The sequence below is a fragment of the Anolis sagrei genome, chromosome 5 (assembly GCF_037176765.1).
Source record: "Anolis sagrei isolate rAnoSag1 chromosome 5, rAnoSag1.mat, whole genome shotgun sequence".
NCBI lineage: Eukaryota > Metazoa > Chordata > Lepidosauria > Squamata > Dactyloidae > Anolis > Anolis sagrei.
In genome coordinates, this window is record NC_090025.1 from 106,527,141 (window position 1) to 106,671,319 (window position 144,179).

General features: G+C 39.1%; 4 protein-coding genes across 7 annotated transcripts; 2 read left to right on the forward strand and 2 right to left on the reverse strand.

Moving 5' to 3' along the window:
- Nucleotides 1-19,734: 19,734 nt before the first annotated feature.
- STX18 (syntaxin 18) lies at nt 19,735-70,024 on the forward strand. 2 transcript variants are annotated; one of them, XM_060777980.2, is made up of 11 exons: nt 19,735-19,990; nt 51,597-51,664; nt 53,518-53,633; nt 53,720-53,797; nt 55,588-55,654; nt 57,432-57,544; nt 61,789-61,877; nt 63,173-63,231; nt 64,161-64,230; nt 66,300-66,380; nt 68,760-70,024. In XM_060777980.2, the coding sequence occupies exons 1-11, from the start codon at nt 19,805-19,807 to the stop codon at nt 68,853-68,855; spliced, it is 1,023 nt and encodes a 340-aa protein (XP_060633963.2). In that variant the 5' UTR covers nt 19,735-19,804; the 3' UTR covers nt 68,856-70,024. The 2 variants fall into 2 exon arrangements, with proteins under 2 accessions (XP_060633963.2, XP_067325056.1); XM_067468955.1 differs by lacking the exon at nt 19,735-19,990 and adding an exon at nt 29,158-29,177.
- A 933-nt stretch (nt 70,025-70,957) lies between these two features.
- Nucleotides 70,958-96,710, reverse strand: NSG1 (neuronal vesicle trafficking associated 1). 2 transcript variants are annotated; one of them, XM_060777982.2, is made up of 5 exons: nt 96,569-96,710; nt 96,064-96,214; nt 88,653-88,733; nt 74,479-74,589; nt 70,958-72,017 (listed from the first exon to the last, which is right to left on the reverse strand). In XM_060777982.2, exons 2-5 carry the CDS (start codon nt 96,190-96,192, stop codon nt 71,817-71,819), a joined length of 522 nt encoding a protein of 173 aa, XP_060633965.1. In that variant the 5' UTR covers nt 96,193-96,214; nt 96,569-96,710; the 3' UTR covers nt 70,958-71,816. The 2 variants fall into 2 exon arrangements, with proteins under 2 accessions (XP_060633965.1, XP_060633964.1); XM_060777981.2 differs by having other exon boundaries at nt 88,617-88,733.
- Nucleotides 96,711-105,917: 9,207 nt separating this feature from the next.
- ZBTB49 (zinc finger and BTB domain containing 49) lies at nt 105,918-124,262 on the reverse strand. Of its 2 annotated transcripts, none has more exons than XM_060777979.2 (8): nt 123,929-124,262; nt 118,571-118,743; nt 115,535-116,595; nt 114,458-114,504; nt 113,646-113,719; nt 110,978-111,060; nt 109,991-110,152; nt 105,918-106,658 (listed from the first exon to the last, which is right to left on the reverse strand). In XM_060777979.2, exons 2-8 carry the CDS (start codon nt 118,720-118,722, stop codon nt 106,033-106,035), a joined length of 2,205 nt encoding a protein of 734 aa, XP_060633962.2. In that variant the 5' UTR covers nt 118,723-118,743; nt 123,929-124,262; the 3' UTR covers nt 105,918-106,032. The 2 variants fall into 2 exon arrangements, with proteins under 2 accessions (XP_060633962.2, XP_067325057.1); XM_067468956.1 differs by lacking the exon at nt 123,929-124,262 and adding an exon at nt 120,843-120,946.
- Nucleotides 124,263-125,872: 1,610 nt separating this feature from the next.
- LYAR (Ly1 antibody reactive) lies at nt 125,873-140,928 on the forward strand. Its single transcript, XM_067468957.1, has 9 exons — nt 125,873-126,028; nt 129,108-129,279; nt 131,332-131,446; nt 132,594-132,701; nt 134,277-134,360; nt 135,468-135,813; nt 136,572-136,640; nt 138,287-138,372; nt 140,613-140,928. The coding sequence occupies exons 2-9, from the start codon at nt 129,158-129,160 to the stop codon at nt 140,745-140,747; spliced, it is 1,065 nt and encodes a 354-aa protein (XP_067325058.1). The 5' UTR covers nt 125,873-126,028; nt 129,108-129,157; the 3' UTR covers nt 140,748-140,928.
- The last annotated feature ends 3,251 nt before the right edge of the window (nt 140,929-144,179 follow it).

The window sequence follows — 144,179 nt, forward strand, 5'->3', positions numbered from 1 at the left end:
AGACTTGACGGGCAACATTAGGAAATACTAACTAACACCAGTGTCACTGAATGCAGCAGGGGAGCTGTGCAGCCACGCAACAAGCGCCAAGACAATAAATGGCCATTCAAACAGCAGTGAAAACAAACATTAGCACCAAAAACAAAGGTTGTGTTTGGTTTGCTAATAAGAGGCTCGAGGGGGTTTGTGTCACCAATGTTTGAGATTGCACTTCCTTTGGCAGGCCATAACTTTTTCCCCCCTTTCAATTATTTCTAGGTTTTTAAGCACATGAAAAGGGTCACTTAGGAAAGGTTGTGCTGGAATTTTGGAAAGCTAGAAAAGAATTAAATAAATGTTGAAAGGTAGCATATTGCACATGGAGTATTGTGGTTTTTAACATCTTTATCTGATGAAAAAGCTGGTGAAAATTTCAAAAGCTTGCACAATGTATTTTCTATTTTTAGTGTGCCATCACACCCAGACCCTATAAAAATAAACTAAGATGTGCTTCTCTCTTTGTCTGGGCGGACCGCTGGGGTCTTTCTTTAGAAGCTTGAGATTTTCAGCAATTGAGACTACTTCAGTCTTTAAACATCAAAACAGAATATTTATTTCTCAAAGTCCTTGCAGACTTGGCACAGCTTGGCAAAGTTACAAACAAAACAGTCAATTGGTGAAACTATAAAGATGATCTTTCTTTCCTTTCCTTTAGTTAACGAGATAACTTTTCCCCAAAAGGCAGATAAGATTCTGGAATCTTTCACCCTAACCCTGAGCTGCTATGGTTTAGAAAAAAACAGTTTTTTTCCCTATCTATAACTCAAGGTTAACTTTAGAGATGAAGTAATGCTCAATATATAACTCAATACCTATTCTATCTCTCTATCTCTATAGTACTCAATAGCTTCTCTATCTGAATTTCAATATGCTTCTATATAGTTCAATATCTCAATACTCAGTAGTTCTTATAGTGGTTTTTTCAGAGTTACCTGCTGACCAACAGCACATCTGAAACTTTCTTTCTCAACTGAAGGAGGCAGGGAAAATTCTAAAATGGAGATCTCAACCCAGGAGAAAAGGCGGTCCCTAGACCCAAAGAGGTGGAGCCCCCGGTGGCGCAGTGGGTTAAAGCACTGAGCTGCTGAGCTTGTTGATCGAAAGGTCGCAGGTTCGATTCCGGGGAGTGGCGTGAGCTTCTGCGGTCAGCCCTAGCTTCTGCCAACCTAGCAGTTCGAAAACATGCAAATGTGAGTAGATCAATAGGTACCGCTCCGGCGGGAAGGTAACGGCGCTCCATGCAGTCATGTCGGCCACATGACCTTGGAGGTGTCTACGGACAACGCTGGCTCTTCGGCTTAGAAATGGAGATGAGCCCCACACCCAGAGTCAGACATGACTGGACTTAATGTCAGGGGACTACCTTTACCTTTACCTAGACCCAAAGAGATACTTTCTGAACCAATAGCTGCAAAAGGGGCCTGCAGGCTGGTTTTCTAGCTTCTAATGCTGTTAACTTTCAGAGTGCAGCTGAGATTGTAGCAACCCTGGGGAAATGCAAAGGAACACTATCCCATGCAATTAAAGATAATGCAAACTATGCTCCTGGAAGAAGGAACGTTTAGATACCAGTGTTTTGTGGATTCTATTGTATTTTGCTGCATGGTCAACATGGCGAAACCTGAATATGTTTCATGGACTTGAACATACCGAATTTAGCCACAGCAGGGAGGGAGCTGAGTCTTAAGCTTTTTCATCACAAAGACAAAACTCTTTCCAAATTAAAACCCCTTAACTTGGACTACAATTGACAAGTTTTACCTATACAGCATTTACAAAAGATTTTCCAGATGTAACAATACTGGAAAATCTTGAAAAATTCAATGTTCTCTTCATAAGGAAGGAGCAGTTATTCTCACACAGGACAACCTAGATCTCAATGGAATTTACTTGGCTGCTGATAATATACAGTAGAGTCTCGCTTATCCAACCTTCCCTCATCCAACGTTCTGCATTATCCAATGCTGTATGCCTCCCACCCGGATACACAACTATTTCAATACATTGCAATGTTTTGGTGCTACATTTGTAAATACAGTAATTACTACATAACTTTACTGTGTATTGAACTGCTTTTTCTGTTGATTTATTGTAAAACATGATGTTTTGGTGCTTAATTTGTAAAATCGCAACATAATTCGATGTTTAATAGGCTTTTCCTTATTCCTCCCTTATTATCCAACAGTTTTGCTTATCCAATGTTCTGCTGGCCCATTTATGCTGGATAAGTGAGGCTCTACTGTATTGGAAATGTTGTTTCCTGACTTCTTTTCCTTTTTTTCTAGTTCCTACTTGGCCGGTGGAGGCGGGGATCTGCCTGCATTGAGATCCCTCCAAACAGGCATGTAGCCGGGGGGGGGGGGGGGGGGTTGACTTGGGGGGCTTCAGCCCCCTCCCCCCAATTCTCGTGGTGGTTTGCGAAAAGGCCTTACTGGTGCATTATTTAAACTGTTATGTTTATTCATATCATGATCTGATCACCATACTCAATATATCCCATATGCATGGGGGTATTGGGGTAATGATACAAAAGGTTTGCTATGGTAGACCCTCTTTCACTCAGACTCAGCCCCCCCCCCCCCGAATCGAAATCCTGGCTACGGGCCTGCCTCCAAAGCATCTTAGCAATAGAAGTAATATCTGAGACAAGTTTTTTTTCTCCTGTATGACGAAGAAGCCAGTGAAGTTTCAAAACCTTGCATAATTTATTTCATGCCTTCACATCAAGTCTCCCTTGACATCAAGTTTCCCCTTGACATCAAGTCTAGTCATGTCCAACTCTGTGGGGTGATGCTCATCTCCATTTCTAAGTCAAAGAGCTGGCATTGTCCATAGACACTTCCAAGGTCATTTGGCTGGCATGACTGCATGGAGCACCGTTACCTTCCCGTCGGAGTAGTATCTATTGATCTACTCACATTTGCATGTTTTTGAATTGCTAGGTTGGCAGAAGCTGGGGCTAACAGTGGGAGCTCACACTGCTTCCCAGATTTGAACCACCAATCTTTCGGGCAACAAGTTCAGCAGCTCAGCAGTTTAACCTGCTGTGCCACCGAGGGGCTCCTTGTGCTGTTTAGTCGGTCCAAAAAAAAAATATCACTGTTTTGTTGTATTATGAGGACTTCATTCTTTGTTTATATCCCACTTTCTCCAAGCCTGTTATCTTCCAATGCTTTATTCTTTATTGAAACAAAAGATAACCACTCCACACCAAAATGGAAAGTACACCAACCATAGCCAACTAGAGGTATCTGGTTCAGACAGGAGATTTGAGGGCTCCATTGTGGGCAAACTGACAGAGAATGCAACAAAATGTTTATCTCTTCCATAGCTTATTTTCCTATAGGAAAAATTGGTAGCTGATTATATTTCCAATGTTAATTAGTAAGAAGGGAAGGCATTTTTGTTCTTTTTTTCGTATTAGGAGCGACTTGAGAAACTGCAAGTCGCTTCTGGTGTGAGATAATTGGCTGTCTGCAAGGACGTTGCCCAGGGGATGCCCAGATGTTTTACCATCCTATGGGAGGCTTTTCCCATGTCCCATATGAAAAGCTGGAGCTAAAAGACAGGAGCTCACCCCACTTTCCAGATTCCGTCAGCAGTCCTGCCAGCACAAGGGTTTCTGTTGAAGTTGACTTACAGCTTACAATGGCCTTGGACTTTAAGTCACCAATTTATCATGAGCTAAGGTAACAATAACATAAGAAACTCTAAATGAGCCCTGTGGAGCTCCATATATATGGTTCAGTCTCTAAGAATTCAGTCTAAGAAATATGCTGAGTCTAACAACTCTTTATTTTCCAGGATGACCAAAGTCTCGTTCCATGTGGAAGCCATTCCTGATAATGGTTATACCATTCATCCTTTCCACGAAGGGAAGGAATGCCATGTATTATTTCTTAAGGTTTTCTGTTCATTTTTCAAACCAACTGACACTGTAAACAGTACACCTCCTGAATTTCTTCAGCTGTGGGTGAGGAAACCACTGGTGTCTTTGCCAGGGGCTTGCTGGAAAAAGTCCACTTGAGCCATAATATCAATGTTAGGCTGATGGGATTAATCAGTTCATGTTAACACAGCGATTATCATAAAGCAAAGGGGGAACATTTCAAAAGAGTAATCCGGTCTGAAAGAGCAAAGCAAAATCATTTGGGCTTCCAGAGAGGTCATGGTTGAATTATCACAAAACTCTCTTTATTCAAGGCAGATGCTTATTATGATTAATTTAGTGTGAAAAGTGAACTGCAATGCATATAAGAGACATTGTCTGCTCAATTATGTAATAAGAAACCTCCTCATTACATCTACCAAAGATGATTGTATTTTCCTAGGGGTGTATAAGTATAGTTTGCCAAAATCCTCTCACTGTCTTCTTCCAATATTTTAGATGAGGTATCAAACTTCAGAGAATAAAGCCAAATAGCCAGTAACAAAGGAATTAAAATAAACATCCATTTAAGTAGAAAAAGACATTTGACTGTCTCAGTTACGTATTCTTTCTAATAAAAAACATCATGTATGATACACCATTATTTAGTTTTCTGATTTTGCAGGGTATGTACACAAAGAAACAAATAGAAAACATTTTCTTACTTATTTTTACACATCGATGCAATGCTATGAGTGCAAAAATCTCCATCAGTTTTAGGAGAGCAATAAAATAATATTACAAACAGCTTCTTTCCTATGCCTCTCGGGTCACCACTAAACATTGTAAGAAGTATATGACTATTGCTCAAAACCGCAATCTGTTGTCTAATACCACAAAACATGGTGCATGATGCTCCTTTATTGTGAGCACTCCCCACTCAGAGAGGCAACTAATAAAATGGCTTGTAAATGTTTTGTATTATGAAACTTTACCGGGAAGAAAGGAGGAGATAATAGGATGCTATTTTCAAGATTGTGTTTCCTTGGTGTTTAGTTGCAGGCTCCAACGACAATTCTTTTTTTTAAGCTTTCAAATAAGTTTGTTTTCTTCTGAAAAAGACAAATGCACATATATTAAAGAAAACACTAAATATTATCAAGATGTTACTTAAGGTTGGCAATTTACCCAAATGGGTTTTTTAAATGTTCTTTTACTTTTAGCTCCCTCTAGTGACTTCATAATTGTATGGATGGCTCTATTTACTTAACTCTGGACAATCAGTTCTGAGTACCCCCCCCCCCCCCCACCCCCCAAACACTTTTGCATAGCTTATAAAGTTTTGAAAGAATCCCGGAATTCTAGATTTACTTAAAGAAAGTTAAAACACCGTCCACCAGAAAATGTCCTGTACAAGAGAGACATTCTGGAGGGAGATGCAAGTAACATTCTGGAGGGAGCTGCAAAAAGATTCTGTTTTGAGGTAAACAATGGGGACCTTTTTCCAAGACGGAAGGTGGGAATTTATTTGTCTTGTCAGAAGTGAATTGACCAGAAGCTGGCCACTTGGAGTGCCTCTGGTGTCGCTGTAAGAAGGTCCTCCACTGTGCATGTGGTAGGACTCATCTGCATTGTAGTAAGTGGTCTGTGGTTTGCTCTTCTCCACACTCACATGTTGTGGACTGTAGCCCCATTTCTGCAGATTGGTTCTGGTGCCGGAGCGCAGTTTGTTCGGCACCTTCCATAGCTAAATGGTGCCCGCATAGCATCACTTTTCAGGAGTGTAAAAATCTATAGCTTGCTCCTCCAGTTGATTCAAAAACAACCAACCTAATTTTTATTTTATTTGAGTTTTTTGTGTGTGTGTCCAGGGGTAGTCCCTCATTCAGTATTAGCCATGGATTGGGGTTCTGGGTTTTTACCTACCACTTTTGGACTCTTACTTGCTGAGGTGTTCCTGCGTGTATCTCCGTAGATTTTAGAAAGCTATTTCTTGATTTAAGACATTGGTGTGCTGTCTGATATCTGAACAGAGGATGGGCCGGAGATATCTTTGTTTTGAAAGAAGCCTCCCTGCAGAATCATAACAAATCCGGTTGTCACCTGGCAACATTTTTGTAGACAGCTGATTCTCTCACACCAGAAGCAACTTGTAGCGACTTGTAGCATCAACCAACTAACCAACCAACCAAACAAACAAACAAACTTGTAGCATCAACCAAACAAACAAACAACGAAACCAACAGAAGGAGGGAAGACATGATTTGATGGATCCAACAATTTCTGATCTTAATAAGAGAAAAGAAAAAGACTTGTAAAAGAACTATAAGAAGCTGAAATTTCAATGGATTGCAAATTAGAAACGAAACATTCAATCTAATACATGTCTGTTGATACTAAATTTTATTGTAATATCTAACACATCTTCTTAATGGTAAAGGAATACTTCAAATATTAAAGTGAATTTCTTAGATATTTTGTTTCTAGTATATTAGCCTGTCTGTATAGAGAATTTCTTATTTCATGTAAATTTCCAGTCTTGCCCTGAAAGAAACTCATAATGTGATAAACTGTTGCCTGAAGAGAAAGGACTTGGAGTTCATTTAAAAGCAAATTACATGTAAAATTGTACTAGCTAAAGTTGGAATGTATGGATTAAATATGGTAATAAATGTGTTATTAGTTAAAGTGAAATAGGACTTTATTGCATTAAGATAAAGAGTAGAAGCAAAAAAATGAGATTATTTTGTTACATTATTGTGCAATATGTAAACTATTTTGAGCTTGATTTGTATGAGACCCATAGGACAAATGAATTAATTTGTTACCTAAAAAGCACCACAAAGAAAGTTTTTTTTAAATTACAGTATAGATAAACACATTCATTCTGACATAAGCATATATGTAATAATTTACGTCTTCAGATGTATGAAGCAGACAAAAAGATCATTAAATTGTGTAAGACTATACAGTCACAAACCATTATAATACTGCACGATTGGGGTATATAAATCATAACAGAATTAAAATATATGATTGTCTGGATTTTAAGATCCTGTTGCCTCCATGCAGACAGGAGAAGTATAGAACAGAAATGTGATATGGCTTCTAGATTAAGAGGCATTGCATTTCTCCTCTAGCTTTTGTAATGCACTACTTCTCCTCATTAGTATTATAAAAACAGGATTCTAAAATTCGGGTCCTTTATGTTAGATGTCTCTCCAGAGCATCTCAATATACAAAATTTAAATGTTTACTTTTACTAACAAAGAATTTAAAGCTCAGGCAAATAGTAAACTTGTGATCCATATAAACCAGAGAACGAACGTTTTTCTTAGAATTTCCGTGAAAAATCTTAACTCTGCTAACATCCTTCCTTTTGAAATGCAGTGTGTTTTAAAGTCAACCAGTGAGACTTAGGGTGCACCCATACAGATGAAGAAAAAAACCTGAGTAAGTCTCAATTCCCCCCCCCCCCCCCCATTTTTTCCATCTTTATTTGGGAGATACATACACATAGACTTTTTATATCATCTCCCCAAGTGAGTTTATTTTAATTCAACATAAAATAATAATAATAATAATAATAATAATAATAATAATAATAATCTTTAAAATCTGCAGTCCTCGGGAGCTCTCTCCCATACTTCTGCTCCCAGCAGCTCCATCTAATAATAATAATAATCATCATCATCATCATCATCATCTTTATTTATACCCTGCCACCATCTCCCCAATGGGGACTCGGGGTAGCTTACATGAGGCCAAGCCCAACAACACAATACAATAAAAAAAAAAACCAAAACGCAAATAATAACATAATAAATTACATAAGACTATATATATATATATATATATATATATATATATATATATATAATTAAATCATTCATAACCCAGTAACAGTGAGTGGGCCACATGCACAAAATAAGATACTAAAGCTAAAAACGTGGAGTGAGATAGCGGTGGAGCAGATTTATTTGTGTGGGAGAAACTCTTCAGGAATGAGGTCGAAAGGAGTCTTCGTACCTCTGTTAAATAAAAAAATTAACAGATATGAAATCTTGGCCTTTTCAATCAGTCTGGATGAGACAGTGTGGGATAAAAAAAATGAAATCAAATCAAATCAAAATGAGGTTGGTTGTTTTAGAATCAACGGGAAGAGCGAGCTACAGATTTTTACACTCCTGAAAAGTGATGCTATGCAGGCACCATTTACCTATGGTGTGCACCATGTTGCCACAATGATTGTTCGCAGATGTTACTAGTGTTTATTTGGTGGCAAGCAGGGCGGGGGAGCCTTTGTAAATCTGTTTGACAAAAGATGATAGCAGGATAAAAGATCCCTGTCCTTCACTTCTGTTTTCTACCACAGCAGGAGTCAAATCGTTTCATTTTGGAAATATCCTGTGGTTTGATGCATCCAACTCCATTAGACTTCCAAATGCTCATAGAGAATTCCTATAATTAATTTTTGACTGTTTGTCCATATGCACATTTTCTCAAGCTACAACTTTTCATTCTTTGGATTCACTGGGTTCCCATTTTTAGGTAACTCCGTGTAGGAACAGCTGCACATTTAAACACCGATATTGTAATATTCCAACAAGGTCCATGCTGTTAATTCATCTTTTCTTATTTTTATTTCAATGAACTAATGTTCTTGAAATTAGACATGTTTACACATTAAAAACTGAAACCCTTAGACCAAGGGTCCTCAAACTTTTTAAACAGAGGGCCAGGTCACAGTCCCTCAAACTGTTGGAGTGCCGGATTATAATTTGAAAAAAAAACATGAATGAATTCCTATGCACACTGCAATATCTTATTTGTAGTTCAAATACAATAACTAAAATGAAGAACAATTTTAACAAATATAAACTTATTAGTATTTCAATGGGAAGTGTGGGCCTGCTTTTGGCTGATGAGATAGGATTGTTAATGTTGTTGTTGTTGTTGTTGTTGTTGTGTGCTTTCAAGTAATTTGAGACTTAGATTGACCCTGAGCAAGGGCTGGGTAAATTACCTTGGAGGGCCGTATCTGGCCCCTGGGCCATAGTTTGAGGACCCCTGCCTTAGACAAACAGGTTTTCTAAGATAATGATCACATAACTTTAGATAGATCAGTATTAGAATGTGCATTCATATCCACTTCCCATTGATAGCCATGCCCTGATTTTTTGAAGTTCATGCAATGGCACTTTGAAATTGGAGGCATAAAACTGCAAAGACAGATGGACTTCAAAACTAAGACATTTTTCTTAATGTGTATGTATTTACTTGGTTTTTATTAACTTTTCAAAAAATACAATTAAACCCCACCAATTTAAAATAAAAACAAAAAATAGACACAGCAATAAAATTGACACTACAATAAAATAAACAACAAGTCATTAAAATCTCATAATCATTCTTCTTCTTTTAAAAAATAATATATATAAAAACATTACAAACATAACTAACCTCTCCCCACCACCCCCAGGCTCAAGCCAAGACATCTATCAACATTTTATAATATACCATACTTCTATTCCACTAGCTGTATCAACTTCTGCTGTATTTCAAGATATATATTTCTATATACTATGTTATTGTATTTACCAGATTTTTTTATCAATCTACCCCCCTACATAAACAGCTTTATTTTATTTTAATTCTTGTAGAGCTCTTAGTTCATTTATCTCTGGGCACTCAATGTTTTTTCTTTTACAACTTCCCATCCTTCAAACAGTAAATTGTCTATTTGATTTTAACATGTTTCTCCCATTGAAATGGGCTCTCATGCATGCTTTGCTTGTCTGAGCAGAATTTAAATGCTTAACTGTCTTTTTTCCCTGCAGTTCTGTGTGACATTCCTCTTTCTGAAAATATGTTTGTATGCTCATCCCTGTTTCAATTATGTCTATGTACACAATCTGCTTGTTTCCCCCCTGTTCTTTTGTTGTTGTTGTTGTGTTTATTTATATCCTTTTTCTCTCTCCATTAGGAGAATCAAAGCGGCTTATAAATAAGTTGCTGTTTGTTTTTGCAAGGCTTTTCTGGTGTTTGTAAAGATGCAAGCTGATACTTTTCAGGTCCCCCTTTCTAGGAAAGAAGGTCACTCTGTGACAGGAAGAAGTCATTTCTGCAGGTAACCGGGATCAATACTATGTAGCACTTGAAAGGTCATAACCAACATTTTGTACTTTGCCTGGAAAATAGTGGGCAGCCCATTTTTGTATAGGGTGTAATGTGTTCACTTTTAGATGTTTCCAATGTCATATTTCGAACTAGATTAAGTAATACAAAACAACATGTCTTATAATACAATTTGTCATTAGGTGCTACCAAGCCATTCTTTCCATAGATTTGTGTAGTGCTTTAAATCTTATTTTGGGCATCTTTGTCTGCCAGATGGATGTGAAAATCTCCTTCTGCTATGGCACAAAAAGTATTCCATTTCTTAAAGCAGGGATTTGAATGGGAAATCTCAGCAAAAAACAAAAACAAAAAAACCCCCCAAACTTTTATTATTGCAATACTACCCAAACAGGATAAATTTAGCTTCCCCCATTTTTCAAAACCTCTTTTAACTTCTTTCCAGACTTGTTCATAGTTGTTTAGAAGCAATCTGCTATTGTGCTATATAATTGTAACTTCCAAATGTTTAATCACCCCTTTTCTCTTAAAATTTTAAAGAGTAGTTTATTCATGTTCCTTTCTACCATACAAAATGGTGTATCTAGAATTCCATAGGCTTGCTCCATGACATCTAAAATCGTATCAAACTGCAATAGCTGTGAAGTGTGAAAGAGATCTTAGCAGAACCTCTGAAGATGCCAGCCACAGATGCAAGTGAAATGTCAGGAGAGAATGTTACTGGAACATGGTCATACAGACAGAAAAACTCACAGCAACCCAGATCTTAGTAAATTTTGAGTACTATGTAAAATTAAATGATAACGACAATGATACAGGCCACAGGAAAATAATGGACACAATCTCCGGTGAAGGCACCTTAAAGCAGTGGTTCTCAACCTGCGGGTCCCCAGGTGTTTTGGCCTACAACTCCCAGAAATCCCAGCCAGTTTACCAGCTGTTAGGATTTCTGGGAGTTGAAGGCCAAATCATCTGGGGACCCACAGGTTGAGAACCACTGCCTTAAAGCTTTCTTACCATTAACAACCCTTGTTTATACTGTGCAAAATTAGTATGCGACATGAATCAGAGCTCTTGGGCAGGTTGATTAGCACAAAGTTTGGCAATGCTTCCTTTTTCACGTCTATAAAATTTACCGAATTTATATTGAATAAGGTCCAATAAATGTGCTCAATACTGCTTTGTCAACAATCCAAAAAAAATGTTCAAATATGTATTTTTCTGTTCACATTCGCAGGTCGCCAAAGAATAGTATAAGCAAGTAAAATATGTTTTTAGTGTTAATATTAAACACATACAAGCTACTATTTTCCTATGTTAGAAATGTACGGAATATATAGAGTATACTGGATAAAGATTTTTTAGAGGACCAAGCCAAATGATGCCTATTCCCCTAGGAAGATATAAAAGGAAACCTGCTTCAGCTGATCTGCCTGGTGACTTTTGAACATGTGGGGTTGTCACTACAGTATTGTAACACAGTTCTCTGGGGACACATGCTATACATTTAACGAAAGAATGTAGTTCTTTGTGTATGTGTGTTGTAGAAATATAGCCCAGATTGAAAATCTTAAATTTCAAGGTTAGCCTTTTTTAAAAGCCATTATAAAAGAAGCCATAGTATGTTCTTCTGGAATCTACCTCTCTCCTCGGAACTAAACTTTCAAAACAAGCTGGCTGCAGAAGTGCAAATCACCCTGAGTAAATGCAGTTACTGTACACAGGAAGCGAAGATCAAGTTCAAGTGCTTCTGGGGACTGGTTTTAAGAAGCACTTTTTAAAGCTGTTACATTCTTCAAAGCTATCTATCTCTCTGGGGGTGGGGAGAGCTAAAAGCATTGTGTACCTAATGACATATACAGTTTCAGTAGTTCCTCTGTAGACTGGTTCAAAAAAAATATTTTTGAGAGTTCAGTATACTTTTAGTTGATGCGATAATGTAGAATGAATTTTAGCACTATATGCCTTGCTACTAAAAACTGTTGTGTTGAGGATACACATTTTTAAAAATGCCATGTGGTATTTCATGTAACTAATGTTGTTCAATCTGTTATGTCAATTATTTGCCTGATTAAATAAATCTCCGAATTTTTCACAAGTTCCAAAACATGAATGTGTATACCCTCAAAACAGCAGTGTAATACGTGATACCGTGAATATGTTAATCTTAACCTCTTTGGATGTTGTCTTTTCATATCTGATTTTAACTATATCATAAGAATGAAAATAATGATGGTTTGGGGAAGTGCATTTCTGTTTGTCTGTTCCAATGGTCTTAATGCATTTTCCATATCTAACAGGGATGTACTTACCAACCACAATGTCTTTTATAAACTGCCTAAATGCAATGATCATCTGGTCTTCCCCCCAAATAAAAATATCTCTAAAAAAGTTATTAGTGCAGAATTGCTATGCTTTGAATTTTTAACAGGGCATACCATACAGCACCATTATTCTATATTATTCTCTTATATTTTCCCTGTAATTCTTCCATTTTTTCTCAGTCCAGAAGGAGCAGTGTATAGAAAATTACAGCTTTCTTTGGAACAATGCCTCTAACCTTGGTAATGGATGGGGGAAGAAAACATTGAGCAGGTGAACCTATCTTGGAATAGTACACATTTATAATTGTTATGGTAGATGCCACTACATCATCTCATTTTAATTTTAGTGATATTTTAATTAGCATGCTAATTTTCCTGTTAAGATTAGCAAAATATTGTTGTTGTTGTTGTTGTTGTTGTTATTATTATTATTATTATTATTATTATAAAAGGTAAAACTTTTCCCCTGACATTGAGTCCAGTCGTGTCCAACTCTGGGATGTGGTGCTCATCTCCATTTCTAAGCCGAAGAGCCAGTGTTTTCCATAGACACCTTCAAGGTCATATGGCCCGCATGACTGCAAGGAGCAAAGTTACCTTCCCGCTGGAGCGGTACCTATTGATCTACTCACATTTGCATGTTTTCAAACTGCTAGGTTGGCAGAAACTGAAGTTAACAGCGGGTGCTCATGCCGCTCCCCGGATTTAAACCTGCAACCTTTTGGTCAACAAGTTCAGCAGTTCAGTGCTTTAACCCACTGCACCACCGGGGGGTCCTATTATTATTATCCTGTTTTTATTTCTAACCAGAGCAGATCCTTTGAATCAATGGGATTTGCCAACATATTGACTCATTGTTCAATAATTGATTGAATGAGTCTCTTCTACTTCAGAGAAACCAACAGGATTTATATTTTTTTTTTAAATGGGGGAAGCATTTCTGTTCAGTGCCATTTTAGCAACATATCCCTTTAACCAAACAGTAATGTAATCAGGATAGATTTTTACAATAATCTATTGTCACAATCAGGCCCGTAGCCAGGATTTCGTTTCGGGGGGGGGGGGGCGCGAAAAAAAATTCAGAGGGGGTTCGGGGGGGCTGAGTTTCGGGTGGGGGGCTGAGTCTAAGTGAAAGAGAGTCTGGCCTAGCAAACCTTTTGTATCATTACCCCAATACCCCCATGCATATGGGATATATTGATTATGGTGATCAGATGAATAAACATAACAGTTTAAATAATGCACCAGTAAGGCCTTTTCGTGAACCACCAAGAGAATTTCGGGGGGAGGGGGGGCTGAAGCCCCTCAAGCCCCCCCCCCCCCCCCCGGTTACATGCCTGGTCACAATTCAAACTAACAACTTATGGGGCTCCTAGCATGTATGTTATCTCACACATTGAAATGGTATGATGGTACAGGTTGCACAATGGTAGGGCAATACTGGGTATCTGTGCCACCAAGAACACATTGGTTCCTCCTGTCTTGGCATCATTGTAGATGTTTTCATGTCAGAACGTCTCTGGATTGAGACTTGCTTTGGGTCTCATTCCAGAGAGAAAAGCTGGATGCTAATAAGAACAACAATAGTGAGGTGAATCTTAGTAAGCCAACAGTCAACCTCTGGACTTTGCATCTCCCCAGTCATGCAGAGGTTCTCAAACTGTGGGTCCCCGGATGTTTTGGCCTTAAACTCCCAGAAATAACAGCTGGTAAACTGGCTGGGATTTCTGGGAGTTGTAGACTAAAACATCTGGGGACCCACAGGTTGAGAACCACTGTCTATGGCTTTATTCCCAGTATATACATTTTGTGCTTGGTATGGTAAGGGTTATGGAGACTCTCTTCCTGAAGTTTACAAAGGGGGGCGGGTATGACTGCAGTTTTCTCCACCATTGTTTTCTCTTGTTGGTGCTTTTTATTCAACCAATCAGTGGTTTCTTCAGCGTTGTTCCTCTCTCAATTTTCACTGTCCCCAGACCCCCACCTCAGACTTTCCAATAGCACTTCCATGGAGCAAAACAGTGTTACATGCCAGAATGTGTCCAGGGGCTATATTTCCATAAGCTGAAAATACTGAAGAGCTCTTGCAGTATGCTGAGACGGTTATTTGATCCACTGAACCCAATATTGTCAACTTCAACAGAATTTACTTTTGAACCTTACTTCGAGAAATTCAACGTTCTCTGATGGTCTACTGTCTAAATCACGGGTGTCAAGCTCATGTTCATTTCATCTGAATCCACACTGCCATATTTTTCAGTTCAAAGCAGATATTGTCGGATTTTATTCAGCTGTGTGGAAGGGGCCCAAGTAATAACCAGACCCAACACTGCATAGCTTCCAATGATGGGCTGCTTACTGTAGCCAATTTTTTTTTTGTGGTGTCAGGAGCGACTTGAGAAACTGCAAGTCGCTTCTGGTGTGAGAGAATTGGCCGTCTGCAAGGACGTTGCCCAGGGGACGCCCGGATGATTTGATGTTTTTATCATCCTTGTGGGAGGCTTCTCTCATGTCCCCGCATGAGGAGCTGGAGCTGATAGAGGGAGCTCATCCGCCTCTCCCCAGATTTGAACCTGCGACCTGTTGGTCTTCAGTCCTGCTGGTACAGGGGCCTAACCCACTGCGCCACCGGGGGCTCCTTGTAGCCAAATGAATACTGATAAGAATCACAAATACCAACTAGTAGCATGGATTTTTTTTTAACCTTGGACCCATTCTGGATCTATTTTAGCATAGGACACATTTCGTTCTGGAGAAAGGCATACACACACCACCCTATGCAACAGCTATTTATATTACACTGTTTTAATCAAGTCACAACTTAAAAACAGTTCAGATGATGTAGCAAAGATTATTTGTTATCCTTACCTGGCAACTCAGTAAGGTGGCCTGTGGGTAGAGAAAAATAAAATAAAATGGTCTGGTTTTCAACGAGATCAAATTGTGAGGTCGTTTTTTCAATTCTTTGACTTCTGTTAACAGGGCTCCACATTTTAAGCATCAGAAGAACTTGAAATTATTTTCTTTTAACTTGGTGATCTATTAATGGAAATTGCTGTGAAGATAAGTCAACTTGGCAGAAGACTATTTAAGTTTGCAGGAAAATAATACAGAAGATGCCATCCTGCTGCTGGTTAAAAGCCAAAGAGTGTGTAATATGGCTCTGTTTTTTTCTTCTCTTCAACTAAAGTCTAAATATCCATTTAACTTCTAGGAGAAAAGGGGGTAGCTAGTATGTCATTCCCATCCAGTCAAATATCTTTCCCTGCCGTTTGAACCCATTGCTCCCTTGTGCCCTGGTCTCTAAAGCAGCAGGAAATCCTCAATGGGACACCTTCTGGAATCTTGAAACATGGTTCTCATGCTCCCACTCTACCTTCTCTTCTCCCAGCTAAACATCCACCCAGGAGGAAAGGAGGAAGGAAAAAGAGAAGGGAGGGAGGAAGAGATGATTGGAAGGAAGGTTGGAAGGGAATGGTTGGAGGGAGGGAGGGAGAGAAGGGAGGGAGGAAAGACAAAAGGGAAGGAAGGAGAAAGAGAGGAGGGAGGAAAGAGGGAAGGAAGGAAGGATGAAAAAATGGAAGAGAAGGAGGGAGGGAGAAAAGGGTAAAGAAGGAAGGAAGCGAGGGAGCGAAGGATAAGACAGTGGGAGAGAGGAGGGCCTGAGAAAAAAGTCCAAGGGGCTGCATTTGGCCCCCAGGCATGGGTTTATCCACACCTGGTCTGACACATCACCTCTTAACTTTCTCTTCTCCAGTCTAAACATACCCGGCTCCCTAGGCTGCTCCTCATAAGGTTTTGGCTTCCAGGCTACTTTTGGTTCCTCTCAATAACAATATCCTTCTTAAATTGTGGTGCCTAGAACTGGACGCATTATTCCTGTGAGGTCTGATCAAAGAGTGGAGTCAATAAAATAGATAAAACAAGACAATCATTTCCCTCAATCTGGGCATTATACTATTGATGCAGCCTAGAAAAGTATTGGTTTATTTAGCTATCACACCACACTGTTGACTGTGTGGAAGGGGCCATAAAAAACACAACAAAATCCCTACAAATCAGGGTTTACTAAATTGCTATTGAATACACAGGGCATGGTTTTAATGTTGTTTTGTTTAACAAATAGCTGTAAGGAACTTTTGGCAGCTAAATAGGCAGACATTTGCAGGCAGTGGCCTCTTCTGGTGGCAAAGGAAACCAACTCTCAGATCAATAAATGCAACAATTTTTATACAGCAGCACCTTTTGCGCTAAGAGTGCCTTGGACTGCGAGAAGATCCAACCAGTCCATCCTCCAGGAAATAAAGCCCGACTGCTCACTGGAGGGAAAGATACTAGAGACAAAGTTGAAGTACTTTGGCCACATCATGAGGAGACAGGAGAGCCTAGAGAAGACAATTATGCTGGGGAAAGTGGAAGACAAAAGGAAGAGGGGCCGACCAAGGGCAAGATGGATGGATGGCATCCTTGAAGTGACTGGACTGACCTTGAGGGAGCTGGGGGTGGTAACGGCTGACAGGGAGCTCTGGCGTGGGCTGGTCCATGAGGTCACGAAGAGTCGGAGACGACTGAACGAATGAACAACAACAACAACCTTTTGCGCAGGGAGCACGTTCCCAATGATACTATGAAACAAAATTTGGGAGTAAAAAATCTGTTCTTGGTTTGAAAGGGTTATTTCCTTAATTGTGCGGTACTTACTTTGAAGTAAGACTTTGATGCAGACTGCAGCCAGAAAATCAGATGCTTACTTCTTGGGAGGAGAGCAATGACCAATCTTGATAAAATAGTGAAGAGTAGAGACATCACACTGGCAACAAATATCCTCATAGTAAAAGCAATGGTATTCCCCGTAGTCACCTATGGATGTGAGAGCTGGACCTTAGGGAAAACTGAGCCAAGGAAGATAGATGCTTTTGAATTGTGGTGTTGGAGGAAAGTGCTGAGAGTGCCTTGGACTGTGAGAAGATCCAACCAGTCCATACTTCAGGAAATAAAACCCAACTACTCATTGGAGGGAAGGATATTAGAGGCAAAGATTAAGTACTTTGGCCACATCATGAGAAGACAGGAAAGCTTAGAGAAGACGATGCTGGAGGAAATTGAAGGAAAAAGGAAGAGGGGCCAACCAAGGGCAAGATGAATGGATGGCATCGTTGAAGTAACTGGCTTGATCTTGAAGGAGCTGGAGGTGGTGATGGCCGACAGGGAGCTCTGGCGTGGGCTGGTCTATGAGGTCACAAAGAGTCAGAAGAGGACTGAACGAATGAACAACAACAACATACTTTGAAAGTAGTTGTTATACCCCAGAAACTTTGTTTTTGTGGCTGCCACAAACAATGTTGAATTGGTTGAGACTGGATGAGAGAGTCATTGAAAAACCATAGCAAAATGTGCTGCAGGATAACATGCAAACACAAAGTTTTGTCTGTTTAATAAAAAAAATCTCATTTTCTTATGATAGAACCAATTCGGAAATGGCATTTATAACCCAGGAACAAAAATCGTGTTGCATAGTGAAATCTCCTTGGGATTCACAGCTGTGAATATGGCATCGCGGGAGAGAAGTGTCCTTAGGAGGGCGACTAAAACAATCAAGGGTCTGGAGAACAAGCCCTACAAGGAGCAGCTTTCACTTTCATTACACCCAAGGCTTTTTCACTCTTAACACATACAGATTTTCAGGGAAGTCATGCTACCTGTCTATTCTGCCTTGGTTAGACCACATCTGGAATACTGTGTCGAATTCTGGGCACCACAGTTGAAGGGAGATGTTGACAAGCTGGAAAGTGTCCAGAGGAGGGCAACTAAAATGATCAAGGGCCTGGAGAACAAGCCCTATGAGGAGCGGCTTAAAGAGCTGGGCATGTTTAGCCTGAAGAAGAGAAAACCGAGGAGACATGGGTTGTTGTAGGTTTTTTCGGGCTATATGGCCATGGTCTAGAGGCATTCTCTCCTGATGTTTTGTCTGCATCTAGGCAAGCATCCTCAGAGGTAGTGAGGTCTGTTGGAGCTAGGAAAAAGGGTTTATATATCTGTGGAATGACCATGGTGAGACAAAGGACTCTTGTCTGCTGGAGCTAGGTGTGAATGTTCCAACTGACCACCTTGATTAGCATATAATGGCTTGACAGTGCCTAGAGCAAACTTTTGTTGAGAGGTGATTAGATGTCCTTGTTTGTTTCCTCTCTGTTGTTGTGCTGTTGTAATTTTAGAGTTTTTTTAATACTGGTAGCCAGAGGAGACATGATAGCCATGTATAAGTATGTGAGAGAAAGTCATAGGGAGGAGGGAGCAAGCTTGTTTTCTGCTTCCCCGGAGACTAGGACGCGGAACAATGGCTTCAAATTACAAGAAAGGAGATTCCATCTGAACATTAGGAAGAACTTCCTGACTTTTTTTTTTATTTCGTGTCAGGGCAGCCAGTCAATTATATTACATTTCTAACAGAACAAAGCAAACAAACAGAGAAAATACAAAATTTGTGAGTTTGGTAGTTGATTAAATGTCCTTTGACCAGTATCTGGCCACTTGGAGTGCTTCTGGTGTTGCTGCAAGAAGGTCCTCCATTGTGCATGTGGCAGGGCTCAGGGTGCATTGGAGCAGGTGATCTGTGGTTTGCTCCTCTCCACATTCGCATGTCAAGGATTCCACTTTGTAGCCCCATTTCTGAAGGTTGGCTCTGCATCTCGTGGTGCCAGAGCACAGTCTGTTCAGCGCCTTCCAAGTCGCCCAGTCCTCTGTGTGCCCAGCGGGGAGTTTCTCATTTGGTATCAGCCATTGGTTGAGGTTCTGGGTTTGAGCCTGCCACTTTTGGACTCTCGCTTGCTGAGGCGTTCCAGCGAGTGTCTCTGTAGATCTTATAAAACTATGTCTGGATTTAAGTCGCTGACGTGCTGGCTGATACCCAAACAGGGGATGAGCTGGAGATGTCTCTGCCTTGGTCATTTCACTTCCTGACTGTGAGAGCTGTTCAGCAGTGGAACTCTCTGCCCCAGAGTGTGGTGGAGGCTCCTTCTTTGGAGGCTTTTGAACAGAGGCTGGATGGCCATTGTCGGGGGTGCTTTCAATGCAATTTTCCTGCTTCTTGGCAGGGGGTTGGACTGGATGGCCCACGAGATCGCTTCCAACTCTATGATTCTATGATTCTAGGTGAGAATCATGCCATGCTTCAAAATGAGATGCAGGAAGAAAGCAGTCCAAACATCTTTGGGGGACGAGATTACTCCACTACAGGAAGTCCCTACAGGAAGTGAGAGGTTGCCAAGGAAACGTTTTATGAGACATGTCAATTTCAGACAGGGCGAGGGCGTCACCAAGAGGGCACTCAGTGGAGGCGGAACCTTCGGGCGCGGCCCAGTTGCGAGAGGGAAGGCTTTGAGGAAAGGACGCGTGGGCAGGAGAGGCCCGCCCACCTGCCCGCCTCAGCCCAGCCATGGCCGTGGACATCACGCTGCTGTTCAAAGCCAGCGTGAAGACGGTGAAGACCCGGAACAAGGCGCTCGGGGTCCCGCTGGGCGGCAGCGGAGGCAGCAGCAGCGACTCCTCCCGCGATGAGGCCCTCCTCATCCTCAAGCGCTCCCGGCCAAGGAGCGACTTTTCCAACCGGGCCCGGGAAGTGGTGAGTCCTCAGGAAGGAAGGAAGGAAAGCTAGCAGGGAGGGAAAGCAGGAAGGCTGCGACGTGGCTCTGGGCTCCTTCCGGGAGATTTTAGGGGAGAGAACATAAAAAGGAGTCTCAATCCTATTGAAAGGAATGACATTTGGGAATCAGTCATTGAACCCAATGGGATTTCCTTGTGAGAAAGTCAGCTTAAACCTCAGAGCCCCTCCAAACAGCTGTATGGCCCAGAATATCAAGTCAGATAATCCACAATATCTGCTTTGTACTGGATTATATGAGTCCACACAGCCATATAATCCAGTTCAATATGGATTTTATATAGCTGTGTGGAAGGTGCCTCAGGGCCCTTCCACAAATCCCTATATCCCGGAATATCGAGGCAGACAATCCCACATTACCTGCTTTGAACTGGGTTATCCGAGTCCACATTCCGATAATGTGTGATTTTCTGCTTTGATATTATGGGTTATATGGCTGTATGGAAGGGCTCTTAGAGGTTTCTCATTACATTTTTGCAACATACCTATATGCATAGGCAAACACTTGTGGCTGAATATGAGAATATAATATTAATAATAATAAACTTTATTTATACCCCGCCACCATCTCGCCAATGGTGGAGCCCCTAGTGGCGCAGTAGGTTAAACCCCTATCTGAAGGTTGACAGGTCGCAGGTTCGAATCGGGGAGAGGCGGATGAGCTCCCTCTATCAGCTCTAGTTCCTCATGCGGGGGACATGAGAGAAGCCACCCACAAGGATGATTTTTTTTTTTGTCGTGTCAGAAGTCGCTTCTGGTGTGAGAGAATTGGCCGTCTGCCAATTTTTTTTGTCACATCAGGAGCGACCTGAGAAACTGCAAGTTGCTTCTGGTGTGAGAGAATTGGCCGTCTGCAAGGACATTGCCCAGGGGACACCAGGATGATTTGATGTTTTTATCATCCTTGTGGGAGGCTTCTCTCATGTCCCCGCATGACAAGGATGATAAAAACATCAAATCATCCTGGTGTCCCCTGGGCAATGTCCTTGCAGACGGCCAATTCTCTCACACCAGAAGCAACTTGCAGTTTCTCAGGTCGCTCCTGACATGACAAAAAAAAATATCCCCAATGAGGACTCGGAGCGGCTTACATGAGGCAAGCCCAAACAACAAATTACAATAAAATAAAACCAAAAACGCAAACAATAAACAACAGCAACATAATTACATAGAACATGTGAAAAACATAGCAATATAAAATTACAGTAGGCACAATCACAATGACAGTGGGCGGATTACATGTAATGGTTAAAAGAGAGACTGATTAAAAACTGATTAAAACTCAGGTGAGATAAGAAAGAAACAGATTATTTGCAGAGGAGGGCTCATTATAGTGGTGGTTGTGGGATCAGGCTTTCCCACAAGGGAGGGCATGTACTCTAATGACAAAGTGTTGATGCACTAGTATGAAGATGTAAACCTATTCATCAAAAGCGCAGCGGAAGAGCCAGGTATTAAGGTTCTTTTTATGATTGTCTTCTGGAGACAGAGCCCCCTTCTAAACTGCCATATAAAATCCAGATTATTTGCTTTGAAATGGATTATATGGCACTGTACACTCATATAATCCAATTCAAGTCAGATGATGCGGATTATTTGCATTGACAATCTGGATTATGTGGCAGTGTAGAAGGGGCCTCATATAATCCAGTTCAAAGCAGGTAATGTGGATTTTATATCGTAGCCCTTCCACACAGCCCCATATCCCAGAATATCAAGGGTGAAAATCCCACTATATCTGCTTTGAACAGGGGGCCCTTGCACAAAGCCCTGTATCCCAGAATATCAAGGCAAAATAAATAAATAAATAAATCCCACGTTATCAGAGTATGGACTTGGGGCCCTTCCACACAGCCCTATATCCCAGAATATCAAGGCAGAAAATCTCACAATATCTGCTTTGAACTGGGTTATCTGAGTTCACACTCAGATAATGTGGGATTTCCTGCCTTGATATTCTTTGATATAGAGCTGTGTGGAAAGGCCTTAAGTCTGTCATTTATGTGTTCACAAGAGAGGTGTTGAAGCTTAGTAGGGAAGATGGACCAACTACCACAGTTCAGATATGCATTTCCGTATCACATTTCTCTTGGTGTTTTCCACTTTTTCTGTAGTTCTTAGGTGAGTTTGAAATCGGCATAGAAGGAAGCAGTGTCGGTGTGTGACTGATTACATTGGAAACACTGGAACTGGTTTGACACCTGTATAGTAATTTCATATAACGCAGAGGTTGACCGTGAACCAGTTCTAGGATCCACAGTATCTGTGGGACTTGATAAATGCAGAGAATGTGGGGGGTTTTTTTTTCAACCCTCTCCACCGGAATGTACATCCTTCGATCAGCAGAGTGTTTTGGGTTTCTGCACAGTGATTCCCATTCTACGAAAGGGGTTTTCTGTGAAATGTGGTTTACACTAGAGTGTGCTTATGTGCATTAAGGACTTTATTTTGGACTTTCCTCTGACTGTAGTGAGCTTGATTTAAAGCCCTTAAAGTGCACTGAGGTATGCCTTTGAAGTGTGTGTAGCCTAACCACCACACACTGAAGAATGGTCAGTGTAGATCTGTCCTTAGGCTCATTTGCTATTTTATTTGTATGTGTATTGGTGCTGGTGGTGAGGATCTCTTTCTACTTGATATTGATAAAGCATCAATACAGGTTGAGCAGCCTTGACACAAAATGCTTAGAACCAGAAGTATTTAGATTCTGCCCCCCACCCCAATTTTGGAATACTTATATTTGCATATTTGTTGTTGCTGTTCATTCGTTCAGTCGTTTCTGACTCTTCGTGATCTCATGGACTAGCCACGCCAGAGCTCCCCGTCGGCCGTCACCACCCCCAGCTCCAAGGTCAATCCAGTCACTTCAAGGATGCCATCCATCCATCTTGCCCTTGATCGGCCCCACTTCCTTTTTCCTTCCATTTTCCCCAGCATAATTGTCCTTTCCTTTCTGCTCATGATGTGGCCAAAGTACTTCATCTTTGCATATACATATGTAATAACCTATTTGGAATTAGGACCCAAGTCTAAACATTAAATTTATCCATATTTCATATACACTTTATATACGTATCCTAAAGGTATTTTTGTGCAGAATATTTTTTATAATTTTGTGCATGAAACTGATTTTGTGTACATTGAATCATCAGAAAACAATGATGTCAATATCTCAGCCTCCCAAATGGACAGTTTTGCATTTTACAATTCCACATAGGGATTCTCTATCTGTGATAGTTTTCTTCTGTTAACACAGCTTTGAATAGCATAGAGAAGGATTAACACTCCTATGGTTTGTGCTCCTGTTCAGATGATTTATCTCACTTTCTATCCCTGTGATAATTGGATTTTGAAAAAATTGGCTTGTTGTGGAAACAAGGATTTGCAAGAAAGCTTCAGGGGAGACCTGTTTTACCCATGATAACTCTTTCAGGAGTGAATTTCCCTTCATAGGAGCAGATTTCTCTCACTTCCTGTTGTCTCACTCTGTTCTTAACTATGAGTCGTTTTAAGTCATATGTTTGTAACTCGGGGCCTTCCTGTATATATTCAGCTCCTTGGTTGCTGGACGAATATGTTTGTGATGAAAAAACTGTTGGATTTACGCTTATTCTTGCTTTTGTATATTTTAATTTTGTATTGTTTTAAATATGATGTTTGTTACATTGAGCCCCATTGTCAGGAATTGATAATAAATAAATAAAATCATCTTCATCATCAGGCATTTAAATTGTACAATATAATGCTTTTTCTAAAAAAAAAGTGCTATTTTAAATACTTTTGTTTTTATTGAGGGGAATCATCCCAAAAGCAATATGAATAGTTACATCTACTATCTGAAACTAATCCAGAAATAAATCAGATGCCTCATTTAATAGAAGATAAAATTGCAGACTATTTAATAGTCTCTCTAGGCACGTTTCTGAAGTCAGCCAAAGTAACTGTGACTTGTGAAGAGCAAGCTGAGTGGGTTCTGTAATTTTTTTATTTTTCTGTTTAAACACAGTTTAGATATAGGAAAGGTGGGATTTGCATAAGCAGCGTCGTTATAACCATGATCCATGTCTCTGAAGTAACATAAAAATAAATTTTCTCATGTTTGTAAGTTGTAATGTCAAACACTGATATGAATATTCTGTATTTTTCCTTTTTAAAATATATGCCGTGTAAGCAGAATTTTCTTGGCTTACTTTATTATACCCTACACTATTGTTTTGTCTGCTACATGTACAGTACATTAAAAACAATTTTAACTCTGTTAGAGTTTGCAAGCAAATACCATTGACCAATGCATAAGGTTGGCTTTTTAATAACTTCCTTCATTCCAATACTTTAACAGCTATTTACCTTGTAAAGTTTGATTGTCACAGTTTTCATGGCACAAATATGAAATAGCAGAGAATAGTTTATTAACAGTTATTATGTGTGCCATCTAGAGATTAGCCAGGTGGCTATAGGAGAGAAGGACTTATTCACCATGTTCCCATACTATTGCATTTCATTCAGAGCTGTTTTTCCTGTGTGCTATGATGGTGACATAGTAGACATTCTCATTATTATTTTTATGTACTATTTTAATTTGGTTTTCATTGAGCAAGTTCTGTTGACCTCAATATGTTTCATTTGCTATATTAGTTGGTTGCTGTATTTTTATGTTTTTGCAATAATAATGTGTTTTGCCAAATGTAATACAGAGTAAATATATTACAAACAAAAATAAACCCATCTAGATATGTGCCCTTGCTTTTAAATAAAAGTGGCTGTTCTAACTGGGAGAGATGAAGTGTGTGTTATCAAGATAAAATGTTTGCATAGGAATTGAATACTGTATAGAAATTTGCCCATTGTTTATAGATCATGATGAAATCTAGGAACAAAACATGGTTTGCAAAACAAATAAAAACAAGGTAGCTAACACATATGAAAGGTAAAACAACATTTCAAACTGTTTGGCAGTTTTAAATCATTCTTACGAATGCAACTGGCCTAATAGTTCTGCGCTTCTCCACGTCATATCTCTGCATTAACATGCTGCATTTCAGAATTAGAATGATGTCTGCATTGTCAGTAGCTTTGCATGTGTACTGTGCATAGACACATATGGAATTTAGTCCAGAACAAGGCTGCAGCAATGCAAGGTTGGAGACATCAAAGAATTAAGAGGCATGAAAGAGATAAGAAACATGCATTTGGGTGGCTAGGAAAATGAGAAGGAAAAAGTTGCTGTGAATGGAAATGAAGAAAGTGGGGAAGCAAGCTTTGAGCAGCGCACCAGAAAGCGGAGCTCTGGGAAGAAGAGTTGATTTGCATGTTTTCCCAGTAGCTTTTACTGAAGCTACCATAAGTAGTTGGGTGAGGGTGCAAGATTTTGAGCCAGCCATGTGTGCCATATGATATTTGTAGTTATATTCCAAAGAGTTACTCCATGCTAGGGGGGAGAGTAATTAACTGCAGAAGAGTCATCTGCTGCAGAGTTGTTGTTTTGTTGTAAACTCTCTGACTACACTTGTAGCAAGTTCAAATGTGTGGCTCTCTTTGAAGAAAAGGTCAGCATACTCAACAAACTGACATTTTTCAGTACGTCAGAGAACACAAGGACTGTCTGGATTGAACTACAGAGGAATTCATTTTACAAAATCAACAAGAAGAAACTGCCACCACTTGTTTTGATGTGTTTGGTGTTTATTATTATTATTATTATTATTATTATTTGTTTATTTATACCCCGCTTTTTCTCTCTTCAACAAAGACTCAAAGCAGCTTACAAGAAAACCAATACAATAGCATTTAAAACCTAAAAATATACAAACATTAAAATAGAATTTAGTTTAGGCTCACAGAAGAAATAGTACTAACCCCTAATTCCATACAAGAAATCTTTGTTATTGCAAGTTGATGTCTTGCAGAGGGTCCCAAAAGCATTTTATTTCTGTCTCATGAGGCTTTTTATTCTCTGTTTAGTGAGTGGGGTGAATTTTTTTGGTTTCAAGGTACTTTGACCACCTTTTAAATTATTGTTAGAATAAAGATCCCACCTCTTCAGTTCTGTCAGGTGGGTAAAGATTGCAGGCATCCTCAAGATGACTTGGGAGCCTTTTCCTAAGCATTCTTCTACAATAAGGAAGAATGATGTGAACCCATGGAGATGCACATATAAATAGAATAGCCACATGCGTGTGGCCAGTTGCAATGACTCTTCCTATGTAAGTGGTGTTCTCATAAATATTCAAGAGTTCATGTATTTTGGATGCTTCCACTAAAGAGAAATATATTGAAATTATTTCTTTTGAACCAACACTGTGAGTGATTCAAAATGACACTGTGACAACATGTTGGATCTGATAATTTGACTTCTCTTCCAAATACTGTATATTTATTTAAATTAAAAAAATGTAAACCAGTTACATCTATGCTCTAGAAGAGTGCTGTGGAAGCAGGATCCATTCCCAGTTCTTCTTTATCCTCCAGAAGCCCTGATTGATTTGGTCTGTCTCGGCAAGACCTGTGGAAAAAGGAAATATTGGCAGAAGACGGTATAAAAGTAAACCAAGGCGGAGTACTCAGAGCAGTACAAATAGTAGTCATGAAAGGAATACTCTAAATCTTTGACAATTAAAATTCTGCTGTACCAAATGTACACTGAATTATACTAATAGTGATTTTTTAAAATGGTTTCAGGGCTTTGATATTAAAACTATCAAGGCGGAGATGTTTGGAACTATGGAAAAACTAATCTTTTCATTAAAATTATAAAGGCAATTCAAAGAATATGCTGAAGTATGAGAGGTTCTGTTTTTATGGTACCACAAGAAAATGTACCCCAGTTTGGTACCTGAGAAAAATTCTTCAGATAAATACAATATATGTAGTGTTGTGTTTTCTCCCTCCATTAACCTCCTGCCCAAGTTGGAAAAAAGACATGCTACCCTGTCTCACCTTCTTTTTTGACCTGAGCAATGTCACACCCACCATTTTGGGCACATGATGTGGAGTGGAGCAATATAGATCATTTTTATAAGGGCCTTATTTGAGCTCTGTCTCCTTGCCATATTGTGTACTTGAACAGAGCAAGTAGTCGTTTTAAACAGAGCTTTACAGTAGTCTCTCTTACTGTGGGCAAGCAAGGCTTAAGCCTCTATTAAAAATGGCCATTGCTTCTCTGCTCGATATGATTGCATCCAGAATAGTAGAAAGCACAGAGCATTTTCAGCATTGATTTGAGTGGGAGGTGGGTGACACACTTTTTGGTCAACATTTTTTCACATCATACGTATTCTTGCTGCGGTTTCACCTTGGCTTCACATCCTTTTCCTTGGATGTGTGCTATAATAGCTATACTACTCCTTTCCTTAACACACAAGAATCAGCCTCTGTGTTTATTGTGTTTCAACAGCCAAATTGTATAATTATTCGGTATCTACTGTCATGGCCCAGAAGCCTTAAGTAGAGCCAAACACAAGATAAAGAGTTCAAACACAGCTTTATTATACAAAAATAGTGTTTTAATGCACTTCGCTTCAGTGCAGAGAGTCAGAGCAGCAATTTGGCATCAAAAGCAAAGCGATACCAGCAACAAAAATATAACCTGGATTATAACGCTGTTAAATCCGGGTTAAACACAAAGTTCAGCAATCTGCTTCAAAATACACACAGTTCAAAAATGCAATCACAGAAAAAGGAAAACGGAGTCTCAAGATGATGCAAAGTTCACACAAGAAGTTAGCAATGTTTAAAGTCCAAAAGCCCAAAAACGTTGGTCAAACCGGTCCGTGGTCAAGCCGAGTAATGTAAACACTGGAACGCAGGAATCACAGGAACATAGGAACACAGGAATCTAGTCCAAGGACCCAAGCTCAAGAGTTGGCAGTAACAAAGATTTATGTCCCAAAAAGACACTTTGCCTTCTGCAAAGAGCCATTCAGAACTCACTTTTATCTTTCAGCTCCTCATTAGAGGATGATGAGCTCCCCTCCCTTTCCTCATCACTCTCAGCTGCCTCCATCCCTGCAACTGAACCCGAGTGCCCATCTCTCCACCTCTGCCAGCGTCTGCTAAGACTTAGATCTTGCCACATGCTCCCTGGTTGCCAATCCCCTATGAACCACTCAAATTCATCATTGGAAGTGGGTTGGTTACAAATGTCTCTAATCTGTTGAACACGGGTCCAATCCAGCCCATCCTCCTCTCCCATATCACTCCCAGACCCATCACTCCTTTCAAACCCCATGAAATCCTCGTCCTCTGTCGGAGCAGTAAGTATTTCCCGGATGCACTTCCTCTGAAGCTCCTCATCGGACTCTGGATCGCGAGTAATCCTCTTTACTCCCCTGCGCTCCTCCCCATCCCCCATCTCGCAATCGGAGAAGCCCTCAAACGTCTCAGAATCACTTGGGGCCATAATTATCTCCCTAATGCGCTTTCGCTGTTGTTCCTCCTCCAGCTCCTGCGTAGACCTCTTCTCCCTTCTACCAGTAGTAGTAACGTTATCAGCACGCTGAACTACAACATCTACATATCAACAAGATTGAGATTTCCAATTAGTTCTTTTGAAATTGATTGTATTGTATATTAAGCCTGAGAAGCAAAAGTAAGATCAAATGATAAAATCTGTTGTTTTTAACAGTTAGCAAATAGAACTTTCTGGGACTTCCAATACATTTTTGAATGAAGTGCATCTGGGTTGTGATGGGAGAAAAATAAACTCTGACTATTTTCTTTGCATTGGACATGAAATTTGTGATTCCTTCCTTCATTACTAATCTTTCATATTTGAAGTAATAGCAATCCACTGAGGATAGCAGTGTAATATGAAAGAAAATCATGAAAACAATGTAATGATTAGCAGCAAAACAAATACCTAATTAACATAAAAGCCATGTCTAAAAGTCCTAATGCTGACTTTTGGAAACTGAAGATGTTGTGGTATTTGTAAACCACAGTGTCCTGTACAGTAGATATTCCAAATTGCTTGGGAACTGGAGCTTACGTTTGCAGACTTGGAATGTCCTGAGATAATTAAGTTGTGGTCAGGCTTTAGAAAAATACAAAGTTCTCGAACTATGATTTTATAAACATGCTACAATAACATTTCTTTATATTTAACAGTTTCGTATAGAAAGCTGATACTCTCAGAAGGCATTGATTAAAGGTAAAACATCAAGAAAGGAAAAATATTAAATTAAAACTTCAGTTAGGATGTTGACAGTTGGCTTGTAATATTAAACAGATGTGCATGTTCTTGGGATAGTCTTCGTTCAAAATTTTGTTGCCAGGATTTTCAACAAAAGACAGTTACATGCTTTTTTATTAACATTCCATTCCCTTTGACTCTGGACTTGTTCAAACTGGGTTCCATTAAATATTGAAGTCTAAATCCAGTTGTTAGTTCTAATAGCAGTATATCCTCTAATTCAATGGGAATTTGGTAAGTCATACTGATATGTTCCACTGGTTTAACAGGGGTGCTCTTATGTTTAGGCCCGGTGATTGATTTAAGTTTGAAGTGTCAATAAAACCTTTACTGAATTTGTTCAGTGGCATAATGAACATACCTATTGTCTGTGTATCTAGTAAGTAATCTGTATAAATGTAAACTGCAGCAAGTCCTCTGTAGCATGTAGTTTGCAAATCTTAGACTATATTCTGTCTTCTGCTATGCATCCTAAATGTTTGTTTTGTGTAATCATAGAGAAAAACTTATTGTGGATCTTGCAGCTGATTGCTATGGTGATGCTTTTATCTACAGTAATCTTGATTATGGTACTGTTGCTAATATTTAAGATGTTATACTGTATATTAATTATATTGTTTTTAATATGCAAGATCTGTATGACAGTTTTTATGTAGTACTTTTGTATTGCTGTAGTTTTATGTCGTATTTGTTTACTTATTTTGTATGTGACTTTGACTTACATAGTTCCGTACAGATGATAGTTGGAGAGAGTTCATAATAGAGAACAATCATTAGGTTTTCTCAGTTGGATTAGTAATTTTATAAATAAGCATCTTATTTCACCACAGATAGATGCAATCCTTGAAGTTAGACTTGCAAAGATATTATATTATAATATTTGCTCTAAGGGTCTAAGGCTAGTTAGCAGAGGCTGTCACTGGAATTGTGTCTGTTTGTGGGTGCCTTATTGCAATCCCATGAATTTCATAGGGTTTTTTTTAATAAAAAAAAGACAAGAAATAATTATAGGTAATTTTGCCTGTTCCTTCCTATGAAATGTAGCCCACTGTACCTGGCATTCATTGATGATCTTCCATCCAACCTCTAACTAGAGCTGACCCTACTTAGCTTTCAAGATCAGATGGGATCTGGTGTTGAATTTCTGACCACTTTTTCTTGAGGTCTCTGTTATGTCAATCCATGAATTGCTTTTAAGTCCTCCCCTTGGTTTATGAAAGCAAGAGCTTGTGCAAGTTAGTTTTGTGGTCTATACCACGCCAAATCCACTGGCTTTCCCAAATTCTAAAAAATGTGCTTGCTGCAGTAAAATAATTTCACATTCTTTATTTCTTGACCTAAATATGGCAGCTGTTGATAATTATAGACAGCCAGGCCTCAAGTACAGTAGTTGCTTTTCACAATGTGTTGGAATTGTTTAATTTTGTTCGTAGTAAACTGGTCATCTTGACACATCCTTATAACCCTTGATTACTAACAGGCTACAATCTATAAAATCTACATCAAGAAAATGATCTTAAATAGCTAGCTGGGCATTATAGTCAGTTCACTTTCCATCACTTCATGCATGTCATCCTAAATTGCCACTGTGCTAATTGCCATCAATATTAACTTCTATAAGGCCTAGCCCTTTACATTAAGCATTCATTTTTTTTATTTGTGTAGCCAATTACCTCTCCAGTACTAATTTCAGTAGTTTGAAAGAACCTAAGCATAGACAGCTATTGTATTTTCAGAGATTTGAATTCAATTCATCCCTTTTTCAAATATTTGTTTTTATATTTGGATGATTTGAACATTTTATGTTCTGCCCTGGTTTAATTACACTATGTAACAAAATTAGAAGAAAAGTATGTTCCTGGTTTGAAAATGTTATTCCTGTTTAATTGTGCTGTACTTACTTTGAAAGTAGTTGTTAAACTCTACGAATCTAACCATCAAAAAGAATTTGCTATGTTATTCATTGATGCGGAAAAAGCTTTTGATAACTTAAACTGGGACTTCTTCAAAATACTGATCCAAGAATTGGACATGGGAACGAATTTCAATAATGCAATTAATGCTATATATAGCACACAAAAAGGAAAGCTAAGAATAAATGGACAATTGACGGAAGAATTTCCCATAACCAAAGGTACTAGACAAGGCTGCCCCCTATCTCCACTTATTTTTATAATGGCCTTAGAGCCGTTGATGAGAGAAATAAAGGAGGACGAAAATATTAAGGGGGCAAAAGTTGGAAAACATGAATATAAAATAAGAGCTTTCGCTGACGATCTGTTAGGTATTGTAGAAGACCCAGTCAAGAATATTAAATATTGGTTACAGAAACTCAATGAATATGGAAAGGTAGCAGGACTTAAATTGAATAAAGGAAAATCTAAAATTATTACAAAGAATGTGAGGGAGGCCAAACAAATGAAAATACAAGAAATCACAGGCCTGGAGATAGTAAAGAAGATGAAATATCTGGGAATATGGATTACAGCAAAAAATAATCAGTTGCTAAAGAATAATTATGAAATGACTTGGACAAAGATTCAAAGGGACCTTCAAAAATGGAGATATCTAAAACTCTCCCTACTGGGTAGAATCTCTTTGATTAAAATGAATATATTGCCTAGAATGTTATTTTTATTTCAGAATATCCCTATCGTTAGGAGCCAATCCCTTTTCCAAAAATGGAATAAAGAACTTTTAAAATTTGTGTGGGCTGGGAAAAGGCCAAGAATAAAATACTTGAACTTAATAGATAGTAAGACAAGAGGAGGCCTGGATTTCCCAGACCTAAAAATATACCACGAAGCATGTGCTCTTCTTTGGATCAAGGAATGGATGCTACTCGATAAAGAACAATGTTTAAATCTAGAGGGCTTTGACTTGCGAGTGGGATGGCATGCATATGTTTGGTATAATAGAGAATCTAAAGAAAAGAATTTTGGTAATCACTTTGTAAGATCATTTTATTACGTGTATGGCAGAAATATAAAGATTATTTTTATAAAAGAACACCACTATGGGTATCTCCAATGGAAGCCCATCAAAGAAGGCTGTTGGGTTGGAGGGAATGGCCTACATACAGTGACATATTAAGTAAGGGAACACAGGAGATCAAACCATTTGAACATTTAAAAGAAAAGTATAAAAATCTCACTTGGCTACACTATCTTCAATTGAAAGACTATTATAAACAAGATAGAAAAATAAACTTTGAACTGGAGGAAACTTTTTGGGACAAAATTCTAAATATGAAAAGGAAAATAATAACTGCTGTTTATAGAAAATTATTGACCTGGGCAACAGAAACGGAACAAGTTAAAAATTGTATGATCAGGTGGGCGGAGAATTTAAGAAGACCTATCCACTTTAAGGAGTGGGAACAAATGTGGAACAGAAAATTAAAATATACATATGCGACGGACTTGAAAGAGAATTGGATTAAGATGTTCCACAGATGGTATACTACACCTGAAAAACTGGCTCAAATGTATGGGAATATGTCAAATAAGTGTTGGAAGGGTTGCCAACAGATAGGCTCCTTCTTCCACATGTGGTGGACTTGTAAGGAATCTACGAAATATTGGGCTCAAATACATGTGGAGGTGCAAAAAATATTGAAGAAATCTTTTAAAAAGAAACCTGAATATTACTTACTAGGTTTCACCGACCAAGATTTAAAGCTCAATGAAAATGAGGACAGGTTGTTTACATATATAACAACGGCAGCAAGAATAACTTTTGCTAGTGTTTGGAAACAGGAAATAATCCCAGAGATTGATTTATGGTTGGAGAAGATAAGAGAAATAAGAGACATGGATACTTTGACTTTTTATTTGAAAAAGAATACGGGCAAGCTGATAAAGGGGACCGATTGGGCCCTCTTTTGTGAATATGACAAAAGAAGAAGAGACCAAGAGGACTTGTAAATAGAAAAGGGAAATAATGGACTTAAAAAACCGAAGTGTGAAATGGAAGTCAATTTTATATAGTATGATGTGTTTAGCATAGGGTTATGTTGTGTATGTGTGTGTTTTTTTTTTCTTTCTCTTCTCTCTCTCTTTCTATGTTTTTCTGAACTTTCTCTAAAATTTTGTTCCCACTCTTTCGATGTATATGTTAGAAAATTAATAAAATAATAATAATAATAAAAAGAAAGTAGTTGTTAAACTCCAGAAATTTTGAAGAAGACTCTATTATTTCTTGATGTTGGCTTTAATATAATTGTTTGGAGTGCAAACCATACTTCCTAAAAACTCTGTATCCTATTGATGAATTGTGAAAAATATTAGAAACTATTTTATCCGAATAAGAAATTTGACAGTGGTGAATTATAGGGAAATGTTTTGTAGTTCAAATGAAGGAATAAACTGCAGATATTTAACATTTGATCCTAAAGTAACACACAGGTTTTTTGTTTCTTTTTGGATGAACCCATATCTCATCTCTTTTCTGTTAGTCTGATTTCAGTGTTATCTAGGAGCACAGCTACACTGGCGACTTAATGCGGAATGTGGATTGAAGGCAGCTTGAAAATGCAGTGTCTAAATGATGCATGGTGTGGACCCACGCAGCAATGCGAATTAAAGATTTTAAACTTGATAAGTAAAGTCAGGAGCTACTCTGAAATAGAGCCCTAATACACACCAGTTCACTTAGGTAAACAACATCACATGGCAAAACTGATTGATGGATGAATGCTCCAGCAATCTTCACCTCAATTGAAGTGATTTGTGTAGAGGTGGCGTAGGATAAGCAGGAATGCTGCAAGTTGATTTTCTTTCTTTGGGTTATACATTTGCAAGATTTTTGGTTATGTTGCTTAAGAATGCAGGTTGATTGGTTACTTCTCTGATTCTAAATAACTAAACAAAAATCCCTTAAAATGCTACATGTAGGAATTGGAATCAGATCTAACCTAGACATGTTGCTTTTGTTTGTGCAGGGATCTTTTTCTTTCCATGTGGGAATATTCTGTCTGCAAACTGAAGTGATGCAGCCTAAATTTAGGTTTGCCCATTTATAGAGTGGCCATATGCATAAAAAACCAAGGCTTTTAAAAGATTTTAGTATATGTATAGGAACTAATATAGTTTATTTTACATATCTAGTGAAATTTGAGTCGGTGAGAATTTGGGCTACAACAGTAAAGATCCTTAATGCTGTATTTCCAGACACCTTGAAACAAAGACACGTAGCATACTTTGGTTCATGGCAAGGTGTGCATATCTCTCCCTCCCTCCCACCCATGTCTTTCCTGATGAGGTAGGATTTTGATCCTAGTTTCTGAATATGAATTTTGAATCTAGAGGTACATCTACACTGTAAAAGTAATGCAGATGTTTTTGTCATGTCTCAGTGCTATGGAATCATGGGATTTGAAATTCATTAGGCATCATGAGTCATGGCAACTAATGACAGGTCAATCTGCATAAATCCAACAGTGTAAATGCACCCTTGGCCTCATGAGTCCCCGATCCAAGTCCCATCTTTTAGTCACTGCATGATTCTAGTACCTTTAAAAAATTGTTTTGGTGATAATTATGTAGAGCAAAATACCCACTGCTTTGACTAAGGAGTATTCCTACTATTTTGTCTTGGGTTGTAGTTGGGTCTTCTATATACCAGCACCTTCCCACAGTATAATGGTGTTGTGTTAGTGATTATTAGCAAAATATAATTGTTATATTTAATTGTGAAATTAAGTGTGGTAGCACCAATTAATTCATAAATACATAGTTCTTGTGGTAAAGCAATAGCCCTGTGGGGGAGATTGAAAGGAAGTTTCAGGGTTTTTATTTAAAAAGCAATTTTGAAAATATGTGAGATGTAACAATTAACCTACATGTATGTGTATAATAGTAGAAAATGGGCAACTTATTACATTCAAAGACAGAATCTGATAGGCTCAAATTGCTTAAAACATCAGTTATTGAAGATCTACCCTGGGGAATGTAAGAAACCATTTAACAGATGAAAGTACATTTTGAAAAGTTTGACCTTTCAGGCAATCATAAAATGAATGCAAACAGTACTTTTCCCCCTGAAATGTATAGAGCCCATCTGTGTCTAATCCAGTAATTACAGACTGAGTTCAATTACCTTTTCAAACTTGGAGCAGACTGGAGACTAAGCAGTGAATGTGCATGGGGTTTTGTCTAGACCTCAGTTGACCACAGTCTAAAACAGGAATTTATATCTAATTTTATTTTATTTTGTTCAGTTTGGTAGCTTTTAAGATTCATTTTATTACTTAGTTATCAGATCTTGAAAGCCTTTGCTCATGGGCCCAGTGGGTACGTATTGTTGGACCAGTGTGAAATCATACATTTAAAAAGCAAGTTGCTCAGGATCGTAACAAGAGTTGGCAGAGTAAGGATTTCAGGAAATATCCTTTTCTAAAAAAAACCTCTACATCTTTTCAAAGCAACCAATTCCTCATGGTTTTCTACTTTTGTTTGGTCATGCTGTGGTCTGTAATATGTGTTGTGTAATAAATTATAGTTTGAAAGATTTTTTTCTAATTGTTTTTTTAAACCACAAGATACTTTGGTACAATTCCTCTCTACAAGTTATTCCATTCAAAGACCCATCTGATTTTGAGCATTTTGAACTGTTGCTGGATACAGTGGTGTTGTTCATGCTTCCTCCTCCTCAAAATTCTGTGGTTTTTCGAGCCAAAGTTAGTAGAATGGGTACAATGTGCCCAGGTTAAGATTGACCTTCTGTAGAGGCAAATACTGCCTCAAGATGTGATTTCACTTCTGGTGAGAAGGGACCCATTTATGCTCCATAAATGTAGCGCTTAATTTAATTAATTGCTATGGCCCACACACTGTAACATCCTAGGGAACATAGTTTGGTTGAAGTGCTGCAACTCTCTGACTGAGGATTCTCAATGCCCCTCCCTAAATTGCCAATCCCAGGCTTCTATTGGATGTTGTCATGGCAGTTAAAGTGGAATACAGCACTATAATAATAATAATAAAAAATAATAAAACTTTATTTATATACTGCTCTGTCTCCCTGAGGGGGATTCAGGGTGGTTTCCAAGTAACATCACCATAATGTTACAACATAATGTACTATGAATGATCACACAATGTGGAAGCATTTAAGCAATGCAATGACACAGGGATTTTCATTTATTCATAATTTAGATAAATAACCTACCAGATTCATACAAAAACACACAATGTGTGTGTGTGTGTGTGAGAGAGAGAGAGAGCGAGAGCGAAATCAGAATTAACAACTTAATATCCTTTATATGCATGAGCCTGTAATTCCCATGTGCAACTGTCATCAGGGGCAATGGTTAGAGATCATGTAAATGATAATACTGAATACTTGGATGGCATCAGATAGATGACTCTTAACTTTGATAGTCTATTGTAGTTATTTGCTCCGGTATTCCAAAACATAAAGGTTTATTAGATATAGGTAAGTGACTTCAGGCATTCTACATGTTTTTTTGATTACATGTCCTATCAGCCTAGCTAATGGTGAATGAAGATAGGAGCTGCAGTCCAACACACAAAGTGCCTCATGTTGCCTGTTCCTAGTAAATGGGTTAGTGAAGTTTTGTCCTCTTATGTCAGTTTAAGGTAGAGTGCACTTTTTTTTTTTAAAAAAAATTGAGATTCAATTTGGAACACTTAATGTCAAAATGTTCTAAGGTACCAGTTCCCCTTTGATCTTAGAAGCTAACCATCGTCAGCACTTGTTACTTCTTGGATGACAGGCCACCATTGAATCCGAGGTGTTTTAGGCTGTGTTTCACGGACAGGGAGGAACCGCTGAGTGTTCTATGCCTAAGTAAACTCCATGAAGCTCATGAGATTGTGATATGTCAACAGGGATCTTAAAGCCACATACATACTTGTGCACTGGAACATATTGTTCTTCTTAAAGTGTCAGTTTCCTGTATTGGTTCTCAACCATTTATTTATCAGTATCCATTTTCTGTTGGAATCTGGTAAACCTAAAATTAATTCAGTGAAAAATATGTTTTATTGGTAATGTATTCAAAAAACATTGTTTTAACATGCAAACTATTGTATGCATTAGAGCCCACAAAGACTTTTGTTGTTGTCATTTTTCGGCATCATGTTGTTCTGACCTATAGCTACCCTAAGGCAAACCTTTCTTGAGGTTTTCTTGGCAAGATTTATTCTCTGAGCGTGAGAGCTTGACTTGCATAAGGCCACTCAATGGGTTTCCATTGCTGTGCAGGGATTCAAACCCTGATCTCCAGAGTCATAGTCCAAAACTCAGATCACAACATCATGCTGGGCTCTCACATTGTAAACTTACTTTATTCTAAAATGCATGTACAGAGAGCGAGATGGCTTGCTAGGAGAAGAAACCAGTGATATGTGCTTGGGGAAAAGATATAACCCACCAGTTAGGCTGAGCTATGGGGAATAACTATGAGACATCTCGCAGAATATGCATATATGTAGTGAATGTTCTTAAGAGATATATATTGAATTGTTATTTGAGTTTTATGTGAATTATCTAAATGGCAGTCTCCATAATCTTTGTCATCAATTGTGCAGAAGATACAAAGTTGGTATTTCCAAATGGCAACTAAGCAGTAGATAGGATTAAATGTATGCTTCAGTGCTGACTCTACAAAAAAGAAATGTCTCCTGTTGGTATTTTATATTCTAAAACTGAAACCCTAAGTATGCTTCACTAAATTCTAAAGGATTTACTCTCAGTTGAGGTTGCTTTATCAACAATGAAAAAAAGAAAATGTGGATATTTTAAGTCATTAAGGAATGTTTTAAGAAGTCTGCCATTTAGTTTCATTGCATGATCTGTGCCTTTCCAGTTTAAACCCTTTTATATGTACCGGTAATTATATTACAGAAAACTTGATTTTTATTTTTACAAGAAACAAACAAGAGATTGACGTTTTGGATAAAACTAAGTTGTAAGAAGTGGGCCATCAACTAAATTTCTGTGGCTGCATACAAAAAAGACACTGTTCCAGAGAAGAAAGTTAATTTGTGGTAACAAAACTCTGATTTTCATCAAATAATGGTATTTTGTCTGAGCTCCAGATTAATTTCTATGGCTACAGATGGATATAAATCTCTAGCTTTTAAAAACAATCATGTTGGCTTGTAAGAAGACACAGCCTCCTCATAAGAAAACGATTACTTCAAATGCCCCTCTCCTTTAATTGTTTAGACAAAGTTGAGCTATGACTCTGAAGGCATGATAATAATATTACAAATTCTTTCAAATACAATTATATGAATTGCATATTAAAATAATAAGTGGGATTCATAGTGGTAAATTGGCGTCTGCTTTTGCAGTCCAAGAAGTTTAGTTTTCTTATATGCACAGGAATAGAATCAACTCATTTGAAATGTGGTGCTGGAGGACAGTTCTATGGATACCAGAGAGTGTTAAAATGACCAGCAAATGGGTTCTAGAGAAAACCAAGGCCGAACTCTCCCTAGAAGTTCTAATGACAAAAACTGAGGCTGTCATATTTTGACCATATCATGGAAAGACATGATGAGGAGAGGGGGAAGGAGGAGGAGGAGGAGGAGGAGGAGGAGGAGGAGGAGGAGGAGGAGGAGAAGAGGAAGAAATATAAACAGAAAAGGCAATCGGGCTTAATAAAGTGGAGGGCAGTAGGAAAAGACAAAGACCAGATTACGGGTGGATAATTTCAATCAGGGCATTGCAGAATACTTAGAGATTAAAGTATAACTACAAGTACTTGAGGTGTCGTGCAAGCAGGTCAAGAAACATACCATGAACAGCAGCAGAGGTGATGGCAAGGCCCAGGCAATGGGTTCTCATCTTAGGCCTTCTGAGGTGGGCGGCTTATGTGATCCCTGGAGTGACTTGTGCACAAGGAAGTTACTATTATAACTTGATCCTGGCACATGTGGTAGAAGCAGGAAGATCATGTATTCCCCAGTCCTGCTTGCCCCACTCCTGCAAGCTCCAATGCTCCAATGAACCAATGCTGGCATGGGACACAGGAGCAGGAGGATCACGAAAAATACTTGCCTCGTGGGATGTGCTCTACCCCACCAATGTAACCCCCAGTTCCTGAAGGTTAGAACTTTTGTGTGCAGGACATCTGTGCAGACGTCAGAAGTAAGTCCTTTTAGGGGGAGAACACATGCTGCCCACTTCACAAGACCTAAGAATCAGTGCCTAGTTCCCAGGCCTTGTTGCTGACTGCTGTGGCCCTGGGAAGCTTCTCAGTCTGCTTACGCTACTTTAGATTTCAGGTACTGTACTGTACTTTTAACAACACTTTCTTTATTGACATGCTTGGAGGTGGGGTGGGCTGAAGAATGCTTCTTCATGGCATGCCTTACAGCTGGAGCCTGTTTTACTAATGCAGACTTGATCATCTGCATTTCTTGGTATCCATGGGAGAAGAGGGTCCTGAATACTAAGGGTCTACTGTAGCTGCCATTAAAACAATTTTTATGGACAAGTAGAAGATAAACTCTTGCTGGGATTTGAAACGAAAGAAGAACAAGTGAAAAATTATATGAAAAAAATGGACTAGGAACTATGAATATAATATACAAATGGAGCAGTGTGAAAAGATGTGGTCAAATGGGTTGAAGTTTACATTGTGATAAGTCTTAATTAGAATTTTTATGAAATAATGTATTATTGGTACATGACACCAAAAAAGTTGTCTAGAATGGAAAAAGAAGCCCCAAATGTATTCTGGAAATATCAACAACAAGGGACATTTAATCATATGTGGTGTGAGAGGAAAAAGCTGTTTCTTTTGGGGCTTACAGATAAACAACTGGAAAGGAGCTATGGAAGAATATTTCAGTACATGATTATGGCAGCAGGATTGTTACATTCTCAAAACTAGAAGAATTTGGCTGTTAAAACTAAATGAGTTAGCAAAAATGGATAAACTGTTGGGTTTGATTAGAGAGAAATAGAGACTGGACACTCTTTATAGTCTTTGAGGAAAAAAAGAAAACAACTCAGTTGTTCTTTTGAGACTTAATATGCATTACTTAATAGAAGAAGTGTATGATCTAGTATGATCATCTTCTCATATATATGTATAGCCACTTAAAAGAAAATCAGAAGTCATCTATCTAAACTTCCATCTATATCTGTGTATCTTTATTATTTCTATATATTATTTCTATCTACTTATTATTTTTCTATATTTTGTGTTGCTGGGAGTTTCTGCATTTTCCTTTTTCTCCTTTCTTGCTTGATGTTCGGTTTAAATATGGGAAAATTTGTATTTATTGCACATTATATGGAAAAATTATAAAACTCTGCCTAAAGGAGGAGTCTTGGATAGGAGCTGAAATTATATGTTAGGAAAAGAATGTCACTGTCACTTTTTAAAGGGAAAAAATTGCGTGGGAGAAAAGTGTATCATACAATATTAGTAGCAAAACCATTTTCAAGTACAAATCCTTGTGCACCGTTTGCATAGACACAAACCAAATTTCAACAGACTTAGTTTTAGGAGGTGCAGAAGTTCGTCATAGCAGGAAGTACCTCTTACACAAATGAATCCAAAAGTCTGCATCAGTCCTAGAATCAGTCTAGTTTGGACTTGATACACTCATTGGATATAGATTGCTGACTTTTGAGGATGAAGGCAGAAGTCTGGGAGTCAGGAAAATGAAAGTGGTGATTAGAGGAAGAAAATATAGCTCATTGGTTTGAGTACTAAAGAGTCTCAATCCAAGCGGCAGCGTTTTGTTGTTGTTCCTATGTGTCTCTAACAATATATGTGTTTCCACATGAGTAAGTGATTTGAATTTTTCAGCCATGTCAATTTTCTATCATTTATTCTGTACACGTGTCTTCTAATTTCTTAGGGAAACTTATATTGCAATAATTTTGTAGAGAAAAATATGTACATTTTAAGAGGTTTTTGGGGGCACTTTTACTGAATCTTCCTTCTGAAGTAATATATTCATATTGTGAAGTACTGCAGAACTGATACTTTGTTGGTTGGATTTGATTGTAAACCCATTAGACTTGTTGGAAACCTTTAAGTAATATTTATATGTTTGTTTATAAACCCTGTTTTATCAAAACTACATTCATTGGAGGTTTTTGGCATTGACTAGTTAATCCGGCTGAATATGATTCTACCATATTTCATTAAGTCTCTTCCAACTAGCCTTTCAACCTTGTAAAAATAACTTCTAAAATTTGAAGTGATAGAACTGCATTATAGTTGTTCTATTTTTATGTTCTTAATAAGGATTGAAAATGAATTTGAAGCAAATGGAAAGAAAGAAGGAGAAGCATATGTATAATCTGAGAGAAAAATATGAAAATAGAAAAAAATAGTCTTAGGTAATCAGCAAGAGTGAAGATTAGTTTCAGTAAACAGACACTGAATTTTTGCTTTTATTCCTAGTTGAAACATTCCTCACAACTGTGATGGCTTTTCTGTTACATATACTAAGGTTTGAGAGCCTTCTGAAAAATCTAAGAATTTAAAAGATGTTTTGATTAGACCTGGGCAATAAAATGTGAAAAAAATATTGAAACCCACAGAGAATTGGGGGGGGGGGGGGTGTACAGAAGATTTGGAATAGTGTTAGGTTTGGCATCAGGGCTCTTTCATTGGTCAGTTGAATAGTTAAAATAAATATTTTGTGTAGCCCTTGATTTTCTGCTCGGATTGATTTTTTAAAAAAATCCTGAATGCTTCAAAATATTAATGTGGACAATGAATTGATTAACAGAGGAATAAGTTTCATGTTTAGGCAGATGTAAATCTCACAGGACTTATAGTAAGATAAGTGGTATATGATCATAACCTAATAATAATAATAATAGTGATAATAATAATAATAATAATAGTGATAATAATAATGATAATAATAATCTTTGTACCCCACTAACATCTCCCCGAAGGGACTCAGGACAGCTCACAAAAGCATTCAAGGTGCAACACATAAAACACAGTAAGTATCTGAAACAATATCATAATAACAGTAACAACAGCATTAAACAAAAACCCCACAAGTGAAAACTAATAAAATGCAACATTAGGAGCAGATATAAAACAAATTGCAATCAATATCAGCCTTTAATCAATCAACTAAGTCCTCAATATTGTCAATTCCTAAACAAGGTCAAAGGCATGTTTAAACAGCCAAGTCTTCAAATTATCCTATGAAGCTGTTTTTGTAAAACATAAAATATTTAAAATATTCTCTGCTACTCACACACATCCGTATTATTATTTTTACACAAATTACGTAATCAATGCTACTGCTTTGCTGTAATTATTCAGAACTGCAGTTCATTCAGTTTCATAATAGTATTATCTATAAAGTCAAGAAAGTATTAATTCAATTAATTAATTATTTAGTTCAGTGCTGGGAAAACTATGATAGGGTTTCTTCAAAATCCCAAAAACAAGTTTTCATGGAGGGAAAAATCAATTATTCCTCCAATGTATGAGCAAAATATATTCCACTTACGCATGGGGATCCTAATCATTATGTTAAATATGGAACATCAAATCTCATCAAATAATAATCCCCCTCCCCAGATGTGCAGTGATTCCCATTCTAGCACTTGTCCTTTGTGTATTCATTCTTTTCTTAATCTTAAGAAAAAATAAAGGATGGTATTTAATGATACCTTTAGACATATATGAGTGGGGCAAAATGTTTTAGTTTGCTTTTTGATAACATAAAGTATCACTATTTTCATGTCCCCAGAAGGAACATAATTGTAGAAACCATTCCCCTTTTTTCACTTTTAAAAATTGGCACTGGGTTTCTAACAAAAGGTGGAAAATATAATTGTAGAAAAATGGCTTTTCAAGGTGTGACAATCCATAAACATAATCACTTATCACTTTTCCCTCATCGATATAGTTTTACAGTATAGACAGACTACCCCTTACATGAAATACTTGGGACCAAAAGTGTTTGGGGTTTGGGAATCTTTGCATATACATAATGGCATATCTTGGAGATAGGACCCTAGTCTAAACATGAAATTCGCTTGTGCTTCATATACATCTTATACACATAGCATGAGAGTAATTTTATACACAAGTTTTCAAATAATTTGTGCATGAAACAAAGTTTGTTTACACTGAACTATCAGAAAACAAAGGTGTCACTCTCTTAGCCACCCATCTGGCGAGTTTTGGATTTTAGAGCATTTTGGATTTCTAGATAAAGGATATTCACCCTGTTTCAGTTATTTGAAGGAATGCCCCTTGTTTCTGAAGGTAAATGTCTTTTACAGCAAACGTGTCCTCTGCTTCTGAACTTTCATGTATCAGTTGAAAGGTCACAGAAAAGTTTCTATTAGTTTATTTGCATGTCTGAACTGCTCGTTGAATTCTTGTTGTTTTGCACCAAGTATTGATAAATGGGAGGAAATGAGGAAGTGTGTTCAGTGTGCTATTATGCACACTGAATTCACAAATTATGGTTTCAGTATTGTTTTCCTGTCTAATTGTGTAATTATACAAATGGCTGGATTTAAAACTGATTTTTTTCCAAATTATTCACTGTAGTTAATGCTGCCTGATTATTTGTGACTCAGTTGGAGAGATGGGAAGAAGGGAGTATCTTGGAAATCGAATACAAGGATGAGTAATTCAATTTTAAACCATGGAAGTAAATTTAAAGTGTTTCTCTTCACAAACTTCACTCATCGCTGTCTGAGCTTAGTAAAGTAATCTAATTATTGAAAATAAACTCCTGATGCCTTTTGCTTGCACTTTTGATTTTTTGAATCAGCTTGTCATAGCAGAACGAAAGAAAAGCTTCCCATTAACTTGTTGTTTCTTAAGGCAGTCGTGATTACTTTTAGTTGAATTCATGTTATCGAATGCAGCTTGCTGAATCAACTTAATTCCTTACTATTCACACAAGTTTGTTTAGTTTTGTTATGTATTCCAAAAGCATTATGAACTCAAAGGCAGTATTCTATAATGTTTTCCCTCTGTTCTTTGGAACAGCATCAAATATATCACAACTTTTCACTAGGAACTTAAAAGAAAAAAAAGTTTGCTGTTTTTATATTTTTTGTTGATGTGAAGAACAAGTTTTGAGTAACATACTGATGTAGAATCCTTCATAATGAATGTGGGTTTTTTTAAAAAGAAGGAAATTACTGTTATTCTTCCTTGCCCTTATACTCTGGATTTTGTTTTTTGAGTTTGTATTTTTTTGTGTTTACATGATAAATAAATGCTGCAACACTTGTTGGGAAAATGTGCAAACCTTCCTTCTTGATAAAAGTGATACATATGCTTTTTGATTTCATTTTTGTTCTCCATTTGTTGATATAAACCAGAAGCTGGACAAGGCAACCACTTTCATGAGATTAGAGGCAGCCAGGCTGACTGTCTCCTGGCTCTGCTCCCCTCCCCACTTAAAGGCATGCCCACCCCTATCTTCTGTTTAGATATTGCTTGCTTTCCAGAGTTTCACGTTACAAGTGCAGTTGATCTAAGTGACCTATCTTAAGAACTTTAACATAGTAGTTGAAATTTAAACCAAATGTATATCCTCAGGAGGCAAATCATCTGAAAAACTGGTCATTATGATATACTGTACTTTCTCACTGAAGCCTCCGAAGTATATTGCTCAAAGGCATCTGTTGCTTTCTAAGGTTTGTGAAAAAAATCTCACATTAACTCATAAAATCATAGAGTTGGAAGAGAACCCAAGGCCCATTCAGTCCAACTCCTTGCCAATCTCTTTACTATAGCTTAACCATTTGCTTTGTGTTCTGGTTCCTGGAAGATAAAAAAACAAGTTTGTTCCAACTTCAGTATGATGTCCTTTCAAATATTTAAACATGCCTAGTTTGTCACCTTAACCTTCTCTTCTCCAGGCTAAGCATACTTTAAGCTGCTCCTCATATGGCTTGGCTTCCAGAAATTTCACAATATTGGTTTCCCTCCCCTGGACACTTTTTAGTTTGTAGAGTCCAGAACCGAACACACTATTTGTGTGTGATTTGAGAAAAGCGAAGCATGATACAATGATATTATTACTTCCCTCAGTCCAATGCTTCCTAACCTTTTTGATTTGCTGAACCATTTTTAGAATCAATTTCTGTGACGGTGCCCCTTATGCCACCCCATGTCTTACAAGTTATTGGTTTTAGGAGTAGTGTTATGGGGGATGAGATAGGTTGTAAAGTGAACAGATATCTAAACAATTTTTAAAACTGTATTTTTAAATCTTTGAAATTTACCGTAATTTATTCTCAACTACCACCAAGACACAGGATACTGTCAAAATTTGGCCATACATAAAAATGCTTCCAGAGTTCCATTTGCATTCCAACAGAACTAGAGTGCACTGTAGTGCAACAGTAGGCCTAAATTAAGATATAACATAAAACAACATTTCAACATTTAATGAGAAAGCTGTGGTTGCATTCTTTTGGACTGTTTTCTTATTTTAGGTTCAATTGATGATAATTGTAGGCGACTGTCTGATTCTGCATTTAAGCAGTTTCTGTATTTTGTTTTGGTATATATATAGGTGGAGAATCCTGCTTTACAGAGATATGTTACCGAGAAAGGCAGCAATACAAATTTTGCCTTCTCAGGCAAGAGTTTGAATTCATCTTATAAATGCAGCCAAAAGTTTAGTAAATTTCGGTTTTGAAATGTGATTTCTAGTTGGCTGTGAGGTGTCAAATCTATGAGGACCTCATATTCTGCTGATTTTAATCTGGGTGTTTTTTTGTTCACCCTGAACATAATCAGTATCATTTAAAGTCGTCGAGCATCTTTGATGTTGAAAAATAGTGTTCAAACAAGTCTTTCAAAGCTTCGAGATGCACCTGAATATTTTTCTGTATTTTTTTCTTGAATCGCGACATTATTTTCTTTCAAGAAGCTTTTTGTAAGAGGGAAACAATCCATTTTTTCATTTTCCACATACTTCAACCAATACATAAGTTTCCTCCTAAAAGAAGACACTTTGGTGTTTACATCAAAAACTGTGGCAGTTTTCCTTGCAGTGAAAGATTATTTTCATTCATTTTGTTAAAATGTTGGCCAAATACACCATTGTGCACACCCAGTCTTCATCATGTAAAACTGATATAGCATCAGAAATGCTGCTACCTCTGCATGCAGTTCCATCACAAGTGTCAATGCTTTTCTTTGAGACAACCACCTTACTTCATTGTGCAGCAATGTGACTTCTCATATCTTCATATATTAGTTTAAAGAGCCTGCTTTGAATAGGTTGTGATTTTGTATAGTTTATTATTTTTATGGCCACATTTAACATCCCTGTTTTACAGTTTAGCAAACACTTAGTTACAACTCACTTCAGTTTGGATTGTTTGAAAATCGTGTTCCAATTTAATAGAAATTAAATTAATTTTTAAAGGAAATAAACATCTAGTGATATAAATAATTCTCATTGTAGGGAGTTTAGAAAAGAATCCTTTTATTATTTTAGCTCTAGTAAAATCATTCATTGTGATCAGAAGCTATAGCTGCCTATCACAAAAGTTACCCCTCCTCTTCATCATCCTCTTCTTTCATATTTTCCTTATATGCAGTAGAGAAGAAATGGATCAATTTTTGGAAACATAGTGGTCTGTTCAAATATGAAGAAAGCAATCTTAGTTTTCAAATGTTGCAATTCTAATTCACAGTTTTGTTTATAATGCCAACAACATTTGGAAGGCCCCTGGAGTATATGATTGCAGCCTAAATTTAAATGACCTCAGTGGTTTTAAGTAAATATGTCTGGGAACAAGCAAAAAAGTCTAACATTTTAACATTGAAATAAGTGTCTTGTTCAAACTATGATGCCATTTGCAAAAAGGCATTACTTTTTATAATTAAAGTATTTATGCTAACAGTTAATATATTTGACTGTTGTTGGTAGATTGGACTACAGTTTTCCAGCAGTTGGTAGATGTTTAAAAAACACACACACATTTGTCAACAAGCATAATGAATCACATTCACCACCAATGCATCATTTTTAATTTGCTTGGGATTGGGGGAAATTGCTATGTAGCCTTAAATGGTGATGTGTTAATAATGTCTGAATTGTGGTTAGCAAAAATTAGTGGTTAAAAGACACAATGATCTCTTTGATATCAAAAGCAGTAAGCCCTGCTGAACCTTCATTTCTGAGAAATAAAAGAAATAGCTTTATTCTAAGATAAATGCTTTGTGACACCACAGACCAGTCTTGTTATTTTCCATGAGGTTAGCCTTCTTTGTCAATCTGTAATTAAGAACAATGAATATTTAATGTCCGCATTATGCAACAGCAAACCATATGTTGTCTGTGAAATCAACAGAGTTAACTATACAATCTTTTAGCGAGTTTTGATTTTGCAGTTGCAGATTCTTCATTTGAGAATAGGGTTACATTACAGAATTCCAATGCTGCCTGCTATTGGCTCCGTGTCTGAATGAAAAACAACAACATCAACAACAACAACAAAATTCTAGGTTCTCTCAAGTACCTTGTCGTCCTTTTCTTAATGAAAGGGAACTTCATCATAGAGTAAGCCTTGTGGAGTCATTCAAGGACCTGCTGCCAATACCAAAATCTGTGGATGTTCAAATTCTGTTAAATACAGTGATGTAGTAAAATAGTGTCCCTTATATAAAGTGACAAAATCAAGGTTTACTTTGGGGGGGGGGGCTGATTTTTCAAGCAATGGATGGTTGAATCTGTAGATACAGAATTCATGAATACAGAAGAGTGACTGTAATTGTTTTGTCAGTAGATTTGGAAAGGCCATTGGGAGGGAAATGGTACCATGAAGTTGTTCCTCTTAGAGCCAGTGCCAAGGAAACGGTTATAGAGAGCACCAGTCCATGAAAACTGTGAAAAATTGCCTCCTTAATATGGAGGACTTAGAGACTTCTTAAAATTATCTAAATCAGGAGTCCCCAAACGAAGGCCCGAAGGCCAGATGTGGCCCTCCATGGTCATTTCTCTGGCCCCCATCCTAAACTTTAGGCATTAATGGCAGCTCAAGCTAAAGAGAAGGCCATCAACTGATCAACCTAACAAAGGCAATGAATCAGACAGATGAGGAAAGATGTATGAGTGATGAGGCCAGTTTTCAGAGCTGAACTTAAAGAAATGATATAAGCATTGGCAAAGACGTCAACTTATCTGGCCAAAATAAATCAGAAATTAGAGATCAAGACCCCAAAATTGGAAAACACTACTGAAAAGTTATCAAGGTGGAGAAGCTGATTTGGATGTGATGATTCTCCTGGATATGAAAGAAAGAAAGAAAAAGAAATGTGTATAAGAATTCAGGATTTCAACTGGGAATATTTTTTTCATCTGGTTTTTGGGTGGCTAGGCAAAGGAATCTTCCCTACTAAATAATAGACAAACTGGATCAAAACTTAAAAGATATTTTCCTTCCCACTCGTAGTTATAGCCAAATGTAAGCATTTCAATCAGTATGATTTGTGAACATAAAGAAATTGTACTGTTATCTTTAAATACTGGGAAACAATAGTGTTGACTGAAAGATAGATTTTAAATATTTAAAAATAGTGTACACTGATTTAAATAGAAGACACAGAGGAAACTGGCTCAATCTCCCAAGAAACTTGCATATTGGCATAATATTAAAATCTTTGTTGCCATCTAGTGGATACTCCTGCTGTATCAGGATGTTACTGAACTGCATGTTGATTTATAAGTGCTGTGTCTGTGAAATTCACCCACTTGTGAATAAAAATGTTAATAATGAAATTATATAAGTTTGGGTTGCCACACCCTTTCTATTTTCTTTTGTCTCAGCAAAACCGAAAGGCTTTGTGTAGGAAAAACTTGGCATTATACTAATTTTCCTTTGACCAGAAGCTGGCCACTTCTGGTCAAAGGAAAATTCTGGTATCGTTGTAAGAAGGCGTTCCATTGTGCATGTGTTTGGACCGCATTGTAGTAAATGGTCTGTGGTTTGGTCTTCTCCACACTCGCATGTCTTGGGCTCCACTTTGTAGCTCCATTTCTTAAGATTGGCTCTGCATTTCGTGGTACCAGAGCGCAGTCTGTTCAGCACCTTCCAAGTCACCCAGTCCTATGTGCCCAGGAGGGAGATTCTCATCTGGTATCAGCCACTGATTGAGGTTCCGGGTTTTAACCTACTAATTTTGGGCTCTGACTTGTTGAGGTGTTCCTGTGAGTATCTCTGTAGATCTTAGAAAGCTATTTCTTGATTTAAGATGTTGGCAGCTCCCTGAACAGAGGATGGGCTGGAGATGTCAGTGCTTTGATCCTTTCATTACGGCTACTTCCCGACAGATATTAGGTGGTGCAATACTGGCTAAACAGTATATTTTCTCCAATGGTGTCGGGTGCAGGCATCCTGTGGTAATGCGGCATGTCTCATTAAGAGCCACATCCACTGTTTTAATGTGGTGGGATCTATTCTACACTGGGCATGTGTATTCAGCAGCAGAGTAGCAAAGCACAAGGGCAGATGTCTTCACTGTATTTGGTGATTCCCCAGGTTTTGTCAATCAGCTTTTGTATAATATTATTAATAGCACCCACTTTTTGCTTGATATTCAAGCAGTGCTTATAAGTCAGAGCATGGTCCAGGGTAACTCCCAAGGTGTTTTGGTGTGATGCAATGCTTCAGAGGGATTCCTTCGCAGGTAATCCTCAGAGCTCGAGATGCTTGTCTGTTAAGATTAAAACAACACATCTGCATTTTAGATGGATTAGGAGTCAGCTGGTTTTTCTGTAATAGGCACTAAGAGCACCTAAAGCTTCAGACAATTTCAAAGCTTGAGTGGTGATGGCAAGATCGTAAGCATAGTTGAAACTGTTCTTTTTGTCAGTGTCTGATCATTTTTGTAAATGTTAAACATTGATGGAGCACGCACGCTCTCCTGAGGCAGGCTGTTCTTCTGTTTTCGCCATCTGCATCTCTGATCCTGGAACTCAATAAAAACGCCCCTGTTTTGTTACAAAGCAAGTGAGGTGGCAATCCTTTGTGATATTATAATTTTTTTCTCAAAAGAAGACCATTATTTACAGTACTATATGCTGCTGACAGGCCTATGAATCTGCTGCCTTTCAAAACCATCTTCTATGTGCGGAGTCAGGTTCAACACTTGTGATGTGCAGCTTTTCCCTTTCCTTAAGCAGTTTGCTGTGGAATCATAATGAGAACAACAACCTTTATTAACCTTTTACATCTACTGAATTGGAAATGACTCTCAATAAATGTAAAAATGGCAAAGTAGCTGGCCTGGAAAATATACGGATGGAACAACTTAAGAACTTAGGCCAAAAGCAAGGTGTTGGCTGCTTAATCTGATGAACAACTGCCATGGGGGCTCCAGTTTCAGGCCTAGATCAACCCTAAATCTAAAGTTTCGAGTGAGGGCCAGGTAAATGCCCTTCGAGGGCCACATCTTACTGTCGGGTCTTAGTTTGAGGACCCCTGCTTTAATGATTCTGAGTATCTCTTCTTTAACAGACATGTGGATCCAAGAGCATAGGACACAGACTTGCTGTGTGTCCCTTTTCTTGAGAAGAGGCCAGCTTTAATAGAAATCGAAAAGGCTTGGGAATTCTTGATTGCCTTCATATTCTGTGAAGCTGTAATTGTTCTAGTTGTCTCAAATCGTATGACTGCAAGCATTATTGTTCTTCAAAGAAAGCTGCTATATGATTTCCTTAAGTAAATTGCTTAGATTGATGGGAGATAGGCCTACGTTCATCTGTCTTAGTGGGGTTACCATATATACTCATATATGTCCTCATGCATAACCAAGAGTAACTTTTGAGGCCAAAATGATTTTGATATGACCCATGAATAAGTGATTTAGTGGATGGGGAAAGCACCAGTGCCACCTCAGACAATCCTTGCCACTGCTATTTCTACACCCAGGTATTCCAAAAGGCCAGACACAGCACCATAGTGGAAAGTGTAGAGGAGGTCAGCACTTCATTTAGGTTTTATCAGGATGGACTGAGATCTCTTCTACACTGGCCATATATCCCAGGATATGTTTCCAGATTATCTGCTTATCCGAGATTATCTGGCAGTAGACTCATATAATCCAGTTCAAAGTAGATAACCTGGGATATAGGACAGTGTAGAAGGGGCCTAAGCTCCTGCCTTTCAGCACTTTTCTCAGAGAAGGAGATAGTTTCTTTTTAAAATAAAAGTACAGTGCTCACATTGACTCATGTCAATGTTAACTCATGTTTTTGGGGTTGATTTTTTGACTAATATTTCTAGACTTATACAGGAGTGAATATATAGAATAGTTGGAATTGAGTGCTCTTCATAAATAATGCTAATACTTCTTTTCATGCCCGGTTGTGTTATTTTTTATAATTAATTATTGTATTTACACATATTAACTTTTTTTAGGTCAACAATATTGGAAAACTGAAAGATTTTCTTCTGCAGCACAGGAAAGACTACATTAATGCCTACAGGTACGTGTTGTAATAGGAATAACAGAAAACCAGACACTTTGCTGGAAAAGAAAATTAGACATATGGATCTGGAATACATTTGGGTAATCACAGGAGCACTTGTCCAAAAGTAACTTTCCAAGCTCTCCAACCTGAGTCTTCAAAAAAATAAATGCACCTTATGCCATATTTCGCGTCCAGTTATTCAAAATAGTGAACATGTGTTCATGGGATAAGAATGCTAACTTGGATAAACAAATGCTCTAGTTTGATTATTGCATAGTGTTTCCAAATTAGGTATATTTTGGCAGAATGAGATGTTCTACTTTTAGGCCTCTGACAATATACAGTGGAGTTACTGCCACCAGATGTACCTGAACCTCAGAAACCATAACGCTTAAACTCTTGGGGAATGTCTTAAGCTCATTTCAAGAGATTGGGGAACAACTGGTCCATCCCAAGCTCATACACATGCTTCTGTCTACTGACTTGTCACCCTTTCCCCTGTATTTTTCATGCTCCTGACCAGCAGGTCTTAACTTTTCTTTATCACAAACTGTCTTTAAATATTTAAATACATCAAATACGAGGGTGAGTCAAAAAGTAATGCCTCAATTGCTCTAACTTTTCTTTCTTTCACAGTTACTGGACTATCTATGTATGATATGATAGAGGTAACCTTACTTTACCAATATAGTCTTTTCTTTTTCCAATTGATTTATTAGAGCCATGAATCCGAAGCTAAAAGAAAGGGTTGTCATTGAATTTCTGGCAAAAGAAGGTTGTGCACCTAAGGATATCCATAATTGCTTGAAGAATGTTTATGATTTAGCCCCTTCTGACTTTTACCTGTTTCCACCCCTGAAAGACAACCTACGTGGATACAAATTCAATTACTTGATTGATGTTAAAACAGCTTTAAAATCATGGATCATGAAGCAAAACCCTCAATTTTTCCAAAATGGTTTTGATGCCTGGGTTAAACAATGGTGCAAATGTGTACAAATTGATGGTGACTATGATGAATGGTAGTTTTGTGTCGAGGACAGTTCAGGCTATGACCTGTAGCAACTTCTGCTGTTACAGGTTCATTGGTAACATTTTATGACACAGGAGGCAAAACGTTTTGACCCACCCTTGTATTTACTGAAAGTTGCTCATCAGAGATCATCAAATTTGGAAAGGAGCAAAAAATATTTTTGTTAGAATGATTCCTAATAATTGATGAGAAGGCTAGTGCTGCAAATCAAATTCAAAATCTCACAAGAAGATGTAAGTACAGTAAGTACAGAATTATCTCTCTCCCCCCCCCCCCCCCCTTTGAGCAAGGCACATGCAGAAATTCCTTTTTGCCACCAAGTGGCAGTGTTCATCTGCTAGAAATTAATTCCTTCTTTGTGGTCTCTATGAATCACACAGTTGGTTCATAAGAACTAGTTCTGTTAGTTTTTATTAGTTTTATCTGGTGGAAGAAAACAAAATTATTAGATACCAATTGACTTTCGGCTAGGGAATATTGTATTGAAATCTCCACTCAGCCGTGAAACCCATATGTTGCATTGTGTGATCAATGTTTAATAATACTAAACATCAATTTAAAATTAAGTGTTAGCTGGTTCTCATTTTGTACTTTCCTATCGGTAGGTGTTATAAATATATATCTACAAAAATGGTTGAGTTTGGAACTGGATGAAGGACCTCATAAGGGACAGAGACTGGAAAGTTATTCTTGCTTTTGGTTGTAAAATAATGTTCTAGAATTGAGGAAAGAAGCAAATTTCATTACTACAAATGAACGAAAATGATCTAAGAATGAAATGTCCTGCATAGATTTTTTTAAAATAAAATAAAATAAATGTGTTGTTTTCCTCCAGCCATGCCATGTCTGAATTTGTGCGAATGACTGACAATGAACGAGATCAAATCGACCAAGATGCCCAAACATTTATGAGAACGTGTGCAGATGCAATTCAGCAACTTAGAACAGAAGGTAGACAGATTTAAATAGTACACAGTTTCAGCAACTTACTTAAAGAGGTCTCAGAAGAATAATGTTTTGTATTTGTTTCTTTTTAGCTCACAAGGATATTCATTCCCCACAAGTGAAGCAACACAGAGAAGCTGTCTTGGATTTCATTGGAGACTATTTAAAAAGTATTCTGTTTTATTTTTCTTTCAATAATAGTCTTTTGTGTTTGTAGTGTTTTCCCAGAACTATTTCTAACTTAAATCTCAAAATATGTTACTATTGTCACCATTGTGATGGAACTTTTAAAAGTGTTTCTATGTTTTGCATATTGAATCAACTGAGTTTCAGGACTTCAATTTACAAGATTCTGTTACAATTCAACCTAATATCATGCCTTAAGTTTCATTGTAACAAAAAAGACCTATCTCCCCTCTCACTAAAGCAAACCAGAATATGAAGGTAGTGGTGATAACATATAATACAACTTAAAATTGAAAAGCTACATAGTAGCTTTAAATTGACTTTGGAAGGAAAAGAATTGTCTAGGTTCAGGCAACTTGTTGAACCAACATATTAGTAAGCCACTGAAAAAAATGGAGTCCATATTCTTGGAAAACTACAGATTATAGAAGCTTGGATCAAATAAAGACCCTCAAAATTCAAATGTAATAATATTTGGCTAATATACCATATGTACTCGAGTATAAGCCGACTCGAATATAAGCCGATGCACCTAATTTTTCCTCAAAACACTGCAAAATGTATAAGTCAAGGGTGGGAAATGCAGCAGCTATGGATAAATTTCAAAATAAAAATAGATACCCATAAAATTACATTAATTGAGGCATTCGTAGGTTAAATGTTTTTGAATATTTATATAAAACTGTAATTTAAGATAAGTCTGTCCAACTCTGATTAAACATTATTCTAACCTTCTTCAGTGTAAATGTGCTTATGTATCCTTCTAATAATAATAAAGAGAGTAAAATATGAAACATAATAATAATAATAGAGTAAGCTAAAGAAAATGTAATAATAACAGTAATAATAGAGTGAAATAATGAATGTAATAAAATAATAATAATAACAACAACAACAACAACAAAGTAAAATAATAATAACCTTGACTCAAGTATAAGCCGAAGGGGGCCTTTTCAGCCTAAAAAAGAACGGAAAAACGTGGCTTATACTCAAATATATATGGTATATTAGCTATTCCGCTTTCTGTATATTCCACGAAGTTTACTATTGACATACAGCTAGTAGCAGCAGAGTATTCAATATCCCATAATGTAATTATAAGCATTTATAAATCTTAAAATATTTTTCTTCTGCCATCTATATCAAAATATCTCAGGCTAGCGTACAAATAAAATCTGTACAAATAGGTTGAAACAATGTAAAACTATGAAAATAATTTTAATAGACTAAAACATATTAAACATATTAACATGTCAAAATAAGTTTAAAAGATTAAAATAGCTTTAAACCATGTACATAGCACTGGAAGTAAATCAGTAAGGCTTTAATAAATAGTCATATATTACTTGATGCCTTAGGCCCCATCTACACTGCTATATAATACAAGTTAACAGGATTATGTGCCAGTATAGACTCATATACTTAATGCAGTTCAATCTGCATTATATGGCAGTGTTGATGAGGCCTAAACAAAACAAGGATTAACACCAATCAGACCTCAGTTGACAAATATTTGGGTTGTTGCCAGAAATAGATCAACAGTCATGGAGCTGTGGCAGAACAAGGAAGATTTCTTATTATCATTTGTAACAGTAATTAAAGATTGATCTTCCATGTCCATAGGCAGTGTATCTGTAGTTGTCAGTTGCTATAACAACAGACATGTGCTTTCTCAAGCTTGTGAGCCAAAATGCTGAACAGTCCAGCAAAATAGCTTTTATCTTCATGGGTACTGTTTTCTGTCTTGCTTATAAGACTTTTTCACATTTAACAGGAGTGTGTAAGCTGTATTCAGAACAAAGAGCTATTCGAGTTAAGCGAGTTGTTGATAAGAAAAGATTGTAAGTAATACCCCTTATAAATTTAAGACTTTGATATTGTATTTGATGGTCTAATCAAATGTCTATCCACACTAGTGATCTCTCTTCCATTTTTGAAATTATGTAAATGTTTGCCATCTTTGGACCATCTGTCTAAACGATGACAGAGATTTTAAACATTTTTGTTCTGCTTTTCTTATGTAAATAGGTTACAACAGGCTTGTTTTTTCCTGTTTTATTCTCCATTTTGGCAGATAAAGGCTGCAATCTTACTTAGCCTCCAGGATGCAAACCATGTTGAATACAGTGAGATTTACTGCTCGGTAGACATGCATCCTCTTACACTGTTAATTCAGCATCAAATAATAATGGAGAAAATACATGCCCTTGACCACACCTGCCTACAGTGCAATAGTCAAATCCAAGAGCATATGAAAGAAGAGAAAACTTGTAGATCTATAGCAGTGGTTCTCATCCTGTTGTCTGTGGACCACCAGTGGTCTGCAAGAACCAAAATATACACGGCCTCACCATTACTACACTGTTGTCTTGAAACCATGCAGCAAGGAGAGTGACTGGTCTCGCAAAGTCCTCTTACAGTGCTGAGGCAACAGAGATGTCAGGAGGGGAGAGGCTGACTAACCATGAAAGATTACTACTACCACATCAGCTCTAGGTTATTAAATATGGTTCTCTGTGGGCGAGCAGATGGTGACTACTGGATGGTGTATATTTTTTATCAGAAATTAGAGCTGACATGGTATATGCAGTGCATTTTTTGAATCAGCACCCCAAATAACCAAGCCAAATCTAAAGTTGACCAAAAACTGATTTGTAACCCTTTTAGTACTAATGTTGGAGAGTGGACCCTGGTCAAAAAAAGGTTGAGAACCACTGATCTGTAGCCTCAGTTCTTAGGATTCCACAGTTTTAATCTTGAAGGTTAAAAAAATAATAAAGTTTTGCATATGCCCTTCTCTTTAGACTTAATCCAGCCTAATTATTCTTAAAACCTGGTCTCAAAATGCATTAGTGTGCTACTCATTGTGCTACAGAGGAGGGCAGAAGCAGTTAACCAAACAATCTTAAATTTTTTTATGTTACTACTTAGTCTTAGCATTTTTCTGAAATAAACACTCTTTTGTTTGGAGTGCTGCTTGGCTGTTTTTACAATACATCTAATGTCCTATATATTCCTGTCTTTCTCACACTCAAACTCCAATAAAACACTATTAATAAAGAAATTAGGGGGGTTTATGGGTTGTATGGCTGTGTTCTAGCAGCATTTTTTCCTGACGATTCATCTGCATCTGTGATCAGCCTCTTCAGCCTTTTCAGAGGATCAAGCAACAGATGTAGGCGAAACATCAGGAGAAAATGCTGCTAGAACACGGCCATACAGCCCAGAAAACACACAACACCCCAGTGATTCTGAGTGTGAAAGCCTTCGACAATACAACAAAGAAATTATTTTAACAGTTGATGAATTTCCAAGCATTCATAATGTATTACAAAATAGAACTGCCCTTTTTATAAAATTACAAGATGCTCTATATAAATGCTGAGAAAGTTCAAGATGGCAGCATAGTAGTATCAATTATATCTGGTTACAGAAAGTAATGTATTCATTACAGCCACAAAAAGAAAAGGTGTGAGTACATTAAGATTGCCTTGCAATATGATATGACATGTGCATAGTATGTTAACATGGTCAGAAAGTGTTGTAAGCAAGGCTGTGGATATCCGTTCAGTGTAGCGACAAGTGATTATCAATACTTTGTATATTTTCTTCCCTTAGATCCAGACTTGAGCCTGAACAGAGCAATAAATCCAAAACGAGTTCCTCCGAAACAAATGTCCAAACGTCTTCAGATGAACTGGAGGAAAAATCCGTTTGTGAAATCAGCAAAGGTGACATTTCTGTCTACACTATCACCAAGTTCCAAGTTTTGGATGTTTGTATGCATGTAAGCTTCATGTTATATCAAGAACCACAAGCTCCAGGGTATTTGGTTTTTGGCAGGAAGGAGGGATACCTGGTGGGAAGAGCAGAGCTAAGCTCCGTAATAGTGGGAGTAATTGCTGCTGCTGCTTTGGGTAGTGTTTTAGACCCCTAGTAGGTATCTAATGCACTCACATTCACAGTGGGTGTTTTTAGCCAATTATGCCATATACTTACTAGACTACAGATCAAAGGAACAAATAATACTTGTTTTCTATTTTATTTGGTCTTAAAATATATAACATACTACCCTAGAAACTCCAAGAAGTACATATTAAGATCTATTTATAAATTAGTGTGTTATATTTCTTAGATTTGCATTGTTATTTAGGACATATAAGTTGTTTAAATGGCCTTTATCCAGACCATTTAAAAGCTTTACATTTAAGAGAGTGAACAATCAAGAAGGCAGAGTGCTAGAGATATAATCAGTGTTGCAGCAGGCTGACTGATTGAAATTAAGGAAACTTAAATAATTAAGGTTTTTCCTGATGCTTTCTACAGCAAAAACAATAATCTGGGCCCATCCAAACTTCCTAATACTTCTCTTTCCCACTTTTTTTTTTGCAACTCAACATATGTACAGTTGGCCTTCAACTTTAATGGGTTTTATTTCCATGAATTTGATTACATGTGCGCTTGTAGCCTCTGCAATCGATCTCCAAGCCTTACCCACTGCGTGATGACACTACTAACTAAATATTCTGCAGTGTTGTCCTCCATCTCTCAAGGAGAAGAAAAGGAAGAATGCTAACACTAATGGAGATATTTGCAGCAGCTGTAGCAACTTGCCCTCCTCTTCTCCATCTCTTTTCACACCAACACTAACCTACAATGTGCATGAGCTACAACTGACGTGGTTTCTGTCTGCTATTTGCCTGCCAGTTCTGAGTATCCACTCACTTTCTCTCTTGCATGCTGATGTGCTGTGTTAGACATTCTTAGCGCATGTGCCATTCAGGGATCTCCTCCATCCCACACCACTCACTGGGTGCATCAGCCCCCTGCTGTCTCTGCCCTCTCAACATCCAGTGATATGATAAGGCAAGGCCAGCTAAAGAGGAGTAGGAGGAAAGAGGGAGAAATGGAGAAAAGTAACTTCTTGTTGCCCCTTCTGTCAAAGAAGTGAAAGCTGCGTGGTTGTCTCTCCGCCTCCATCCCTTTTACCCACTGCGAACATCCTCACATTGCTGTGAAAAATAAAATGGCTGCTAAATCCATCTCCTCCATGCCTCCCTCACTTCACTAAAGAGTAGGGGAAGAGGAGGCATTCTCAGAAGCAAAAGCAACAACAAGCAGGCAAAGGGTCACATTTTTTTTCCTTCTGCTGGACAAGAAAAAGCTGTCAGAATGAGGGGTAATCCAGTATGGTGGTATCTCCCTCTACTCCAGGCATCCTCAAACTGTGGCCCTCCAGCTCTTTGGGTCTCCAACTTGCAGAAACCCTAGCCAGTTTGTTGAGTGGTCAGGAATAATGAGAGTTGAGGATCCAAACAGCTGGAGGACCACAATTTGAGGATGCCTGCTAACCAGTCATTTTACTTACTGGAGACATCCTTACTTCACTGTGGAAAATAAAAAGGTTCCAACATGCTCTCTCCCACACTTGGCCAGCAGAAGGAGCAGCAAGAAGCAACTCTCGCCTTTTACTTTGCTTCCTCTCTCATTTTATCTGCCTGTGGCTTCACATCAATGTTGAGTCCTGAGGGGGTAGAGGCAGCAGGGGGCTGATGTTCCGAAGCTGTGTCTGGGCCGAGGTCACAGCTGAGATGTCAGCAAAATGCTTGCATTCAAGGTGAAAGAAATCAAAAAGGGGAGTTAAAGCTTTTAGACTGGCAACAAAGGTACCAGAGACTGTCTGAGAGCAAAGTGGAGATTTTTGCCATAGGAGTCTGTAGCAAAATTCCAATTTGGCTCAAAATATCTGTGTTTCTTCCCACTTTTGCAAGGATTCTCCACCCTAATGCCTGCGAAAATTGAGACCCAACTCTACCTGCAGCTGAGATTAATTCTAAATGTATTGTCTTCTCATACTCATAAACACATCAGGATAGCCAAAACCAGTTTGTGTCAAACAAAAGAAGTAATCTCTCCAAACACCCACGCAGAGTCTGCTTTTTTCATCTCCCCATATCTGCTAGATTCCCTCTGAGAAGCTTTATGCTCAAACAGAGGGTGCAAAGTGCTGTGGTTAGTTGTAAGTTGAGGAGCCAAACTTGTGTCCCCACCTCTTGGAAACTAAAATCATTAGAAATAGAGATCAGTGCTGTTCGTTTATTTGCTGCCTCCCATTAAAGTGAATGAGGATTCTTAATACAAGAAAAAGTAAAGAACTCTTGCTTGTCATATTGGGGCAGAGAATACATTTCCTTGTTCCTCCTCTGAAGCATCTTCTGCATCATGTGAGCCCTCTCTTGGAAAGAGCCTACATAAAAGAATAAGTGAGTCCTCCTGAAATCACTGACAACAGAACTGGTTCATTTCTGCAACACAGAACCCGTTTCTACCAACGTTAATGCACCCACTAAAACATTTCATGCTTCAAAATGTTTCTTCTGTATTTCATGCAGAATAAGCGGTGCTATAGCAACAGAAACTGTGTTGGTGCTGAGGGAAACCACTGCTGTGAGCTTGCCTCGCCTCTTCCTCATTTGATATTTCTCTTGGTTACATTTGCTTAGCGATGAGAGACCTAAATTTAAGTGCCACATGTTATTAGCACTGGTAGGCTTTCAAAATAATTGGTTCCTACGGGATAATAAAAGTGCTATTTACCATTCCTTTATTATACTTTAAGTTGGCTCTTTTCCTATTTCCTGAATACTGTAAATAACCATAGATGAACTTTCAAAAATTAAAACTGCATTAGTTTTCTGCATAAAGCAATGTTATAGCTAAAGCAAAGTTGGATACATCCTACAGTTTAACCAAAATGACCTGATAGTTCTGTAATATACTTTTAGGATTCCATTGGAGTGCAGCTTCCCATAGTTTACCTTGTACAGCTTTGGTTTGCAGAATTTTTACAGCCTTTTCATCCAAGTGAAAGAAAGTGATAAGCACGGGTTATACTCATAGCATTGGTCCATTCCATACTGGGGAGTACTATTAATGTGCTCACTAGTATACTTTCCCTTCCCATATTGGGTACAGCATTGAGCATCCAAAAATTAGCTTTCAGATTATTAAAATTTGTGACCTTTATGATTGATGACATGTGGGAAAGGAGAATAAGTCCTCAAATACCAAAAGACAGAGCGGTAATATTATTTTGTGTCAGAAGCATTGCATACATAAGTATAAAACTGATAAAAATAAAAAGAGCACAAGAGGCTAAATAATGTTTTACCAGAACTCATCAACTTTGACCGCATTGTCTGTAGCTTTAAACAATTCTTCCTCTGTACATGAGGCAGGGCATTGTGGACAAGCATAGTGGTACCGAGTTCTTTGTTCTGCTCCACAATCACACAAGGTGAAGGATTCTTCTAGGTGATGCCATTTTACCAGGTTGTCTTTTGATCTGCCTACTCCACTTCTGAGTCTGATCAGAAGACTTCCAAGTTGACCATTCTTGGTTTGCCCCTGGAGGAAGACCTCAGGGGTGGCCATCCAATTGGGATTTCCTGGTTTAGCTGCCCAGAGGGATGCGCTTGCTGTTGCTGGAGGAACATTAAGAGGAATGGTGGTTCTCATGAAACTTTTCCTTGATTTGAGTTTACTGGAAAGAGGCTGATAGCTGTGCAGTGGATGGCTTTCACAGTGTTCAACTTTATGTCAGTCACAATTAGCAGCAACTTCCTGTCACACATCAATGGAGGCAATTCCAGATAGCTTGTAGAGTCTACCAACAGGTGTAGGTTTGAGAGTGGTCGTGAAAACTAGATACGGATCTTCAGCATCTATTTCCATACTGCACAAACTTGTGGTGAGTAAAATGAGTGTGACATACTTCCCCTTTATTTACTTGTCTTTTCCAAAGTCTAGGAAATCTTGACTATTTAAGCTTTTCTTGGTATCCATTAAGAAGTATAAATGTGATATAAAGAATTAAAGTATAGTTCTTTAACTTGAGACAAATATATTTACAGGGAATTTTATTAAATGGTTACAGCTTTAATGACCCAACCCCCGACCATTTTTCGCTTTACAGATAAGAATGTGATAGATGAACATACTAATTTTGGACTTTGGGGTGATAGCAAAGGAGAAGATGAGCTTTCACCTGAAGAAATTCAAATGGTAATTTTAATTTAAATTAGTTAACTTGTTCACTAGCTAACCAGATCTCTGGCTATTGAATATATACTGGTAATTGACACAATGTACACAGTGGATCCCATGGCTTTTCTGTCAAGAGTTTCCTGCGCATGACACTTCTAATTGCTTTCCCATTTCTTTCTAATTGAGCAATGCTAAATAAGTAGTTTACTTTTAAAAAATAAATAAAACAGTACAGTTGCAGAAAATTAGAATGCTTGTAGCTGCCTTGGCATTTGTTATTTTTCTTCCTGTTAAGTGGAATTAGATTTCAGTGGGTGTTATATCTAGTTGAACCAAAAGTAATTCCTTTTAAACAACATTTAATTCAGTGGTTCCCAACCTGTGGTCCGTGGACTACCAGTGGTCCACAAGAAAAACAATATGGTCCACAGCCTCACCATTACTACACCGTTGCCTCGAAACTATGTGGCAACTAAAGTGACTGGTCTTGCATAACCTTCCTATAGTGCCGAAGGAACAGGGATGTCAGGAGGGGAGAGGCTGACTACCCACAAATATTACTACTACCACATCAGCTCTAGATTGTTAAATATGGTTTTCTGTGGTAAGCAGATGGCAACTATTGGATGGCATATATATACTGTGCCAGAAACTAGAGCTGATGTGGTCCATCCAATGCAGTTTTCTGAGTCAGCACCCCAAATAACCAAACCAAATATAAAGTTGACCAAAAACTGATTCATAACCTCTTTTTTGTACTAATGTTGGAGAGTGGTCCCTAGTCAAAAAAAAGTTGGGAACCACTGATTTAATTGTTAGACAAAGTAAGCCAGCGGTTGCATTGTGGGTCTAACATTTCTGCTACATGTGATGCAGGCTTGCTTCCCTTTTTATTGAGCATAAAGATATTTCTCAGATAGATACAAACTAAAAAAATAATCACTCAAACTTAAAAAGTATTTGCTATTTTGTTTCATTGCATGTATGAAATCTTACATGCCAAATCAAACATAGATGCTATGGTGTCAATGCAATAGTTAATGCTGTTTTTCTGCTAAAGTGTAGATCAGGTTGTAGCAGTCTGGGTTCAAATTTATGTTCACCCATTAAACCCAGTTGATGTCTCAGCCCCAAACCTGTCTCACAAGGGGGAAATGTGAAAGGCAGAATAATATGTAAATGGTGTAATGTGATGAAATGTAAACCAATGCAGAAGCATTAACAACGCTGTGTGTATCACCTTTTGTACCTTTTGCTACAAGGAGGATGTTTAGAATCTTGAAAACTTAGACTGTTTTTATTTCTGTTTCCAGTTTGAGCAGGAAAACCAGCGTCTTGTTGGTGAAATGAACAGCCTGTTTGATGAAGTGAGGTATATTTTTTCCTGTGTGCTCTTCCTTTGTATGTTGTTATGAACCTCGAAACACCATATCAATTGCTGTCCAATCCATTGTCTTCATGTAGAAGAACAATCTCCATTTCTTTTTTAATTGAACATGAATATACCATTAGGTGTGGCATTTTATAGTGGAGAGCCATTGAGTGCTCTTTACATGTCTTGCTGTTATGCATATCTGGTAATCCTGTCACTGGGTTTTCTTGGCAAGATGTGTTCAGAGCTTTCCTCTGGAGCTGGGAGTGTGTGACTTGCCTGTGGTCACCCATTGGGTTTCCATGACTGGACAGGGATTTGAACCTTGGCATCCAGAGTTATAGTCCAACGCTCAAACTACTATGACAGCTCTTAAGTGCCAATTTATATTGAATCAATTAAATTGGTTCAGCCAACTGTATATACTTCTTTTATTGTTGACCTACTGAATTAAAGTATGTTTAGCTCATCTGCCTTTCTTGATTTGTACATCTTCAGTCTCTAAAAATGTATTGTATGATAGATACTTTAGTCTATACCGTGGTTCTTAAACTGGGTCCCGATCCCAAATGTTGGGGTTCAATGTTAGGGTCATGAAAAAATTGGCAACAGTAAGAGTTTTCTGAGTTTACACAAATCTGCTTGCAACAACATGTAATGTTTACAGTGGACTTTGCAGAAAATGATTCAGTTATAACCACAAAAAGGAAAATCGGACTGTTTAGCAAGCCTTGCAAATGCTGATTTATTTTCCATAAATGTTTGATTTTTATACCTATTTAATATGCCTCTATACCTGGGGTCATGAAAAAAATCCTCGGCTAGAAAAGGTGTTTTAAGTGGGAAAAGTTTTAGAAGCCCTGATCTATACAATGATGAATTATTGTCCTGGCAAAGTGTGGATTTTTTTTCCTGGATTTCTTTTTTAGACAAATTGAAGGGAAAGTCGTTGAAATATCTAGGCTTCAGGAGATATTCACAGAAAAAGTCCTACAGCAGGTAAAAACAACAAGTTTAATGTTATTCCCTTTCCACTGTTTGGATATATATAATCATAGTATCATTTTTTTTAAATGGGAATTTTGGTGATTATGGATCTGAGGTAAGTAACCTGAGGCCATATAGTGTTGTCAGACTACACTTGTCAGCATTTTGGTCCAACAATATAAGGTAAGAAATAGTTTTCTCACCCTGATCTAAATGATAGAGTCAAAAGAAACAGATACATAAGGGTTAGGAAGCATAAAGTATCTGTTCCATGGAGACTGAGGCTTGATAACAGCCAGAAGAGCTTGTATAATTCAGATGACCCGTTGCCCCGCAGGCCAGGGAACACTTCTGTACTTAACCACCTCAGCCTCCTTGTGGAGACAAAAAGTGTATAAATAAACTTAATAATAATAAAGTCCTCCTCTTCTGATCTCCTGCTTTGGTCAGACCTTCCCACCTGGAATCACACTCTGTAACCAAATTGGAGAACAAAAATATGTTCCTGGTTTGAAAGTCTTATTTTCTGTTTAATTGTGTGGCCCTTACTTTGAAAGTAGTTGTTCTCCTGTTTTAAAAGTTTGAGGACCCCTATTATAAGTCATTGTCAAGAGGAAAAATGATGACTTCAACAGGTCATTGTAAAGAACCAAAATGATGGCCAGATCAGGCTATGGGAAGAAGCAACTACAGCTCACGATAATCTTCTGACAAAATCTGGAGATTCCCTTCCCCAGTTGAACTGAAGATTATTTGACTTTTTCATTCTATGCAAATGTAAGAAAATTGCATCTGTTCAAAACTTAATGCTATGTATCTTAATGTCACTTGAAACTACAGTATGACCCCTGTATTCCTAAACTTATTGTGCAAACAGGGAACCAAGGATAATAGTAAATCCTATAAAAAATGAATGGTTTCTGTCAGAAGTTACAAAAGTCACCCTGAGACACCTAGCAAATTCTTAGACATCCAGTGCAACTCTACAATAACTTGTGGTAGAAGCATGCCATAGAATCACTTAGAGAACAGCTGCTTAAAGTATGGGTTGGGATCCCAGATGGGGTTGCCATAACTGTATATTAGGGTCGCCTTCCTTTCTTTCATGTGCCTCTCTTATTTCCCTTCTTTCTTGTGCATCTCTTTGCCTTCCTCCCTCAGTTCTCACACATGTCTCACTCTACCCTTCCCCTCTCCCTCTGTGCTTTATACTTGGGGTCACTTAAACATTTCTAAAGTAAATGGGAGTCACGAGTCGAAAAAGCCTTAAAACCTCTGACTTAAGAGGACCTGCAGAATTCATAAAGGACATAGTTTGGGAGATGCGGGTTGGTGAAACTGCAGGTACTGGTCCTGTGTGTATTGGGGTCGCACTGAATTCCTTTATACTATGTATTTCTGTGCTGTAAGCATGCACATTGGTTTTAAAGCAAAATTTGGGGACTGTTAAGTTTCACAGTTAACAAACAGCATTGCACTGTGGCTTTTTAAATAATAGTGACCTGCACATTTATGAGAAGGCTGAATTGCCCAACCATTGAGGCGTGTGCGTATGACTAATGCAAAGCAGCAGGTTCATGTTCTTTCATTGTCTCTCCTTCCCACTGACTTCTGAGAATATCCATCAGGAGATGAAAGGTCGTGTTCCAACTTTCCTCACCTGTTCATTATTTTGTTGGTTTATATTTGTGGGGGAGAGGGGATCAGAATGGAGTGCAGGGAATCAAATATTGTTGAGGGAGAGAAGAGGTGTGAGGCTCCAAGTTACAGTTGCCGCTGTATTTGTTCTCTAAATTCTGGCCTCGGGCTTCATGTTAACACACACTGACAACACCAATTTCCATAATTACCATATGCTTTCAGTAGAAAGCTGCTACTCTAATTTTAGTGCCAATCCCACCAACAAAAATAAGATGCACTTGTGATTCTAAGATGCTCCCCATTTTAAGAGATGTTTGTATAAGAAAAAGTGTGTCCTAGAACTGAGGAAATACAATACTTTTTGGTCTGTCTTTTCATCTCCTTTACTGTAGTTCGATGTGGTCTTCTTTTCACCATACATGTGGTAATTTATTTAACAGGACGTTGACATTGACAATATCCACCAGATAGTTGTGGGTGCAACTGAAAACATCAAAGAAGGCAATGAAGACATAAGAGAGGTAATCTCTTGAACGCATTTTTTGATTTTTATCCAATGCTTCCTGACTAAAATATGATGTGCTTCACTTTATTTACCTTCCTCCAATGTATTTTGAGAAACATTATTGGTTCCATTTTCAACAAAAGGCATGGTTACTGAATATAGCTTCAAATGTCAGCTGATGGTGTGGAGGCTGTTACGCCAATAAATAATGCCTGTATTTTAAAAGCAAATAAAGCAAAAGAAAGCAAATGAGCAAACAGTATGATGGCAACCTCTTGAAAACACTACTCATAAGTTCAGAGGAAATTGCTGAGTAGGAGTATGATGAGGTCAGGATCAAGACCAAGAGGCAGTGGTTAGTAATTGAGGCAAATAATGTTTAAATGTAAAGCTATAACAATGCTTGCAATCTGTGCAGCAAAACTAATGGTGCATTCTCTGGGGTGAAGTTGCTAAAAGCATCTTGTTCAGAGGAAGAACCTTTTTCTAAGATACAGTTGTGATTTTTTTCCTGCAGTGCTTTTGCTAAACTAGAGGGAAAACAAAAATAAATAAGCCAAAAAAAAAGATGGGGGAAAAAGAGGAGGTGGAGCATAGTGCTGTGTTCCCGTAATGCTGTGAACTGGATTTTGCTAATACAGATACATTCCCACCTTTAAAAATAAAACAGCGCAGTCTGATGACCATTTAAACTCTTTCCCATGCTGTAACAACTTGAGTAGGGAAAACTGACGGCAGTTCTTGGGAGACTGAGACCTTTATGCCATTGTATCCCAAGAAGCTTGGTGGAAATGCAGAGTATTGACAGAGTACTATCCCAAATCAATTGCAGCTCATGATTATGCTTAAGAGAGTTACTTTTAAGAATGAATATAGTTATTTATTATTCATTGTGTCAGAAGCGAACCAAAGGTACAGTTGTATTTAAAACACAAACGAAGTTTAAAAACTTGGCATTATTTTAATGTCCTTTGACCAGTAGCTGGCCACTTGGGGTGCCTCTGGTGTTCCTATAAAAAAGTCCTCCATTGTGTAGCATGAATGTAATTACATTCTGAAGACATCCATAACTCATAATTGTCCATTGATAGCTATTGGGATCAACATGAAAGCCCCCTGATTCATACTATTTTCACACATCTGCCTGGATGATTTTTCCTTTTTCTCCACTTCTCAACATGGGAAAGTATTTTCACATTTTTTCCAAGGCCATCAGGGCACAGCTCCGCTACATTCACCAAATTTCCCTTGACCTTATGAGTAGTGTTTTCAAGAGATTGCCATGAGGCAAGTGCTGAAAAGTTCACTATCACTAGTCCCATCACACTGGAAAATTTGGATACAACTAATGTATAGTGATGTTATAGACACTAGCCACTCTCCTCATCTGACTTTTCCCTAGTTCAAAACGATGTGAAGGGCTGTTTAAAAGGTGTCAGAAGCTGGCCTCAGATACAGAGCCGTGTATGTGACACACAGATACTATAGAGAAGACAAGCACCTTGTTGTGTGTCTGTGGGTCCCAACAACTTAGATTCGCTTCTGTTGTGAGAGAATTTACCATCTGCAAGGACATTGCCCAGGGGACGCCCGGATGATTTGATGTTTTATCATCCTTGTGGGAGGCTTCTCTCATGTCCCCGCATGAGGAGCTGGAGCTAATAGAGGGAGCTCATCCGCCTCTCCCCAGATTTGAACCTGCGACCTGTCGGTCTTCAGTCTTGCTGGCACAGGGGTTTAACCACTGCGCCACCGGGGGCAGTGGTTAAACCCCACAACAGAAGCGACTTGCAGATTCTCAAGTCGCTCTTGACACAACAAAAAAAACACCAAAACAAAACAAAAAAAACCCTTAGATCAATATTGTGGTCCTGAAAGAATTGGCAATAGTAGGTTTCTGAAAGTCACCTAATGGCCATTTTAGACATTTCTATGAATCTGTTGTGCAGTGTTTACAGTTTACTCTGCAGAAGACGCTTCAGCTATACTTCATAAGAGACTTGCAAATGCTGATTTGCTGTCAGTAAATGTTTGATTTTGTATATCTGTTTCATATACCTATATACCCAGGGTCACATCAAAATTTCTCCAACCAGAAGGGGTCACAAGAGAAAGAGTTTAAGAAGTCCTGTTCTATTGTATTACAGAGGTCACAGAGACTTTGCAAAGTTATGTTGTCAAATTTTGGGATAAGCTACTCGGATTTAATTCCAATATCTTCTATTATTAAAAGTACTACTTTAATGTGTAACAAGAGGTTAGTGAGTCTAACTTTAACCATCTTTTTCCCATAAATATTGGGTCTGACTGAAAGCCTTTTCCTGAATGAGGTATTGCAACCCATTCCCTTTGAAAGAATGCAGTAATAAGACAGTTGTTTTCCTCCATCCTACAGGCAATCAAGAATAATGCTGGATTTCGTGTATGGATCCTCTTCTTCCTCGTGATGTGTTCCTTTTCTTTATTATTTTTGGACTGGTATGGGAGCTAACCTTGGCATTTGGATAACCCTGAGTCAAGACTGACAAACCAAACTTTGACCGAAGATGTCTTCTTTGCAAAGCCTTGTTGCATTTCATATATCACCGTGGTGGAATTAACTTCATTCTCGAGGCAAATATTCAGGCCACGCTAACACTACTCAGGAATATGGCAGAAGAAGAAAAATCTCGAGGCTACTAGCAGATCGAAAAAAGTATAATGCTAATCTTTGAAAGAAGAAGTGATGGTCCCGATTTGGCTAGATATGTCGAAGTATCTATGTACAATGGAAGCCATTGTACTGCATGAACATAAGTGGCTTTCCAAACATCTGTCCAACATTTATTTTAAATGTATAGACTCTCACTAAATAAAACTAATTTTCTACATAGTGTTGCTTATAAAGTAATTTTCTACATAGTGTTACTGAAGCATTTATTCAGTAACCATGTCAGTGGATCCCACTGAAATTCAGAGCAAGACTATGACTCATGTTTAGTGGACATTACACAACCTCTACTTGCTATGGTTTTAAATTGGTTTCAAGTACAATATATCACTTTTATTCCTATGTGACATGATGATAGATAGCATATTTAGGTTCCAGAATTTCGAGGGAAAAAACAGCATTTAGTTACAACCCTTAAATGGGTGGCCTAAATTGACATACTGCAAAGTACTTGGAGACTATGCTTGCTCTGTATTGTAAAGATCTGGATTGGTCACAGCTGCCATTTCAAATTGCAATAAAGTATTTTTCTGCCCTTTTGTTAAAAATCCAACAGCATAAAAAGCAAGAAATCCAAACTCCTGAATTGCCATGCAGCAGAGTCATACTCAGTTATGTCTTCAGAAAGAGGATGCAAGTGAAATAATCCGAAGCCTTCGTGCTCAATTTCTGTTAAATCCCGAATTTGTGCATGTAAACATACCGAGTTTGAGAGATGTGATCATATTTCTTTTATTTTACATAGAGTGAAAATGTCAAAAGTTACATGTAAATTTACATTCAATAAAGTACTGATTACTAGGAAATACAAACATGGCAAAGTTGAATATGTTTATATGGGATCGAATTTTTTTTAATGCAAAGAAAGATTTGGCACATACTTTATTGCTTTTATGCATTCCACACAGCAATGATGATCTTCTAAAAAAGTAATTGTACAACACATAACTATGTTCAGTATTAAAAACTTCTAAATGGGAAAGCAGTTGGCATTTTCTAAGTGAACTTTGACACTTTTAAATATATTGGAAAGAAGTATCACACAGAACCGACCATGTTTGTTTTACTAAAAATGCAGAAGGGAAAGAGACATCCCTGTTGTTGTGAAATGTGTTTCTACAAAAACAATGAAACTTTTGACATGTCCACCAGGAAGTAGCACATTTAGAATATGAGCACAAATGCCAGCTATAATTAGCTGAACGATACAGTTAAGTGACACTGGTCAAGTCAACAGTCTGCAAGAATGCCATTCCAGTGTAGTGTTTTCCAGGCTGGCAGCACTTGACACCCAATGAAGTGCCACTGGTTGGAAAACATGGCTCTAGTGTTGACACTACAGTACACAGCACAGCAATGGAAAACTGGGTGAAAATCTAAACCCAATGCCGGATACACCATTATTCTGTTTTTTGTTCCTGCTGCTTGCGATTTAGGTTGACCACTGATGCCTAATATAAAACTATGAAGCTAATCATAGACTCATAAAGTTGGAAGAGACCACAGAGGCCATCCAGTCTAACCCCTGCCATGCAGGAACATACCAAAATGTATTTTGAAATAGTTTGAAATAATAAACACATAATGATTTAGGGATGTGTCAACACAATAAAAGCTCAACTACAGTTTTAACCCTCGTTACTTCATTTACCTCAAAAAGATAGCCTCCAACACAGTCAAAATGCAAGGGGGGCAGGAAGAGTTAATGCGTTCGATGCAGTTTATTCCTTGCAACCAGTTCTTATTAATGTTTATGCGAAAGTCCCACTGAGTTCAATGAAACTGGCTTCCCAATAAGTATGCTTCAGATTGCAGCCTTGCTATTTTAACATTAGAAAATGCCAAAGGATGGTACTAACAAAACAAAACAAGATTTTGCAACATGGAGAAAAAAGGAAACCTTTTTAATTTTTTACAAAAGGAGAAAAATCTAACAAAATGACTCCTTCCATCATCACACGAATTACACCGTGGTTACGTCTACAGTGAAAGGTTTTCTGTCTGTTTATTCCATAGGGCTGCAGTACTTTCTCAGGATCCTTGCTGCTTTACAGTCTCGCACATTTATTTACTAGAACGTTATTATCAGTCATTAAATTATACAGCTCCCTAGTGTCTATTTTGTGTTTTAGTGCAAGTCCATATACAAGACTCCTTAGACATAGTGGAAACGCAGTGAAATGTCCACAGGTATAACAAATCAACCATCAAGCATGCCTTTAAAAAGAATTCCTAATTACCTCTAACATATTTGATATGGTGAGCAAAAACAGGCCAACCTTTTTATTTATACTTATTTTGCAGTTGCAAGCCATTTTTAGATACAGCTCATAGCTAGCCAATACCATATCGAGTTATGGCTGTGATTATTTAGTTTACAAAACAGATTCTAAAACAAACAAAACACTAGTACACACTGTAAAATGCAAACCTTTGCCTTGTCACCCCCCTCCCCCGAATGGCTCAATGAAATTTCTAGATTGCAACAATGCACCTAAATTGGTTTTATTAAAAGAGAAACTGGTGTTAAAGCTGTAAAGCAAGGCTGATATGCACTTGACCATTAATGGTCGTAGATTTTCATTTTCTTATTTTTCTTTTTTTTTCTTTGCAAAGCAGTAATCAGCAAACTGAAGCAATTACACCATAAATATAGGTTTAACCTCTAAATTATCATTAATAATGAGACATCCCATGAAAGACCCCTTGATGCCGCCTTCCAATCAACAAGATTACATTCTTCTAGGCTGACTTCTCAGCTGCTTCCGTCTCCTGCTCCGAAAGTTTCTCTTCTGACAGCACTGTCATCCATGGGGAAACAGACCGCGTGATGGTTTGTTTGGCCAGGTTGTAGTGGTTTATGACCGTATAAAACTTCCCTCTGGCATTAGAGTCTTGTTCAGAGTAGTAGTTCTCTAATCCAGCCGGAATGCATTGATTGTTCTGAAAGGTAACCCATCATTTAAGTACTTATAACACATCATATTACAAGAATGAGACAGCAATGCTACATAATGGAAATGAAACAGAAATTATGTAAAAGCAAAGCATTAAAAAAAAATCTCAAAGCCTTCCTTTTAAAGATAGATGTGGGAATTGTGTCTCCCTGCAGTTGTTGCTGAGCTACAAATGCAAAAAGCTGTTAGTAGCTACAGCCCACTTTTGGGTTATGGGATTTCCTCAAGTTCAAGTCAAAGCAAAGCAAAGACTTTCTGTATATATTTCAGATTTCAATATTAATGTCAAAAATACGCAGTATGATTTTGCATAGGATTTGTGCTACATTAGAACAGTAAAGACAAATATCACTTAAGACTTTCCAGGGGAGAACAGTCTTAAGAGTCTCCAAAGATTTCCAGGGAAACAGCCCTAAAGACAAAAGAACTCCAGCTGGAGAACATCTAAGCCTTTACTGGTAGGTCCACTTGATGTTCGAGAAGCAGTTCGACCCGGTCGCGGAGCCCACATCAGTAAGGGCTAGATTACAGTCAGCCTGGGAGAAGTTAAAAAGGGGACTTTCCTTTAAAGTAAATAAGAATTTATTGAAGACAGTTGCCTGTCCTTCGTGGGCAAGTTTAGGAAGCTACCAGTTGCATAAAAGCCTGGAATCATTTGTTTATCTTTACTGAAGACAAGAGAAGTTTCTGTTTGATTGTTCATTCATAAAAGACTTTGTTATACTTCACAAGCCATCTAAAGACTATTTGTGGTGGAAAACCTCTGAGAACTTCTCTTTGGGCCCCCTGGCTTCCTGCTGGGCAAAGGTTGCACGTCCTGTTCTAAACGAAATTCTTTACAGGCCCAGCGCGCAACAGAACAATTAGGACTAAGTACATTCCAGTCTACTTGGAATATACGAAGCTCATTCCAGAAGCATGTTTAAGAACTGGTCCAAGAGTCCAGAAGAACCTTGCATTTTCACTCATACCAACATGCATGTCAAATTTTCATTATCATACAAGCAATAAAATAAGTTCTACAAATTACAGGCACTTCTTCTAAAAGGTTGAGAAACTGAGGCCACACAGGGAATATTACTCATAGAGTGGCATACTGGCCCTAGGGTTTCCTTCTTTCTACTTTCATTTGAGGCAAAGATACATTAGTAGTGACAGGCTATATTGTGGGAAGTGTGGGCATTTGGCCAAGTGTGAGGAAAGTCAATATAAGAGAAACAGCCCTGTTTCATGAGTACATAGTAATAGGACTGGACTTTGCAACAAATTGGCCCAGTTTAAATTAATTTATAAAATGATATTTTTTTGCAGGTTCGGCATCCCTTATTCCAACATCTAAAGTACTTCAAAATACAAAATTATCCACATGGGTGGTTCAGATAGTATTATGTTTGCTTTCTGATGGTTCCATGTACACAAACTTGGTTTCATGCACACACAAAAAATACCATACAACCTTTAGGTTATGTGTAGAAAGTGTATAAGAAGCATAAATAAATTTCGTGTTTGAACTTGTGTCCCATCTCCAAGATATTTCATATGTATTGTATGAAAATGTAGGTTGTCCAAAATCCAAAAAGTCTATATTTCTGATCTAAGCATTTCAGTTACAGGATACTTATCCATAATCAGACCTAAAAGCCTCATATTTTGGTACAATATTGGGTTTTATTTTGTTTGAAGATGCCAATTTTATTATCTTTGCAAGGCTAGCTCTTAGTAGACAGTAGATATATCATATATATTAATTACCTTTTTCCTTAATACAATTTATTGCAATTATTTTGATCAGTTGTAACCCAGAATAAACTCATTGCAGATATTGTCTGAAGTTTTTTTTAAAAAATGTAATTAAAAAGTAATCAACTAAGCAGTTTAGCTGGTTGACAATAATTTGTGTATTCATTACAACTAGAAAAAATCAATCACAATTCAGTAGATTCCCTTCTTATGGGACTGAGAACCTTGCATCTGCTTCACACAGTGCAAGACTATATGTGATGAAATAATTATCTTTGTTTAACTAATGCTGCTTATTGGTTATTTCTCCTGTTCGTATTGGTTTCAGCTTGTTTTGTTTTTCTTAATCCTCATAAATGGGCAAAACCCGGGGGGTTCCCTACAGTTCCTCCATCCAAATCAATCTATCACTACTTTGTAGGGTTACAAGAGTGAAAACTGGAGAGTTCTTGTATCTTTGCTACTTGGAGGAAAGTTTACACAACCATGAAAAATTCAGGAATCATCTCCAATTTGCACTCTGGAAATCTCTGAAACAGAATTATGGCAAAATATTTGTAGTTAGACTCTATGTCGCTCGTAATTGTGCAAATGTCCCACATCTCCTTTAGTTTTCCATTATTCATCTATTATTTTCTATATTAAGTCTCCCATTCTGACAAACATTATATAAGTATCCACTTCTTAAAAGATATTGTCTACTTTACCTTGAATACGAAGCCTTCTGGACAAGTATGGTCATACTTGTAAACCTTGTACACTACCAGAAATACAATGCACGTGAGGAAGGCAAGGGCAAAAAGGACCAAAACAGTTACCTGGAAACCAATAAACAAACATGAAATGTTTAGTTGGTTATACCCTGCTTGTTACAAATGATCAACACCCTGAGAAAATGGCATTTCATCCAAAACAGAAAAATTTAAGAAGCTTTACCAGGTTGGCACACAAAGGACCAACCAGAATCTGCAGTTAATGAGGCATTTATTATTGTGTGGTTGTATTATTTTAACTCTCTATACCTTGTTGTACATTTTTAAATAATGTTTTATCTTGTTTAAATGATGTTATATTCTGCCTTGAGCTCCAGGGAGAGGCGGGTAATAAATTATTATTATTATTATTATTATTAGTAGTAGTAGTAGTAGTAGTATCCCATTAATACTGCGACCCTGATCATAACATTCTTTCACCTCAAACAAAAAAAAATACTGAAAGACAGTGCCTTGCTGCCTATGGAACCCGAAAGACGCAGTGACTTGCTGCCTATAGAACCCAGACACCATACATGAGAAGAGAAGAGAAGGCGGCACATATCTGAATTTTCACATGGAACACTAATACAGATTCAGGTTAACTGCTGAGATTATGTCATTGCCACAGTGATGTAACATATGTTGTATTTACATTGTTCAGGATTGGGTAGCAATGTGGCCTATGGAGTATGCAGCCTGCAGAACTTCCCATTAGTCCACCAACACCCCACAACATTCATCCATTTTTTATTTTAAAAATTGCATAATTTTCATGCAATTTTTACCTGGAAACCATACAGAAATTCCCCAAGTGTGTGAAAACTATACAAAAAAATGTTTCCACCTATAATACCCCATTTACCTGTCCAAACACATATCCCCCTATGAACCATTGCAGAGATTAAGGTACTCCGGGGAGGCCCTGCTCTCCGCCATTGTCACAGGCGCAATTGGTGGGGACGAGAGACAGGGCCTTCTCGGTGATTGCCCCCCGGCTATGGAACTCCCATCCTGGTGAGATCAGATCGGCCCCCTCACTCCTGTCGTTCAGAAGGATGGTTAACACTTGGCTGTGGGACCACGCTTTCAGGAAAGTGCATTAAGGCAGCGATAGAAAACTTTACCAGGCCAATTTAGATTTGACGCAGATGACCAAGACAGTTTTAAACAGTGTATTTTAATATTTTGATAAATGTTTTTAATGTTTATGTATAATAATAATATAATAAAACTTTATTTGTATCCCGCTACCATCTCCCCAAGGGACTTGGTGCGGCTTACATGGGGCCGAGCCCACAACACAGCAATAACAAGAGCAAAAACAACAATAATACAAACATTAGTGCGACGACATTTAAAAACTTATGGCTGGGCCAAATGTAATAATTAAAATTTAAAATATGCTGGACATGGCAGGTAAAATATGATTAAGATAGGATTTTCGGAAAGTGATGGGTGTGCAAACAATCCTAGGTCATTAATAAAGTGCATTTAAGGACAGATTGCCAGGAATTTCTTATTCTGGGAAGGCACATTGGAATAACCACGTTTTCAGACTCCTCCTAAAGACTGCGAAAGTTGGGGCATTCCTAATGTCCTTAGTATACTCATATGAATTCTTGTCCCGGCATTGAATGTTCGCTAAACATGCTGTGCTCCGCCCTGAGTCCCCTTCGGGGTGAGAAGGGCGGAATAAAAATGTTTTAAATACATAAAACCCACCATGCAGGATGGGTGCCCTGATGACTCGGCAGCTCGCTGTGAAGCCTTTGCTCAGTTCTTTGCAGACAAAGTCGCTTTGATCCGCTCTGGTCTGGATACCATATTAACGGCAGTCTCTGAGGATGTAACACGAGCATCTGCTTGTCCGGTTTTGATGGATTCATTTCAATTGGTTCAAACCGAGGATGTGGACAAGGTGCTTGGAGGAATGAGAGCTACCACATGCATCCTAGACCCCTGCCCATCCTGGCTTCTGAAGGAGGCCAGAGGGGGATTGGCCGAGTGGGTGAAGGTGGTGGTTAATGCCTCCCTTCGGGAAGGCAAAATTCCAGCCAGCTTAAAGCAAGCTGTGATAAAATCGCTGTTGAAAAAACCATTACTGGACCCCACTCAATTCGTCAACTATTGGCCTGTTTCCAATCTCCCCTTTTTGGGCAAAGTCCTGGAACATGTGGTGGCCTCACAACTCCAGGCATTCTTGGTAGACACGGATTATCTGGATCCGGCACAGTCTGGCTTTAGGCCGAGGCATGGTACTGAGACAGCCTTGGTCACCTTAGTGGATGATCTGCGCCGGGAGCTCGACAGGGGGAGTGTGTCCCTGTTGGTGCTGCTGGACCTCTCAGCGGCCTTCGATACCGTCGACCACGGTATCCTTCTGGGACGCCTCGCAGGAATGGGTCTTGGAGGGACTGTTTTGCAGTGGCTCCGCTCATTCCTTGAGGGTCGGTCTCACTGGGAGACTCCTGTTCAACCCCACAACCTTTGTCTTGTGGGGTTCCTCAGGGTTCAATATTGTCTCCCATGTTGTTTAACATCTACATGAAGCCACTGGGTGAGATCATCCGGAGTTTCGGAGTGCGATGACATCTGTACGCGGATGATGTCCAACTCTGTCACTCCTTTCCACCTGCTACTAAGGAGGCTGTCGAGGTCCTGAACCGGTGCTTGGCCGCTGTGACGGTCTGGATGGGGGTGAACAAATTGAAATTGAATCCAGACAAGACAGAGGTACTCCTGGTTAGTCGCAAGGCCGAACAGGGTATAGGATTACAGCCTGTGTTGGACGGGGTCGCACTCCCCCTGAAGACGCAGGTTCGCAGTTTGGGTGTGATCCTGGACTCATCGCTGAGCCTGGAACCCCAGGTTTCGGCGGTGACCAGGGGAGCATTCGCACAGTTAAAACTCGTGCGCCAACTGCGCCCGTACCTTGGGAAGTCTGACTTGGCCACGGTAGTCCACGCTTTGGTTACATCCCGTTTAGACTACTGCAACGCTCTCTACGTGGGGTTGCCTTTGAAGACGGCTCGGAAGCTCCAATTAGTCCAACGGTCGGCAGCCATGTTACTAACAGGAGCGGAGCGCAGGGAGCATACAACTCCTCTGCTGCACCAGCTCCACTGGCTGCCGATTTGCTACCGGGCTCAATTCAAAGTGCTGGCGTTGGCCTTTAAAGCCCTAAACGGTTCTGGCCCAACCTACCTATCCGAACGTATCTCGGCCTATCAGCCCACCAGGACCCTAAGATCTTCTGAGGAGGCCCTGCTCTCTATCCCGCCTGCTTCACAGGTGCGGCTGGCGGGGACGAGAGACAGGGCCTTTTCTGTGGTGGCCCCTCGACTATGGAACACCCTTCCCATGGAGGTAAGATCAGCCCCCTCGCTGATGGTGTTCCGAAGAAGATTAAAAACCTGGATGTTCGGACAGGCATTTGGTTAATTCGGTGCAATGAATGTGATGATTAAAGGATTGGTAATATGGATGACGAAACTGGATCACGATTTTAGTCAGGAGATACATTGGATTGTTATTGATGTACCAATATTGTGTATTATGTTTTTATGGTTTTAAATTGTATACTGTGGACTATTGTATTTGGTATTTTGTTGTAAACCGCGTTGAGTCGCCAGCTAGGCTGAGAAACAGCGGTATACAAGTACAGTAAATAAATAAATAAATAATCCGCCAACACCCTCAAAGGTCTATTTTCCTTTGACATCCCCTTCAGAATTGTCCTAGGAAGCGATTCTATGCCATTTCTGATTGCTGTTTTGAGGAGGAACACATAAAATGGAGGCTTTCATGTTTGTTTGTGGGGGGGGGGGGGGGGCTTTCCAGGGTGTGTAGAAAAGAGTTGATGGGGGTCACATCATTCCAGTTCCAAGAATTCCACTGAAATGGGAAAGCAGCTGATCAGCTGAATTAGATTTGCCCGCAAGTCCCTGCATTCACTGTGCCAAAAGCAGCACTATGACATCAATTCTAGTCATCTGAAACAGATGCACAAATATTTGGACAACTCAAATAGAATACTGTTCTCCAGGACATTCAAAATAATCATAATAACAAGAATGCAAATGTAAACACATGGCTCTCTACACACATCCATATTTCTAAGAATGCATGCTTTACTTGAAAGCATTTGGGTAAGGATAGGCACTATAAGAAACATGAGTGCTATCATTGTGGTAATTTATTGTCCAGCCAGCCAGAAGACAGAAATCAATAAAAACATAAAAATAGATTAGGGTCTCTTGGAACAGGTAACAGAAACCTCAGCCATTGTACAATAGTGGGGCTTCTGAGTCTGGTATCTACTGAAATAGAGCATTCAATATTATGGTTACACATTTTGCTGACAATTCCACCTCTCTCTGATGGTGGGAAAAGGACTAAAAGGCTTTGCAATCCCTAAATTAATTGTGACCAAACAGGGAAGATATCATGTAAATAGTAGGAACCCTGTAAAGCAGTAAAGAGGTCATAGTTTGCAAATCATTTTGCAACGAGGGCCGTCAAAACTAGTCAGTTTACTGTTTATAAAAAAGATGGATAGGACCCATGGCTAGACATTCTGAAGGAAGACAGTTGATGTTGGAAGGCAGATCTTGAAAGCAAAAGTGCTGACAGCAAAACAATATTTTTATAAGAAGAAAAAGTGGAGCATCTAAAGAAACCAGGATTGGCTTTACATGAGGCTCTTTTAAAGAACAGGTACTGAAAATGGAAATGTATAAGAAACTATGTTTCTTATTTAACATCTACATGAAGCCGTTGGGAGAGATCATCCGGAGTTTCGGGGTGCGGCGTTATCTGTACGCAGATGACGTCCAACTCTGTCACTCCTTCCCACCTACTACTAAGGAGGCTGTCGAGGTCCTGAACCGCTGCTTGGCCGCTGTGTTGGACTGGATGAGGGCTAACAAATTGAAACTGAATCCAGATAAGACAGAGGCACTCCTGGTCAGTCGAAAGGCCGAACAGGGTATAGGGTTACAGCCTGTGTTAGACGGGGTTACACTCCCCCTGAAGACACAGGTTCGCAGCTTTGGTGTGATCCTGGACTCTTCGCTAAGCTTGGAACCCCAAGTTTCGGCGGTGTCCAGGGGAGCATTTGCACAACTCAAACTTGTGCGCCAGTTGCGCCCGTACCTTGGGAAGTCTGACTTGGCCACGGTAGTCCACGCTCTGGTTACATCCCGGATTGATTACTGCAACGCGCTCTACGTGGGGTTGCCCTTGAAGACTGCCCGGAAGCTTCAGATGGTCCAGCGCTCAGCGGCCAGGTTACTAACGGGAGCGGCACTCAGGGAGCATACCACTCCTCTGCTGAGCCAGCTCCACTGGCTGCCAATCCGCTACCGGGCACAATTCAAGGTGCTGGCTTTAGCCTATAAAGCCCTAAACAGTTCCGGCCCGGCTTACCTCTCCGAACGCATCTCCACCTATGAACCGATGAGGATGTTAAGATCGTCCGGGGAGGCCCTGCTCTCGGTCCCGCCTGCGTTGCAGGCGTGACTGGCGGGGACGAGGGACAGGGCCTTCTCGGTGGTGGCCCCTCGGCTATGGAATGCCCTACCCGTAGACATCAGGCAGGCCCCTTCGTTGCTGGAGTTCCGGAGGAAGGTCAAGACGTGGCTCTATGAACAGGCGTTTGGTCAACATGGCAATTGAACTCATGAAGACGGTATAAATGAACAAGGAATGGTAGAAGGATTATGAGAACGGAATCTGATTTTTACTGAGGCGTTGATGACTATGTTGTGTTGTTGTGTTGTTTGTATTGTCCGTTGTGTATACTGTGTTTTTTACTAATTGTATTGTAATAAACTGCATTGTAAACCGCATTGAGTCGCCGAATTAGGCTGAAAAATGCGGTATAAAAATAAAGCAAATAAATAAATAAACTAGTCATCCCCTGCCATGCGTTGCTGTGGCCCAGTGTGTATGTGTATCTTGTGTGTGTCTATATGTGTATATATTTGTGTATATGTGTATATATGTGGTTGTGTGTTTGGACACTTGGCGGGTCAAAACATTTCTCTGTCATCAGACATTTATAAAATGACAAAAGTTGGGCTTTAAAAGGTGGTGTGATTGGGGTTTAAAGATTTCATGCATTTTAATTAATATTTTAATGATTAATGGTTTTAACAGCCAAAATGTTTAATTTGTTGTTGATGGCTTTCATGGCTGGAATCACAGGGTTGCTGTAAGTTTCTGGGCTGTACAGCCATATTCTAGAAGCATTCTCTCCTAATGTTTTGCCCACACCTATGGCAGGCATCCACAGAGGTTGAGGGGTCTGTTGGAAACTAGACAAGGGAAGTTTATATATCTGTGGAATGCCCAGGGTGGGAAAAAGAACTCTTGTCTGTTTGAGGCAAGTTTCTCCCACCCTGAACATTTCACAGATATTTATTTATTCATTTATTTATTTATGGCATGTCTACCTTGCCTTTCTCACCCCGGAGGGGACTCAAGGTGGCTTTACACACAGGCAATGATTTGATGCCTTAAAACACAATGTACACTTAAATAAATATTAAAATATTATTTAGAAATACATTAAAAACAATTAAAACATTTAAAAACAATACATTCAGAGTTAAACACGTAATCCAGGAGTCTAATCCGTTCCAATGTCATTGTACATTGTTCCAAGTCTATCTATTGCATGAGTTCTCTAAAGGATTGGTCACAAAGCAACATTTTCACTCTCTTGCAGAAGGTCAGGAGGGAGGGGGTTGATCTAATATCCCTGGGGAGGGAGTTCCACAGCTGAGGGGCCACCACTGAGAAGGCCCTGCCTCTCGTCTCCACTAATCGTGCCTGTGAGGGAGGCAGGACTGAAAGCAAGGCCTTCTCAGACGATCTTAAGCTCCAAGATGGTTCATAGGGACAGATCTGTTTGGACAGGTAAGCTGGACTGGAACCATTTAGGGCCATTTATAAACCCCACTTGCCTTTTTTCCAACAAACCTCACAACCTTTGAGGATGCCTACCATAGATGTGGGTGAAATGTCAGGAGAGAATTAATTCAATGGGTTTAGTTGAGGTGGGACTAGCAGGTGGATTTAGTCCAAAAGGTATTTTGTGAAATAGGAAAAGCATTGCCTGAACTTATATTCTAACAGTATTCACCACTTTAAAAAGTGTTTCTAATTTTTTCTGGCATCTTCCAGAAGTTTATAAATCTAAAGAACTATCCGGTTTCCTTAATATGGATACTTTATTATGTTCAGTAATGGAGTTGGGGTGAGGAGAATCCATTACTGGGATAGCTAGCATCAACACACAGTTCATTCCATTGCAATTACTCTTGAGTAAATAATAATAATAATAATAATAATAATAATAATAATAATAATAATACAGAGTGTAGATCGTCGATGTTGCAATCCCAGGCGACAGCAGGATTGAAGAGAAACAACTGGAAAAGCCGACACAATATGAGGATTTAAAGATCGAACTCAAAGGACTCTGGCACAAGCCAGTCAAGGTGGTCCCAGTGGTGATCGGCACACTGGGTGCAGTGCCTAAGACCTTGGCGTGCACTTAAACACAATCGGCACTGACAAGATTACCATCTGCCAGATGCAAAAGGCCACTTTACTGAGATCTGCACGCATTATTCGCCGATACATCACACAGTCCTAGACACTTGGGAAGTGTCCGACTTGTGATCCAATACAACAGCCAGCAGAGTGATCTTGTTTGCTCTGGACTCATCTTGTTGTGTTTCAAATAATAATAATAATAATAATAATAATAATAATTATTATTATTATTTCTAGATTCAGCATCGTGGTGTCTATTAATAATGCTAACCTAGCATCCGGCATAATATTTGATCCTATAATGTTGTTTATTTCGGTAAATATATCCTTCCAAAAATTCTTCACTTGGGGGCATTCCCACCATAGATGAAAATATGTCCCTTTGTGTTTGCCACATCTCCAGCAGAGGTTACTTTGCTTGCTATCCATCTGATGTTGTTTGACTGGCGTGGTATACCATCTCCATATAACTTTGTATACATAGAAATAACTAAGAAAGAATTGGTGACTATTTTGCTCACAGTGGGAAGAATTATAATAGCAAAGAACTGGAAAATAATAACCAATCTAACACTGGACGCATGGTATAGGGAAGTTTGGAATGTAGCTTTAAATGATAAACTAACAATGGAAATGAGGGTATTCAGGGGGGAAATTAACAGGTCAGATTTTGAGGCATACTGGTCGGTCTTTATTAAATATGTCTTAGAGAGCGAAAATGGAAAACAACAGAATTTGGTTGGTCAGGAATTTTGGAGATGACATTTGATTAATGGCTGATTTATAAATACATGGTGAAGGAAATTATACTTGTTCAGGCCTTGGTGGTGGGGTTATGTGTTTGTAAAATGTTCACTGTTTTGTGTTTTGTCTATTTTGTAAGTTGTTATTGTATTTAAATAAAATCTTTAAAAAATTATTATTATTATTATTTTTATTATTAATGCCCCACCACCATCTCTCCAAAGGGGACTCGGGGCGGCTAGCATGAAGCCAGGCCCAAAATTACAATACAGCAAAATACAACAAAAATAACAACATCAAAACAAATACACGAAATAACTAAATATAGAATAATCAAACACAAAATAACACAGTGAAGAAATAAAAGCACAACGGGCTTTTATGAGTAAATGCTTTGACTCTTATGATCTAACTGCTATAATTCCGCCAGTGCAAGAAATGAACAAAAAGTCAAAATTATTGTTCTAAAGGTCAAGGGAATTAGGCTTTGGATAAAGAACTAGCATATATTATTTATCCATTTTGCCTGATCTCTTAGTTGTAATCAAGTAATACCATAATATGTAATTTACAGAATTACATCCATACTCTATCGTTTTATAGTTAAAATTAACACATTTAATTATATTGTCACAAAAACAAACCACCTTCGACGTAATTTCCTTTAATTATTTAGTTCTTATCACTGTAAATGTTTAATATTCTACTGAATCCTGATTTTTAAAAAATGCAGGGGGGGGGGTGGAACTTCCGCCTTTCTTCTTTTACTCCATATTTACCACGTGGTTTACTGAAAATGGGCAGCTCTTCTTAAATCTGCAAGTGGCATAACTGAATCTTAAGGCCTGTATTAAGGAAACCTCAATACAGGGACGGACCCAGAAGGTGGTGTTGGCGGATGCCTGCTCAACCCCATGGCCATTGATCTGCAGGGTCCAGAAGAGCTCTGTACTTTCGACATGAAGTTGTTAGGAGAGACCATACAGAGTTTTGGATTCCACTGCCATCTGTACACAGATGAGACCCAACTTTATTACTCATTCCACCAAAATCCAAGGAAGCAACCCAGATCCTGAACTGGTGCCGGTCAGCAGTAATGGACTGGATGAGGACAAACAAATTGAAACTGAATCCAGACAAGACAGAGGTCTTACTAGTCAGTCACAAGGTAGATCAGGGTATAGGGTGGCAACCTGTGCTGGATGGGGTAACAGTCCCTCTGAAATCACAGGTCTGCAGTATGGATGTCCTCCTGGATTCATCACTAAACCTGGAGGCCCCGGTGTTGGCCATGGCCAAGAGGGCCTTTGCACAACTAAACTTGTGCGCCAACTGCGCCTGTACCTTGAGAAACCAGATCTGGCCATAGTGGTCCATGCCTTGGTTACATCCCACTTAGACTATTGTAACATGCTTTACATGGGGCTGCCCCTGAAAAGTGCTCAGAAACTTCAACTAGTCCAAAGAGCTGCAGCCAGGTTACTTACAGGTGCTGGACACAGGGAGCATGCCACCCCACCACCACCCCTGCTACAGCACCTCCACTGGCTGCCAGTTTGTTTCCGAACCCAATTCAATGTGCTGGTTCTGATCTTTAAAGCTCTAAACACTTTAGGTCCAACTTCCTTATCTGACCACATCTCTTCATAGCAACCTGCCCAAATACCAAGATCATTAGGGAGGGACTGCACTTTCATCTCATGCCCTTGTTCCTTAGCTACAATTTGCACGACCCCATTCCCTTGTCTTGTTTACAGTTTGGCCATGTCTTATGGCAGTTGTCACCATAGACTATTGGGAATTATTGTGAGTTTTAAATTATTTTATATTGTACTGTGTGTTTATTTTATGCATTCTTTTAGGGACTTTGTGTCATATGTAAGCCGCCCCGAGTCCCTTCAGGGAGATGGAGGTGGAGTACAAAAATAAAGTTATTATTATTATTATTTTACGGACACCAAAACACAGTATGTCACAACAAACGAGTTATATATGCTGGATTTTGTATCACAAAATCACAAGTTGAACACTTCTCATTATTATTATTATTATTATTATTATTATTATTATTATTACTCTCACTTCCGCCACCGTCCCAAGTATGGTTGGCAATGACGAGAGAGAGAGCCTTCTTGGTGGCTGCTCCGCGGCTCTGGAATACCTTCCTCAGCAAGATTAAAATGGCACCTTCCCTATCACCCTTTAAACAACAGCTGAAAACCTTTTTATTCAGACAAGCCTTCAGTGAAAAAACCGTATAATGAAGAGATAAGAAGATTCAATCATCATTGGGTGGAGCTAAGTGCAATATGACAGGACAGGACAGTACAATAATGTATAATGTATCTTATTTTTAATTGTTTATTTATGTTTTGCTTGGCTGTTATAGTGTTTTATTTTTCTATGTTGACTGTTGTTTAAGTTTGTACTATATTTTAACATGTTGGAATCCCTTGAGGTACAAAATCCTACAGGAAGCTCTCTCCAAAGGACCCGTTACTTGGCAGCAAAAGAAATAACCACCCAGGAGCCTGAAAGTCAACTCAGAGTGATAATAAAGTAATACCTAAATGACATTTTGTTTCTCCAACAACATATACCAATGCAAACATTTCATCAGTCCTCTCATATGACTGCTCTGGTAGTTCGTTTCTTTTTTTGTACCTGACTTTGCTTTCATAGGCATCTTTATTTGCTTTAAGATTACCTTTCGCAGCACACCCTGGAAGCATAATCCACAAATTATTTTCACACTCATTGAAAACATTATCTGAGCACTTTTACTGTAGTATTATAATGCCCCCCCCCTCCCCAAGAATCAGAAAGCATTCTAAGAAGCCCTGCCACTCAATTCTTTACTTGACCTAGAATAATTCAGATGTTGTGCCTAAACCGTGTTTTGAGATTTTGAACACACAAAAGCAAACTACAGTGAAGATATTCTGTATTTTGATACTAGTTTGGGTTCCCGGCGATGCCCGGGTTATTTAGAAAAGTCATTTCTTTTTTATTTGAAGGGGCTGAATATTTTTAAGGGAAGTCTCTCCAAGAATGCATAACTATAATCCAAGCAGTATGCCACCATTTGTGTCACAGCTGAAAGCCTGCTATTTTGAATGTTGATAGTGACAAACATGTTTACAGCCCTGCAATGCTTATTCTCTATTTTTTTAAAATTTAAGATAATTGTACTGGCTATGTATTATGTGCATTGGATGATGACCTTCACCATGCATGTAACCATGCTTGTATTTACTTGCAAATTGGTACTGATGGGAAATGCTGCTTTCTCTCATTAACTGGGAATTGTTTATCTTGGCCTAGTAGATTGATGACTAACTGCAAAGGGAGTTTATAACCAACAGAAGTGTAAGGTCATTCTCCTGAAAGACTTGGAATGAAAGGGGAAAGGAAGAATACATCTAATATGTTTTGATACAAGAGGGACTGATTTTGTTCCTTGATTAATGGAATGAAAGCCTGTGAAATATTTGAATTGCTTTACCTATAAATGTATAACACGCTATTCATTCCTCAGATCTAATAACATACCTTGAACTGTGATCAACTCTTTTATAAAGGCTTCTGAAGTTTGATAGTTTTTATTTTCTGAACTGGAGTTTGTCTACACATGACATTTACTTCCTCTGCAGCAGTGGAATAATAATAATAAATAATAAAACTTTATTTATATTCCCCTGTATCTCCCCAAAGGGACTCAGGGAATGATCTTGGCAAAAATGCACTGCAAGTATTACATTCGATACTGGCCAAAACATGAATCTCCGGGGAGAAAATGTAACTCCAAAATAATATATATGGTAGCGTATTTCCTAAATCCAGCGGTTTGAGTGTAAAATTGATTTTTTTTTTGTTTTTCCTTTTAAGAACAGTGGTTCTCAACCTTTTTTTGACCAGGGACCACTCTCTAATATTAGTACCAAAAGGGTTATGAATCAAGTTTTGGTCAACTTTAGATTCAGTTTGATTATTTGGGGTGCTGATTGAGAACATTGCATTGGACAGACTACATCAGCTCTAGTTTCTGATACAGAACATATGCCATCCAGTAGTAGCCATCTGCTCGCACAAAGAAAACCTCATTTAAAAATCTAGAATGGATGTGGTAGTAGTAATCTTTCATGGGTAGCCAGCCTCTCCCCTCCCAACATCCCCCTGGCCTTGGCACTATAAGTGGGTTTTGCAAGACTAGTTGCTCTTGTTGCTGCATGGTTTCGAGGCAACGGTGTAGTAATGGTGAGGGCATGGACCATATTTTCATTCTTGCAAACCACTGGTGATGCACGGACCACAGGTTGGGAACCATTGTTTAAGAAGGACAAGGTGTATGTGAAACATGTGCTTTGTACTCAAAGCAGACTCACACTACTAAAAGTACATTCCTGTAACAGTACATTCCAAGTTAATTGCTGTAACTTGTATGAATAGTATGGATTGTATTTTAATGTATTTTATATTGATGATTTATAATGCTTTGTTTATTGTATTGAATCTCATGTTGTTAGCCGGCCTGAGTCCCTCCTCGGAGGTCAAGAAGACCAGGTTATAAAAACTTTAAATAAATAAATATTCCTGCTTGCTACTAAATAGAAATGTGGCTTTTGAGCAGGCAACATAGCAGCAAAAATATTGGGGAAAACTCAGGGTAGTACATGCAAGTGGCCTGTGGTGAATTACTTCTGCCACCGGGAAGCGCCCACCCTCCAACAAGATGGGGAAACTATTCCTGACAATGTGAAGTTGTAAATTGACTAACAAGAATGGTGAATCTCGGAAAATCTTTCTGTCATAAAATAGGAGAAGAATGTTATTGGGGTTTCATCTATTTTTGACTGGCTCCAAATAAACAATTGTTCGTGGATGTGACATTCTTCTCCATTTTCTGCTGTGCTGTGCTGCGTAGCTTTCTAAATGTCATTGCTTTAAGCAAAACACACACAGAGAAAGGAAATGTGTACATGCACATATTGGATGGGTGAATTCCCTGAGTTCCTCAGACTGGGATTGCCAACTGCTTTGAGTCCTTGAGTCACTTGTGAGAGTTGTTTTTATCTTCTGTCCGCCAGAGAAGCTCCAGATGAGCGAAAAGGACCATAGCTGCTGTTTCTAATTTGTTTTTTCAGAGGTCCCATCTGAATTATTGTACCACCACTTCAGTTGTGGCACATGATGTATGTAGACATCCCTTTGGGGAAGAACCAGGTTGCAGCTGTGAGATCTACAGCAACACTGCTATTATTCCTGACCAGAAACTACCTTTTAAATATTCACAGTTAAAATTTCTTCACTCGAATTCGTTTCTACACTAAAACTGACTAATGCAGATGAGTAGCCTATAAATTGCTGTTGTGGGCCTTTGAGTGATTTCCAACCTGTGGCAAGCCTAATACTGAACCCATAATAGGGCTTTCTTGGCAAGATTTGTTCAGAAAATGTTTGCCAATGTCTTTCTCTGAGAATGAGAGATTGCGATTAGCCCAAGGTTATCCCTGGCTGAGTGAGAATTTGAACCTTGTCTTTGGGGCAGATCCCAACACTCAAAACTGAACCACACCAGCTCATAAGATATAAATGCAATACTATTTACAATACAATAACACTAACTTCTGCTGTTCTAGAAAAGGCATGTACAACCTGTGGTCCTTCAGGTGTTTGGGACTCCAACTCTCAGAAGCCCTAGCCAGCTTGTCCAATGGTCAGGAATTCTGTAAGGCCACAGGTTGTGCACGCCTTTTGAGACAATGAGGTGTGATATTGCTTACCTTAAACCGTTCTGAGACACTTTCAGTGATGCTTACTGTGAACTCAGCTATTTTGGGTGTACGGAATTTCCCTTTCTTCCGGTCAGGTTCATATTCTGTTTTCGTCTTGACCACCACCTGAGCACAAAACATTGACAAGTTGCTAGTTATTAGTTCAGTCAATGCAACCAGAGTCTTAAACATGCAAAATACAACACACTCTCCCTTTGTAACTGGTGAACTATGGAATGCAGTGTAGTCAAATACCACAAAGCAAGCCTGATTAACCCAACTCAATGGGCTTGTCTAAACAGACTCACTGTGAAGTCACTTCTGGCTGCCTTTGTGACTTTCACAGATTTCTGGTCCTTCTTGCGACATAAGTGGGTTAATCCAATTTAGTCCCATATCAAGGAAACTTTGGAACAACCCTGCATTTTGAACACAGTGTAGATAGAAGACCTCGGTCCCCATGGTCCGCTACCACCATCCTCTTTTCCCTGAGTTCACCAGCACAAGGAGAGGAGGATGGGCCATGCCATGACACCCCTGTTGCCAAGTTGCTACAGAGTTCCACGAAGGCTTTTGGTTGGCTGTTGTGGGCCTCCTGAGCTGTGTGGAACTCTTGAGCTGACCAGGGAGAAGAACGTGAGTAGTTCCCTTCTTCTCCTTTGTTATAAGGAGCCTTTGATGATGTCAGAGTAAGATGCCCGAATGGCCAAGTGTTCTCATGGAGCTCCATAACCACCTGGCTTCACTAATGGCAAAAAGCAAGGTAAGCTGATAATCTGGCTGGGCTGAACCAAATGTAAGCCCAGCTGGACCATATAGACTTTGTCCCACCACTGCCATAGATTGGGGATATAATGTGTGGCCTCGACTGGCTACAATTTAAGCAGCAGCTGCAGATGAGCTCTATGTCTCATATCATAACATCTGGTGCATTTAGCTGAGCAAGGGATGTTCCTCTGAATTTTGATGATTTTGTATGTCAAATCGCTTTCCGTGTTTCTCAAAGCGGCTTAAAAGCACTAAATAAAAGAAAACCCAACAAAAAGATTACAATAGGCAAAACCCTTACAATAGGTATGCAAATTAGCCCATGTGCTTTCTTAAGTCTGCAAAAAAAATGATGTAAGGGTTTCTTGTGCTATATCTTGCATTCCAATAGGCTGTGCTTCAGACAATCAGAAAAAGCTGGAATGTGTCCAGAGGAGGGCGATTAAAATGATCAAGGGTCTGGAGAACAAGCCCTATGAGGAGCGGCTTAAGGAGCTGGGCATGTTTAGCTTGAAGAAGAGAAGGCTGAGAGGAGATATGATAGCCATGTATAAATACGTGAGAGGAAGCCACAGGGAGGAGGGAGCAAGCTTGTTTTCTGCTTCCTTGGAGACTAGGACATGGAACAATGGCTTCAAACTACAAGAGAGGAGATTACATCTGAACATGAGGAAGAACTTCCTGACTGTGAGATCCGTTCAGCAGTGGAACTCTCTGCCCCAGAGTGTGGTAGAGGCTCCTTCTTTGGAAGCTTTTAAACAGAGGCTGGATGGCCATCTGTCGGGGGTGATTTGAATGCAATATTCCTGCTTCTTGGCAGGGGGTTGGACTGGATGGCCCATGAGGTCTCTTCCAACTTTTTGATTCTATGAAAGCCCAAGCAACACAAACAAAAAAGCCAATTTTCAATGTCTCTGATGTTCATAAGATATCTTACTTTTTTCATACCATGTTACACGGGCATTCCCCTCATTTTCTGGATATCTAAAACTGCAAGATTGTGTCATAGAACTGTTCATTAAGTCTCTTTTTGAAAGCACTTTAACTTCCACAGCTCAATGCAACGGGATCAGGGGAGTTATAGTGTTATTTTAGCCATCCCTGCCAAAGAAAGTTTGTGTGTCACCAAACTACAACTCCCATGATTCCACAGCATTGAGCCATGGAAGTTAAAGTGCTGTCAAACTGCATTGATTTTACAACACATTAATCCATATTTCTAGTTTGGGAAATTCCATGAACAAGCAAACTTTTTAGATACTGTGAGTAACACAGTTCAACTACCCATTTCCTTCAGAAAGTATCTTACTGAAAACAACAGGACTCTGAGCAGATGTGTAAATGATTGCACAAGCATTGATTTCAGTAGCACCCACTTCACCAAAATATGCTGAAGATGAAAGGTGATCCTTAAATGTGGAGTTGGTTTCCAAAAGGTAGCAAATCCAAGAAAATTGAGAAATGAATTATAGGTTGACGTACACTTATTTATTTATTTATTTACGGCATTTATATGCCGCCCTTCTCAACCCGAAGGGGACTCAGAGCGGCTTACAAGATATATATACATACAATATATTATATTATTAGCATAGCACAATATCAGTATTATATATTACTATATTGTACTATACCATTATATTGTAATATTATTAGTAATATTACATGTAATATAAAATATATAATTATAATATTGTATTATTATTCATAGTATTATATATTGTATTACATTATAGTATCATAAATATTATATGAATATTCAATATATTATACTATAGTATATACATTGTTGGGTATGAGCAGAATATTATGTACAGACCAAAACTGTCAAAATGTATTCAATCACTTTGGTACAGGGCTTGAAAAATTGCATTTTATAGTAAAAGAGGATATAGCATATCCTCAGCACGTTTTTTGTTGTTGTTGTTGTTGAGATGGATTTGGTATATTTTGGAAACAAGCTCCACAAACGCATTAGATGTTGCATGGAAAAGTTCAGGAAACTGGTGCTGAAGACAATTAGAAAGGAGGGTGGTGGTTCAGGGTATTTTGTGAGAAAGTGTACATACTAAGATGCTAAACTATTAATATGTAAATGCCAATAGCAGATGGATGGCTATCCCAAGAAGAGCTCAGAGGCTATTACAGTGGATGGCTCCCAATGTGAACGGGGAGCAGAAACTATACCAAAGGAGATTGAGACATGTACACCCACGTGTGTGTATATTAAATTTCTTACTTGCACTACTAGGGTCATTTCAAAAACTTTCCATTCTTGGGTTATACATTTAGAATCATTTTTGGTCAAGTTTGATCAGAACCAATCCAAGGAAATTGAAAAATGAACAGGTTACAGGACCTGATTTGAAATCACTATTTATCTGCAACCACAAACTAGTCGTGAATGAAACTCTTACCCTTTGAAAGGGTGGGGCATAGAGTTTCAAAAAATTCCCTCTAGATGCCTCTTCCAGCACATAAACATCCCACAGAATCAGTCATTCGCAAGATGTAGACCCCCACAACGTAAGGCCTAATGAGGTATTATCCATTTCTAGAGTTATTTTTTAGCTTTGTTTCGAGCTCAAAATGGTTAGTAAAATTACATAACCTCACAACTCATTTAACAGTTGGGAATGTTTTGTGCATTGTGAAATATACAGCTTTGAAATTGGCTCCATCCTTTTGAAATATTAAGCTTAGACTCTGGGTACTAGGATGAGGTCCCTTTGTCAATACAAACATTTAGTCATTTTTAGTATTTGAGAGAGAGGATGGTAATAATTAAAAACAACAGACTTCTGCGAGCCTTTACAAACTGGGTTGCTGTGAGTTTTCTGGGATGTATGGCCATGTTCCAAAAAGCATTCTCTTCTGACGTTTTGCCCACATCTATGGCAGGCATCCTCAGAGGTTGTGAGGTCTGTTGGAAACTAGGAAAGTGGAGTTTATATATCTGTGGAATTTCCAGGGTGGGAGAAAGAACTCGTCTGCTTGAGGCAAGTGTGAATGTGGCAACTGGCCACCTTGATTAGGATTGAATAGCCTTGCAGCTTCAAAGCCTGGTTGCTTTCTGCCTGGAGGTGGGAGGTGTTAGTTGGCCCTGATTGATTCTGCTCTGGAATTCCCTTGTTTTCTGAGTATTATCCTGATTTAATAATAATAATAATAATAATAATAATAATAATAATAGATGGATAGTCATGTCAGGAGCGACTTGAGAAACTGCAAGTCACTTCTGGTGTGAGAGAATTGGCCGTCTGCAAGGACATAATAATAATAATAATAATAATAATAATAATAATAATAATCTTTATTTATACCCTGCCACCATCTCCCCAAAGGGGACTCACGGTGGCTTACATGAGGCCGAGCCCAGAAATATTTACAGCAAAATACAGTAAAATAAAACAACAGAACTAACATCACAATAAAATAGATAAAGCATAGGAATACAATAAAACAAAGCAAAATAAAACAGAACAAGATAATGCAATGAGAGGGGTTTTTTTAATACTGGTAGCCAAATTTTGTTCATTTTCATTGTTTCCTCCTTTCTGTTGAAACTGTCCACATGGACAGTAAATGAAGAGCAACACTAAAAAAGAGAGGAGAATTCCATACAAGAATCAATCAAAGCCAGGTAACACTTCCCAACAAAGGATTTCCCCAGGCAGCAACCAGCCAGGCTTTGTAGCTGCAAGGCTATTCAATGCTAATGTAGATGGCCAATTGCAACATTGACTCTTGCCTCAAGCAGACAAGAGTTCTTTCTCCCACCCTGGGCATTCCAGATATATAAACCTCACTTGCCTAGTTTCCAGCAGACCTCACAACCTTTGAGGATGCCGGCCATAGATGTGGGAGAAACGTCAGGAGAGAATGCTACATTGGTTAGCATTGAATAGCCATATTCATGTCCATACAGCCCGGAAAACTCAAAGTAAGCCAATGATTCTGGCCATGAAAGCCTTCAACAACCTTTACAAACTACTAAGCCACAAAAGGAACAAGGCACATATCCAGCTCTGTTTAGATAACTAATTTCTTATCTGACAAGGTTCTTGATAGCATTGGGAGGCTGCAGCAGCAACTAGCTAGCTGAGCTTCGGGTATACATGCATGAAAAGTAGGGATCTGGTGGAGAAAAGCCACACCCATCTGTGAACAAAAGCATGGAGAGCCGCCGCAACAAAGACATGGTGTGTCTCTATGTTAGAAGAGCTCTTCAGATGCATCATTTAGACATTGCACCCCCTTCTCTTCACCCATTTCCATTTATTCTTTTTCAATATTCTCGTTTCAGGGTGGTACTAGAAATTCACAATAGTTGTCCTTTCACCCAGGGCCCTTCCACACAGAATATCAAGGCAGAAAATCCCACAATATCTCCTTTGAACTGGGTGTTCTGAATCCAACACTATTCCAGTTTGAAGCAGAAAATGTGGGATTTTATTCATCTGTGTGGAAGGGGCCCCAATCTGCTGAATAAGCTGCAGTTCCTAGGGGAGAGAGAATGAATACGCAACCAGGTCATGCCAGTGAGGCACATTCACGCGTAAGGATGCTCTAAAAACACCTTTCCGATCCGGCTCCGAAGTACAGCTTGAGCACATAGGAAACGAAGCACTGAAAATGAATCCCTACACAACAATAAGTGCAGTTCGTTCGTCATCCCTTTCAAAGGCATACAGGTTGCATCATTTGTGAAAGAAGGTCCCAGGCCAGAAAGGGTGGAAGTCCCTTATAGGATTCTATGCTCTTTGCATTGGGGAAAACAAAGGGCTTTCTTTGAGCCCTTCCACACAGAATATCAAGGCAGAATATCCCACAATATCTGCTTTGAACAGAGTGTGGACTCAGATAATGTGGGATTTTCTGCCTTGATATTCTGGGATATAGGGCTGTGTGGAAGGGCCCTTTGTTCCAAGGCGAGCAAAGAGAAGTGCAACCTCATCATTCAGAGCAGCCTCCTTGTGAAAAACTGAGGGCCGGGCCTGACTACAGGCCACGGCACATTGGAGACAAAGGATCTGGAAGTCCAGCAGCAAAACCAGGCCTTTCCAGATAGTCCCTATATCCCAGGATTGGATTTTCTGCTTGAAACTGGATTATATGAGTCCAAATTGCCGGATAATATGGGTTAAACAGAAAATCTGGGATCAGATCCTGGGATATAGGGTCTAGATAAATATCCCAGTTATCCTGTTTTGCAGAGGACAATGTTTTTAATTAGGAGATGCAAATGATTTATGTTTTTATGGTTTTATATTATTCTAGTCATCCGCTGCCACGCGTTGCTGTGGCCCAGTCTGTGTATATGTGTTTTGTGTGTGTGACGAATTTGTGATTTTATTCTGACAACTTGGCCGTCTGTAATTATATGATTGTATTTTAATGTGTTTTATATTACTTTTTATAGGATGTGATGTTTTAACTATTGTGTACAAACTCTTCTGTTGTAAACCGGCCTGAGTCCCTCGTCAGAGGTGAGAAGGCCGGTATATAAAAGTTCTAAATAAATAAATATATTTGTGTATATGTGTGTTTGCATATATAGATAGATAGATAGATAGATAGATAGATATGAGGTTTTGCACATGCGTTGTAATGTCTTTTTTGGGGGTTTTTTTTTACTCTTTAATACTTTTCTGCGGTGTTTTTCAATGTTTTTATGAGTGACTAGCCATTCCCTGCCACGCGTTGCTGTGGCCCACTCTGTGTATATGTGTTTTGTGTGTGTATATATGTGTATATGTGGTTTTGCAAAGGAGCCCCCGGTGGCGCAGTGGGTTAAACCCCTGTGCGAGAAGGACTGAAGACCGAAAGGTCACAGGTTCGAATCCGGGGAGAGGCGGATGAGCTCCCTCTACCAGCTCCAGCTCCTCATGTGGGGACACGAGAGAAGCCTCCCACAAGGATGATAAAACATCAAATCATCCAGGCATCCCCTGGGCAAAGTCCTTGCAGACGGCCAATTCTCTCACACCAGAAGTGACTTGCAGATTCTCAAGTCTTTCCTGACACGACTATATATATGTGTGTGTGTGTGGTTTTGCACATGCATTGTAATGTATTTTTTATTTTTGCCTTTTAAAGTCTCTTCTTCTGTTTTTCAGTGTTTTTATGACTGATGGTCACTCGTTGGCCTGATACGTGTATTGTGTCCAAATTTGGTGTCAATTCATCTAGTGGTTTTTGAGTTATGTTAATCCCACAAACGAAGATTACATTTTTATTTATATAGATGTTAATATTTATATCGATGTGAATACCCTCACTACCTCTGGGGATGCTTGCTATAGATGCAGACGAAATGTCAGGAGAGAATGCCTCTAGACCATGGCCATATAGCCCGAAAAAACCTACAACAACCCAGTTAGTCCGGCCATGAAAGCCTTCGACAATACAATATTTTAAACTGTTTTTATGGTGTTGTTGGGCATTGAATTGTTGCCCTGCAAAACGCCTTGAGTCGCCTGAGGGCTGAGAAGGGCGGTATACAAATACAGTAAACAAATAAACAAATAAACCTAGTTATCTGTGACAATGGTGTTGTTTTCAATCCATCGTTTGTTCCTGCGACAGGCAGCGCCCCTGATCTCGGGGTGCCAAAAGCTGCTTTGTCTCCTTGCGGAGAGAAAAAGCAAGGTATAAATAAACATAATAATAATAATAATAATAATACCTTCTCCGGGGGAGGGAACTGGAGCTGATTGACGTCCAGCGGCGTGATCAAGGGGATGGTGTCGAAGCCATCCTCCAGGAGGGGCTGCTTGCTGCTCTTCTCGCCCAAATTGTTCCCCAGCTTCACCATTTTGTCTTTCTTTCAGGGAGCTCTAGGGGAAAAAAAGAAAAGGGGGGAAAAAGGGGGACACTTGCACACCAAAACAAAACCCACCCAAGCTGGGATGCTACAAAGCATCAGTGATGGGGAAGGAGCATCTCCAAGGCATCTCAAGATGGACTGTGCCAGGTGATCTGCTTTGAAGTGGATTATTATTTGAGCCCAAGCTGCTATGTAATCCAGTTCAAAGCAGATGATTTGGATGTCATGTCTCTCTGAGCTCTGCAGAGGGCCCCTTGGCCAGCCCTGCTCCCCTCCTCTTCTCCATCCTTTTGTCTGCCTGCTCTTCTTCCTCCTCCTCCTCCTCCTCCTGCCCCTCTTGCCCTGCCGGCTTCTCCAGACCCACCTCCTCTTCCTCCACCACCACCACCTCCCAAGCCTTCCTCTGAAAGGACCTGGGCCGGGAAGAGACAGGCGAGCCTTGGGAGGCGAGCAAGCAGAGGCACAGCAGCAGCAGCAGCAGCAGCCGCCGCAGCAGCAGCAGCAATTCCTCGGCGTGACGCAGCCTCCGCGCCGCCCCCTCCTTTCCCCTCCCTCCCTCCCTCCCTTTCTCCCTCCTTTCCTCCCTCCTTCAATATAGGGTGCCCTGACACCACGCAGCCCCTGCTTCAAGGGGGCATGCGCTGCGTGGGACCTGGGAATGGGCCTAAAAAGGCTCCTGCTGGCTCACATCACTTAGGCTCTTCCACACCAGCTCTGCCATTCCACTTATCAGCCCTGCCTGCGTGCTTTATCACACTGGAGCTGAAAGAAGAGGCAAATGCGTCCCACCTGAAGCCCTATGCTGCCTCCTTCCTGCAGACATAAGGGCCCTTCCACACAGCCCTATATCTTCTCTATATAAATAAAAATGTAATGTTCGTTTGTGGAATTAACATAGGGCTTCAGACACAGGTTCGCAGTCTGGGTGTGATCCTGGACTCATCGCTGAGCCTGGATCCCCAGGTTTCGGCGGTGACCAGGGGAGCATTCGCACAGTTAAGACTCGTGCGCCAACTGCGACCGTACCTTGGGAAGTCTGACTTGGTCACGGTAGTCCACGCTCTGGTTACATCCTGCCTTGATTACTGCAACGCTCTCTACGTGGGGTTGCCTTTGAAGATGGCTCAGAAGCTCCAACTAGTCCAACGGGCGGCAGCCATGGTACTAACAGGAGCAGGGCGCAGGGAGCATACAACTCCTCTGCTGTACCAGCTCCACTGGCTGCCGATTAGCTACCGGGCCCAATTCAAAGTGCTGGCATTGGCCTTTAAAGCCCTAAACGGTTCTGGCCCAACATATCTATCCGAACGTATCTCGACCTATCAGCCCACCAGGACCCTAAGATCTTCGGGAGAGGCCCTTCTCTCCATCCCGCCTGCTTCACAGGTGCGGCTGGCGGGAACGAGAGACAGGGCCTTTTCTGTGGTGGCCCCGCGGCTTTGGAATGCCCTCCCTATAGAGATAAGATCAGCCTCCTCGCTGATAGTATTTCGGAAAAAACTCAAGACATGGATGTTTGAGCAAGCATTCGGCTAATCCGATGCGATGCAATCTCTGATCAAGGACTGGCAATCACAGACAACGAAATTGGATTATGATTTTAATTTAAGAGATGCATTGGTCTGTATTGGTGGCCCAATACTGTGTATTGTATATGTATGTGTTTTATATTTTTAATTGGAATATTGTTGTTTTTAAATGTTGTAAACCGCAATGAGTCGCCGTTTTAGGCTGAGATATTAGCGGTATACAAGGATACTAAATAAAATAAATAAATAAATAAATAAACTCTAAAACCACTCTAAATAACATAACTCTAAAACCAAGATAGATGCTTTTGAGCTGTGGTGTTGGAGGAAAGTGCTGAGAGTGCCTTGGACTGCGAGAAGATCCAACCAGTCCATCCTCCAGGAAATAAAGCCCGACTGCTCACTGGAGGGAAAGATACTAGAGACAAAGTTGAAGTACTTTGGCCACATCATGAGGAGACAGCAAAGCCTAGAGAAGACAATTGTGCTGGGGGAAAGTGGAAGGCAAAAGGAAGAGGGGCCGACCAAGGGCAAGATGGATGGATGGCATCCTTGAAGTGACTGGACTGACCTTGAAGGAGCTGGGGGTGGTGACGGCCGACAGGGAGCTCTGGCGTGGACTGGTCCATGAGGTCACAAAGAGTCGGAGACGACTGAACGAATGAACAACAACAACAAAACCACTCTAAACACCTTCGCAGAAGCATACACGAAGCTCGGCCTGTTCCAGCAGTCACCAGCCATCCCCTCCCCAATGCCAGAGATACAGCTTAATGGTGTAACATTAGAAAATGTTGACCATTTCCGCTACCTTGGCAGCCACCTCTCCACCAAAGTCAACATCGACGCCGAAATACAACACCGCCTGAGCTCTGCGAGTGCAGCATTTTCCCGAATGAAGCAGAGAGTGTTTGAGGACCGGGACATCCGTAGGGATACCAAGGTGCTTGTCTACAAAGCTATTGTCCTCCCAACCCTGCTCTATGCCTGCGAAACGTGGACTGTCTACAGATGTCACATGCAACTCTTGGAACGATTCCATCAGCGCTGCCTCCAGAAAATCCTGCAAACCTCCTGGGAAGACAAGTGGACAAACGTCAGCGTGCTGGAAGAAGCAAAGACCACCAGCATTGAAGCGATGGTCCTCTGCCATCAACTCCGCTGGACCGGCCACGTTGTCCGGATGCCTGACCACCGTCTCCCAAAGCAGTTGCTCTACTCAGAACTCAAGAACAGAAAACGGAATGTTGGTGGACAGAAAAAGAGATTTAAAGACGGCCTCAAAGCCAACCTTAAAATCTCTGGCATAGACACTGAGAACTGGGAAGCCCTGGCCTGTGAGCGCTCCAGCTGGAAGTCAGCTGTGACCAGCAGTGCTGCAGAATTCAAGGAGGCACAAGTGGAGGGCGAATGAGAGAAATGTGCCAGGAGGAAGGCGCATCAAGCCAATCCCGACCGGGACCGCCTTCCACCTGGAAACCAATGCCCTCACTGTGGGAGAAGATTAGGGTCAAGAATAGGGCTCCACAGCCACCTACAAACCCACAAGGAAACGCATAATGAAAGACCATCTTACTCGTCCAACGAAGGATCGCCTAAGTAAGTAAGTAAGTAAAACCACTGGACGAATTGACATCAAATTTGGACACAAGACACCTAACAACCCAATGTATGTCCTTCACTCAAAACAATTGCTTTTGTCATTTGGGAGTTGTAGTTCCTGGGATTTATAGTTCACCTACAATCAAAGAGCATTCTGAATCCCACCAACGATGGAATTGAACTAAACTTGGCACACAGAGCTCCCATAACCAACAGAAAATACTGGAAAGGTCCTTTGGTTTTCGAGTTATAGTTCACCTACATCCAGAGAGCACAGCATGATGGATCTGGACCAAACTTGGCACAAATACTCAATATGCCCAAATGTGAACACTGGTGGAGTTTGGGGGAAATAGAATCTTGACATTTGGGAGTTGTAGTTGCTGGGATTTATAGTTCATCTACAGTCAAAGAGCATTCTGAACCCCACCAATGATAGAATTGGGCCAAATCTCCCACACAGAACCCCCATGTGGGCCACAGCAACGCATGGCAGGGGACAGCTAGTATATAAATAAGAATGTAATGTTTGGTTGTGGGATTAACAGAACTCAAAAACCACTGGATGAATTGCCACCAATTTTGGAAACGACACCTAGTACCCCAAGGAGTGACCATCACTCAAAAAATATTGATTTCATCATTTGGGAGTTGTAGTTGCTGGGATTTACAGTTCAACTACAATCAAAGAGCATTCTGAACCCTACCAAACTTGGCACATTGGACTCCCACAATCAACAGGAAATTCTGGAAGGGTTTGATGGGCATTGGCCTTGAGATTGGAAGTGGTAGTTCACCTACCTCTGGAGAGCACTGTGGACTCAAACAATGATAGATCTGAACTAAACTTTGCAGGAATACTCAATATGCCCAAATGTGAACACAGATGGGGTTTGGGGAAAATAGACCTTGACATTTGGGAGTTGTAGTTACTTGGATTTATAGTTCCCCTACAATCAAAGAGCATTCTGAATCCCACCTATGATAGAATTGGGCCAAACCTCCCACAAAGAACCCCCATGACCAACAGAAAATACTGTGTTTTCTGGTGGTCTTTGGCGATCCTTCTGACACCCCTCACAACCCCCCTCCAGGGGTCCCAACCCCCAGGTTTAAGAAATGCAGCCTTATACCATCCAGTCCAACTCCCTTCACCAGGGCAAGAAAACATAAAGCCCTCCTAACAAAGAGCCACCCAGCCATAGATACAGATAGATATATATGATTCACACACGCACATATATATATAACTATCTGACAGATATAATATCATAGATTTGAAAGGGGGCCCTAAAGAAGGACAATGATATGTTGCATGTTCTAGAGTAGGCAAACAAGAAAATCTCCACATCAACACTGACAAAGAAACAGCAAGAAAAACTGTTTACCCACAAGCATCAAGAAAAACACTTTCTCATTACATTATTTTCCAGATCAACAGACTGGGCCACAGCAACGTGTGGCAAGGAACAGCTAGTCTTCTATATAAATAAAAATGTAATGTTCGTTTGTGGGATTAACATAACTCAAAAACCACTGGACGAATTGCCGCCAAATTTGGCCACAAGGCACCTACTAACCCAAGGAGTGACCATCACTAAAAAAAACAACCTGATTTTGTCATTTGGGAGTTGTATTTGCTTGGATTTAGAATTAACCGACAATCAAAGAGCATTCTGAACTCCATCAATGATGGAATTGAACCAAACTTGGCACACAGGACTCCCATGACCCAACAGAAAACACTAGAAGAGGTTGGTGGGCATTGGCCTTGAATTTGGAGGTTGTAGTTCACCTCCATCCAGAGAGCTCTGTGGACTCAAACAATGATGGATCTGGACCAAACTTTGCACAAATATTCCATATGCCCAAATATGAACGCAGATGGAGTTTGGGGAAAATATACCTTGACATTTGGGAGTTCTAGTTACTGGGATTTATAGTTCACCTATAATCAAAGAGCATTCTCAACCCCACAAACGACAGAATTGGGGCAAACTTCCCACACAGAACCCCCATGACCAATAGAAAATACTTAATGCCACCAAATCCAACACCCTTCGCCAGGGCAAGAAAACATAACCAAAGCCCTCCTGACAAAGAGCCATCCAGCCATAGATGTAACACTTTCAACCAACCAACCACCTCTCAGAGATGAGAAATATAACTAAGGTTGCCATATTACCTGGATCGTTGGGTGTTACCAAGATTAGTGTCCATTTGGGTCAGATTATAAACTTTATTTCCTTTAGCTTTGTATAAGACCAGATATGGGATATAGGACAGAGGCATTGATCAGTCAAACATTCTAAACAAATGAGTCATCCACAGAAATTCCCACATGAGCAAGTTGAGAGTGAGCAGACAGTGTGCAAAAAGCAAGCATGGGGTGCACTGCAAGCAAGGGAAGGAGCAGGAGAGCTAGCAGTACGAGTAACCGAGTGCAAGAAGCAAACAAGATGTGCTCTGTGAGGGCAAAATGTTACCACAATTGCAGAGTTTGGATTCCCAGGGTATCTGGTTCCAATGTTTCCAAGGAACAGAGATTTTTATTCGCTGATGACCAAAACGGATATTGGGCAAGTGATCCCAGATCTGATAAACCCTAGCACCTCCGGTACAGACATTTCATAAGAATTTACAGTCATTGGAAGTGATGAAAAACTGATCTGGTTTCCGGATCCTCAGTCCCATTGGTTTAAAGGACCATCCATTTCTGATTAAAAGTCCGTTTACTTTGGATGCTGATTGGCAGAGAGGTCTGGTGCAAATTTCAACAAACTGTCTTTGGTTGAACTTGAAGCTGTTTGCCATCTGCTGTGTATGCCCACTCTGGGGGGTGGACATATTGGGAAAGGAATGCATATGGCCAGGTTTTGGCTGAGTGCTTTTTGAGCAATGCAACTTCCCTGATGAGTTAAACTACCATTTGAATGAACCACCCGATTGATTCAAGGAATGCTCTTGAGATCTGATGACTTCAGAATGTGATTTGTTGTTTTCTTGCTATTGCTATTCTAATTAATGCATTTTCTAGAAAAATTAATATACTTCAATGTATTGTTGAAGGCTTTCATGGCAGGAATCACTGGGTTGTTGTAGGTTTTTTCGGGCTATATGGCCATGTTCTAGAGGCTTTCTCTCCTGACGTTTCGCCTGCATCTATGGCAAGCATCCTCAGAGGTAATGAGGACCTCACTACCTCTGAGGATGCTTACCATAGATGCAGGCGAAAAGGCAGGAGAGAATGCCTCCAGAACATGGCCATATAGCCCGAAAAAACCTACAACAACCCAGTTAATATACTTCATTTTTTTAAATGAAAGGTGTCACATTTTGTCTAGGGCCAGTTATAGGACACATACAATTCCCCCAATATAACACTATCACTGAACCTTTTCCAGGTGGAACTCAGGCCCTTTCTATACTGCCATGTCAAATCCAGATTATCTGCTTTGAACTAGATTTTATGACAGTGTAGACTCATATAAACCAATTCAGTGCAGATAATGTGGACGACTGACACATTTATCCAATATTCAACATAGATATCATTCTGCCTGGGAATTCAGAAGAACATGTTTTGACATTAATTTTTAGTCTCTTGATTAAATGTCCTCTGTTTTGGCTGCAGTCATTGCTCACCTTTGTAAATTTCCAATTATGAAAGAAAAATGAATTTCTGTTCTCATAAATGTAATTCAAAATACATTAAGCCCCATATCTCCTGGGCTTGGCTAAAAGCCTTTTCTGGGAAGAGGGACCATTCTGATCTAAAACAAAGTGGTCTTCAATAACTAAGGATAAATAAACGCACACATTCTCTCATGTAGGTAGGAGGGTTTTTTTTTGTGTCAGGCGCATCTGGGGATGCCCAGATGTTTTACCATTCTGTGAGAGGCTTCTCCATGTACTTGCATGAGAAGCTGAAGCTGATAGATGGAAGCTCACCCTGCTCCCCAGATTCAAACCGCTGACCTTTCAGTGCCACCAGGGGCTGCAGTAGGCGGCTACTGTAATTGACTGAGGGAAGGGTCCCACCATTTCCCAGCCAGTGTTGCTTTATAGTCTAGATGGGCAAAGCTAACCTTAAAAACTGTGGCATAGGCGAGAACTGGAAAGCTCTGGCCCTTGAGCGCCCTTGAGCACTCTAACTGAAGGTCAGCTGTGACCAGCAGTGCTGTGGAATTTTAAGAGGCACAAATGGAGGGCGAAAGGGAGAAATATGCCAAGTGGAAGGTGCGTGAAGCCAACCCTGACTGGGACCACCTTCCACCTAGAAACTGATGCCCTCACTGTGGAAGAACATGCAGGTCAATAATAGGACTCCAAAGTCACCTACGTATCTGCTGCCGAGACACTATACTTGGAAGGCCACCAACCTGTCTGTAATAGCCTTTTTTGGCATCATTCAGATTATCCCCTTTGTCAACCTTAGTTTTAAGAAAGAAAACTGCAATATTTTCTGCCAACTATTGTAAGCAATGAAATAAGAAAGAGTGGTTTATAATTCTTGAGATGGAAAGCAAAAAGTGAAGGGTATCATATGAATCTGGAATCAAACCAAGTGACTCTCCAGGCAGAAATGCATGGGAATAGGTAAGCTGTAAGACAATTCTGCATAGCAGAGAACCATGTTCGCTTATGGCAGCAGCAACACAAATTAGTGATATTTGCTACTACCACAGTGAGGAAGAAACGTAGTGATAAATCAAGAATTTCTGAAACTTGTACGGGAAAGGAGGCATAATGATTTACCTGTGACAAGTGACTCAAATAAGGAATGAAGCTAGTAAGGCATCTACAGTCCTCAGTATTCCAAGGCAAGTGTTTAAGGCCAGTTGAGGATGGGTGATCACTTTATGAAGCACATGGGCCTTTCTTTGAAATGATGCATGATGATACGACACAAGCTCCAGACAGATTTTGAAGAATGACTTGGCACATTCTAGCAGTATGTTATTGAGCTCCGGAAGAGAGGCAACTTTTTGATGGGGTAGATTAGTAATGAGGACAAGACACCAATCTGGTTCGATATGCCACATAAATAGACCATAGCAGAGAAAGAGCAATAGAAGTTCATATGAAAACATCAGAATAGATGAAGCAGTAACTGTAATTCTGGCTATAGCTGCAGATGGACACAAACTTCCAGCATTTTAATATTTAAAAGAAAAATGTTCCCCAAGACCAGTATGACCAGACCTTTTCCTCATGATGTCATAACCTAAAGCCAAGAAAGGGAGGGATGACAGAATCTCTAATGTTGCATGCTGGGTATCAGCTGCCTGATTTTAAAATCCTTTAAAAGGTGCTGCATTTAAAATGAACCTGATGGCAGTGAAAATGACATGTTCTGGACCAACTCTGAGAGTGATAGTCCGATTTTTACCCTGTCTCCATTAAAACACTCGATGCAAAAAAAAAATAAATCCAAATGGTGTTTTCCAGATGCATACAGGCTGGTAGGTTTAATTGAAATTAACAAAAATTGAGAAAGAGCTCAACTGTCCATACTGAATTGTGTCCCATGGATCAGATGAATGTGTCTCCTGCTCTGCCACCCTTAAAGGCCCCTAAAAATCTATCTGTCTTTAATCATGAAGTTCCCACCTTGAATTTTGCCTCTATCATGGACTGACAAAAAATAGATCAGTCAATTTTAGATCAGCAAGTATTAAAAAGTGAATATGTAAAATACTTTGGATACTCTTTCCATTATTACAGCTTTGCACTTACCCCATTCCCTTGTCTTATTGTTTACAGCCTGGCCACATTTACAGCAGATTACCAACATTGGTTGATAACCACAGTTCTATTCAGTCAGTGTTTTATATGCCCATGTGTTTTACTATATTGTGTTTTATATTGTGTTTTATTTTATGCTCTGTTTTTAGGCACCTTGTGCTGTGTGTAAGCCATCCAGAGTCCCTTTGGGGAGATGGTGGTAGGATACAAGAATAAAGTTGTTGTTGTTGTTGTTGTTGTTGTTGTTATTATTATTATTATTATTATTATTATTATTATTCTAAAGCAGCGGTTCCCAAGCTTTTTTGGTCATGGAACTCTTTGGAAGACTTTTCTTTTGCATGGAATCCTAACTCTATTCCTGATTATTTCTAAGCATTGTAAACCAGAAGAGTTCTTCCTTTCATCTATTCCCGTTGCCTGAGCTTTATATAAGGTAATCGGTTTGGAAATGGAAGAGAAAATATTTTGAATATAACTACATGTATGAAATTGCTGTGAACTGAACTGAATGGAATGGTGATGCGTTAGTATTTATAAGATAAGGAACTTTTCTGGATGTTGCTAGAAAAACTTTCCAAGTGCTTTCCTTGGAGAGGTCACCTCTGTCTGAGATGTGGTTCTACGACAAAACGACGTCCTTTGATGAAGAGGTGTTTGGAGATAACCTGTGCTCCCCTTTCCTTCACATTAGAAACAATCAAATAGTTGTCCTGATGTGGTTTTATTTTAAAATCCATTTTAAATTTGGCTCTTAAGGTTTTTCGTAGAACTTCTATGATGCTTTTGCGGAACTCTAGGGTCGCGTGGAACACAGTTTGAGAGCTGCTGCTCTAAAGTATTACAATATATAAATATTTAATCATAATCATTATAAAAGGTAATAGTAATAGCCATGTAGGAATATCTCTTGTCAAGTACAAAACTGACACAGCATTAGCACTACTTCTCATTGACCCAATTCATTCTCGTTCTGTAAAGTCTTCATGGCTAAACCCCAGAGGGTGACACTGGAGAAGAATGGGCCCTCGTTATTTCTACATTCAATAGGAGACATACGGTTATTCAGTTCACCACTACAATTACCACCCACAGAGGAATGGAGCAAAGGTTCGTCCTCAGTTAATGGGTTTGTTTCCTTATAAGAGCATGTCCGATTAGGTCTTTGCTGAGATTTGCAGTATTTGACAGGATCCAAATTCATTTTCTGTTGATTTGTACATTCATTGTGTTGTACTAGGGACTGTACCTTGCAGAAACTGTCCAATTCACTAGGTGAATTTTCATTTGGTTGGACAGGAAACTTCATGGATGCTGGCAACAAAGTTACTGAAAGTTCTTGTGTAAAAGAGTCTGAGTTCTGTGACTTCTCAGGGTCTGAGATTTCCATTGTTTGAGAAAAGTCATCTAGAGCATTTGAACTTTCATTATCATCTTTACAATGGACTTTTTTGTGTCGACGTAAGACAGCTGAACGACTGAAGCATTTATTACAGGTCTCACAGTTATATGGCTTTTCCCCAGTATGTGTTCGGATGTGTCTTCGTAAGTCACCAGATCCTGCAAAACATTTTCCTACAAAAGACAGGAAAAATAGTATCAACGATGCATACAAAATATTACCTTGTATATTTGAAAAAGTTGTTTTTCAAATGTTTTCTGTTGTTTATACTTCAGAGTTTGTTGTTTATCTCTGTCTTTGCAAAACTGAAAAGAATGCTTTCCAGCAGCAGCCTTAACACTATGTTCACTTTGTAAAATATTTCTTCCAAACAGACTCAAAACCTTTTGAAAACCGTTTAATATAATAGGAAATGTTCCAAAGAAATTCAGTTTGAAGTACCTATAAATACAGAATACCAAGAAGACCTCTCTTTACTCTATGGGTTGCATCAGATATTGCTGAAACGGGCCTCGTGGCATGGTCTGCAGGATGTTGTTCTGCTGGGAGACAGCAGGGACTCTAAGGTTTTAAGATTAAAGTGGAGCCACCCAGCTGTTAGATTAATCTTTGAACAAGTTCCATTTTTGGTTGTTTGAAACACTTTTTTCCAGAGCATCTTTTGACCTACAGTATATAGGAAAATCTTTTCATTGAGCAAGAAGTTTTCTTTACTAGAATTGTGAAGCACATTGTGATGAAGCATTGATTTTTAACTGTAGGTTAGGCATAGTTGTGTATGTGTGTCTCTACAGTTAAATGTGATTGTGTGTACATGTATGTGCTTAGATGGTTGAATATTATTATGGGTGTGTGTTCAGGAGGTAAAGGACAGTTATGGATGTACATAAAGGGTTAACCATTTAGAAATGGCAGAACTAGAGGGGTGGGACCAAGCTCAGCACTCTGAGATAGGTTGCCATGGAGAAAGGGGTGGAGCCAACTGCACTTACCAGAAGCAGACATTTTGAGGCTTCAGTCCTTAGGTCATCGAGCCAAAGGGAAGGTGGTTCAAACGTATAGTGAACCAAACTAAGGGAAAGCTTTTAGCCTGAGTGATTTAAATAAGTCAAGGGGACTTATTTAGGTTTGTGGTTTAGCTGTGTGCTAATAGGAGAACAAATCCTACTGGGAATCTTTACTTCAGCAGGAAGCTGAAGGGAGACAAGGGACTGACTTTAGTTAATCTGTCAAATAAGGAAACATATTTAGAAGTGTAACAACTAAAGAAATAGTTGGTGAAGTAAAAGACATCCTAAAGTTATATTAAGATTTGTTGAAACTGTAACTCGTGAAGCTTTATACCTCAGGAGAAGAGAACTCTGAAACCATTAAGACCCTCCCATACTCCAAATAAACTTGTTTTTGTTTTAGTAACTCAAGCCTCAGTGTACTATTTCAAAGAGAGAGAAAAACCTCGCTACACAACAAAAGAAACACTACAGAGTGGTAGCAGTGAATCTATTTGAAAATAGGAGAATCCACTAATAAACTAAATAGGAAACGTTTACAAATTGGTGGCAGCATAGCCTATGACTTCACAGATGGTGGCAGCATACTAGATTGAACAGAATATCAGTCAACGAAGAGGAAACCTTTACACACATTTACTTTACCTCTGTTGTAAAAGGAATCCCCATTATCATGTCTGCTCACTCAAGTCTTGGCCAACTTTGCCAACTATGATTCACCCAAGATCAAGTCTATGTGAATAGGGGGCACTACAAGGACTATTGTACTCTTGATGTAAATTCTACCAATAGCTACTTCCTCTTCCTGCTATATCTACTAGCCCTGTACATGTTATAGAAATATATGGAGAATCAGCAACATGCAGACCAAATAAATCAAATAACTCAAATTTAGCTTGCAATCTATTGCTTTGATCATCAATAACAGAATAAACATTTGCTTTTTTAGGTTGTTCTTTGGGAAACTTTTTGGGCTTCATATTTTCCCATTAGATTGTCTTTGTTTTAGAAAGTTTGACCTTTAGATTATCTTCTCAGTTGCTTTAGGTCTGCCATAACACTGCTTCAGGCTGTCCCATACTGATTCCAGAGCAGCTGCAGGGTGATTTGTAACTGCTGCCCTGAGCCCCTTTGCTTGAACTGAGAATCCATTGCCTAATCATTTAGCTGAAAGATCCAGGACCTCATCTGCATGATGCCTAAGTCTTTGGTTGCATTTTAGAAGGTAGACATAAATGCTCTAGTTTTCAGCTCTGTATTGACAAACTTACAGCAGACCAGCTATTTAACAAGAGCAGTATAGTGGAGGTTCATGCCTGAATATTCTGGAGACTGATCACAATGTGGTAAGGCACAGACATTTGTAACTTGATTAGTATATCATTAGATAGTGAAGTTCAGCCGATCAGATGCATAAGGATGGTGCATGCTAGTGCTCCCTCAATGTTCTTGTCCCTGGAGTCCCCGTCCCCCCCAATGTGGGAAGGTTTGTTTATTTTCCTATCTCTCTCTGAGTTCTCCCTTACAATTAGTTCTGCCCCCTTATCTCACCCGGAGCTTTTAAATCATTTTATGTACATGCAGCCCGCTCTCTGTCATTATGTTTGGTTCCTATGCTCTGTGTATATTGTTTTATATGTTTTGATGTTTTACATTTTAATGTTATGTTGTTTATTTTACTGCAATTTGGCCCCATGTAAGCCACTCCGAGTCCCCGTTGGGGAGTTGTTGTTAGTATTATTATTATTATTATTATTATTATTATTATTATTATTGATGATGATGATACCTCCACTGGTGGCATCTGTGTTCTGAATTCAATTCTCTTAGACAGTTTTGAGTCTGAGCCCCAAGTAGTACATTGTCCCATGTATAAATGCTCTGAGTGCAATCTAATTCTGGTGCTTCGATGAGCATAGGAATATCTGTATCACTGTGAATTTGTTTGCAGTCGAGCACAAATTGGGCTTTCACTTGGTGCTGCAACTCAGCTCACAGTCACCAATGAACTGAGTAGTATTTAGTGCCTCAATTTTGTTGAGCTGGTTCTCCTTCCCATCCTGTCTTGCAGCTGTTTCAGCTGTTGTCACCTCCAAATGCAGGGCTTCCAGGCTGGATTCCAACCCAACCTTCCTGCATTTCTTAGTCACAATTGATCAAATGCAAAAGCCAGAATAGTGATCTTGTTTGCTGTGTACTAATCTTGTTATCTATCAAATAATAATAATCCCATAAATAGGCAACAGACAATAACAGAAATGCCTTGTCAGGATAGAACATATCCTACCAAGTAGGAAATCATTTTCATTGTTTCAATTGGATGTTTTGAAAACATGAACACCAAAGGAAAAGGTTATTGTTTTAAATAGATTTTTTTAACAATGTAAATTTCATCATAGGAAGAAGAGATGTTAGTAAACTCTAGAATCCAGTTATTATCACATGGTTTTGAAAAAAAAATCTACAATAAAAATTAGGGTTTTTAAAAAACTTACCACAAGCTGAGCAACTATATGGTCTGTCTCCAGTGTGTCTAATTCTGTGCTTTACTAACTTTCGAGGCAAGTTAAATGATTTTCCACACTCATCACAAGTGAAAACTTTTTCTACTGTATGGTTCTTCTTATGTTCCTTTAAATTACTGAAGTTACTAAAACCTGAAATGATGTAAGAGAAACAGGATCAAAATAATTACTTACATGTACAAACCATGGAGGGCATAGTTATCCTCCTGCCTGAAAAGTTTTGCCAAAGTTCTCAGGCAAAGAATCAGATATCTGAGATCTGCAATGATTCATCTTGGGTTCATCAATCACTTATTTCCAGTCACATATATGCTGCCCACTGTTGCCAAGCAACTGGCCCTTACCATCTTCCACATTTGCCTAGAGTAGGACTTCTTAAACTATGGCTCCTGATCCTTAGCACAATGTTGGGGTACCAAAACATTTGGCAACAGTAAAAGATTTCTGAACACCTAGACCACTGGTTCTGAACCTGAGGGTCCCCAGGTGTTTTGTCCTACAACTCCCAGAAATCCTGGCCAGTTTACCAGCTGTCAGGATTTCTGGGAGTTGAAGGCCAAAACATCTGGGGACCCACTGGTTGAGAACCACTGACCTAGACATTCACAGGAATCTGTTAGCAACAACTTGTAGTGTTTACTGTGGTCTCTACAAAAGAAATGTTTCAGCTGTAGTTCATAAAAAGTTAAACTAGCCAGCCTAGCAGATATTGATTTATTTTCAGTAATTGTTTGATTTCTATACATATTTTATATGCCAATATACTTTGGGATCCTGAAAAAATTCTTGGGTGGAAAGGGATCACAAGTGGAAAAGGTTTAAGAAGCCCTGACCTAGAGTTTGCTTAGGCTCAGCAAAACTAGAGACAAGCAGCAATACTGCCAAGCAGTGGGACTGTGAATTTGGAATGCTTTTTGCCTATTCCTAAATCCTTAAGAGGGTTCATCTTCAACATACCTCGACCACAAATGTCACACAGATGTGGTTTTTCTCCAGTGTGAATAATAATGTGACGCTGGACATCACCAGATGCAGCAAATCTGTAAAATAATTTAAAACTTTGTTTACAAGCCTTTTTGAAATCGGACTTTAATTTCTTTAAAACTTCTTTATGGATATTAGGAAAGAGTTGCCAAGATACTGCTGGGCTTGTGGACCGACGGTATCAGTTTATGAACCAGTATTTCTATATGGGAACTGTCCATAGAGAATCCAACATTCATATGACTTCAAGGGGCTTTCCTTGCTGTTGAAGTCATAACTACATGAAAGTCAAGGGCCACACAATGTTCTTAGGAAAGTGCTAGTTAAATGATTGTTGATTCCCCGCTCCCTTTAGTAAGTTCTAGTTCAATAGGACTGATTCCTGAAATATAGAGCCTAATGCCAGATGTTGCCAAAGTCTTCTCAGTTTTCAATGCTCCCCCCCCCCCCCCCCCCATGTCTGGTTAAAACCAGACTAACAGACAAATTATGAATCTTTCATCACAATCTTTTGAAAAATAAGGATTTTATTCTGGGACAAGCATAATTTTAGGAGATTTGCATCAGAAATTACCACTGTAGTGAACTGGATGTTATATTTTCTTGTATTCATTACAGTGCCTTTCAACTTCTTGGAGTTGTACTCGTTTGGAATTGCTATGTTGGCATATATTTAACTGGCAGTCTTTTACTGTTGCACTGACTTGACATATGGTACCACAAACATTATCCTTCCTAGACTATCTAAAGTCAAAATTAACTAATCAACCTCCAGGAATTGATCTTTATTTAATACATTTCAGAACAGTAAATCTTGTGCATCATAGCACTAGTACACAGCACTGTCCAATTCTCCATACTGTGGTTTGGACATCTTTCTTGCCTCATCTTCTTAGGACTATCTGATTTCTTCAAACTATTATGTTATAACAAAAAATGTAATTTAAGCAATTCCATCAAAATGAGATTGTAAACTATAACTTGATTTTATTTTGGAAGAACTCTTCAAACTAATATTATGAGTTTAACATAACCATGAAATGTTTATTTAAGATGCATGGGGGGAAAGAAACAACTCGAGCTTTTTGATTATTTCGACTTCTGAAAAATTATTCTTTGGAGGGCTGGTTACAGTTTGGAAAAATCTTTTGAAAAGGCATGACCGTGTTAGAAATTATAACTTTTTGGGAAAATGAAGCCATTCACCATAACCTTTTGGAAATGGAATCTTCCTGGTAAGAGTTAAAAAGGGAGCCCCCAGTGGTGCAGTGGATTAAATCACTGAGCTGCTAAACATTTTGACCGAAAGGTCGCAGGTTCAAATCTAGGGAGAGGTGTGAGCTTCCTCTGTCAGCCCCAGCTTCAACCTAGCAACCTAGCAGTTCAAAAACATGCAAATGTGAGTAGATCAGTAGGTACCACTCCAGCGGGAAGGTAACAGCACTCCTTGCTGTCATGTCGGCCACATGACCTTGGAGGTGTCTATGGACAACGTCAGCTCTTCAGCTTAGAAATGGAGAGGAGCATCAACCCCCAGAGTCAGACACGACTGAACTTAATGTCAGGGGAAAACCTTTAACTTTACCTAAGAGTTAAAAACTCATTTGAATCAACCTTCTTCCTAATAGTAAATATACACCAGCATTCGTGCAAGGCAGTTAGGTTTCTAAGCTGTTAAACTATCCTAAACATCTCTTTGAACTGTTAGTGACAAAGGTATGCCAATGCACAAAAAACAGAGTATATAGCAGAGTTTCAGAAGTGTTCTTTCAGTTGCCCAAAAGCATCTTGTTTTAAATCATGCTCTCAAGAGACCAAATATAAAGCAGAATTCTTTAAAATAACATCGTTGGTTTACTCACAAACTTCATACAGCATACAGATACTGTGCATATCAATCCAGTTACAGATAGGATTTGAAGTAGTTTCTGTGTAGGTAACACAGGGCATAATTCTTATAATCAACAGACCATAGTCTAAAGCAGGGGTCCCCAAACTAAGGCCCGGGGGCCGGATACGGCCCTCCAATGTCATTTACCCGGCCCTCACTCAGGATCAACATATGTCTGAAATGACTTGAAAGCATACAACAACAACAATCCTATCTCATAAGCCAAAAAAGCATGCTCACACTTCTCATTGAAATATTAATAAGTTTATCTTTGTTAAAATTGTTCTTCATTTTAATTACTGTATTGTTTTTAAGTGTTTTTGCACTACAAATAAGTTATGTGCACTGTGCATAGGAATCCATTCATGCATCTTTTTCAAATTAAAATCTGGCCCTCCAACAATCTGAGAGACTGTGACCTGGCCCTCTGTTTAAAAAGTTTGAGCATTTGGTCTAAAGCATCTCTCTGGTCTGAGAGTCTAATAGATTCTCTGTCAAGTCTGAAAAGTCTAATAGCTTCTGCAGCATAATGATTCTAAAATGGAGTCTGAGTCCTGAACAAGTCCCAAATCTGGTCACATGGTCTGCATACCAATACACACATATACAATACAGTAAACAATCTGAATTATATACACAACAAATCACTAGTATAGGAGGCTTGAAGAAGGTTGCCATTTCCAACATACAGGACATCTGATTGTTGCCATTCACCTAACAATTATGCAGAAGTTTCACAGTCATACAAACCTTTTCCCACAGATTTCACAAATATATGGTTTTTCACCTGAATGTCGACGCAAGTGAGTCTGGAGATTTCCTGCCTATAAAGATAAGGAGAGGTGTCAATATAGGTTCATGCCTGGAAATGGGAATCTTATTCTAGTTCCAAATATTAACAATATGGCATTTGCAAAACAATCTCCCATTTTTGCGACTGAAATTCTGCCCCTTAAGATTAGACATTGCCAACTTTGCAACTGTATTCTGTGTGTTTTGTAATCTACCCAAAGCAGACTCAGTCTAAACTTAACACCAAGTTCCCAAAGGCTTGATGTCTTTGTTACCATTTTGCTTTTCTTGCAGATTTTCTAATAAATATACACTGAAAGATGTAGCTATTCATTGACTGCCAAGTTAAGTTAAAGATACATTTTACTGAAGTAGAGTAAAATGTATATTTGACTTAACCAGTCTACAAACAAATAACAAACACCAAGGGTATCTGGAAACAAAAAACAAAATGAAACAGATATTAAAGACAATATTTATAAATAACTCAAATAGTATAGTTCTGATGACACTGACAAATGATTAATTTACTGAAAAATTCCAATATTATACTCAAGAACAGGGCAACATGGGAGGGCAGGGAAGGTAGATTTTCTATAGTTTCTCCCACCAAATATAAAGATTAAAGTATTTCTTAGAAATTTTAATCCTATTTGACAATTCCTACAGCACTCCCAACATGTATGCAGTACAAATAACAAGTTCACAGGTGGATGGTTTGTAAACAGATTCAAATTTAAACAGTTTAAAAAATCTTCTTGAATTCGTACCTGTGAAAAACACTTCCCACAAATGTTACATTCAAATGGCTTCTCACCTGAAAGAAGAAACAATACTGTTTTGCACTTCAAGTTGCAGCTGATCAAAAATGTCAAGACACTATGAAATGTATTTTGAGCTTCCTTCCCTATGCTGTAGCTTGTAGTGCTCAGAATATGAGGAAGGGGATGCTGGGATAGATTTGAAGGGCCCAGAGGAGGATAGAAGTGGTCTGGAGAGAATTGTTTTGGAATCTCCTGGAAGTTCCCATGAGACTGGAGAAAGAGATATCAGTTTTCATGACAAATGCAGACTGAGAAAAATGTGGGAGGCAAATGTTTGTCCAGGTCAAGGTGCTTGGAACTTCTGAGGCAGAGCATACAACAGAGACAGACTCATTTTTCCCAGCAGCTAAAGAGATAAGGAGAGGGAAAGCAGGTGCGTGAGGAATGATGTCATGGGGGGGACTGAGGCCTTTTACGTGGTTTTCTGCTAATACAATCCTTTGTGAGAGCTAAGGTGAACACCTCTCGGTTCCTGGCCCTATGTTCGTGGATTCATGTCTTCAAGTTTCTAAGTTTGTTCCCAGGTTGCCTGCCTTGGAATCATGCTATCATGTTTATCTGTGGATTGACTCTTGGGACTGTATTTGAAAGGTTTTTGGAATCTTAACTATCTTGGAAATAAATTATTGAACTTAGATTCTTTTTTAGATTTGCTTCTTTTTTATCTACTCTTCTCTTAATAAACTTTTACTTACTGGATTGCCTGGACAGAGTGTGGTTTGTGGTGAAAAGGTGTTTCAGGGCTCTAGTGCAACACACTAAAAGTGAAAATTTAACAATTGCGAGAAAAATCATCCAACACGTTGTCAACGTAATAATAATTCTGGCTACAACCATAAACCACAGAGGTTTCAGGCTATTCCCTGGTTTGAAGAATACCTCTCCTGGGCCCAGTACTACATGTGAGGGACACTGTAATTTTTGCATCATATGCACTGTATGTGTCTTCTCAGCTGTTCAGAATATATTCTATCTCTTCATTTTAATATTAAAAGTTACTTTGGAAGCGTTAAATTACTGTACCTGTGTGAGACCTTATGTGGAGTTCCAGATTGCTTGGATGTTTAAAAGCTTTTCCACAAAGTGAACATGGATATTGTCTCTCTGAAAGGAAGATCTGTAACTGGCTACCTGGCTCAGAAGCCTCCTCCGATGATACAACCTCAGCACTTTGTTCCATACAATCTGAGCTGACTTCAGTTTGTTCAGTAGCTTCAATGTTTGTTGTTTCCATGCTACTTTGCCTTTCTGGCTGTGTTTCCCTTGCTGGGTCTTCACCTGCAGTTTTATGTGCAGCACATTCTTCTGCAGACTTCTGAGACCGTAGGAAATTTAGTTTTTCAAGGTGAACTGCTTTTTTGAGCCTCATCTGTGTGGTGCCATCTAAATCTTGATCCTTGGGATGCTCATTTAAAGGCTGAGCCAGAAAGACTGGTGGTAAATGATCAGATGGTTCCAAAACACATTCAGATTGATTGATAGTATATGAATCATTCTTAGCCGAGTTTTGATCTGAAGAGGCACTGCAATTAGAGGGTAGTTCTGGTAATATCTTTCTGTCAGGAGAAATACTTTGCTTGTGGAACTGTTTGCTATAAAAGTTGCGAAGTTTGTAATGGCAAGTAGACTGTTTCAATGAAAGACCTGCACAATCCGCATCTTTGGAATCCTGCTTCTTGTTGTTGATATTATCAGATGAGATGGTTTGTGAATTATGTAGACTATGATCATCCAAGACTTTACAAGGTTGCTCACCTGATGAACATGCATGCAGTAAATTAGTGCTATCGCTCACGCAATTCATATTTGGAGCTACAGTATTTTGCAATGAAAAGGCATTGTTACAAGGTATAGCAGCTGGCTGTTCTGCAGCTGTGGAGGATTGCATAAATGAGCGACACATGTTCAAAACATTCTGCACTTGCAAGCACTGTGCAATATCCAGCAACGTTTGTACATTGTCCTGGTTGAGGTCAAGATGAGAGGTGTACATATAATCCAAGATCTGGCCTATGCCACCAACATTTATAATATCCAAGTGGAAGACATCATTCTTCTGGCCTGAAGAATTTTGAAACAGGGTCCTAGGAAGGAAAAGTGAGACTTTTTGGAGAAGCATAAAAAGAACACAAAACGTACATTCTTACATAACTTTTTGTAGATAGCATTCTAATAAAGAGAAAAGTGGACTTACTAAAATCCATTACTTGAGCAGTTTCACTAGCAACCATTCAGGACAGAATTAAATGAGTTTTACTTTCAACAATCTGCATTGGAATAATTACAGTAGGACAATACTTTTTTAGAAAATTGCTTGTACATAGATATAGATCTCAAATTCTATCTACCTATCATGGCGGAAAACTTGGCTGAGACCTCAGAGAAACTAATGCAAGTACCGTAATTTGCAAATTAAAGTCTATACTTGCTTTCACAAAGGTTTCTACACATTCCTAATTGTCTGCTTTATTACAAAACCAAAACAGACACAGGAAAAGGAGAGGCGGGAACTAGACCAGATACTTCTTGAATTTTAGAAAAGGTGGATTATCCTGGAAAAACGTAGCATCAAATGTTCCCCTTCCATAAATGTTCAAGATTGAAATTGCATCTTTGAAATCAGAAGTTTAGTTTAAAGAAATTGCATCTTTGAAATCAGAAGTTGTTTAAAGAAGAGTCACAGTTATCCAATGTGGTTTAGCTTCTTCTTCTTCTTTTGCATCTCTTGCTCAAAAAGCAAAACTTTTGAGCCAAGAAAGGCTGGTGCCCAGGAACTATTTATATAGTTTCTTCAAATGGAAAATAATTTCTTGTTTTGCATGATTTTACTAGCTGTGGATTAAACATGTTAGATAACCCTGACCCTTGCCCTCTTATTAATTGATACCTTGTTCAATACAATATCCTCCTCCAGTCTAGCTTTGTAAGACACAACTCAGTTCTAGAACTAATTAATATTAAGAATTTTAAACTTAGTTTTGGTTTCAAGTAAACTGAGGCTTTCAGAGAGGGCCCTGTATCATGTGCCTGGCAATAAATCCTGTTGATTTCAGTTGGACTTCTACATTCTCTATTGAATATCAGTTTTTGTTCTTGCATGGTAACAGATGGGAGTACTAGAACTTATTCAGCATTAGTAGCACAATGTGTATGTAGATCAAGGAGAAATATGATGTTTCCTAACAGGATTTCCGATGCTCAAGGCTCTCGCAAAACAAACAGTATTTCTTAAAACAAACATGGGACAGAGGGAAAAGATTCCAGAAGTTTTAGAAGTGAGGGAAGTACATCATTCTTCTTTTCCATGTTTTTTGGAATATAAAAGTGAGAAGGTTTTTTCTCCTTTATATATTTCAGGAAATGTAATGTTTAAACCACATCTTGACTGTATCCGTTTACCCAAACATAATGTCCTGTCTGTCTCCAGGATGCTAAAGCCTGCAGCTGGTCTATGACTCCACCTTGTATTTTCATTTTCTCTCACCAACACCGCATTCATTGTAAAGCTACTGCCCATGAGCAGCAGCCTGTTCCTTTCCTACTAGTTGTAAATACTAGTTGTATTAGAGAGTCTGTTACTGAATTTCATGGCTTTATAGCAAGTTTTACTGTGCCTTTAAGTATCCTTTCATAGTTTCAATGATTGAATCCTACTTTAAGAAGTTGACTGAAAACCTAGTTATAGCTCTTCCCAAAATTGCCCAGCCACCAAGAAATACTTCATGTTTGCAGTGACATACAATTCAGCAAGATTACCTCATTAATATGCAAGGATGCCAAAAGCCTATCAAGGTTTATATGAAATCATACACAGTTTACTAAATCTTACTAGTCCACTGTTCCAATGTCAATATCAGCATATATTCCTTTTAAATCTTTCCCTAGATTATGTGCCTTAGCACTTCTGCATTGCAAGTAGAATACTTCTGTCCATAATCAAGCACTTCATATAATCCATTCATCCCTGTCATAAATTCCATTAACTTCAATGAGATTTCCAATAAGGATGGGCTATGTGTAATAGCCATTGCTTGGATTAAAGAAACTTTAACAACATACCTGAAATACTGGCTAAAAGCAGCTAAGACATTTTTATGTGCTTTGAAACAAACATTTTTGACCACCAGCATGCAATCACAGAGGAGTCCTTGAATTCGTTGATCATGGAGTTGCTGAAGGAGATGGCAGCTGTGGCTGGCAAAAGTGTCCATGCCAGATTATGCCTGAATTATCTGAAAAACAAAACAAAACAAAAACCCAGGGAAGTGGGACTTTATGCACACACTGTAATGTAGTTACCAGGGGAAACCATGTATTATAATCAATGTATTATACAAAACTCGATGAGCTATAAAACAATGTCTTACTTCAAAAATCTGAAATGTTGTCTACTCAATAGCACATTGCAGTCACCAAGTGTGACATTTCAATTTAATGTATTTTTTACTGTTATTGACCTGTTTATGTCAATTGCTGTGCTGTAATTGTTATCTGTCGGCATGTAATGATTGCCAATTATAAGCCGCCCCAAGCCCCACTTCAAGGGTTGAGAAGGACAAAATATAAATGTTTTAAATAAATAAATAAACATACTCCTTGAGAATACATCCTATGGATGATTAAGGGAAGATGATACACAAACCAATGGAACTCTCCCCGTTTGGTACTGATAAAAGAAAATTGCTGTTTTGAGATCAATTTTTGCCGAATGATATTAGGAAATTCAGAGAAGGGACGCCAAAAGATGGCATCTTCAGCCCTGATACTGAACCAGTTTCAAGTGAAATAAACTGAAGTGAATACCTTATATACCCATGTATAAGTCTAGAAATTTTAATTAAAAATTGACCCCAAAACCTGGGTCAATCTATCCATGGGTCAATGAAAGTGCTGTACCTTAACTCTTATAAAAAGAAACCCCTTCTCTGAGTGAATGGCAAAAGGTGAAAGCCGAGATAGTTGCCTTGCATATAACTACAGATGGTGTATCGAAGTGCTGCTATCCTTGGTACCAGTTGAAAGAAAGCCCAGGTTTTAGATAGGCCTGAAAATTGGCACACAGCCTAAGCGGTTTGCGGTCATGAAGATAAGTCATTGCTCAAATGATTCCCATATTCATCTCTGTATGTTTGATTTATGTAATCACTTTATTCTTTTTATGTCCTAAGCCATTATATAAAACTCTCAATTATGGAATGTCTTTGATAAAACCTTCTTGGTCTGACTGATGGCATGTGTTCAGACTTAAACAGATGAGCTATATCTTCTATTTTTAATATTGCATGAAATAATAATAATACCATGAATTCAGGAACAAAAAAGAATGAAGATGTGTGGATTTAGACTGACATCAGTTATAATATGAGATGACCAAAGATAGCCCCTACTGTCCCCGTACATTTCATTATTACAATATGTATGTGTCTGTATCTCTTATAAAGAGTTTGTTTAATCTTTTGCTTGCTAGTAAAAATGAATTACTGTGCTGTGAAATGGTGCATGTCTAAATTATATGACACTAACATGAACTGTTTGAAAAGTTCTGATGTAGATTTAAACAAAATATAAACAGAAAACAAATATTCTTCCTCCCGATTTCAGGAAGTTCAGACAAAAATGGATTAGGACCCCCACTGAAAGCTGAACATTAAACCTGACCCAAAGACTGCCAACTCATCAACTTCAAAAAATCTAGAATGTGTTTGAGAAAGTACTGTAGTAATACGCTAGGTAGGGGGATACGCTGTACATGAGGTAAAATGGATGTAGAAAGATCGTCTTCTATAGCAAGGATGGGCAACCCTTCTACAACATAGGGAGTTTAAGAGCAAGCATATGGTTCTCCCCATCCCTCCCATAAATTTCACAACAACCCTTAAATCTAATTTGAAGAAGAAATGGAGACTGCCGTAAGGTGACCAAATGAACTTCATGGCCAAAGCTGCTATCCTCACTTTGATGTTCAAAAGAAGCATCCAGTTTGATACAAGAACTGTTTTTAAATTGAATTATCATTGTTTCAATCATTGTTAATTGTAACTGTGGTTTTTTAATGTATTGTGTTAGCATCTAATGGCTGCCTGCTATAAGCTGCCCTAAGTCCTCCTTTGGAGGTGAGAAGGACAGGATATAAATGCTCGAAATAAATAAATAAGGACTGAATTAACATTTTCAGAGGGTTGGATTGGAAACTCAAGAAGGCAGATTTCCTCCCTGCTCTTCAGATACCCCATGCCTGTTACAGACACTCAGGACCTCATTGTATGTAAGCCCCCCCTCCCTCGGTTTCTACACACTACTAAAACATCATACAGTTCAAGGGGACCCCCACCTCTTGCCCATGCTGCTCTGTCTGTGAACTATCTCTGAAGTGTTCGGAAACAGGAATAACTGGAAAGCATCTTCTGAGCTCCTGATGCTCATGGAAATGGGAGAAAACAAGGAAAATATGTGAGATGGGATCTGTCAAATTTGCCTGTGTTGAATCACTTCAGTGACAGGGAGTAAGGGGTGTTCCCATGGATGGTTTCCTACCAAGCATTGACATTTCTCTCCCAAAATCCCACCTTATAAGCCTAGTATAATAACTTTTTTAAATTAATTTAATTGTTAGGAATACTGCAATTTGAAGATATCACCACTTTATTTTTCCTGTCATTTCTCCTTCACAGGAACCTTGGCTTTTGAAATTGCATTACTGCTAGCTTTTAAACTTTGATGTCCCTTTAAAAAAAAAACCAACTATAGTGAGTTCTAATGCCTAGTAGGTTTCGGAAATCTGCAATTGAGAGTAAGGAGATTGGGTGGGAAAGGAGAGGAGTGCAGAGAAAGGGTATCTGCCTTAAGAACAATGCCTTCAATCTCCTTGAGTATAAGGATATATTTCAATTGTTTAAGGTAAAAAATAGATTTGGCGCCACATATAAAGGCGCCACACACAACGCAAGCTAGTACCATGGGTTTGAGGTTTCTTGCAATTTCTATCATCATCATCATCATATTTATTTATACCCTGTTTCATCTCTCTGTAAAGGGACTCAAAGCGGCTTAATATAAAAGCATTAGTACACAATTTAAAATATACAAATATACAAACATTGAAACAGAATTAAATACAAACAGTATTACAAATTCACGGTTAAAAACCACTCAAACCTATTCAATGCATATACAAAGTTAAAATTCAATGTATGAACCAGATCGGGCCCTTAGATCAAATTCAATGTATGAACCAGATCGGGCCCTTAGATCTGCCGTGGAAGGCCTCCTTTAACTCCCACTACTGTCACAAGCACAATTGGTGGGGGCAAGGGAGAAGGCCTTCTCGGTGGTGGTCCCCCAACTTTGGATGGCCTCCCCAGAGAGACTAGGCAAGCCCCTACTCTGTCCTCCTTCCACAGGGACCTGAAAGCTTGGTGGTTCCAGCAGGCTTTCGAAAATTATTAGTCCCAGGCCCGTTCCTTGACCATCAGCTAGGACCCTGCTCTACACTTTATCCATTTCCCTGACCCTATGATACTCTATTGCCCTAGCCCTTATCCAGCCCTTTCATAGCTGACCATGCCCACTTTGCAATTCTGGCCATTGGTATTTTAATCCCGTTTGATGGAGTAAAATTGAAACTGGCTTTTAAATGTTTGTGACGGTTTTAATAGGATTTATGTTTATGTTTTATAATGTTTAATTTTGTATGGTTTTTCTTTTGACAACTGAATGTTCTGCCTTATTTTGGCAACCGCCCTGAATCCTCTTGGGGAGATAGGGTGGTATATAAATAAAGTATTATTATTATTATTATTATTATTATTCAAAGTTCTAAAGTGTGTTTATCCCCCACAATTCCCAAGTTGATTGGCAATCACCTTCTTTTTCAATCCCCCGTGCAGAGATGCACAAAAACATCAAATTTAACGTGTGATGGGAAATCATATCGCTTGTAAACATAACGATGATGCCATCATGGAAAGCTGAGTTGAGATGGGCAGTATTGATACCTTTCTTCCACTGTTACTGTTTTGGGACTGAAGAGGAAGGAACAGCAATTTATACCTCTTCTGAAACAACATAAATTAAATAGAGTTACCCTTCAAATTAGCTTAGAGAAGACAATGATGCCGAGGTAAATGGAAGGAAAAAGGAAGAGGAGCCAACCATGGACAAGATAGATGGATGGTATCCTTGAAGTGACTGGCTTGACCTTGAAGGAACTGGGGGTAGTGATGGCCGACTGGGAGCTCTGGTGTGGGCTGGTCCATGAAGTCACGACAAGTCAGAAGCGACTGAACGAATAAACAACAACCCTTCAAATTGAGAGCTATCAGTACTCATAAAAAGAAATTATAATATACCTTATACTTTTTTAATCCAAAGAAAACGGGGGAGGAGACAGTGGGAGGAGAAATATCGGTAATAGTATGATAGCTGGGTCCGGAAGCTCCGAGCGTTACGGAGATGCCGCATCGCTCCTTTGGGAGTGCTGTTTGCGCAAGAGAGACTTAGCTAATGTAAGCCAGGCCGGAGACAGATAATATAGAAGGAATGTAAGCGTTCTTTAATGGTGAAACCCTAAATCTTACCCTAACCCTTATGTTAACCCAAACCCTAGTTTACTCTAACCCTGAACCATACCCTAAGCCTAACCCCTTACACAAACCCTAAACCATACCTTAACCCTAACCTCTAGCCCTTACCATAATCCTAACCCAAACCCTAAACCTTGCCCTAAGCGTCCCCTCCTTTCTATCCTCCCTTTGCTCTCCCCCTCTCTTCCCTTATTCATAGCCTCCTTTGCGACATCTCTGCAACGCTCGAAGCTTCCGGACCCAGCTATCATACTATCACCAAAATATCTCTCCTGCATGATGGGAAGGCAAAAGGGATCATTTTAAAAAGAAAGCGGAAAGAGGGGAAACTGTGTGATGGGGTAGGAAAATCATCCATTTAATTTCCAAACGGGGTGTTGCGAAGCTTAAAGGGGAAAACATCGATCCCAAACACTTTACTTATCGCGTGAGATGAAGTCCATGGTCAATTCTCTGTTGTTTAAGAACTGAATCCCATGCAAAGAAGACGATTCTACATGCAAAGAAGACACTTTCCCCCGCTCCCTCTGATAGATGGGCCTCATCATACTACAGAATGAATCTGCTTTAAATCCGGTTGCTACCTCTTGCAGAATTCTGGGATTTGTAGTTTAGGGAGGAGACTTTAACAGCCTCACTAAACTACAAACCCCAGAATTCTGCAGGAGGCAGAGACAGGATTGAAAGTGGATTCATGAAGTAGGAAGTCCTTAGTATTTATCCTTGTGAGGAGTCAAATGAAAGGTGGCAATCCTGGGTTAGTAGGAACGTGGAATAGCCCAAAGGAAACAACACCACACATTGTGGGGACCGCCAAGCAGGAAAAGGGACATACCTGGGAAGTGGTTCCAAATAAAGCAAGGCCTCTGACCCTTCTGTTCCTCCTCCTCTGCTCAGCGACCCAACATGCCTTTCTCCCTCCCTTTTCACATGATACCTTTTAAAGTTTGACTTGGAGAGGCAGCCACATCCTCGCTGTGGATGCCTGCATTTCTAAGGGAGAGGCAAAACAGCAGAGAGACGCTGTCCCTTTAAGTCCGTTCAAGGGAGACGCCTGAGCGTGCATCTCACTCCCAGTTGAGTCCTATGGGTCCCTAGACCGTCCCTCCCTCGCTTAGGCCCGCCTCCTAGCGCAACTTCCGGCCGCCTTGCGCTGGGAAACATAGAGCTGTGATCATTCACATCCCAACACTGAACTCCAAGAGGGAGACATCAAGGGAGAATCTATCCACTTTCCAGACTGACTGCCTCCTGCAGAATTCTGGATTTTGTAGTTCAGGGAGGCCCAGGGTCTCACTAGCCGAGCCGTTTCAAGGCCCCTCCCTAAACTACAAACCCCAGAATTCCGCAGGAAAGTGGCTAGAGGTCCCGTCCTTCCCTGGTGATTCCGACAGAGGGCATTGGCGCACGATTTCTGGACCTTTAAATTTGCAATACTATACTTAAAATATTATCAAACTAGCTGTCCCCTGCCACGCATTGCTGTGGCCCAGTCTGGTGATCTGGAAAATAAAGTAATTAGAAAGTGTTAGTTTCTAATATATGTAATTTTTGTAATGCTTGTGGGTAAACAGTATTTTTTGCTGTTTCTTTGTCAGTGTTGATGTGGAGATTGTCTAGTTTGCCCACCCTGGAACATGCAACACATAATTGTCCTTCTTTAAGGGTCTCTTTCAAATCTATGATACTATATTTGTGTGTGTGGGTATCTCATATGTGTGTGTGTGTGTGTGTGTGTGAGGCTCTTTGTCAGGAGGGCATTGATTACGTTTTCTTGCCCTGGTGAAGGGAGTTGGACTGGCTGGCCTTTAAGTGTTTTCTATTTGTCAGGGGGGTTCTGTGTCGGAAGTTTGCTCCAATTCTGTCATTGGTGGGGGTCAGAATGCTCTTTGATTGTAGGTGAACTATAAATCCCAGTAACTACAACTTCCAAATGTCAAGGTCTATTTTCCCCAAACTCAATCTGTGTTCATATTTGGGCATATGGAATATTTGTGCCAAGTTTGGTCCATATCCATCATTGTTTGAGTCCACAGTGCTCTCTGGATGTTGGTGAACTACAACTCCCAAACTTAAGCTCAATGCCCACCAAACCCTTCTAGGGTTTTGCGTTGGTCATGGGAGCCCTGTGGTTCAGTTCCATCATTGGTGAAGTTTAGAATGCTCTTTGATTGTAGGTGAACTATAAATCCCAGCAACTCCAAGTCCCAAATGACAAAATCATTTTTAAGTGATGGTCACTCCTTGGGTGTCTTTTGGCCAAATTTGGGGGTAATATGTCAAGTGGTTTTTGAGTTAGGTTAATCCCACTAACAATCATTATATTTTTATTTATATAGGCTAGCCGTCCCCTGCCACACGTTGCTGTGGCCCAGTCTGGTGATCTGGAAAATAAAGTAATGAGAAAGTGTTGGTTTCTAATATATATGATTTCTTTCTACTTGAGGGTAAACATATTTCTTGCTGTTTCTTTGCCAGTGTTGATGTGGAGAGTGTCTGGTTTGCCTACTCTGGAAAATGCAACATATAATTGTCCTTCTTTAGGGGTCCCTTTCAAATCTATACTATATCTGTGTGTGTGTGTGAATCATATCTATCTATCTATATTTATGACTGGATGGCTCTTTGTCAGGAAGGCTTTGATTAAAATCCCCTTAGAGTAATAGTGTTTGGGAATCATTAGAAGAGAGCTTCCAACGAGGATGCAGAATGACTCCACGTACAGCTCTACTGACGCCTGAGCCTTTAACAGCAGGAGGCTCAATTCCGCCGGAAATCCCGCCCCCTCTTCCAAGCGGAAGTGCCTCCTTTAGGGAAGAGGGGGAGCCTAGGAGACTGCGCGTGGCTGCCAGTGATATATCCACGGAGAATAAAGGCGGCCTCTTCTCAAAGGCGCAGGGAAGTTTTTCTAACCCGTCATAAAAGAGCCATAGCTGTAAGTTAACCAACTGTTTGGGTCCAGGCCATGGGGAAGTAAGGCAGGAGTTAAAGGGAAGCGGATAGTAGGCCATTGCCTTTCCTCCATCCTCAGGCCATGGCACTTTGGGTGTGAAACTGCTCCTCTAGTCTTGCAAAGAACTGTTTTCCCTCCATACAAGCCACAAAAGAGGAGGAATGGGCGTTGGATTGTTGTAGGTTTTTTTTTCGGCCCATAGGGTCATGTTCTAGAAGCATTCTCTCCTGACGTTTCGCCTGCATCTATGGCAGGCATCCTCAGAGGTTGTGAGGTCTGGGTGTTATTCATCTTTCTGATTGGCCTTGGGCAATTGCATCTAGACATCTTTTTTTACACTCTTCTACATTAAATAATTTGAATTGTTGGAAGAGACCACAAGAGCCAACCTTCTTCCATAGAATCATAGAGTTTATTTTATTTCTTTTATTTATTTGGAGTGCTTCTACCCCGCCCTTCTCAACTCCCTAAGGGGGACTCAGGGCGGCTTACAAAAGGCACAATTCGATGCCCAACAGTTCACTTAATACAATATACAAAATACAATATAACGACAACAGTTATAACTAGTTAAAACAATCAAATTAATACAATAGCAGCAATAAAATCATCTTGTGGTCAACGTTCGCCAATTCATAAATCCATAATCCATCCAGCATTGTCATTGTCCTTTCCTACCCTGGTCGTCATCCATCTGCCAGCTTACCCAAAAGCCTGGTCCCATATCCAGGTTTTTAACTTCCTTCTGAAAGAGAGGAGGGATGTTGATGACCTAATTTCCCCGGGGAGTGCATTTCACAGGCAAGGGGCCACCACCGCGAAGGCCCTGTCCCTCGTCCCCACCAGTCTCACTTGTGATAAAGGTGGGGCCGAGAGTAGGGCCTCCCCGGAGGATCTTAAACTCCGAGGTGGGACGTAGAAGGAGATACGTTCGGACAGGTACGCTGGGCCGGAGCCGTATAGGGTTTTGTAGGTCAAAACCAGCACTTTGAATTGTGCTCAGAACTGGATCGGCGGCTAGTGGAGCTGACATAACAGGGGTGGTATGCTCCACCCCCCTGTTATGTCACCTCCACTGGCTGAGTTGGAAGAGACCTCATGGGCCATCCAGTCCATCCCCCTGCTAAGAAGCAGGAATATTGCATTCAAAGCACCCCTGACAGATGGCCATCCAGCCTCTGTTTAAAAGCCTCCAAAGAAGGAGCCTCCACCACACTCTGGGGCAGAGAGTTCCACTGCTGAATAGCTCTCACAGGTTCTTCCTCATGTTCAGATGGAACTCATAATCAAAGCACCCCCGACAGATGGCCATCCGGCCTCTGCTTAAAAAACCCCAGAGAAGGAGACCACCACACTCTGAAGCAGCATAACCACTGTCAAACAGCTCTTGACATCAGGATTGTGGAAGATTAGATATAAGCAGCCATTGTTGAACCATTACTATGCTACCATATAATCCAGTTCAAAGCATATAATCTGGATTGTATATGGCAGCGTAGATGGGGTCTATATTAACCACTCCTGTGTCCTAATGTTACCCACATCCTGGAAAGAGCCTTCTAGGCCAGGGCTCCTCAGACCCTTTAAACCGACGGCCAGTTCACTGTCCCTGAGCTGTTCAGTGTGTGTGTGTGGACTGTAGTTTGGAAAAAGCACTAATGGATTCCTACACACAATGCACATATATTTTAGTCCAAATAAACATAAAAGAGCAGTACAGTATTTAAAATGAAGACCAGATTTAGCATCAGTATTTCAATGGGAAATTGCCTGCTTTTGGCTGATGAAATAGACAAGTGAATTAGCATTGTTCTTGTTGTTGTGCATTTTCCCTTAGGGCGACCTTAACTCTAAAGTTTAGGATGGGAACCAGGTAAATGACCTTAGTTTGGAGACCCCTGTTCTAGATTGTCAACATTACATGCTTTTCCCAGCATAACACTATGTAACAAAATTTGAAAAAAAGTATGTTCCCCGTTTGAAAGTGCTATTTCCCATTTAATTGTATGGTACTTACTTTAAAGTAGTTGCTATACTCCAGAAACTTGTGGCTGTCACAAACTATGTTGAATTGGTTGAGACTCGATGAGATATTCATTGAAAAACTATTCTAGGAAAAAACTATAGTAATAAATGTTTTCCATGTTTTTATGACAGAACCAATTAGGAAATGATGTTTATATCCCAGGAACAAAAATCGTGTTATATATAGTGTAATAGCGCTTTTAACTAAAAACTCTTCTTTCGGTATTCTTTGCCTCCTTGTAGACAGCAAGCATGTAATTTAATATTTTTCTGTGTCCCTAAGAAGTTTCTGCCTTGTCTATGCCTGGCTCTTTCTAATTGGATGCATCTGCACTTATAGACGTTGTGAAGTTTGACATCACTTTCACTGCCATGGCTAAATGCTATAAATCCTGGCAGTCATAGTTTTATACAGGCAAAAGTGTTGGTGCCTCACTAAACTCAGCCCCCCAGGATTTCATAGCATTCAGCCATGGCTGTTACTGTGGTGTCATCCTGTGTTAATTCTATGGTATAAGTGCAACCTTTGCTTTATTGACAAGATAAAGACCCATCAGGCTTGGTGTCCAAAGGTACAGTTCACAACATGTAGGGTTATAGCAGTGTGGTTGAGCATCCCTTATCCAAAATTCTTGAAATCAGAAGTGTTTGCAAATACTTGCATATATGTCATGAAATATTGTGGCAATGGTCCTAGGTCTAAACATGAAATTAATGTGTGTTTCATTTATGCCTTATATAAATATGAAGGTAATTTAATGATTTTGTTCATGAAACAAAGCTTGTGCAGATTGAACATCAGAAAGCAACAATATCACTATTTCAGTTGCATGTGGATTTTGGAGTATTTTGAATTTCTGGATATGGGATGCTCATACGATATTACAACTACATAAGAGTATCCGTATGTTCTCCTTTCTCATTGATGCTATGATACTGGTGCTTGAGCTGGATAATGCCTCCATTTGAGGCTAAAGCATAACAAATAGTGATTCAAAAATGGTCAATTATATTCATTTCTCAAATTTTCTTGAAGGTAATATGATCTAATAGCATTTGAAGAATTGAATTCTGTTATTTTTCAAGATGGTAGTTTTCACCTGTAATGCTTGTGGAGAATCGGTGAAGAAGGGCCAGGTGGAAAAACATGTAAATATGTGCCGGAACTGTCAGTGTCTTTCTTGTATGGACTGTGGCAAAGATTTCTGGTAAGTAGAACCATACTCTTACTTCACTATTGATTAGAGGAAATTCACTTGCAGCACAGCAAGTCCATTTTCGCTAATGGTGCAATAAGATATAGATTCAGAACTCAGTTTGGATGTGACTAGTAAGATGGATCTTTTTTCTAAAGCAATCACTTTAGTTATTCTGAGGTTCAGGAACCAAGTTTTTAAGAAGTTAAACAAAAATAAATATCAACATTCTGTGTGGGTGTTTGAGTTTCTGTATTCAAGATATTTCTGTATCACTGTCTGCTGTAATTCACAAGAACTTTTGGTGCAATAAATAAAAGAAAGTAAAGCAGGACTAAGAAAACTTTTTTAAAAACTCATTAAGATGCTCTTTCAAAAGCATTTTAGAAACAATTCTGAAATTTAATTTTAAAACTACAATTTCCAACATTAGAAATTGTGCAGAACAGCACTGTTTTGACTGTTAGCTGAAAGTTCATGTAGTATGATTGCACTCATTCCCCATGTTGAAAAGATACTCATGCATGTTTTGTTATGATTTTGAAAATAATGCAGTTTGATTTGAAATCAATATAAAAGTAAATTGTTTTGTAGATGCCACAATATGTAGGCATGAAATAGAACTTGATAAAGCTGGAGGGGTGGTTTAATCTCTTTCCCTGTTGTCCTCAAAAAGAGGCTGGACAGCTACCTGCTGGAAATGCTTTAGCTGGAGATCTTGCACTGAGCAGAGTCCAAAATGTTCCTTCTAAGTCAGTGGTTCTCAACCTGTGGGTCCCCAGGTGTTTTGGCCTACATCTCCCAGAAATTCCAATCAATTTACCAACTGTTAAGATTTCTGGGAGTTGAAGGCCAAAACATCTGGGGACCCATAGGCTGAGAACCACTGTTCTAAATGTATGATTATATGATTCTTAACCAAAACCTGCTGAGACTCTTAGATGAAGAACTAGCTCATGCTAAACTAGCACTTGTTCAAGGGAATAGCACCTTTTTATTTCAGAAATTTTGTAGGGAGTGGAATATTCCTCTTTAGAGCATATGAATAGTAATGAGAGTTTTATAATTATGTCATCATGTGTACCCAAATTTGTTCCCATTTAATCCCACTGTGTATTTAATCCAATTTAAATACATGGATTAAGCATGCTTAATCCTACATCACGTGTGGTTTTACTGCAATTCTGTGGTGCTAGAAATGCATCAGTGGAGCTACAGGATGAATCAGCAGTGCTTGGAGAGGGAGACCTGTTTTTGGATTCCACTTCTGACTTCCAAGTGGTCTCTTTCCAAGGTCATAAACCTCATAAAGTTTTGAGTCTCATAAATCTAGTGTCCATCATCATTAAAGACACGGGGGTCATGGCAGGAAAGACATGCTGGGGCCATGGCAGGAAATGGAATATGAGAGGAAGTCATATGTTCTCTTGGTCACTCTAAAAACGCACAGAGAAAATTAAGCACTTCCAAAAGCCAGTCTAGCACTTCCTCTCAAATTGCTCACACTGTGTATGAAAGGCAGGGTTAAAATTGATTCTTCAAAAATATCTGGAGAAGGAAAATGAAGCTGGAAAATATCTCTACTTTTACTTTGCCATATTGGAAGAGTTTTCACCAGAACAAAGTCATGAGGAACTCCATCTATTAATCTTTTCCCTCATACGATTACACCCTAAACCTCTTAATACCATGGTGAAGCAGATTGGGCTGTTTCTGTGATTATCCAATAAATTAATGGTTGAGCAGTAATTGGAATCCGGCATCTCTTTGGAGATACCATGGTTGTAATAATTGATGACCAGGACTGATTCACTCTAATGTGTTCTCATCACCTAGACTAGAAGTAGAACCTATTGTTTTCATCTAGAAATGTCTCAGTTTCAGTGAAGGTGCTAGGAAGATTTTAGAGAGTTGGTGCTAACTGGAGTTATATGGTAGTTTGGGTAGGATAACAGTCTTTTGGCATGTATAAGACTTTTCTGATAGATCCATAATTGAAAGAATCCTGGCTCTGGCTGGATATGTTAAAAGTTCTTCTACAATATGCTGTTCTTAATGTCTAAGGGGTGATGATTATAAATCCCATGTGAAGTGCCTAAGTGAAGACCAGAAGTATGGGGGCAAGGGATTCGAAGCCAAAACCCACAAAGGAGATGTCAAACAGCAAGAATGGATTCAGGTAAAACATACATACACTTACCAAAAATGCATTCAGTTTCAGAAAAAGTCATATGTTGAGTTTTGTATTAACTTGCAGTCTCTGATACAAGTTAATACAAAAAAAAATACAGACTTTAAAAAAATCACTGAACACTAATGCCTCAAACAATATTAATTACAGAAACAAACAGTTTTGGAAAATATAGCTTTTTATAACCTCTGAAAGTGGAACATTTTGAGCATTATTTTATAGTTTTATGTACTTTGAACCAGTTGAAGTTATAAAAGTTTTTATAATAACCTGATGTGTGGCAAATAGAAAATGTGTTTGTCAGTGGAGGTCACATGTGACATATCAATTAAAGTTGGTAAATGCATTCTGAGTTACAGGTGCTACCAGACGTTTGAAAGGGAGTGTAAACTCTAAAGTGCCTCTTAACCATGAACCTGATTCTTAAGAAAGAGTTCAATATCATGTGAACCAGACTGAGTACTGTATTGATAACTGGCTGTGCTGCTTACCAGTGTTGCCTTACCCTCGGGATTTATTTATTATAGAGTGTGTTACTGATTTGAGTTGCCTATTAAGCATGCACACTAGAGTTAGATAGATGAGAGAGAAACAATTCTTCATTGTATTTTCTAGGGGGAAAAAATCCTGCACTGAAATATTTCAGGCTGGGGAACTTTTGGTTTTCCAAATATTGTTGCAATAGTTCCCATCAGGCCTGATCAGCACAGGTAATGGGAAAGTATGATAGACTAGTAAAACAGAGGGCCATAAAATACAACTATTAAAATGTATGAATTTTGTAGTAATCAATAGTGTTCTTATATGATCCAGTCAAATTTTGGATTTCATTTGTAAGGATATTTAGCTGTAAAGTATCTTTATAGCTGGCATATAGAATTTTGTCTCAGTGCCATTATTCACAATGACATTAAACTGTAGGGGGAATGTGCAGTTATATTGTATTTTTTAATTAGATTGTCTTGACAATCAATGTCTTTGTCCATTCCCTGTACTTCGTGAACAAAGGAAGTGGAGCTATGTTAATTTGTAACCTGTGTTTTAAGTACATATGCTATGGGATGCAACATGTTTAATTGTGTAAGATTTGCTGCTTAATTTTTCTGATGTAATCGTATCCGTTTTCTTTGTGTAGAAGATTCATGAAGCAATCAAGAAAACCAACATTAACCCCAAAGTTCGAGAAATTTTAGAACAGATGTATGCCTATGACAATATTCCAAGAAAAAAGCAAAAGTTTCAAGTATGTTGCTTAGTGATACAACTGTTTTAGACTGCAATCTTGTACACTTTGAAATGTGACTACTTATGACAATTAATGAAGAAAATACAAAAGCATAGTTACGCAGTTAAATTACAGATATAATTTATCTCACTTTATGGGTCTTTATGTGTATGTTAATTTTTGACAGCTGGTTTAGCATCGGGATCTCTTCTGGTAGGTAATTCCTCAATTGTGGAGCAGCCAATGAAAAGTTCTTCTGGATGAAGATTGCCAGTCGGGTTCTGGCTGCATGGAGTTAGCATCCTTAGGTGCCATGGATTGTGTAGGAGAAAGCAATACTGTAGGTAACCTGGACCCAAACCATGTATTGCTTTGAAGATCAGAACCAACACTTTGTACTTTGCCCCAAAACTAATTGGCAATGAGTATAGGGGCAATATGCTCACTCCTGGATGCTCCTATAACCAATCAGGCTGTCGTGTTTTGAACTAATTGAAGCTTCCAAACTTGTTACAGAGGAAGCCCAATGTAAACTGCATTGAAGAAGTCCAACCTTGCGTGCACTGCCATCTTTAGTCCTCTAGTTGTAGGGAGGGGTGCAGCTGACGTATCAACCAAAGCTGGTAGTAAGCACTCCTGCCATCACATCTTTTTGAGCTGACATTTGGAGAGACAGATGAAGGAGCACTCCCAAACTGCAAACACAGTCTCCCCAGGTTATGACCCTTAATTTTAAATATCTCTGTCTTATCTGGACTCAGTTTCAATTTGTTTTTCTTCATCCAGTCCATTACCTCCTCCAGGCATTAATTCAGAGGAGACACGCTATCCTTAGCAAATACTGTTTTTGAAGGAAGTAGTAACTGGCCAGCAAAAAACAAAAGCCGACAGAAGACAACAAAACTGATTTGAAACATAATGCTAAAGGAGAATTCTATGGGTACGAAAGACTAAAAGTGAATTAAGCCTGAGCTCCCCCTAGAAACCAAAAAGACTAAACTGTGCTGTCATACTTTGGCTATATCATGAAACGGCAGGACTGAGAGGAAAAGCCAATAATTCTGGATAAACACAATCAAGAAAGTCATAGCCCTGGGTTTGCAAGGCTGAAGCAGTTCATGATAGGCCTTCATGGAGGTATCACATTTGTAGGGTCTCTATAGATCAAACCTGCCTTGAGAGCAGTTAACAATAGCAAAATAAATAAATCTCATGGCAACTTCTGATCTTTCCTGGCCAGTGTTTTTCAAGTGTATAGGTCAAACATGAATCATAGAGATGGCATCACCCCTACCAGCTTGTTTGTGTATCTGCAAAGGAATGTCTATGTAAGCTCAAGACCCATATAAAACTAGTTCCCCTTCCCAAATATTTATTAATGACTAGATTTTGTGGTACAAGAATAGTAACATTGCAAACTAACCGCTCAGTTTCTAGCAATTTCTGACAGGCTCTAGCGAAAGCATTTGAACACTGGTGGATGCAAGCCTTCTAATGAACAGAATACTGCAAAGACGATAGATTGGTTGTGTTGAAATTGGGTCTTGTATTATGCTGCTAAAATAGAAATTCTTCTGCTTTCTTATTAAATAGAACTGGATGGCCAACAGTTTAAAAATACACAACAAGGCCTTGCAGGACCAGGTGTGGGATATTTTTTCAGAAGCGACCAAAAAGGTAGGGAAATCAGACATTGTTGTTGACCTGAGTTGTAGTCAGACTTTTGTTGTCTGGTTGCTTGTTTAAAATGTATTGATACTTTGATTCATTATATGCATGAAATAGGATTACAGATTTCAAATGATTTACTATTTGTTAAGTGCTTAATAAACAGTATTTTAAAAGCATAGTCATGAAAAAGATGGGTTTCTGTCCTTTCTGCAGAGTAAAACCAATCCTTTTTCTGAAAGACAGCTGTGTTAGTCAGTTATATAAATTGCATCATTTCTTAGTTTACTGTTCATGTGAATATTTTTAAGTGCTTGTGAACTGAAGATGGGAATAAAAATTTATGAGATAGAGAGTCTATCCAAATGCCAGATTCTCCCCAAATGGAAGATGGGCTCTGCCTGGCAAACTAGAGGTTGGTCTAAAACAGGGCAGCGAAACTCTGTGCAAGTTCTGTATTGAATTGTGAACATCGTCCTCCCCCCCTCCCCCATTTTCCCAGTGGTGATCCATATGCCTCATGCCTTTAAATGGTGCCTTCAGGTCAAAGAACAAAAGCATTTTAGAAATGTAATGCTGCAATATAGTATGATCCCTGTATCTGTGTTAGCGGTATCCAAAGGTTCATTTATCTACTTTTGACCAAATATGTCCCCTCTAGGCATTTTCTAGGTCCTTCCTTTCAGTAGGGTTTTTGCTGTTATCCATATTATCATTGTTTTCTACAGGGAGCAGGTGGTGATGGTAGGTGGCATATATTTTATATCTCAGAAACTAGAGCTGATCGGGGAAAACCAGTGCTGTGTTGGGCAGTGTAATAGATAAAAGTAAGATAACCTACCTGGGAACTGCTAGTTCAAGATTGTGGTTCGTCACTGAATAAGAAAAAAATATTAGACTTACTGTGACAATACATTATTTACAGCATGGATTAATCCTTGAGTGGATTCTACTCCACCAATTTTTTGTTCAGTTGTCCAGCTCATAGACATACTATCAAGATAATCAGAGTGCCAAGAGCACATTTCTTTTCTGTCTTTTACTTCTCTAAATTTTAAGTACACTTTTACCAAATGACATGCAATGATAATTTTTACTAAGATGTCTTCCCAACAGGAAATCGTTGAAAACCCATCCACAAAGAGTGAAGATGTGCCAACACCATCAGAGGTAAAAACAAAGATTTCCACAACAAAAAAGAGCAAAAAGGAAGAGAGGGAAAATATGAAAAAGAATAAACAATCACGTGTGCATGTTCAGCAAGAAAGTGAGGACCTTATAAAAAGCAAAAAGTCTAAGAAAGAGAACACGAATGGAACATTTTCCAAAACTAATTACTTGAAAACAAAGCATCAGCAAGCAGTTGTTTCAACCGACATGGAAGTGAATGGAGGTGGTATTGATGTCAAAGAACCCAGAGCCAAAGCAAGTGCAAAAAAGCGCAAGCGCAACCTCTCAGAAGGTACAAAATTTACACTTCATGCTGTTCTTAGTTATATAACCCATTTAGTATCTTATAGTTAATGTCTTAATGCTAAATACAAATAAGAGAGAGAGAGAGAGAGAGAGACTTAAAAAAGCAGGGATGAGAAGAACTGAAGATATTGCTATGATAAATTTTAATGCTGGATGGTAAAAATGGGGTATGGTTGAGCCATGGTTTGCTCTGTTTCTGACATTCTAGCAAAATTCTACTGTAAACAGGTTTTATGAATGGCCAGTCAAAGCATGCATACTTGCATATAATTGTACCTTATGTATAAGTCTAGGGCAGCTATTGAAGTCAAAATTATGAATTTTGATATGACCCATGGGTACGTTGAGAATGAAACGTGGGGGCATATAACAAAAGATGCAAAGGATTTTTTTTTCTATTTTAAAGTACTTTATCAACAGTGGGGTAGATCATAGGCCTATAATTGGATTGCAGTATTAAAAATATAAAGGCCTTTCTTTCTGAGAAAGATTTTGAATTAAAGGCTCTGTAGAAGCTTGGTTGATTTTTTGGAGGTGACCACGTTTTCTGGTTTGGGCAAGAAAATGGGGGGGGGGGGGGAGAAGAGGTCGTCCTCTTGACCATAGAGTCACCCTGAAGCACCTAGACATTTCTGGAAATAATGTATTAATCAAATCCACAGATAAATCTGCAAAAGTCAAAACAGACTGTATTCTGTTTTTGGATTTCCATGACTCCATTTCTCATGTATATTTCCCCAATAGATGAATCTCCCCCTGCTGAAAAAAGAATCAACACTTCAATATCCGAAGAAAATGAGGATGAGCATCAAGGTAGCCTTATTTTTTGGAAATTGCACCATATGATATTTACAATGACAGAAATTCATCAGGTCAATATTTCACCGCCCTGAATCCCCTCAAATAAACAACAGGAGAGATGTAATGTGAGCAGGGAAATAGACCACTTGCTTTAAAACCTAATTCCCAGTAGTAGGCTTTCTTGCTGCTTAATCTTCCCTTTTTTTGGCAAGCTCCTGATCAGATTGGTGGTCTGTCAAGATTCTTGAAGTTACCTTACAGCAGTGGTTCTGAACCTTTGGGTGTTTTTTGCCTATAATTCCCAGAAATCCCAACCAGTTTACCAGCTGGGACCAAATCTCATTTATTTTATTTATTTATTTATTTACTGTACTTGTATACCGCTGTTTCTCAGCCTAGCTGGCGACTCAACGCGGTTTACAACAAAATACAACAGTCAACAGTATACAATTTAAAACCATAAAAACATAATACACAATATTGGCACATCAATAACAATCCAATGCATCTCCTGACTAAAATCATGATCCAGTTTCGTCGTCCATATTACCAATCCTTTAATCATCACATTCATTGCACCGAATTAACCAAATGCCTGTTTGAACATCCAGGTTTTTAATCTTCTTCGAAACACCATCAGCGAGGGGGCTGATCTTACCTCCATGGGAAGGGCGTTCCATAGCCGAGGGGCCACAACAGAAAAGGCCCTGTCTCTCGTTCCCGCCAGCCGCACCTGTGAAGCAGGCAGGATAGAGAGCAGGGCCTCCCCAGAAGATCTTAGGGTCCTGGTGGGCTGATAGGCCGAGATACGTTCGGATAGGTAGGTTGGGCCAGAACCGTTTAGGGCTTTAAAGGCCAACGCCAGCACTTTGAATTGAGCCCGGTAGCAAATCGGCAGCCAGTGGAGCTGGTGCAGCAGAGGAGTTGTATGCTCCCTGCGCTCCGCTCCTGTTAGTATCATGGCTGCCGACCGTTGGACTAATTGGAGCTTCCGAGCCGTCTTCAAAGGCAGCCCCACGTAGAGAGCGTTGCAGTAGTCTAGACGGGATGTAACCAGAGCGTGGACTACCGTGGCCAAGTCAGACATCTTGTGAAGTCTGCACATAAAACACAGCCTGTTAAAATATCATGATCATCTCTTTCTGCTTCCTTTGTCCCATGTACCTCTCTTGGATAAAAAGCTGCCTTCACTTGATTTCTACCAATTTCTCCCTCTTACCACAACTGCAATGGGGAAGTGGAAAGTTGTACAGCTATCCTGGCATTCACATTTCTAGAAATAGTTGTTATTTAGAGGGTAATTGGTACTTTTTCAAGATTTTTAAAGATGAAACATGTAAGTTATTATGTTGAAAATTATTTTTCCTCCACTGGCAAAAAGAACATTTATGCATGTTTTCCTTAAGGGCCAGTGGCTTCCTAGATGCTGCTAGTCTTAGTGTGCTAATCATGGTTTTGGATGCATAAGAATGATGTTAAGGATCTTTAAAATCTTGTTTCTGTGCCAGAAGAATAATACATGCTAATGACAATAATTGAAGTGCACTTTAGTAAACAAACGCTGGTTTGTAAGATGGTGTTTGCTTCCTGTAATAACTTGGACTGAAATGTACTGAAATGATTACTCTTATTTGTGGTATCGCTTATTTTTTATACAGGTAAATTCAGGTGGAAAGAGACCATAAAGGCTGTGCTGAAGCAAGCACCTGACAATGAAATATCAATTAAGAAACTAAGGAAAAAGGTATGAGGGTGCCTTATGAAGCTGTATATAAAACTTTATGACTCCTACATAAGCATCACAGAGAAAACACGACGGTGGTATTTATTTATTTACGGTATTTCTATCCTACCTTTTTCAAACCTGAAGGTGACTCAAGGTGGTTTACATCTACTCTACTCACCTGTGTCCTCTAAATGTTCGTTTATGTAAATTCAAAGCAAGTATGGCCTGCTATGATTTTAAATCTTATTAAACAAGCAGCTGTAACAAAGGGTAACAACAGGTTACAACTGCAGCAGTAAAGCCTGCTTTTGACATACTGTAACTGTCCTACATAAAGAATCTGTCATAAACCCTTTGTAAAAACTTCTCAGCAGTTGGAATTATAAAAAGTTCTATAAGCCATTCGGCAGTTAAGGAAGTGTTTACGAGAATTCATTTTATCCAATGTAAGGCTAAGGTTTTGCAACCAAATCAGTATGAGAATTAAAATTATACACACACACACACACACACACACATCCTAATTATCTCCAAATTGGTGTGCTCTGTCTGTCTTTGAGTAATAAATACCTAATGCTTAGCAGAAGTCTGGAGCCCCCGGTGGCGCAAGGGGTTAAGCGCTTGTGCCAGCAGGACTCCTGACCGACAGGTCAGCGATTCGAATCTGGGAGAACGGGTTATTATTATTATAACTTTATTTGTACCCCGCTAGCATCTCCCGAGGGACTCGATGCGGCTTACACAGGCCAAGGCCTCAAAACACAATACAACAATACAATACCTAAAGCAAATTAAAACAGTTAAGCAGAATAAACAACAACAATAACAATGCATAAGACAACAAGACACAATAAAACTGGGCCAGACTGGGGTACTGGGTACAAGGTTAAAAGTGCTGATGTGGCAGGAGGTATGAAGGATTATAAAATAGGTGCAGTGTGCGGTGTGCAGTGGACTTAGTTCTACTAAAGGGTTGAGCTCCCTTTGTCAGTCCCAACTCCCCATGAGGGGACATGAGAGAAGCCGCCCACAAGGATGATAAAGCATCAAAATCTGGACATCCCCTGGGCGACGTCCTTGCAAACAGCCAATTGTCTCACACCAGAAGCTACTTGTTTCTCAAGTCGCTCCTGACACACACACACAAGCAGAAGTTTTAATAAATGGGAAGATTAATGGGAATAACTGTATTATTATTATTATTATTATTATTATTATTATTATTATTTCCGTCACTTTTACCCCGCCCTTCTCACCCCGGGGGGGACTCAGGGCGGCTTACAGAGGAAGGCACAATTTGATGCCTTTGTCACATATACATACATATATAAACAAATTAAAAAGTTACAAATTAAAAATTAAAATCATCAATACACAACAATACAATAACACAATAGTAGACTAATCCTGAGCTCAGCGTTCGGAGTTTCGTAAATCCATTCCGTCTTGTCAAATTCCAGCTCGTCATCAGGTCTTTCTTTAGCTGCCAGGGTGTCCAAATGCCTGGTCCCATATCCAGCTTTTCAACTTTTTCCTAAATGAAAGAAGGGACGTTGCCGATCTAATCTCCCCGGGGAGTGAATTCCACAGGTGGGGGGCCACCACCGAGAAGGCCCTGCTCCTCGTCCCCGCCAATCTCACTTGTGATAAAGGCGGGGTCGAGAGCAGGGCCTCCCCAGAGGATCTTAGGTTCCGAGGTGGGACGTAGAGGGAGATCCGTTCGGACAGATACACTGGGCCGGAACCGTATAGGGTTTGTATTCTCACCATTTAGAGCTGTAACAGTCAAGCTGTCAGTTCTGGCTACTTCTTGGTGACTGATGGGCAATGCAAATGTTTATGCACTAGCAAAATAGAATTGCGTAATAATATGTGGAGTTTTGATTTATAGCACATTCTACAATACTGGAATGAAACAACAGCTCAAGCTTGAAGTTAACGTGTAATTTCTTGAATTACACCAGCAAGTTTTAGTCATGAATTTTAAACTCACTATATTTTAATCTTTGTTCTGTGTATTTTTATATATGTATTTTGTAGAAATACGTTTTAATATGTGTATTTTACATAATGATTATGTGGTTTAGCTATGTTATAACCCACCTCAAGCCACGAAGAGAGGCGGTAAAAAGTTAAAGTATTATTATTAGTAGTATTGTTATTACTGTGGATGTTTGTGGGAGATTCAAGTTCAGTTCTCTAAAATCTGCAATGAAAGTCTTGAAATATAGCATATTTTCTTTTCTTCTTTTGCGTAGGTTATAGCTCAGTATTATGCTGTTGCTGCGGATCAACATAAATCTGAAGAGGAAATTCTGGCCCTTTTTAATAAGAAAGTCAGCAAAAATCCTAAATTTAGAGTTTTAAAAGAAAAAGTTAAACTTATAAAATAGCGTTGTGTAATTGCCTGATTTTGTGGATTGTATCCAGTTTTCTTAACAAATATGCAAATAGCAGAGAAAATTAGTTATACCCGATTGTGAATTCCTTATCTTTCACTTGTCATTTATATTGAGTAAAATATATTTTTGTAAAGTGACAAAATCCTATTAAAATCTAATGTTATTTATAGAGGCTAAAGCTGTCTGTTATGATTTGAGAAATAAGTTCCTATGTATTCCATGTACAGGCAGTTCCCGAGTTACAAACATTCAACTTCCCAATTACTTCTAGTTAGGAAATGGGGTGAGGCAACAGAAACTGAGAGAAATCTATCCTTTGGGAGAGAAATTCACTCCTGAAAGAATTATCATGGGGAAAACGGGTCTCCACTGAAGTTTTATCCCCAATCCTTGTTTCCACAACAAACCAATTTTTTTCAAAACACAATTATCACAGGGACAGAAAGTGAAGTGAAATAGGGCACAGACAGCCAAAGAAACACCTTCCCCTGTGCCATCTAAAGCTAATTTGGATATAATTTTGGCTGGAGTTACACTTACAAAATGTACCTTACATACAAATGCAACTTAAGAGCAAACCTACAGTTCATCCATTTTTATCTGGATGAGTGAATGAAAACTGTGCTGCTTCTGCTTTGCTTGCTGGGGCTGGGAGTGGAGACTCAGCCTGCCATGCTTTGGGTCCACTTTTGGGAATGAATCTGCGAGGTGCTTGGGAGAATAGGATCAGCAACAGCAGGCCAAACACCAAAACCTGCCCTCAATTTATACATGAGGTCAACCTATACACAAGTATAGACGTTACTTCTTTAGCAGAAACTTTGTTATCAGGGGTAGAAATAACATGGAAAGAATAAGGGTAGGTTTCTTCAACAGAGCAAACTTTTCATTTGAAATAAGAATATGCACATGGGAAATACATTCCCAGATTTTGTAGTTTAAATCTACATTTACTAAGACCAGGAAATAAACATTGTTAACCTGTCCCATTTCAAGTGGATTTACAGGAAGTTGTTATAATTTTTTTTAAACTAAGTGTTTCTCAGGTTGCTGTGAGTTTTTCTGGCTGTATGGCCATGTTTCAGTAGCATTATCTCCTGATGTTTTGCCTACATCTGTGGCTGGCATTTTCAGAGATCTGCCACAGACCTCAGGTATAGACCTCTAAAGATGCCAGCCACAGATGTAGGTGAAACATCAGGAGAGAATGCTACTGGAACATGGCCATACAGCCTGAAAGACTCACAGCAACCCAGTGATTCTGGCCATGAAAGCGTTTGTAAACATAAGTTATATCATTCCCAGTTACCATTTCAAGTTGAATTACAAGAAGAGTATGATAAAGATTTAAAAGAAGAAGATATGATAAAGATTTGAAGTATTCTATACAATCAATCTGTTGAAAATCTCTGATTTTTTTAGCCAAATGTTTAAACTAATATATTGGGCATTCCTAAACTCTTTTGTGCTTGGGGACACATATTGAATTTTGAGACGCTGATAAAATAGACCAGAGTTCAAAAAAGCATCAGTCAAAAAAAAACCTCTTAGATTATTACACTGCCCTAAGACTTAGTTGATTTTCATGTAACAGACAAAAATTGTTACTCATATAACTTTTTTTTAATGCATTGGGCATTTTCACAAAATGTCTGGCATGGAGCTTGCCCATTCATCATCATTGCAGTATCACTGTACATGGTGCATTATACAAACAATATTATTATTATTATTATTATTATTAGTAGTAGTAGTAGTAGTAGTAGTAGTATTAGTATTAGTATTATTTAATACACAAGATTAGTACACAGCAAAAATGCTGGCTTTTGTATTTGATCACATGTCGGACACTTCTCAAGTGTCTAAGACTTCGTGATGTATCAGCAAATAAGGCATGCAGATCCAAGTAGGGTGGCCTTTTGCAGTTGACAGATGGTAATTTTGTCAGCGCCAATTGTTTTTAAGTGCAGGTCAAGGTCTTTAGGCACTGCATCCAGTGTACCAAGCACCACTGGGACCACCTTTACTGGCTTGTGCCAGAGTCTTTGCGGTGCTATCTTAAAATCCTCATATCGTGTAAGCTTCTTGTCAATTCTGCTGTCAACTGGGATTGCAACATTGATGATCCATACATTGTTTTTTTCCACGATCGTGAGGTCAGGAGTATTGTGTTCCAAAACTATCATTCTGAATTCAGAAGTCCCAGACGTGTTAATTTTGTGTAACTTTTTCAGGCTTGTGAAACCACCAGTTTTTTGTCACAGGGTGATGATATATATTTGTGGAACAAGTTCCAGCGGATCATCTGACATTTATTTATTTGTTGTTATTATTATTTCCCTGTCCTCTGGTTTACATCTAAAAACATGGCATACAAGGGAAGAGGGTGGAATGTGGAAGGAATTAAGTCCAGTAGACACTGCCTCTTCCCTCCCTCCAAGGCCAGAGCACTGACAGTCAAGATGGATGGAGGGAGGGCATTTCATCTGCTTCCGGACCTAGGCATATGATGGAGCTGTACCTTCCTCTTCTCTTCCTCCAAAGCCAGGGTAGTGAAGGTGGGATGGAGGGAGGACAATAATGGTTAATCCCTGTCACAGAAATCAAACTGATGAGACTGAAATAAAAGTAACCTATCCAAATACCAAGTTCAAAAGGGAGCTTCAAAATCCTCAGCACTCTGCTCCAATGCCTAATTCTTTGAAGACAAAGAAGAGAGAGAAATGGGCAACTTGGCAAACAACCTCTGAATACCCTTCTCACATCAGACAAATGCAACACATATCTCAGGACTGGGTATCACTCTCTCTCCACATCTTAACAAACTAACTCTCAGCATTCCTCTCTACTGGTTATGTTGCTGGTGCCTGCTGGGACTTTCGGTCCAGTAATAGAGTACCACACAAAGTATAGGTAGAAGGAAATATGTGTGTGTTCGGAGGGGTGAGTAAAATTTTGCCTACAGATGCCAAATTGGGGGACTCAGTAATATACCTACATGGCAGAATTAATGGACCATTTTAACTGCTATGGATCAGTGCTATGGAACCTAGGAGTTGTAGTTGTACCAGGATAAACACTAACTTTCGTTGCTATTATTTCACCAAACTACAGCTCCCACGATTCCAGAGCATTGAGTCATAATAGTTAAGGTGCAATCAAACTGCATTTTTTCTACAGTATAATTTTTTGGCTACTCACAATTTTCCAATTTTTTGCAAGAGTATTTATTTACTTGTATTTGTAACCTGCTCTGTTGGTTTTCCACCATTATTAGTATCTTCCCCTTTGCCAGAGACTTTCTTTCTCCTGAAAATGGCTCATACTACTTGGTGCCCTTTTCTTATTGTATCAGGACCTCTGTGTTTCCCTTGCATTGCACCTTTAGTGACCAAGAGATGTATGAGAACCAACAATACATCG

Coding starts and splice junctions, on each gene's coding strand:
- NSG1 (XM_060777981.2), bottom strand. CDS start 96,192: ATGGTGAAGCTGGGGAACAATTTGGGCGAGAAGAGCAGCAAGCAGCCC. Junction 88,734..96,063: donor AGTTCCCTCCCCCGGAGAAG/GTATTATTATTA, acceptor TTTTGTGCTCAG/GTGGTGGTCAAGACGAAAAC. Junction 74,590..88,616: donor GTGTCTCAGAACGGTTTAAG/GTAAGCAATATC, acceptor ATTGGTTTCCAG/GTAACTGTTTTGGTCCTTTT.
- STX18 (XM_060777980.2), top strand. CDS start 19,805: ATGGCCGTGGACATCACGCTGCTGTTCAAAGCCAGCGTGAAGACGGTG. Junction 53,634..53,719: donor TCAGCAACTTAGAACAGAAG/GTAGACAGATTT, acceptor GTTTCTTTTTAG/CTCACAAGGATATTCATTCC. Junction 66,381..68,759: donor GCAATGAAGACATAAGAGAG/GTAATCTCTTGA, acceptor TCCATCCTACAG/GCAATCAAGAATAATGCTGG.
- ZBTB49 (XM_060777979.2), bottom strand. CDS start 118,722: ATGGACACTTTTGCCAGCCACAGCTGCCATCTCCTTCAGCAACTCCAT. Junction 111,061..113,645: donor TGTGAAATCTGTGGGAAAAG/GTTTGTATGACT, acceptor ATTATTTTACAG/ATTTGCTGCATCTGGTGATG. Junction 106,659..109,990: donor ATATAGTTGCTCAGCTTGTG/GTAAGTTTTTTA, acceptor TGTCTTTTGTAG/GAAAATGTTTTGCAGGATCT.
- LYAR (XM_067468957.1), top strand. CDS start 129,158: ATGGTAGTTTTCACCTGTAATGCTTGTGGAGAATCGGTGAAGAAGGGC. Junction 134,361..135,467: donor TTTCAGAAGCGACCAAAAAG/GTAGGGAAATCA, acceptor TCTTCCCAACAG/GAAATCGTTGAAAACCCATC. Junction 136,641..138,286: donor AAATGAGGATGAGCATCAAG/GTAGCCTTATTT, acceptor TTTTTTATACAG/GTAAATTCAGGTGGAAAGAG.